The following is a 142,779-nucleotide window of genomic DNA, read 5'->3' as shown; positions in this document are numbered from 1 at the left end:
AGAAATCAAGCTGAATCAGGAAACGCGTGCTCGTCTCATTATGGAGCTGTTTCTTACTTAACAACTGCATGCTTTTATTTGATGATTTCACTGTTTTTAATGTAGTTCGTTAACAAACTGATCTGATTCTTCTTACTTCTTGCAGTCATATGTTACACATGCCCTTAAAGTGGAGGGGCTCCGAGGCATAGTGACAGTGCCTGCCAAGCTGGAGTCAGCCACCCTTGTCTTTACATATGGCGTGGATCTCTTCTTCACTCGCCTAGCACCCTCAAGGACCTATGATTCTCTTACAGAGGATTTTAGCTATGCTCTGCTGCTCATAACCATTTTCGTACTTCTCGCGGCAATCTTTGTGACATGGGTTCTGTCCGAGAAGAAGGATCTCAGAGATAAATGGAGGTGAATTCTTTTCTCGATGGTCCCCTGTACCCTAACAATTTTCTTTCTTGTTTATTTTACACTTCGAGTTACTTTCAGTGGAATCAGATTAGGAGGTTCACTCCGAACTTGTAATGTTAATTTTGTAGCATTTCCCTCTAATGGCATCTGGTAATTGCCATTATTGCATTGGTGAGCATGTAAATTTGACATTTCTAACGTAAGAAAATTGATATATTCCCATTCATGTTAGCTGAAGCAAGTGTCGAGGAGGGAAATGCTAAATGGGTAGAAAAGGTTAATAGGCTCTGAAAGAGAGCTGGTAAATTGGTTATATAAGAACGGGGAGCCTCAGATGACTGGATTTTGGTAACAATTGTGGTTTCTGAAACTGGGATAGAGAGATGGGCCATGCTCGCTCGAACGATTTTTGTAGTCTTGTTTGAGTCGCACCCACCTCTAGAGAGGCTATTATTATTGAAGCCCAAAAGACTTGGAAAAATTTTTGTAAGGCAGGAGGATAGATTGTTTTTTTTTTTTTTGAAAATTGACATAATATCTCATGTTAAAAAAAATATTTAGAAAATAGTATAATTTTAATAAAGATGACTTGAAAAAAAGAGAGAAAGAAACCGCAAACTAATAGTAACTTTAACCCTAAACTAATCTCAAATACAAGCCCTACATAATATCCTAATTTAAACCATAATTCTGAATAAAAAAAACAAACAAACTTTGAACATTAGTCACTCGTCTAAAGAACAAACACTAATCAATAACTTTAAAAAACAGATTTTAACTAAATATAATAAAATCTTCTGGTTTTTTGGGTTTTTTTTTTTATCTTTTAATTTTATTATTTAGTTTGGGGTTTTGATTGAATTTTATATTCAATTATTGAAATGATAATAAACCCTAAACAAATCAAAAGATAAAAACGGACAAAAAAAAAACAAAATATTTTTATTATATCTAGTTAGAGATTGTTTTTATGGTTATTCATTAGCATTAAGGTTTGTTTTTTAGATTTATAATTAATATATTATTTAGAAGTTGTATTTGGTATTAGTTTGGACTCAGAGTTAAGATTAATTTACAATTTAATTATTTTAATGAAAATTTTTATTTTTGTTAAAATTATTATTCTTTATTATATCTTTGTTAAAACTATTATTCTCAATTACATCTATATTAAAAAGGTAATATTTTTAAAATATTTTTTTTGTGGCTGGTGCATTTTTGTCATTAGAGCATCTCCGACGAAACGGTTAAAAGGATAGCCAAAATAAATAAAAAAACTTTACTTTTACTTTTTATTTGTAGTTTTAACTATTGGGTAAGTTATATAAATAACTAAAATGTATATTCTTGTTTTGAAATGTTATTTCTACACTTCTACATATAAAAGTTAAAAGTAAATGAAAGGATATCTATTCGTTGGAAGGACATGATTATATTATATAAAAATAATTAAATTAGTTATATAATTATATTAAAATTAGTTTAACATTAAATGTATTAAAAAAAAAAAAACTCTTCTAAATAGTTTTTTTCATTGAATCTATATAAACAAAAAAATAAAATTATATTTATACTATTCAATATATTTTTTTTTGGTTAATTAATTTCCTCTTTAAGCTTACAGAGGAAAAGTAGTTGTGGAAGGATCCATTGATTGGTGATGGTCATTATAACTGTACTTCATGATCTATCCTTTCTTACTAGTTAGTTTCTGAAAAGAGAAACAAAAAAATCTCATAAAAATCCATTTAGTCGATGAGATGTAATCCTTGCGAAGAAGAAGGTGAGTTTAAATACAGTTCTAGGGTAGGAAACACAAGATTGACAGCAAGGGAGAGAGTTGCAGTGCAGCAACTCTTTATTCTGCACAGCGAGACCTCTTCATCTAAAGTTTGCATTATCAACGCCTCAAAGATGGAAATGACACTGTAATTTGTTTGATCTCTTTGGAGCCTGTCCCGTCCACCTCCTCTGCCTAAAAAATGGAAATTAATGACACTGTAATTTGTTTGATCTTTTTTGGAGCCTGTCCCGTCCACCTCCTCCCAGTCAAGGACACACTCGCCGGCATCTCTGCACTGTTTCACCGTCCAAAGTACTCAGTTCCATAACCTCCCCCCTCTCTTCCATGATTCAGAACTCTTTAACAACCACTGCAATGGCTTCAAAACACCCTCCCCAAGAAACCAAGCTCTCTGTCTCTTTGCTACCATAAAACCCACCACCCAAAACTAAAAATCCAAGCCACCTCAACTCTTTTCCCGTGGTTTCGATCCTCCGCCAATGAATGCACATAAACTAATCTTAGTCCCACCACTCCTAACCCACCTTTTCTCCCTCTACCTCCCACCACAACAAGCACCGCCACCACATCCTCCCCAGCAACATTCTAACCAACCCCACCAAAAATCCCCGGCCTCAAGCTGAAACCTCTTCTTCCTCTTCCTCCTCCACTACAACCTCTCAAAGCTTCACCCAAGGCAGGTTCCCTCTCTCAAACTCCCCACCCCACCAACCCAAACGTCCTAAACCTGACCTGAATCAACGCTCCACCTTCTTACAACAATTGGCACCACTAGTGCAGTCCACCAACCACCAAGAACTCCTCCACATGGCTGAGCTACAACTTACCAAAGGCTTGGAATCCGAGCAATTTTCTGCTCTATATTTTCTCGAACATTCACTCGTATCCGACGCGCCATCCCACCAGGTTTGCTCAGTACCCGAATTAATACGCGGGTGGTGGCAAATTTGAAAAACAAAGGAGGGGCAAAACCGGCAACCAAAATCTTATTAGCCCTTTGCTTGTCGGAGGAGGCAGTGGTAGAGGTGGCGATGGAGCTCAACGGATTTCCAGCGGAGCGGGCATTAGCGGCGTTGGAGCTGACATTACCGTAGAGAAAAAATGAACTCCTGAAACTCCTGCACGAAAATAATATTTCAAATTTATTATTACTTGGAGCACATAAACATGAAACTATGTAAGGGCAACCTCTTTACGCACAAGATAGAGTTTTTAAATATTATTATGGATGCGTTTTTTAATTTTTTTAGCTGAGAAATTAAAAGTTATTGCACAGGTTTATTGATAGTTTTTCAAAATAAACTTTTATTTAGTTTTGTTGTAATTACAATAGATATTTGCAAGAAAAATAACAATTTAAATTCTCAAAGAAAATATATTTTATTATATGAATTTTCATTTTCTTATTAATGTATTTTATTTTTAATAAAAATATATATGTTCTTTTATTAGTAGCATATTTTTTTTAATAAAAAACTAAAAATCATTTTAAAAATATTTATAAAAATCTCAATTATATAAATTAAAGAGGGCCGGAAAAAATATATCTTTTCAATTAAAACTCCCCTCCTTCTTCATTTATTTCTTTTTTATATATAAAAACATGTTTGTGAGAATAATTACTTTTTAAATATAAGCTTATCACAAAAAGCAAGGTTTAATAAAAAATAGAAAAAAAAATTCATAACTCAATAATTTATACATAATAAAAGAAAAAAAATTAAAAAATACAAAAATATTATGTAAAATATTTAAAATAAAAATAACAAAATAAATATTTTATTCTCATTTAATATTCGCATGAAAATATTTGTTTTATAAATCTTGCATATTAGATTCATATATAACAATTCACAAAGTAATTATTAATATTATGATTAAAAAAAACACTAATCTTATTTAAAAACAATGGAAATCTAGATAATATTTAATTTTAATTATTTTTATTTATATCGAATTTGATTCAAATATAACAAGAAGTCAGGTGCTGCTGGCTTTAGAGGATTGACCCATATGCTTGACTAAAAAAAATATAAGTCTAAGAAGGTGTTTAAAAATGTGGTAGTAATTGTTTTTTAAAGTGTTTTTCATTTCTAAACATGTTAAAATAATATATTTTTTATTTTTAAAAATTATTTTTGACATCATCATATCAAAATAATTTGAAAACATTAAAAATATATTAATTTAAAACAAAAATAAAAAAAATTTCAAAAATTTTTAAAAGTATTTTCCAACCACAATGTCAAACACTGTCTAAATATGAATGTGAATATGCAATTTAAAACTTGCATGTTTGACTCTTCTTTTAAAATAATAAATTGTAAATTTGAAACTTGTTTTATTAATATGTGTTATATTAATATAATTTTTGAATAAATTTAGATTATGATAATAATAAAATTATAATTAAAAGGATTAATATAACATAAATCAATATATTTTTTTTTTTAAATCACTTTTATGTTTTATTTACGCTCAACCTTTAGCTTATAATGAGAACACCATTAATAACATCATTATTGCAATTAATGTCATTATTTATTTTATAATTAACATTATAATTATTATTAAAATAAACATTACAAATTAATTAATAAAGAATACAAATCTATAGTTCTATGTTATCATCATAAATAAAATCATCAAATACAATGCACTTTTCTACCTCAATATCTAGTCCGCTTGAGTCTTTCAAAGTCTCCAATTTGTTGCTTGTTTTCTTCATGTCTAGGTTGAATGGCAAGAGGCCTCTAGTTGGTGCGAAAACCTGTAAATCATCTTTGATCTTTAAAATACCATGATGAGTGCACAATGGTGACTTTTCTCGGATTGAATTGTGAAAATATTTTTTCTTTGAAGAATTTAAAGCTTGAATATACCCAAAAGAAAGGAAGTAATCCTTCATCTTCTTATTATTTTTCTTAAATTCATAAATTTTGATTTTTATTGATTTATTAATGTTAAAAATAATTTTTAAAAAATAAAAAATATATATTATTTTAATATATTTTTAAATAAAAAATATTAAAAAAACAACAAAATCATATTTCAATCACATTTTCAAACACAATTTTACTGTATTCAGAAATTTAATAATCTGCTTCCATGTTTAAACTCAAGAATGAAAACAAAAATTAAAGAAGTACATCTCCTCAACTATCAAATCATTTATTTATTTATTTATTTATTTATTTGATAACCCGGAGTGTCCGAGCCAGCTTGCGCGCACCACAACTAATCCTCGGACTCACTGAACATCCTGCAAGCTCCAATGAGCATGTAAGGCACCGCGAAGGATGATAAGGCATACACAGATGGGACTTGAATCCTAGTGTAAAAGAAGAAAACAAGTCTCTCTAACCATTAGACCACAAACTCATGTGTTATTTATTTAATAATAAATCAATTGGGGAAAAAGAAAGAAAGTCACCAAATCATAAAAAAGAAGAAGGAACAGTTAATGGACGCTGGACTAATTAATTAACTATCATTAAAGTACTGATGATGATATGGATCCAAATTAATATTAAGTAACGAGCAAAGATATGGCTCCTACTCACGTCCAAACAAATTGCTAAGAATTTAAGACTATACTTGATTTTTTGTTGTGCCGAACATCTCAATACTGTCTTTGATAATTTTAATATAATTTCAAAATTAATATAAGAAAAAAAGTCAACTGAAAGGACATAAAACTTTGAAAATAAAAAATAAATAAGGAAAGGGGTTGCCTGGTTCATATGAACAATGAACTAGCTGAGTTGTCTTGTAGTTGTATTAATGTTCTATTTGTTTTTGTGTTTATAAAAAAAATAAAAATATTTTATTTTTTATTTTAAATTAATATATATTTTTTATGTTTTTAGATCATTTTGAAGAGTTGATTTTAGAAATAATTTTTTTTAAAAATATTATTTTAATATATTTCTAAATAAAAAATATTTTAAAAACAATCTCAACCACACTCCTCGACCAATATTAATTAATTATATAAAACCAACGTTAATGCCACTTGCAGTAGGAAACGTTTAAGCTCGATTGTACCGAAAGAAATTGCTTTATAAAGTTAATTTAAGCTAATCAAAAGAAATTATTCTGATGAACAGATCACACGTACATTGGACAGCACTCATTATAATATAGACTACACATCAAAATTTAAAATTATAAAAGTCTGACTTGATGATTCAGTATCTAAAATTATAATTACAAATTACAAAATAAACTTTAAAATAAAAGTTGTTTTGTGTTTTCTTTTTCCGTAGGGCCATATGCAAGATTTAGACGCCCCAAATTATAATATTGTCTCTCAATTTTACAAGTTTTTACAATATAATCCCTCAATTTTGTAATTGTTTTTATATTTGGTCCTTGTAATTTTTTATATTTATATTTAATTCTTAAATTTTATTTTTATTATGTTTCTATCTCTCAATGCTAATGCTAAGAGAAAAGAGAGAAACTCAGCAAAAAAAAAAAATGAAAAACTTTTGGCCAACTATATTCTAATTATATAAAAAAAGGATCTAGGTGTCAATGAGTTGTCTCAGATAAGAAAGTTCAATAAAAGTGATTTTATTCTTTAATTATGCTAAAAGATAGATCAGGGCTCAATTTTTTTATATTTACATTTAATTCTTAATTTTATTTTTGTTATATTTCTATCTCTCAATGCTAAGAGAAAAGAGAGAAATTCAGTGAAAAAAAATTGAAAAAAAAAATAGTTTTGGTCAACCACATTCTAATTATATATATATAAAATATATAGATCTAGGTGTTAATGAGTTGTCTTGAATAGGAAAGTTCAATAAAAGTGATTTTATTCATTAATTATGCTAAAAGATAGATCATGGCTCATTTTTTATTTTTTTTTGGTTTGATTTGTGTTTTTTTTAACCAATTAGAAAGTGTTTTGGGGTTAAGAAAGTTTTTTTTTTTTTTTTTTAAGATTCTTGTTATGTTTTAAGGTGAAAAATGCTAAAATTTAGGTTTTTAGAGTTTAAATTATCTAGACCCCAATTTTCCATTGTTACAGTGGGTTATAACATGGTGTAAAACATAGGCTTAGCCTTTTTGAGGCCTTACACTTTTTTTATTATTATTTCATTTTTTGTATTTTACAATTAAACTATATTTAAAAAAATTATTAAAATAATATATGATTATGCCATGTTTTTCAAATAAAATTAAATTTTTTATGTTAATATCAACAGTTACTTTTTGAATTTTTCAAATAAAATTAAAGTTTTTATGTTAATATCAACAATTACTTTTTGAATAATTATACATAAATCTAATTTCCATATTAAAAAAAGAAACTCATAAATAGTCAATAAAAGATTTTTTTTTTATATGGTTGAAATTAATTATTTTCTTATATTTTTTATACAGTTGCATAAAAATAAATAAAACATTACTTTTTTTATTTATTGAAAATAGCTTTACAATTCATAATAAGTTTTTATTTAAAAATTCATGCTTCACATTCACTTATTTTATTTCTCATCTAATTGAATAATCTAATTTTTTTCTAAAAAAAAAACAGTTATTATATATATTTTTTTATTAACATAGATGTAGGGTCAGTTTAAGTACACTTAACTAATCTCACAAGTCTTGAAGTTAACAACCAGTGATTTTAAAATTTATAAAACTTAAATTAATAATTTTTAAAAAATAAATTTAAAATCTGATTAATTAAATTAATATCTTTATAATTCTTTATATAATATAATTTGCTATGATTTCATGGGATACATGTGAAAATAATATCTAAAATTTTGCAATTACTGTTTTTGCCAGATTGAGTGGGGTCAATTGGCATACCGCGTATGCAATTGCAAATGTAAATAATAGGATATATAGCTGCCATCTCTAGATTCCTGGACACAATGATATCTCCAAATTAACCACGGCTCTCTCACATTCTTAAAAAGTCAAATGACTTCTGCAGAAGACAAGGCAGCGCAGTATCCCTATAATCCAAATCTGTGTCCACACTTTTGTTTTTTTTTAATAAACCAATCTTGGCGTATAATTCATGTTAGAGACCCCATTAGAATCTCCCTTCAAAGCTTTGTCTTGCAAAAAAGTTCCATTTTATAGGAGACTTCACCTAACCAAAACCAGAAATCTAAACCCAGGCCCCATGTCCTCCTTCCGGTGGCTCCTTGGTGCCTTGCACCTCACTATTTGGGGTCCAGTCACACTGACCATGACCCACGCCATGCTGCCACCACCCCCGGTTCAATGCAGCGACGCTGGCTGCACCCTTTACAACTCCTATGGTGTATGGAATGACAGAAAAGATTGTCATGTTCCAAGCATCACTTACCCCACGACAGAAGAAGAGCTGAGGTTAGCTGTTGCACATGCTAATCAAAATAACCTCAAGGTGAAGGTGGTTAGCCGGTTTTCGCACACAATACCAAAGTTGGCCTGCCCAGATGATGCACAGCATGGCAGCTCAATGTTGATAAGCACACTGCAGTATAATTCTAGCATTGCCATTGACGCCGCTAATTTAGCGGTGACAGCTGATGCGGGCGTAGGTCTCCGCGAGCTTATCGACGAGGTTGAGCGATCTGGATTGAGCTTGGTGCCAGCACCGTATTGGGAGGGTGTGAGTGTCGGAGGAGTAATTAGTACTGGGGCACACGGGAGTTCTTGGTGGGGAAAAGGCGGAGCCGTCCACGACCATGTTATTGGCCTTAACCTTATCGTCCCTGCAAGAGAATCTGAAGGATATGCTAAAATTATCAGAATTGGAGCCAAAGATCCCCTCTTGAATGCAGCAAAAGTATCATTGGGAATGCTGGGTGTCATCTCCAAGGTTAGTTTCAGATGCTTTCATTTTGTAACGATCCTAGACTCCAACTTTATGATCATGATGTTCAATTTTTCTACTTGGTGAGTTTATTGAATAACAACAAATCCTAAATGACTAATAGGTGAAGCTGTCTCTAGAGCCAGCATTCAAAAGAAGCGTAGCGTATAATTTCACAGATGATGCTCACATAGAGGATATATTCATGGATCATGGTAAGAAATATGAATTTGCTGATGTTACTTGGTACCCATCAAGGCATACAGCTGTGTACAGATATGATTACAGAGTTCCCTTAAGCACCTCTGGTAATGGAGAATATGATTTCCTTGGATTTCAGCCTAACTCAATTGTGGTCTCCAAAGCAACTAGATCATCAGGTACTGCTCTTCTTTCTCTCCTGTTTCTAATTATGTTGTCGTCAAAAACATGCCAGAAAGGATTTCTCTTTTCCACTCACATAGGGATGTGAAAATATGCAGAGAAATTACTGGAGAGTGCGCGTAATGTGAACGGAAAGTGTGCCTTGGCAACCACATTTGTGGGGTTTAAGAAGTTAGTGGCCAACGGATTGAAGAATGGCCTCATCTTTACAGGCTATCCAGTAGTGGGTCATCAGGGAAAAATGCAGACCTCAGGTTCATGTTTATACTCAACAAAGATCGACACCTCCTGTGCCTGGGATCCAAGAATCGGTGGCCTGTTCTTTTACGAGACAACAGCAATATTTCCTGCTTCAAAATTTGGAGATTTTCTCCGCGATGTGAAGAAACTGAGAGATCTTAAACCAGAGAATTTTTGCGGGGTCGACATCTACAATGGTTTCCTGATACGTTTCATCAAGGCTTCTCAAGCATATCTAGGCCAATCTGAGGACTCAGTAGTCCTTGATTTTAACTATTATCGTGCTGATGATTCTTCAACTCCAAGGCTAAACCAAGACGTGTGGGAAGAAGTGGAGCAAATGGCATTCTTCAAATACGGGGCAAAACCACATTGGGCTAAGAACAGGAACTTGGCGTTCTTGGATTTGCAGCACAAGTATCCTAATTTCAGCAAGTTTCTAGCAGCAAAGAAGCAACTGGACCCCAAGAACATGTTCTCCGGCGAATGGTCAGATGAGATATTATATGGTAAAGAAGCTGCGAAAGCTGACGGATGCGCCTTAGAGGGGCAATGTATATGCTCAGAGAACATACACTGCAGCCCTAAAAAGGGGTATTTCTGTGAGCAAGGTCTGGTTTATGAAGAAGCTAGGGTCTGCAGGTATTCATCATCAGCTACAAGATAATACTGTCACATTTTGACTCCCACCAAACTTAATTGTTGCTGTTCCACAATGTGAAACGGATTCAGTTCATAATAATGATAAAAAATAAAATAAAATGGATGACAACTGAAAAGTATTTGGCGTGGCTTCATAAAATCCATGCCCGTAGTGGATTAGATGAGTGGAGCACATGTCTCGTGTACTCTCTCTTTTCATCGAATATTTCTCTCTTTTTTTTTTTTTTTATTGTTTTGACGGGACAACCTGACGAGATTTGTCCGTATTTAACTAGATAGAAGTTGATACTGTAAAATTCAGTTAAAATTTAGATAAGAACGAATTAATTTTTACTTTTTAAAAAATAATATTATTTTAGATTAATTATAATTAATCACCTACTAGGTCATAGCTTTATGCTTTTATTAAAATCCTATTTTAGCTATTTGTGCTATTTTATTTTTCTTGGAATAACTGGAGCTCCATCCGTAAATAAATACTCTAAGCATGTTCTTTGGGATAATTTTTTTTTTTTTGGATAAATATAATTCTAAGCATGTACCAAACAAAATCATAACACATGTCGTTTAAAGCGCAAATCATATGGTACTATGTTCCACTTTATTTTCCTTGCTGGATGAAATCATGATGCAAGGGTGGAATTTGAAAAACAAAATAAACCTGTAATTTTAAATATATATATATATATATATAAATTTTTGATTTTAAAATTACGTTTGTTTTTAAATTTTTAAAATATGTTTTTAAAAAAATTAATTTTTTTTATTTTCTTTTTTACTTTGAATTATTTTTTTATGATTTTAGTAATATATTGATGTTAAAGTAAATTTTTAAAAAGTAAAAATAATTATTTTTATATATTTTAAAAAATAATCATTATTAAAATACAATTGCCTTAAAACGTCATCATCACTAGGGGGGCGGGGGGGAACATGACCTAATTAATAGAGGTAAAATTAATGATAAAAAAAAAAAAAAAACCTAAATTATTGAGGACGCGGCTTGAGCTGGGAAATCTCTTTTGAAAAATCTAAAAGCCAAAGGGGTCTTGTTTGTCTATCAAAAAACCAAGCTAGGGTCTGCAGTATCGATGAAAAATTCTCGATGGAATCAATCTCTAAAAGGTCACGGACCCTTTCCACTTTTCATGTGTGCAAAGTCAGGCTTTATGAACAGGTCGCTCTGGGTTTCCAAATTATTGCAGCACAGACACTGGTGGGGAAGGGAATTTGATGGCAAGAAATGCCTGAAATATTTAAGAAATACAACATTTATGCATGTAATTTACACCTCCAGCCACTTCACATGCAGGAAACCTTGTGATGAGGCATTCTCCCTCCTCCTTCTCAAGAACAGGGCTGCTTTATCTCTTAATAATGGCTAATGGCCATGTTTTGTTTGGTTGCCTCTGAAGATCAGCCTGCGCAGCAGCTTACTCGTTCATGTATATCAGTAAAATATTTGCTGTCTTGCCTTATAATATAATATGAGAGATCGATCACCAAGAAATTAACTACACAGCTTGCATAATTGGGATTTTGCTGCTTGGCTGTTCGCATTACGTTCGAGATAAAAGACAAAATTAAAAATTAACTCGAAGACAAAACACAGAATCTTGTACACGAGAATTTGATCCATAACCTATTAGCGTAGACTCTTGGATTAAAAGCAGCGAGAAAACCTTTTTCTTTTGGATAATAGACAAGAAGATTATATTAATATCTGGTAGCAAGAAAAAAAGAACACAGAGGTTGAATACAAAAAGAAAGAGGGAGGTGTAAAAGGAACACAAGAATAAAACTGAAATGCCTTACTGATTTGACCCAAGGAGGATCTCATCTGAGCTTCTAAGCAAAGATGGTTTGCGCTGGAATCTGCCTTAATGATCATTATTAAATCGAACCAGCATCTCAATCAATAGAATCTTCCAAGAACACCAGCTGGAATTTGCCTTTAACCAGATATTTCCACTCGAGTAGTAGATCTGTAGTAGAATGCAGCGTACGCCACTAAAAATGATCCAAAAGTTGATTAAGAACTGGGTTTAAATTATGAAATTTGCATGGAATCTTCCTTTTTCGTCTTAATTAGTAACTGGTAATTAGGTCAACTTTGCTTTGGCCAGCTCTGATCCTTCCAGTTCTTGCTAGTAGCTAAGCACACTTGTTGAGTAATTTATGATCATTGATGAGATCAGTAAGAATCCTCTTTACTACTGACGCTGTCTGTTTTTGCTGTCTTAATTTCTCAACAGCCTGACAGGATGTCCCAAGAGCACTGTCTATTATTCTTCGTTTAACGATCTTTATTTTATTAATCACTTACTTGACAAAGAAGAGGACAATATGGAAAACAGATTCATGAAATATTAATTATGTTTTATTTAAATTACATTATTCTTTGCCTGCAACAACAATATTTCTTTCTTTCTTTCCTTCTTTTCAAAGCATGCTCCCCCCCTTTTTTTCCCTTGAGAAAAGCTTAAGAGCAAACTTTATTCTACTACTTTCAACTTTCTATATGTATATCTATATAACGATTCCCCGTGCTACGCTGAGGAATATTAGAGTTTTTTTAACTCAAAAAAAAAAAAAGTACAAGTGTTATTAATGGTTTTTTTATAATCAAGAAAAATTTTAATTACAAATTAAAAAATTTATATAGAATTATATTTGTTACTAAATAATAACAATTTTTTTTTATTTCAATCAAAGATTGAGCCAAGAAACTGAAATAAAGATGTTATTTATTATATATAAAAAACAAAAAAAAAATTGAATGTTGTTTCAATTTAAAATTAATTGGATTCCTAAAATTTTAAATTAGTTTGAATTAATCAATGAAATAAAATTGTAATTTGCCAAATCAAATATTAATGTAGAGTTTAAAATTTTTAACATCGCCGAGAGTTCTATATATAAAAAACCAAAACAAAATATCAAATATAATCTCAAATCAACTTAACAAGAAAGAAATAAATTGATAATAAAAAAAATTCAAAGTGATAAAAATAAATTTATCGGTAACTATTGCAATCTATAATGAACCGTGTTTTTCTTTTATATTATATTTGCATGGTTTTTTTTTAATGTTTTTTGTAATGACTCGTCTTTATAATTCTAAATATCATTTTATAGTTTATTAAATGTTAATTTTAAAAGATAAAATTATAATTATTAAATGAAATACAAAAGGAATCATTAAAAAGATAAGAATGTTAATGAAAAAAAAAAAAACATTTGAGGTAGTTCTTTTTCATAATCCAAACACTATTTCATGGTTAATCATATACTAATTTTACAAACCAAACTACAACTGTTAGATCTTTTAATGTTTTTATTAATTCCAACTGAAATCTTTTAATGTTTTTATTAATTGAAAGCGAGGAAATTAAGTGGGTCCTAGCTAGTGGAATATATGCCATAAATGGTGTTATCTGAGAGGTTGTCGGTGGAGATGACCGGATAAAATTGCAGCCCTACTGTAGGGTTTTGAAGGGAATCATAAATTATTTGTGCATGAATGATGAGGTGCCGGTGGCGATGGCGCATGCATGTGTGGTGATGCAGTTTTTCTTATCTTCAAGGGTCACGTACTTGTAGCTGTAGAATTTATTGTTCCTCGCTGATCTTAGCATATAAGCTTAGATGGGGAATCCATGGATCTTAAGGTTTTAAACGTCTACTCATACTGTATATGATATATTTGTTTGCACGCATAAAGAGATTACTACAAATTAAAAACCAAAAATCTCTCTCTCTCTCCCTCTCTCTCTCTCTCTCGCACTATAGTATATATACTATTATTAAGTATTTGAGCATATACAGTTAAAGTGAAAGAAAGCATGAAATTATTCATGTGAAATGAAGAAAAGCAAAGCCCAGTAGGAGAATAAGTTCTTGGAATAAAGGGTTTTTGAGCTGGCATGGGCATGCGATGTATTAGATCGGGCTTAACATCATCAACTCGAATTTACAGTAGACTAAGGAGAGGGATTAAGAGGATGAAGAAGAAGAAGAAGCCCTAGCTAGTAGCTACATGCATGATGATGAACAGGTCTATCTTGGAAGGCATCCAAGAAGAAGGACAACTGATCATCAGTTTCAATAGTTCATTTGAAATTCTAGCTTACTGAAAATGCATAAGAATTAGGGGAGTAATTAAGGTGTGATTAATGAAAATTAATCATTTTATTGAAAATTCTCATTAACAGCAAATTAATTAATGAGATATGGATTGTGTCAATATCCAGATTTATTAACAGCATTTTCGGAGCACTTTCGTTCTCGCTCTTGCACCTTTTGCTTCCATATCAAGCAAGCCTCCATGCATGCTCTTTTGGTGATCCTTATGAACTTATTTAATAGGGAATAATATAGGAATGGAAAAGCTTGTGATTTAATTAATTATTAATTTTATTAGGGAATAATATAAATTATATCTTATGAACTTATTTAATAATTTAAATTTTTAGCTTGAGATAGTTTTTTGATATGGCATCAAAGTCTTATTAATCAAATGACTACAAGTTTAAAGCTTTACAAGGTAATGTAGGTTTATGTAAATTTTAAATTTAAATGATTTTTATTTGAAGGGGTTTATTAGATTATATCATATCTTGAAATTTCATATAATAACTTAAGTTTTTAGATTGAGATGGTTTTTTTAATAGATTTATTTAAACAATATTAATCAATGTAAATGAGGGTTTATATTTATTATAATATGAGTAGTTATTAGGTTTAATATGAATGGAAGTTTATGTTTGTCCTAATATGAGTAGTTATTAGGTATGTTATGGTTTTGACACAAATTTAATTAATTAATTTTAAGTGGGTCATATAATTAATGTAACGAAATCTTATAATTAATAAATTTTAAAATTCATTTTAGTATGTGTTTGATATTATTTTATAACATATTTTTTTAAAAGTATTTTTTATTTCAAAATACATTTAAATTATTTTTTAAAATTAATATATTAAAACTAAAAAAATATATTAATGTAATATTTTTTTCAAAAAAAAAAACCCTTTAAACAACCCCACATAAACACAAAATTAAATAAACACCCCTAACCACTCTTAATGAGAGAAAGGAAAACTGTACACAATTCAACATGTCACCATCTGAGATCAAAGTTGTAAGAAATAATTGCACAGGCTGAAAGAAATACTTACAGCGAAACACGACACATTCTGGAACATTTATTTTATTTTAAAATAAAGAACAAGAAATTAAAAATTAATGGAAGGCACCATACACGAAAAGGACTGGAGCATGAACTTTTATTCTTATATCTGACTCGAATAATTATATATTATATAGTTTTAATATTCTAATATGGAGTACTGCAAATTTTACATGGGTTGATTAAATTCTTAAAACAGTACTAATTATTATATGTGTGAGTGTGTGACTACGTAAACTTGAATTATAGGATTGTGTGGAGCTTAATCTATAAGATTGTTTCTAATATCGATCATTTCTCTATTCTCATTTCTCTTATAATTTTTTTTATCTCATTTTATTTTTAATATGTCCAAGGCTTATTTTCTTTCTATTGTTGCCTGCCATGATCCACTACAATACACCCTCTTCATTTTAGAAAATGCAGGCTAATTTATATTTTTAAATTTTTTTTATTTTTACAAAAAAAATTTGTATATTTTGAATCGTTTTGATACGCTAATCTTAAAAATAATTTTTAAAAAATAAAAAAATATATATTATTTTAATATATTTCAACATAAAAAAATAATCACAATCACACTTTTAAACAACCATTTAATCTTATAATGTGATCGTTGACCTAACATGTGTTTTGAAAAAAGTGTTTTTATAATAAAAAAAAACAATAGTACTTTTAAAAAATCATTTCAATGAATTATATCCATTTAACTTATTCCCCCAAATTCTCATGTTAAATTCACGAGGCGATAAAATAACCTCTTTCAAAGTTGAAACAAGATTATCCATTAGATTTATTTTTATTTGTCTTGATCTTTTTCTTTTTTTTTCCATGTGAACTACCCAGCAATGGTGTTTGCTATCCATAACACATATATAAAGCAACTATTGTTCATAGATCTTGAAACAGAGTAAAATGCCTTGGGAATAAGATTTTTAAAAGTGTCTCCGCTAGCCAGCATTCTAACCAAAAGAGAACTGTTTTCTCATCTCCTTTTCTTATATTTAGTATAAGAAATTTTACTGATTTTGGTTTTTGAGATTTTTTTGTTCATCTATTAATGTAAACATGTTATATATATATATATATATATATATATATATGGTATGACTGAATTATTGTAAACATGATCATAAAATACTATTTATTATAATAATATTTTGTAGTTTTTTTATTTAGGTTTTTTTTGTAGTTTTATCATTTAATATTAAATTATTTAGGAATATTTAATCTTTGTAATTTTTTTCAATTTATTTTTTGTGGAGTTATTCTAGTTTTGTGATTTTTTTTTCAATTTCAATATTCAATATTGGATTTGTTAGAAATAAAACTTCAATTTATTTTTGTTTTTCATAAAGTTATCTCGGTCTCATGATTTAAATCTCAAATTTAACAAGTTAGTTCAAGTTGACTTGTTTTTTTTGTTTTTTTATTTAATATATTTTTTAATTTTATTCTTAAACATTACATTGATTATAAATTGAATTTCATAATTTATTTTAATTCAATTTCTGTACAGTTTTCACGATCTCATTATTCGAGTTAAATATTTAATAAGTTAACTCAAGTCAATTCAATACGCCATCTTAATATTTTTTTTAAAAAAATAATATATTGAATGCATTATATTTTTAATTTATGATTAAAAAAATTATTAGAAAACACGTTATCAATATTGAATATTTGTTTGTATTAAAAAAAAATCAATTACCAATGATCTAGTTAAATACTAAAAACTCTAGCTGCAGGGTCCCTGACTTGAAATAAACATATCAATATATTTTTTAAAAGTAAATTTGAGTAGATGAGAAATTGAAGCACTGAATTCAAGCTTGTACACAATGACAAAAACATGAGCTATAGCGTTCTCTTTTTTTTTTTTTTTTTTTACTAGTTACCAAAAAAGACATTTTATAATTGCAGTATAAAATACATCTTTAAGAGCCATTCAGGTGGCCGAAGTGTTCACTCAAACATGCTCCTGCTTAGCCACTTGATGAAGGGAACTGTGATTCACCAGAAAATCAACCCTAATTCTTGAACATGAGTCTTAGACAAGGCCTCAGCCTTTCGAAGGATGCTCTGGCTGGTATTGGAACAAAAATCAATCCCATAAAAACATATTAAAAAGGTGCACTACTCAAGTAGCTATCCTTAAGAATTTCTTTGATTGAAACCAAATAACAGTCTATAGGGTTTAATCAGAATGATTTATCTCCATGATCTGCTATGGTCTGTTTCCAGCTAACTCAAATCTTCTTAACACATTGTCTCTTTCCCTTGTGTTCCAAAAGATTACAAGTCTCCCTTTAATTTTCTTACCTTATAGATTACAACACTGAAGTACAGCCGACGATGGCTGACTTGATGAACACCTTAGTAATCTCCAGCAAGAGGTGTCCAATTATTATACTTGTTAATGCCCTTCTCCCTATTTCCACTCCCACTTCCTGATCAAGACTGGAGCCAAAAGCCATCAGTGGAGTAGAAGGAGGTCCTTTTGAAAGGTCAGGCTTTTCTGGAACCTTGCAGGGTAGTCACACCAAAATACGACTGAAATGCAAAAGTACATGCATAGACAGTTACTTGTGGATCTCGAGGCATATGAGGTATATACACGCCCAATCATCACTCAGCATGCTTCCATGACTCAGTTGCAGAGATTCGAACTCAACAAGACCTGGAGTAAATGGATTCGTGGTTCCAAAATTAATATCAATTTCAGCAGGTGCTATCTGATCTTCACAAGGCATTTGACATTTTCTGATGTTGCAGAAGCTGGCACGGGAAGCAAGACTGCACCTGCTGAAATGAAATAAGAAATTCATGAAAACAAGCAACTTTTATGAAAAAAGCTATTTAACTTGTCCATTAAGTCAAAACATGAAAATTAATCAATCAGAAAATGATACAGGTTGTAAAAAGCTACCAGCATTGAAATTTCGGACAATCATGACATTGGAGGTCGTCTATGGTCTTTCATAGCAGGAAGCTTCCTCTGTCGTTTGTGCCCATCCAATTTAAGCGAGTGAGATCCATTTGCAAAAGGAACATCCTTTTCAAATCGAAGGGCTTCACCTGCAATCATATACATATTTCCAGCTTCCGGTATGGTAAAATCAGCAGGGTTTCTGTTCACACAGCAGACTTCAGTCTCAGAGCTGCTTTTTTGGGGGTGAACAATTCTATTGTTATCTCGGGACTTCAACTTATGCTTGTTTGGGTTTTCCAATGCATGGAATGGCAATGAAAACACTGAAGGATCTGGAGCACCAAAAGACATTATCTGCATGCTATGAGCTGGAATGGATCCACAGTTGGTGCCAAAACTACCATTTGCTGATGTCTGTGACCTATTTGCTTTATTCTGTGTGCGTGAATCAGAGCCTTTTCTCCTCTCTTTATATTGAATAACTGGACTGGGAAGATCAACAGGCTTCCTAATACGTTTATCATGTCGAGATGACAAAGAAGATGCACCAGCTGTTGTTTGCATGATAGGAATAAGGTCACGAGAACTCTCTGCAAGTTGATTTTTACCATTATGATTACGTGGTGGGTGCTTCACAGTAGAAATGACTTTAAATGCCCCAGTGTCCAGCCTAGAAAACTCCTTTGGTTCAGCATTGTGAATAATGGCAGGTCTCTTGAGGTACTTTGGGTTTACATCCATATTGATCGGTGCACTGGACTGCACTCCTGCATCCATGAGGCTGAGCAAGTGCATAGCTGGTATTGTTTCATTAGAATACAGTTCTAAGGACCCCATTGGCTTATGATTAAGCTCAATCCCATTATGTTTTCCAGCAAAAGGGTATTCTGCATGTGCCCTGAGGAGCGTTTCTGAACCAAGATTCCTGTTTTGTTTTCCAAGGTTGGCAGTCTTGTTTGGAAACTTAAGAACACGATCCCCATTCATATTTTCCTTGAGCACAGTGCCAGGCGAATGAGGAAACACATCAACATTGGTAGATGGAGGCACACACTTTGGAGGAATGCTATATACAAAGGGCATGTGATTTGGCATCATTGATGACCAAAGTTGATTTGCTTCCTTACTTTGCTGCGGAATGCTCTGGCATGTGTTACATGCTCCTGGGGTCTGGAACCTGGTATGACAAGACCTATTCCCCACCACTTCCCCTCTCTGTTTGCAAATTTGAGGAGTGTTTTGTATGTTATAACTGGAAGCAGGATGTTGGAATCTGCCGGATGGCTTCTCTTGAAGTTGTAGAAATGCCCCAAACCCTACAGGGGAACGACTTTTTTCTGGTTGCCTCATGCTGAATGGGTTTCGATCAGCTTGAGAAAAGAAATCCACTTCCTTTTGTTTAGTTGGTCCTGCCATTTCACCAATCTTTATTATGTCATTTCTTCTAGCTGGAGGGTTCTGTTTCCGAGTAGTTTCCTGATGAAATAAGCTTAATCCTCCAAGCCCATATAATTGACTGAAATTTATTGTCTGACTCCTCCTTGAACTACTAGTTGTTTCTAACTGGCATTTCTCGTATTCACCATCAGGAAGACACCTCTCATACTGATTCTTTGCCATGAGTTCTACAATTTCCATTGGAATGTCATCTAAAGCTCCCTGTTCACACACCTTGTCTGCTCTTTGGTTGACATCTTTCCTTGGAAAAGCTGAATGCTCCAGTATTCCAATGGTTCCCTCATTGCCTTTAGTGTGACAAAAGTCCTGGAACAAAGAGAAATATATTGTAGTCTCCAAACAAGCCATACTATGAAGCAGCACTTAATCAGTTTAATTCCACATGGTTTTGAAAAAAAAAATAAACAAAATACACACACACACACACACACACACACATATTTGTAAGAATCATTGATTCTAATGTGAGCCTAGGTACCAAAAAAGATGGCCGCTTTATAAGCTAAATTACAAACTACCCTGTGCTCAAAACTACGAAACACCCATAATCATAAAAGCCATATTAAAAAACCAGAAAAAAGAATTCCATGATATAACATTTAGGCAATAATCTCAATGGCAAAGACAAGGGATTTTGGATCCCTATGGGAGGTTTGAATGTTTATTTAACTTGGAAAAAAAATGATTAGGCTGCCATGGTCTCTTCAAAGTCAGGTTTTGGGAGGGAATTTGGTTCCTGGCAGAATTTGGAATCAGTCCCTATCCTTCAACCATTAGGATTGGTGGCTCTCCGGGCTCAAAGATGCAACCTTGTAATTGCATGACTTTTCCTATTGCATTAAACAATGGTCCCAAAATATATATATAAAAAAAAAAAAATCCCTTCTACGCTGTGAAACCATGCATCTCCAACAATAGAAGCAAGAAAAGAGAAGGTCATACCTTTTTCTGCATGAGAGAGCAACCCCCAATTTCAACCTGGGAGGTGTATTTCTGCTTCTCACTGCGGAAGGGCATTTCAAAAGATGTTCTCTTGGTATTGGGATCACTATGTAGTCCTTTCTCAAAAGGTGCATCTTGGGCAATTTTAGAAGTGAAACTGATATTTCCCACGTGCTCAATTTTTTCAGCTTTCCTCGTGGCCTGAATTTGGGAAGTTCCTTCTTGCCAAGTAAATAAACAACTTCGCCTATTTTCTACCAGTGGAATATGTTTCCCATCATAGCTTTGTGCAGTCTTGTAGCTGTTAAGAGAAAGATCCAGCCCCTTTTCAAGGGATGTCTCCTGTGCTGAATGAAATGGAAAAAATACAGGTCCACCAGTATTTATTGTCCCCACATCTTTTCTAATCACTGGACCTTCTCTGAGAATGTCATGATTCCAAGGAGTAGGGGAAACCTGATAATCATCAAACTGAGGCATCTTTCCTTTCTTCTTATACTCACTAACATTTTTCTCCATTCTTGGATCAGGCAAAGGGAAAAGGTCCATCTCTCTGCCTATAAATGCATTGTGTACTGACTTGGCCAGTACACCATCAACAGCAATGGGCCTAGAATTATCTACATTTTTCTCCCCAATTTCATGTGGCAAATTTTCTTGGGACGGGTCTGGAGACAAACATTCATCAAAACTTGGTACCTTTTTGTTTTTCTTCTTACTTACAATGGGACTTCTATCAACTTTGTTTTTGGCCCACTGAATCTTGATGCCAGTTTGTAAACCCATTCTACCAGATGCATCTTCTTCTGATTCAGAAGCCACAATGGGTTCAGCAGTTTCCCCATCTCTCTTTAAGATCCCAACTTCTTTGCAAACTTTATTGGGAGACCTCATCTCCAGAGATCTTGAATCTTCATCCTGAGGCAACTTTCTTTTACTATTATGACCCAAGCCCCTTCTAACTTTGCCTTGGATAGCCACCTCCCCTTGGAGAACAGAAATCTTATCAACTCCAGCAGATGCATCAGGAAAGGCATGGGGCAGAGAAAACCGAGTTCTGCTATCAGTGTCTCTATCCCCATTTTCACACAACAATTCTGTCAACAAGCGTACCTTTCGAGTTTTTCTACGATGCAAACCACTTGAATTTTCATGAAGAACATCCTGAGAATTATGACCAACCATGATCTCAGCACTTTCAGATGAAGGATCATCATACTCATCCAATTCCAGGGAAGGATGGCTCACAGGATCCTTGTTAGCAGTACTGAGTGCCCCATCATCAATGCTACCAACTTCTCCAGATATACCACAAGCTATTAGCTCTTTGTGTTGATCATCTATGGAAGTTTCTTTTCCTGCTTCACAAAGTCCAGTAGCATTATTTACCATGCAATTAAGGTTTTCAGAAAACTCAGCATCAGCAACTTCATGATGTCCACAGCCTGACTCACAAAGGTCAATACCTATTGACTTGAAAGCTACTGTTGCAGAAATCAGAAGCACTATTATTAGAGTGGAAGTTAAAAGCTATGCAATATTTTGATTTTCAGTTCTAGGCAGCTAAGCTGTTTTTTTGCTTCTATTGTACATTAAGTTAATCAGAAAATTTACCTATTTCATCTGAATGATCTGCCTTCTGAATTGGGCTTGAAACAACTTCAGTTACTACGCATGCCAGTCTATGATTTTCCTGCTTCAAATTATCTTCTGACCCCGTATGTTTCCCTGGAGAACAGATAAAAAAAGAAATAAAAAAAAAGGTTATTATGATTTAGAGCAGTTAAAATATATGATACAGGAACAAAGCTTGGATCTTAGCATATATGTAAATACCTATGATGGAACCATTCACATCCTTAGTCTTCTTTTCATTTTTATCAATGGACAGTGAATGATGACATTTACTGGTACTGTTCAAACTAGCAAAAACATCAGCTTGACTTCCTTCAGGAATTTCTTGATTTGTGGCTTCCTGAACATCAGATGGTAGCATTGCAGCATCATCAAAGTTTGGTCCATGGGAACAAACGTTGGTGGATTTGAGTTCAGCTCCGCATGATTTTAGAGCAGTTCCATAACATTTTGCAGTGCCTTTGGCACCAACTTCCCAGACACAGTTCTGACAACGCCAAAATCGGAATTTCGGAACATGTAAAGGAGGAAGCAGACATGCTTGCTCCTCGTAGTTATTACTGTCACCATCTGACACAAATGGCCAGCACATCTTCCAGTCTCGTTTACGAATCTCAGATACATATCCACTGCATTCAGAATATAAGAAGTTTTTTTTGTTGATTCAGTAGTACAACATTTGCAGCAACAAGAGATAGCGCATGAAAACTTACTGTGCACGAAATAAACTCCTAATATCTAATGCTGCACTATATATTTCTGTCAATGTTCGGTTGTACACTTTCAGAAATCAATACTTAAGACTAGCAAGTAGCAATTTGCCTTCCTAGTTTGTTCACAGTTCCCACTGGATTATTCCAGGATTTAGTTATCGTTGTTGTTAAACCAACTACTTCTTTGTTAGTAAAACCTATTGGCTAGTTCTCATCACTAGTATATTCAATCATAAACAAAAAAAAGTGTAAAGGTTAAGCCTGAGATAGTATATAGTATGAAAAAAAAGAAAAGAAAACATAAAAAAGAACATGTAAAGAAGCATTGCATGGTGATAACAACTCAAAAATCAGACAAGCATTCCCCTAGAACGCATGCAGGAAAATGCTGGTGCTTAACAAAAACATGTAGCATGAGAAACTAAAGTTGGATACTGCCAAATTAATGATTAGCTAGGATCAAGTCTTACCGCATAGAAAAGTGTGAGCATTTTTCTGCCTCAATTTTCTCATCAACATTGTCCAGGTCGATGGTTATGGAATCAATCCTAATAGATGATTCCACCTTGGATACAAGTTTTGAATGGCTACAAGGATGATTCTTCTCCACTAAGACAGTACTTTCCATGGTACAAGAAAGTCAATGCTGCAATGCTCAAATGACAAATTTCTTATGCCTACAAACCCAAATCTCAAGTAATGAGATATATTATCATATGCTAAACTACAACATTATTCAATTTAAAACAACATGGATGAAAATAACAAGCTATTAAAGTTCCAAAGTAGATCAAAAGATCTTAAGAGATAGTCCAAACAAACACCTTAGGGTTTGTTCATAATTATTAGAAAATTTAAACTGAAAACAAAATATTCCTTCTATATTCCATTCTAAATCAAGTAACAAATCAAAATGCTATCATCAAAGTGATTAAGCACATAAAATAACGACTTGCAAAAACAGCTACAAGATATCACAAAGCAAAACTTGGAAAAACCCTAGATCTCCATCTCATAAAAACATAAATCTTCAGTTACCATATCCAAGCTTCACATAGAATATAATCAAACATGTAATTAAACCCCTCCATTCCAATTACAAACTAATTCAAGATGTAACCCCATTGAGACAAGTAATAGATTAGGGTTACATAAGACTAACAGTATTAACTCAAGAATTGAAGTCGTTAATCTCTCAATTAAAACAGAAAAAAAATACAAACCCAATTCAAGACATCCTCTAAAAGCTCCAAGTCAGCTGTTACAATCACGTACATCAATTCAAAAAATGAGACCTTTAGGGTTTCATTTCCTCCGAAATTGACCATATAAATATAGGTGAACAGTCAACACAAATTCAACAAACCACAAAAACACACAAGAAAACCCACGTGAAATATCACAAAAATCAATAAATTCACACCCCAGATAGAAACGAAATGATAAAACACAAAGAAAAGAACAAACTTGACGTACCTCAAACAGTGAAATGACCTAAATAACACTAACAAACAAGCTAAACCACAGCTAAAACTCACACAGATCAACAAACCATCAACAAAAAAAGGACCCAGAAAGATAAAAATGAATAATTCGAGTAAGAATCACACCTTTATTTACTAGAAATAAAAGGCTCCGATATTGAATGAACTAGACTTCAATTCTTCACGGCCAGCTCAAAAAGTGGTATCACCAGAGAGAGCATTTGGTCACCAAGAAGAGCATATGAATTACAAGAAGAGATTCGAAGGTGATTGAGTAGAATTAGACTGCGAAGCTCTAAAAGCCCTTGCTTTTTAGAGAGGTTTTCGATTCTTTAGCAAGAGAGAGAGAAGGAGACACGGAGAGAGAGGGAGTGAGTTTTTATCTTTTGTCTTCGATCAAGGTTTTATCTCGTAATAAAAAAATGCTCACGATCATGCCATGTTATAGCCATGCACATGATACAATCCATGACATATATATATATAAATACATATGTAGAGAGAGAGAGAGAGAAAGGGATAAAAGGTTGAGAGAGAAACTGTAGAAAGTGAGGCTTAAGCAATGGGAGGCATCCACGTGTCAAGAAGGTGTGGTCTTATCACTATCCATTATGCCTTTTGTGAGGTTCATGAAGGGCAAACAGCGAGGAAGAAAAAAAAAAAAAAAAAAAACCCTAGATGGGCAATGGCAAGAGCTTTTACTATTTCCCATCGCGTCATGTCCACGCTCCGTTAAAGATAGGATAAAATAAACAGTGCCTGTCTTGTCAAGTTAGAATCAAAGATGCCTTCTGCACCTACGCGGTTTCTGATTAGGGTGTGTGGGGGACTGCCCTCTAGGGAGAGTGGGGTTGGGTTTAAAGCATAAAAACCCTAAGTCTTTTTTTTATATATATATTTTTCTTGGAGGTAATGGGGGATGTAACCCTAATGGCCATTTGTCGTGGTGATGAAATAATATAAAAATCTAACCCTAAACACTACTGGCCTAGGAGCCGAGGTGGGCACGATGGTCCTCTGTGGTCACATTTGAGCCCCCGCCATGAGTGAGTGACCTCCGTGCCCTTGCTGCCATGGCGGGGAGTTCTTGGAGGGTGGGCATGAAGCCCTTGATCGATGTCCAAAAACCAACACTCATTAATTTACCAAATAATATTGTACTATTTGGCTTGTATTATTGCCCCTACTGTTCTTAACACTTTTAGAGTTGTTAGCATCAACCTTTCTTGGTCTTTGCAAAGAAAAAAAATGGAGCAACGTATGGATATGATTCTTTGTTGACTACCATTCTGTACCATAAAGGTCAGAAGCCATGGGGGAAAAAGGTGATGAATCTTTTTGCGTTTAGATATATTTTGCTAACAAGTCAAGATCATCATCATCCAAGTCTCATTTCCTGAGCCTCGATTGTTGATCTGCACGTATTCATACATGTATTTGTATAAGCATGAATGTATGCATGCATGATGCATGTTTTTGCTAATTAATTAGTAATTAATTCCATATCCAACTCAAGAAAAAATAATTATTATTATTGATGTTCTTGGAAGATTCTTAATTGTGGCAAGTCATCCTACCTTTCGTAAAATACTACAAATAGCTAGAAATCTATTATGTTATTTCACCTGCCGCAAATTAAATCACATTCTCAAACTGTTACGTATTTATCTATGAATTCCTGTTTTTTGCTCTTTTTTTTTTCTTTTTCTTCATTTTATTAACAGGGTTCAACCATCTTAACTAATTTTATGGACCTTAAAATTAATAATTATATAAACTTTAACTAATTAACCTGAAATTTATAAAACTCAAACTAATATGTTCATGTTCTTCGTTGGTCTTAAGATTATTATTTTCTTAAAAAAAATATAAATAACATGATTAATTAATTAATATTCTACTTAGAAGAACAATGCAATACAAACACAAACCATGCTCAATGGGTAGTTTCAATTAATCAGATTTTAAGTTTGCTTTTTTAAAGTCATCAGTTTATCAGTTCTTAGTTTACCACATTATCCATTTAATTGAGAAGCCTCGGAAGATTAGTTGAGATGCAAATAAATTGGTCCGAACATCCACGATTACAGAAAAAAAATACATGAACACATGTAAGAACTAATTAAAGTAAGGTAACACATGCATATTATTCATCTACTATATATAAATAAAAAATTATATTACACCGAATAACTATATACAAAATAAATGTAATATTTTATATAATATGGCAGGATACATAATAATTTGTATCTTAACACTAAAATCTAATTGATGTAAAGTGTTAAATACAAGGCTCTTTATCAGTCAAATGATTATAAAATAGGGTGGTAGGTTACACACAGCGGGCCAATTTACTATGTGTAAGATGACGTGTTACTTAATTACAGGACGCATGATTTGGTATGTCTCTGTGTAGCTAAATAGTAAAAGCTTTAAATAATTATAAAATGGTTTGGAGGTCACACAACAACTTAGATTTACGTTTGTGTGAAGTGATGTGGTTTTTAATTTCGTAGCTTTTCTAAGATTTTCAAGTATAAGCACTGATCAAGTGGTTACTTGCTAATTAAATCACATTAATTCTACGATTTTCAAAGACAACGATGCAACAGCATGATATTGAAATACAATTTATGGTTAAATTTATGTAAATTGCAACGTCTAAATTTATAAACAAACACCCATGAACTATAAAAAATATAAAATATATAGTTTATGACGAGTAATTAAACCTCAACGTTCTCATTACCGTTAATGACAATCATATATAGGACTCCTAATTGATGCCCTATATTTTTTTTATTAATATAGTTGTTTGAAACCATCTTGTGCGATCTACTAATTTTACGAGTCCTGAAAGTAAAACCATGTAAATTTTTAGTGAACCTGAAATTTACGAGACTCGAAACCGATGATCTCTAGAAATAAATCTATAGTCTAACCAGTTGAATTAAAAATACACCCTCATGATTTAATACACTATATTATTAGTTTGAGTTCATGATAAATTTTTACAAGATGGTTAGAATCATTAAAATCGAATTCAATTCACATGATTAAATCAATTTTTGTATTAGAAAGGGTATTGGTATGAATTTTAAATGGAATTTAATTTATAAAAAATGATCAAAAGCGAAGCAAATCATATGGAGACCCTCTTTATTTGCTTAAGAAATTCAATTCACAAAATATTTGAAGTTCTATTGAGGATATTGATTTGAGTTCTAAATAGTATTTAATATTATATATAAAAAAAAAATAATTAGAAGTATAATAGACCATCCAATCCGCTAAAGAAATTCAACTCTAATTGGCATTGAAAATTATTTTTCAAAAATGTTACAATCTCTATTTCCTTCTAGAAACCCTAACGACTCACGTCTCTTCTTTCCCCCACACTCTCCTTTTCGTCTCTTCTTCTTCAACTGGACACCTTGTTCAGTTGGTAAAAAGACTCTGTAAACTAAAAAATAACATTTATTATTTGAAGAATTATGCATCTGCATCTCAGCAATATCATTGTGCAGCAAAATATACATGAGAATGGAGGCGGCAATAATATTTACTAATTACTTAGCTAGTACTTTTCTTTTACAGTATATTAACAGGTCAAATAACAGGTATAATAACAGTTGCAAGGTGAAGCAAGGATTCAACGAGGTGAATCGAATGATCTTCGGGCATGAAAAAACAGCCCAATTATCTATCAATAGAACATCGATCACCTTTTTGCCAAGGAATGGCAAGGCTTTCCTCTTCAATAATTCTCAAACAGTCATGGATGATATCACTTGACAATGGCTTCCCACTGCTTTTACATTATCGTTTAGCACATTTTTTCCACCCTATGTAAGCTTCCACCATACCATACTATATAGTGAATCCATATCTTACAAGTTTTGTCATATTTGATTTATAAATTAAGGATAAATTAGTTAATTTTGTTAATTTATTTTCACATGTATTTTAAATATATAGTATAATCAAAGTTTAATTTTGTTGTTTAGCATTTTATTTTAAACACAAAAATTTATAACTGTCAAAAAACCATTTTAATCCCAATAATTTAAGTTGTTAGGTAAGGTTCCAAAATATAATTTATATTATTCTCTAACGCACCTCTCTTAAATGAAAGTTTTGAGCTTGAAACTTGCATAGGCTCACATTACCTTATGTTTAATTTTTATCAAATAAATAAGATGATGAGATTTAAACTTGAGACTACTTTGGTTATCAAAACTATGATATCATATCAAAGAATTATTTTAACCAATAACTTTAAATTATTAGATAAATCTCAAAATATAATTTATATTATTATCTAACAATAACAAGTTATCAATTATATTAAAATCACATATGGAATTCAATCAAATTCTACATGTTGGTTTTTGTTAAAACTTGCTTGCTGATCATTTATGATTTCAACATGCATGATGAATATATGTGTGTGTATAAATATATATAGTAATCATTACACCAGTAATGATTAACTATGTATTAACACCGTGTTCATGTTTATATATATAAATTAATTAAAACATACAGTGTGAGATTGTATGGTTTATCGAAAAAACATGCGTGGCATTCGTCTGGAAGAGAACTCACTAACTTGAAGCAGTTCATGTAATTATCAGCACATGCATGTATTAATTAATTTCTATGATAGTTTCGTGTCACTTTCTAGGAAAAATGACCACAAGCCTCTCAGTTCTCATCGCTTGAGAGGTGGCTCTTTCAAGGGCACAAGAGAAGGCTTTGTTTTCACCTCAGCAAAAGACACATCACGGCGTTTCAATAACGCTCTGATTTGATTTGAGTCTTTTAATTATTTATATAATTATTATTAAAAATTTATATAATTATTAATTTTAGATTAGTTAAAGTGTAGGTAAACTAACATAACATTCCATGTTAATTAAAAAAAATAATGCCCTTATTCTTAATTTAAACGGTGATTTCAAAATTTATGCATGTTAATATTATTTTTTTATTAAATAAATAAAAATAATAAGATTTAAATTTATAGCTAATTGCCAATTGAAACTCTCTAAAACTATATTAAACCCATAAATTTAATTTACAATATTCTCTAATCTTTCATACAGGAGAGGGAGGTCATGAACGAGTGAAGGTAATTGAATTTGCCCTGTTGTTTCATACAGCTTGTCTATGTTTCTCGCCGGTAAGCAGCCGTACAATGGCTAGCTCTGCATCCAGGTCAGTGCACCCATTGAGATGTGTGTTGAAAATGGACACAAATCTTAAGAAACGGAGGAGGAGGGGAGGGTCTTTTGGGTAAAAGGGATGCCTCTCCCTTCTTAAGAAGAGGGCCCTCTACATATCATCTGCCATCATCATCAATATCTCCCTCTAGGATCCAACGGATACTTCCACTTACTACAACAACTGCTATGATGAGAAGCTCTTCCATGACATAAGGTTCCTGTCTCCTCCTCCTCCTCCTCCTTAATTCTCTCAAATATTAATGCTCTTATCTATACTTTTCCACTCGCCACCCAAGCGGAAAAAAAACGAATTAAATTTCATCTAACTGGTAAAAATGAAAGGGTTTTCTGCATTTTAGATGTGAAATCCAAATCCAAATATAAAAATATATATCTACTGTTTTTTAATTAATTATACATTAGTTTTAAAATTATATATTTGTAGATGCGCACACAGTGATGTGTATTATTGGTGCATGAAAGCTTGGCAGACGCATGGGGTTAAAATGCACATGAACAACTCAAGCTTTGGCCCTTCTTCGATAAAGATCAAGTACGCTGTTTGAAATGCTGAAAACCTATCCGTAACTCTCGTGATCTGTATTTTATTCTCATCATAATTTTAAAAGTGTTTAGTTAATCAATGTATTATATTAATCTTATACGAGTTTCATTAAAATCCTTCTTTTAAAATCTTAATTAAGAAAATACTACTGTTCATAATTTTTTTAAAATTTTATTTTTTAAAACTTCAAGTATTTTTTTTTTTATGATTCTTACCCATGTATCCTCGTATTCTTTTTAAAAAGTAAAACTAGTCATGTTCGAGATTTATAGATGTTCCTCTCAGCAAGTGCGCTTCTTAAACATTAAACTTGTGTTTTTTATGTTTACAGGGATATAACAATGTTTTAAACGTTAAACCAACACTTTATTAGTTAAAACTGCAAGTATTAAGTTGTGCTTTGTTCTGTACATAAACATGGAAAACATTGGACAGACTTTTTCTTTTTTCTTTTTTCTTTTTTCTTTTTATTTTGGTGGCGTGAGATGATAGAAAGCTCTATCTAGCCACAGGAAACTACCTTTGAATGTAAAGAAATAAAGTTCGAAATGATACCCAGAGAACATGGGTCCGGAATAGACTCCTAACCATGAATTCGTGAATAGCTTTACTGACTTTTCTTTTTCTCTTTATGGTGTTTGCGTTTGTATATATATATAGCATCAACTTTTCTCTTATAGTTCTTTGACATTTGATCACTAGAAGAATATTTAATTATAAGCTTTTAATCCAAGCCTTAATTAATTTCATGTATTTAATGCGATGAGCCCAATTAATTAAGTAAATTCTCCAAGTTTTAGTTATGGTTATTACACATTTTTATCATGGATTCGACACCTTGATTTATCCCATATGGCCTAGTAATATATGCCCATGAACCTTTTTTATTCTTTCATAGGATATATTGTTAGCATATTCTTACTGTTTTAAAAAAGAAACAAGAAGAGAAGAAGAAATTAATTCGTGTATGAATAGTTTATTTAATAGTAGTATATAACTAGTTTATTTGCTTGCACTATATTATAGGTTGGATAAAAAAAAATTAAGGTAATAAAAAATATTCAAGTTGTAAAAAACTTGTTTAATATTTTTATTAATCTTAAAATTTCCTGATCTGATTTTTTGTCATGTTTTAAAATTAAACTATGTGGAAATTGTCCAACATAAATTAATTGACTTGATTGGTTTAAAAATATCTCAGGTCACTGATAAAAAAAAATATGAGGATAAAATTAAAAAAACAAATGATAAAATTAACATTAAAAAAAAAATTGATCTAACTTTTTATGAGTTTTTTTTATATATGATTTAGTTGATTTGATTAATTTAAAAATAACTTGATGGATTATTTAAAAAATCAAATGATGAAATTAAGGAGAAAAAAATAAAAAGGTAATAAAAAATTAATTTTGTACCCAAAATACAAAAAGAATATAGTTTAATGAAAAGAAAAGGTGCTTAAAAATACCTTAATCATAAATATAAATAAAAATAAAAGCTTTAACTAACTTTTACGGAACACTTGGAAGTCGTGTCCGCTTACCGTTAATATGTATGTATGTATGTATGTATGTATGTATGTAACTACTAGATACTCATTGAGTGCAGGTAAGGCATTAATACTGCTTAAATATGTTTGTGAACAATTATTCCTTCTGGATACGGGTCTGTACGTGGTTTCTCATCACTAATTTTAGTCGCTTCTAAAACCATCATTGTATTGCTAGTATACTATACCGCGTCTTCGAATATCTTTTTAATATAAAAAATATTAAATACATTAAATTTTTTTTGACAATATTATTAAACTTAACTTACCAGTCAAATTTAAAATCTTTCTAATCAACTTTTTATCTAATTTTAAATTTCAATTAAATTATGTTAGAGCTAACATGTGAATTGATATCAATTTCACATGTTCAAAAAATAACTTGGATGATCGATAAAAACATAGTTTAATTTTTAAAAAAAATTTCAAGATGATAGTTTTTTTAAAAAAATATTAAGACGACGCAAAACTAGATCAACCTTGGTCATCCTGTGAACCAAATCAAGAACTCTATTGAGTTTAATAACTTTGTTTTTTTTTTTAAACTACTTTTGTTGAATTATATGATTAAAAAAAATAAATGCTCGCAAAATCAAGCATCAAATCTAAAATAAAATTTTATTTGAAATTGTGATAACCCTATAGAAACAATCAAAAATAAATTGTGAAGTCTATTTTTAACCAATTTAGTATTGAAAGAATGAAAAAAAATCAATTACAAAAATTAAAAGATCGGGAAAACAAAACATATCGAGTTCTATGGGTAAACTCGTCAAACATGTTATCTAATAAATTAGGTCAACATGTTAATTCTGTAAACTGGATCATGAACTCTATTTGGATTAACAGCTTGTTTTTAAAAAAAATTCAATAATTAAAGAACAAAATAGGACCAAAAATATATATATAAAAAATACAAATCAAACATCATAAATTACCATTGTAATTCATAGTATTTTATAGGTATGGGGGTACAATGTTCTTCTCAAAGCATGTAGTTTTTTTATGTAAGTAGTTTATAGCCATAAGCTACATTATAGGTCGAATAAAGAAAAAACTAACGTTATAAAAAATATCCAAGTTGTAAAAAACTATTTTATATTATTATTAAAGCTAACCCAACATTTCAACTTCAAACCTCCACACTCGACTCATTTTTTAGTTGGAGTTTAAATAAAAAATCTTGTGTGAGTTGTTTTATTATGACCTAGTCAACTTGGCCGATCCAAAAATAACCAAGTCAACCAATAAAAAAGTTCAAGGATAAAATTAAGGGGGAAAAAGATGAAATTGTCAGGAAATGTTTTTTGACTCAACTCCTTACCTAACTCTAGTTTAAAATTAAACAGTGTAAGAGATTTTTACGATATAACCTGATTGACTTAACCTATTAAAAGTAACCTGATTGAATTAGTAAACAATTGTTTGATGATAAAATTGATAAAAACAAAAAATCATTTTGATTCGAGTTTTTACCTAAATCTGAAGTTCAAAATCAAACCATGCAAGAGCAAACTTAACATAATCGAGCGGACTTGATAAATTCTAAAAATAAAATGAAATGAAAAGGAGAAAAAAAGAAAAATAACATTTATTTTACTGTTTATATAAATAGTAAAATAAATGGAATCCAACCCCTATATTTTAGTATAGAGTAGAATCACTTTGGTCAAGGCGTGAGAAGATGAGAAAACTCTTGTTAACAAATAAATCTTATAAAATTTTCATATTAACTCAAATGCTATTTATTACAAGTTTAATGAAATGAGTAGTACTGTTCATAATTAAGCAATAAATTCCTAAACAAATACGTGATTTTTTTATATAAAAAAACTAATTATTTCTCATTATGAAATCCGTATTTACCACTAATTGTACACGAGGATTGGTATTTGAATTACCTTATACGTGTATTTTGCTAATAGAAAGTAGATATGCAAAATTTCTGCAGAAAACACAGAGAAGCAACTGACTTATAATCAAGAAAGACAAGAACACTGAGAAAACCAAAACCAAAACCACGCCATTAGTTTTTCAACTCAAGAAAACTCCATCTTCACAGTATCATTGAAGACCATAGCAGTAGCAAGCAGCTGCTGAGAAAACAAAAGGGTAATATTTAAGAAATTAAGACGTTAATTTCCTGTTTTTCTCATCAAGAAAAGGCCGAGAAAAAGGAAATTAATTAATAAAGAGAGCTGATGAAGGGGAGAAGTACTTGCATCAGTCACAGGGCATCACTGGACACACAACCCCACCAGTTTCATGACCAGTGAGCACATTGCACGGATCTGCAGAGTGTCTTGCATTATAAAAGAAAAGCTCATAGCCTGCATGCAGAAACATTGGAGCTGTGACCTCTACTGTTTCAGCACTTTTTATATGGGTCATAGCCTAAAAAAATAAAAACCAGGACACAGATCTGTACCAGCCCTGCTTCTGTAACATTTCAATTATTATCGTTCCATGTAGTCCCAAGTTTTTTTTTTTTTTTTTTGGAGTTTTATTCTTCCTTTATAGATAGATTTTCTCTTTCATTTCATTGTTCTTTCTTAAGATCTAGCACAGTAGACTTTTTTTCTTTCCTTTTCTCTTTTTTTGAGAATGAAGATCCACTGAATAAGATCCAACTAATTCCTTATCCATGTTTTTTTTTTTTTTAGAATGAAGATCCAATTTGTATCGTGTAAAAAAAAATAAAATTATTTCAACTTAAAAGTCTAAATATGGTCTCATGTTACTCTTTTAAATTTGGAGTTTATATAGATTTATTATTATCTTATGCTAAATTTATAAGTTTAATTAGAGATATAATTTTATATTGACTTTCTAACATTTATTATTTAAAATACCTTAAATCATAAATATACCATCTTATAGGATTAGAACGCGTGAAATTCGTATATAATTTTCCCTTCATGATCTTGTTTACGTATATAATGTTATCATATCGATGTCCTTCGTCGGTCTAGAACCCTGCAAGTATCCTTGTTCGTGTTAAGTTTGCTTCATTTCATCAAATCTTGATCATTAGCAAGCTCACACAGCATCGATCTGTTCTCAGATACGTACTGATCATCATCTGTTCTCAGAATTTCATTTCACAAATCTTTGTCGAACATGATTGTTTATATATATATATATATATATAAACATGATTCTTTTATTACTGATTCATCGATTGATGAGAAATCACATAGAAGGATACTCTCTGTGCGTGTCTATATTTATATATCTATGAATTTAAGAGGAGAAATCACTTTTTATGATCTAAACTTTTAAGGGTTTTTTTTTTTTTTTTTCTGGTTCTTCGCGTATGTATGACTGGTGATTTTGTACTTCCCACACTCTGTAGACATGATTTTGGTTTTTCACTGCAAGAATAATATTCCACTCCAAACTCCATCACATTTGCTTTATTCCCATCTGTCAAAAACACAGCATCATTCGTCACCTTCGTCTCCAATTAACAATATCATAATGAGAAAATTGTAAATTTTTTCTCCCTTTACGCATGAGTTTCCTTTCCAAATTTCTCCCTTGTTAGATCCACAGCCCCTTGTGTGGCTTCTTTAATCTAGAAATTAACTCTAATAGTGTATTTTTATCACAGTACATCATGACATACATGCTGCCATGTGTTGTTCATCGCAGTGAAAGGTTCGAGAAAAATTGACATAAGCAAATGGGATGCGTGCTAGGAAATTAAAGAAAAAGAAATACATAGATAAGCAGATCAGGTTTGTTTCTTTATATATATATATATATATATAGAGAGAGAGAGAGAGAGAGAGAGAGAGAGATTGTGCACAAGGCAACAGCCCTGAACCAAACCAGAAGCAGCTATATTTGTTCATGAATTGGGGAGGAGTGATGCTTGCATGCACTGCAAAAAGTGTCGATGGAGTCTGGATTTAAGATACAGTACTGCCACTACTGCTCTCTGCAATCTTCTTGGATTAATTTGCTGTTGAGAATATTACAAAGTGGTTTTGAATCAATTTAATTATTGGATTTTGGATTGGTATTTTAGTGGAGGTGGCGGTGATGGGAGAGGAGGAGATGAAGCGGTCACCAACCGGAGGAGGAGGATTTGAACGTACGGGAGGTAGAAAGGGTTAGTTGAACATGGTGATGCTCGATGAGTGACAGCCACAAAATAATGGAGGCATACCTGGAGTTGTTTGTGTGACATTAATTTATGTATTTTTTTTTATTGGTAGAGAAAAAAATAATTTAATAATTTCTTAAGAAAAAAAATCAGCATGAAATTGACTAAAAAAATAGCTTATCCTCATCTGATGTTAACGAGTTTAAAAGATATATAGTGCTTTGGAAAATCTGTAAGCGTATAAAAAAGCCTTTTACTTTGAGCTGCTCCTACTTTATTTTTAAGATATAGTATTTAACATCAGTTGTCATTCACATGTTTCTGATTTATTTGCTTACAGCATTATACTTGCATGTAACATGTCGGAATATTATATGGTTATGTTTGATTATATTTTATTTTCTACTAAATTAAAACTATAGTATATATTTTAATGGAAAAAAAATTAACAAGCATGTGTAAGCCTTCCGGTTCTTATTATAGGGCCTTTTTTGAGATGTTATGAATTGATTAATATGAAAAACAGTATGTCATATAAAATGATTTTTTCCCCCTAAATAAACCTTGGTAATACAACGAAATCAAATTTGTATATTGCATGAAGTCCGATTGATCTTTGTAGAACTTGTCCTTTCTTTTCTGGGAAACGAACTGTGAAACTTTTCTGGTTGAGATTTTAATTATAATTTAATTGTTTTTTAAAGTATTTTTTATGTTAAAATATATTAAAAAAATATTTTTTTTTATTTTTAAAAAATTATTTTTGAAGATCAGTGTATTAAAACGATCCAAAACATACAACAAATTAATTTTTAAAAAAGATTAATTTTTTTTGAAAACATATATAGTACATCCACATTTTTAAACATTCTTTAAAAAGATGTTAAACCAATATCCATGTTTAAGTGTAATTAGTTATTATTTTTTAAATGTTTTATTTAAAAATATTTAAAAATTAATATTTTTTTATTTTTAATATCAATAAATTAAAAAAATTAAAAAAAAAATTTCAAGTTATTTAAAAATATTGTTTGGAATGTAATTTCAAAGGCAGTTAAAAGTATAAGACACACGCACTTAATTGAAACCAAATCTTAGAACATAATTAATTATCTAATTAAAGAGGAGTGGAAATTAAGATCCATAGGATCTGGAGCTTTTTCTTTGTTTTTCTTCCTTTTTAAAAATATTTAAGAAACCTCGAACAGAAGCTAATTTATATTATCTAGGCATTATCATAGCACCTATGGAACAAGAGGGTATTTTGTAATATTTGTGAGTGTGATAATGACTGTTTTTATTTAAAAATATATTAAAATAATATTTTTTTATTAATATATTAAAATAATTTAAAAATATTTAAAAAAATCACTTGAAATAAAAAAAAAATCACCACAAAAACAAACAAAATCAATTTCATCTCAATCTGGTGAATCTATCCAAAAAAGAAACCTTAGGCATGCACCATGAAAGCACTTCGTTTGATCAAATATTGATTGTTGAACAAGATGAAGGCTTTTCTTAAAAAAAAAACAAAAGAAAAAAAAAAAGATGTTTTGAAGTACATGAGTAACTTATAATTATATAATTAATATAACTTGAAATATACGAATTAACAGTTTATTAATCTTTTTTCTTATAACTACTAAAGAAGTAATTAATTATGGGTCTTCAAATTATTAATTGATGATATGATAAGTTTAGTGATTATTTTTGAAATTTAGTTATGATTGTTTTTTAAAGTATTTTTTGTGATGAAATGCATCAAAATAATTTTTTTATTTTTAAAAAATTATTTTAACATTAGAGTATAAAAACAATTTAAAATATATAAAAAATATTTTTTAATAAATATTGATTGCACCCCGTTTTCAAATAGTAAGTAGGGGAAGCTTGACATCACCTTCATTTAACACAAAATCTCTGCAAGATTAAACGTTGTGAAGCTTCACGTCGCCTTGATTTAACACACATTTTTCTGTACATCTTTATTTTATTTAACATCATTTTTATAATAAACTAGTAAATTATTATTAATTTCTTTTTACCTTAATCATTCTATACAAGCATATAAACTGTTTCTATGATAGAAAGGAAAAAAAATAATTCTCTGGTGTTATTATATTATTGGTAAGAAGATATCTGTACATCATTATGTTTATATGTATATATAATGCGACTCCATGTTCTTCTTGCAGTTAAATAAATAAAGGAGGTATGGTGCTTCTTACTTTTAACGGTCTTGATCAAATGTACAGGTCTTGATCTCACTGATCACATGCTATTTAGATGATTTTTGTTTTTACTTTGATATATATTGGTAGCTGGAAATTAAAATCAGAATATATATACTATAAAGAAATTCTTATTGAGGAGCTTAAAGGAGTTATTATAGTTAGTTCCACAAAAGAAAGGGGATACAAAGAAAGATAATAATAATAATAATAATAATAAATGCGTTCCCACCTTACCAAATTTTAGTGCATTGCAAGGGGAATGGAAAGGTTCAGAGTTTTTTTTAAAAATTATAGTTGAGGTTGTTTTTTAAAATATATTTTATTTAAAAATATTTTTTTATTTTTTAAAAATTTTACTTTTAATATCAGCATATAAAAATAATTAAAAAAATAAAACAAAATTTAAAAAAAATTAAATTTTAATAAAAAATCAGTTCAGCTAGAGCTTCAAACAAAGCACATATTTTCTCTAAAAATAGTTAAAAAGTAGTGTTTAATAAGAGAAAATGAGATAGAGAAAAATAAGGAGGAAAAGGAGAGAAAAAAAAAAGAGTTATCATCAATAGATTATTTGATTGATAGGGAGAGAGAATGAACAATAAGATTTAATTTATTAAAATTTAAATAAATGAAAATTGCAAAAAGATAAAAATAAAAATTAATCCATATAAATTAGAAGGAATGAAAATTAAAAATGAGGACAATATTCTCATATTGTTAGATTTTCAATACAAGCTAATAAAATCTCATTGCTATGGGATTAATGAACTCAAATTAATATTTGAATATTAAAATTAAAATCTTTTTTTATAGGATATTAGACGTTCTAATCACATATGAGCAATTAATCTTTTTAATTAAAATTTAAAACGAATAAAATCAAGGAGTAATAATAGTAATAATAATAATGTTTGTTTTAATTTAATTTAGTGCCCATCTAATACTATGGTATTTTATGCTTTTCAAAGTATTTTTTAAATTATTTTTCACTTGATAAAATTAAATTGATTTTTTTTATATTTTTCAATAATTTTAATACAATTTTTTTAAAAAAGAACTAAAATAAAATTAATAAAATTTTCAATTAAAAAATACTTTTAAAAATAAGTTTATATGCTTTTGAAAAATCAGACAATTAACTATTTTAGTTTTATTTACTCTTGAACGATAACAATATTCAACTTGAGGCCGTACCCACTCATTCAACACAAACAACATTTGTTGGCTACACCTGCCCATCCACTCCAAAATTACAATTTGCAATTTTCATGTCCCATTAAACGACAGCGTTTAACTCAAAAATTTCTTTACTCATCCCCCCCAAGTTTTGAATATCACTCGTCGATTAGAGAAAAAGCCCTAGAAAAGATAACAAGTCAAACACATACTCACCGTACACGTGTCCAAAGAAACAAAACCGCATCCCTTTCGGACTCCTTACCGCCAAATTCCACTCCTATCACTTCCCAATTTGAATACCCAAACCACCCCTGCTCATTAACCCTCATCCAACGACCAGTAACTACCCGTACACCTTAACTCAATCGCAACCGTGGAGTTAACACTTTCAAGTTTATCCGTTCGATTACTCTCTCACTCATCTCACCCTCCATTTAATCTCAAAAAGAAATTCAAAATCTCGCTAGGGGAGAGAGAGAGAGAGAGAGAGAGAGAGGGAGAAACCAAGGAAGAAACCACAGAAAAAAACCCTCAAGCTCCCTGACTAGCTTTTCATAAACAGTAACTACTGATTTTAATTGAGAGCTAAAAACTCTACTTCTTTTGGGTTTTTTTCTTTTAAATTTATTTATAGATATATATAAAAAAGGAAACGGAGAGAGAGTTAAGAGTTAGTTTCTGTGCAGATTTTCTTACTTTTATTTTTTTTTGTTTGCGGAAGGAGGAATTTTGTTGTTCTGATTTTTGATGGAACAGAGTGAAACGGTGACGGAATACACGCCAAAGAAATTGGCTCCACAGAAATTGGATTTCACGGCGCCGATTTGTAGAACTGCGCCGGCGAATGTCCCATCCCAGACACAGCAAGTGCAGGTGAATTTGCAGACACAAACTCCTCCGAGGCCGGAAATGCCTCCCCCTCCATATCAGGCACGGCCTGTGTTGCAGCATGAGGCGGTGGCGCAGCGGATACCGCACCCGGTGCATAAGATTTCGGCAATGCCGCGGGGGTGAGTTTTGAAAAATAAAATTGAAACAGCTTTCTGCTTTCGTTTTTTTTCTTTTTTCTTTTGTTTGTTTTGGTTTTAGTGTTAATTATTTATAATATTTAGCATTAAATTGGGACATTTTTAAACATTATAATTTTTTTGATATATAAGAAATCATTTTTTTTTTATTTTTGATAAATTAAAAAGTATAGTGTCATTTGTAGATTAAATATATTATAATAGGACTCTGTACATTAAATATAATTAGATTCAAGATGGACTGTGTTCTTTTTTAAAAAAAAATTATTGTTGTTAAAATTTCTAACTTGGCAAATAATTCGTGTGAAATTCCTCTTTCAGCAAGCAAGACTCACCTGGATCACGGCTGGCGAATGATGGCACTCCTAAGAAACCAAAGCAATGTAATTGTAAAAATTCGATGTGCTTGAAATTGTAAGTGCTAGTGGGCTTTCTTTAGTATGAAAGATTGTTTATTTGTGGTTTAATGTGAATTTTAAAATGCTCTGTGGGGGAGATGGCATGTTAACCTTCCATAGATGTCATTGAAATGCCATTATGATTTTACTTTTCGGGGATATCATTGTGAGAGTCTTTTAACTGTCATTTTTCTTTCTGTGGGAATTTTCTTTGACCTCTGTTAACTAATCACATCTCTTGTTCTTTTATGTAGGTGAGTATAGTGTTGAGTTGATTTCATGTGATTGTTTTTTTTCCATGTGTATCTAGGAATTGGTGAAGTTGATTGAATGAAATTGTTGAGTTGTGAGTTCTGTTTCCCTTACTGTATGATTTAGCAGAAGTACAATTTGTTGGGTTTTGCATTTAATTTTTAAGTAATCAGATGTGCAATTTTAATTTTGTAATGAATTATTATTTTTCCCAAAATCTTCCTTTTCATGATTAACAAGCAACTTCCTGGACCTTTTAGGTATTGCGAGTGCTTTGCTGCTGGAATTCATTGTAATGGTTGCAACTGTTTAAATTGTCATAATAATGTTGAAAATGAAAAAGAGAGGAAAGAGGCAGTTGAAACAACCCTTCAGCGTAATCCAAATGCTTTTAGACCAAAGATTGCTAGCAGTCCGCATGGATCTCGGGATACTATGGTATGTATGTATTTTGTGTGCTTCGCATTTTGAATGATAATGTTTCACATCTGATGATATTTTCTGATTTGGTTGTTTTGAACTTTCCTAAATAATTCTATGTGTACTACAGGCATCATTTATTTGCATCCAATGGCTTGGCATGGGTAATTCGTTTTGAGTTTGAGCACCGTCCATTCCATTTGAATTTTATTTGGCATGAGCGCATAGATCATTCTTATCAAAGCCTGCTCCCTTTGTACAATCTGCATTGTTTCTATTTTCACCCTTGCTTTTCCATGAAGTAAGGTATTGGCATGACTGCTATAGGCTAAAGATTGAACTAGAAGAGATTCATGTATTAGTTCTTAGATCAAAATGAACTTCTTATTTTTGTTTACAAATTGAATTTTTATTTGTCAGCTATAGTTTCTATTCTCATTATGGCTTGTAATCCATCTAAAACTTTCCAATTTTTTTTTTTAAAAAAAATAAAAATTCCAGGAAGATGCACAGGAAGTTCAAATGTTGGGAAAACACAATAAAGGATGTAATTGCAAGAGATCAGGGTGCCTCAAGAAGTATTGTGAGTGCTTCCAAGGAAATATCTTCTGCTCTGAGAATTGTAAATGCTTGGAATGCAAGAATTTCGAAGGTAGTGATGAAAGAAGGGCTCTCTTTCATGGCAGTCCTCATGCCACAGCTTATGCGCAACAGGCAACAAATGCAGCAATTAGTGGGGCCATCGGATCATCTGGCTATGGGACCACTTTGGCAACCAAGAAAAGGAAAAGTGAGGAACTGTTTGGCGTAGCAACCAAGGATCAGTCTGCTCACAGTACTGCGAAATTCTCACAGGTTACTTTCACAATGTTCATAGATATGAGAGATCTACTTCATTCTTATAGTGTTTCACTCTTTATGTTTAACTGTTGAAACATAATACGAATGGGAAAATGATATGTATACAAACACATGAACTAATTTTTCTTACAAACTGATGTGCTAACTGGTAAATGCAGGCCCCACAAATATTAAATGTTTGGTTAAGAATGAAAAGAGTAATTGCCAGGCTGTTTTGTATGAAATATGTATAGAATTGCTTTTTTGGATTACTTCATAATCAACCCACCATTGATAGCCGTACTCCTATATTAGGGGTGTTGCTTCAATGAAAATAAACTCTTTGCCCTTCAAATATTGGCTGCCATGTTTTTTGTTCCTGTAATTTATTGCTTCAAAATCCTTGTTTAGTACTTTTGGATTTCAAGAATAGCTATACTAACAGTCTGAATGTTCTTTGAGAAGGAAAAGGCTTACACATTTTAGTTCATCTTTAACATTGATAAATATAGAATTTATTTATTTTTAATCTCATTTCTTCCCAGTTCAAAATATTAACTTGATGTTCTTTCATCTTTTTCCTTCATTTATTTTTTATTTTATTTTCCACTAGGGAAATACACTGAGGAATTCTGCTGCCTTTTCATCTCCATTATCTGTCCCTGTTTCTCGCACTGCTAATGGGGCAGTATTGGGATCAACAAAACCCACATACAGGTAACACCTTTTCTGTAATTCTCCTGCACATTGTTAATGAAAATTTCCTCCTTTTTTTTTCTATCAATTCAAGAACCGAGAACTGATTAGCTCCTACATGAGTGAAGGTCCCCATTGGCAGGTGTACTCCAACCACAGTTTGTGAAGGAGATGTGCACCCTCTTGGTCACGATTTCAGGAAAAGCAACAGAGCCACTTGCAGGTTTTCCTTTGCCTAAAGAAAAAAATGTGCCTGTTTCTCTTCATTTTATTTATGGCTATGTTTCCAGGAGTTTCTAGTTTTTTTTGTGTCAATCAGTACACAGAAAACTTTAGAATAATATGTTGCCTGATTATGTTGTTGTTTAAAGATATCTGGAAACATATCAACTGTGCTGCCAAGGGAAAAAAAAAAACTATTATCTACAATTATCATGAAATACCTATTTCATATAATTTTGTTTCCAAGTCCAGTTACTTGATGAGATCCACGCTGAAGTATATTTATTTTATTAGATTGATGGAAATTCAGTTTCTATCATTAAGTGGTGAAGAGGTAGTAGTTGGAGGGACAGGGTTGTAGAGCTATTTGGGACTGAAGAGAGAAGATTTGAATGGGGTGGAGGGAACAATACCCCCACCCCGTGCAACAATTTGAATAGTACAGCATCAGTCATCACATGCTATAACATCTAATATTTTAGCCATTTATTAAGGTCTTGAGCTTGATATTTAGCATTTATTTCCTCAAGCACCGTTGCCTTTGGAAATCTATTGGTTAGTTAATGAAAATATATTTTTCTTCACGTTTGTATTTATTTCTCATAGAAAAATGTTACCAGATAAGTTTGCTAGAAAATTGGTTAGTGTGAGCATCTGGGAGATGTCGGATGGTTATCTATTTCTTTGTGACATAAGATATTTGATTCACTCTCAATCCTTAACTGATCATTTCCAGGAAAAGTAGGAAAAATGGATACACGGTCCGAGAGAGAGAATATTGAAACTTATTCTGCTTCTCCCACTCAAGAGAAGGAAAGTAGTCTAAAAGGATGGAATGCTATAGAACACATGCCTGATGACTGTCTAAATGGGAACAAAGCAGAAAAAGATGGAAGCATTGATTCAGGTGACGTTGAGAATGCCAGGCCATCCTCCCCTGATATTGATTTGATGTGCCATGAAGAGGAGATGATGTTTATGGAAATGGGGTCCCCAGTTGGAGTGGCACAGCTTTGTCAAAGCAAAACCCAGAAACCAGATGATGGATATGAGTGCTCACAGCTCCACGCGGAGCAGGAAAAGATCATCTTGACCAGTTTCCTCGATATTCTTAATAGAGTGAGCACTTATGGTAGCATAAAAGTATGCCAATCAGGTATTTCCTGCCTACTGAAAAAACCATGCATAACGTGTTCAGCTGCTGCATTAAATCTGCTAAGATTCTCACATAATTAAATCTTTCCCAAAAGACTGGTTAATTTGGCTCTTTCATGAAAGAGGCATTCTCCAATTTATGCTTGCTGTTCAAGCAGTTAGTTAATATTTATGATATTCAAGATGGTTTGATGTCCTACCTTTGGTCATTGAATGACGGCGTTGATGAGGCCTATTATTGCAGACTGCTGGTGCAATGATGAAAGAAAAGGCAATTAAAGATGAAAACTACTTTTGGAAACTCTTGAACCACTTTTTCTTGTTTTCAAGGTTCCAAAAATGGGTTGTCAGTTTTTATTTTCTTTAAGAACCAAAACAAGCAAGTTTTATATATTTTTGAAAAAACAAGAAATCAAAACTGCAAATGATACCAAACCGCCCCAAATTACTCAATTGTAGCTGCTCTCAAGCAATTCTTCCTCAGCGTATGTGAGAGAGAGACACAGAGCTGATTGTCACTTTCACCAAGCATGGTGGAGATTTGATCTTTTTTGGTTGCCATTGAGCTCTTGTCAGGCACTGAAATTCACAAGTGATCTATGAGAAATGATCCTTCCTCTTTAACTTTCTGAAATAATGTTTTCTTCTTTGACCAAATGTGAAACAGGAAACCAAAAGGAACCTGCTGTGAGAGACACTGTAAAAACTGAAATTGAAATGGGAAATCACAGAAATGGATATCATAACAGAGGCGTAGCTGCTCTTGTTTTGAATGGCGATCTTCCCAATAAAGCAGCATCACCAGTTCAAAAAGAGTTCACAGAAAGAAGCACCATAAAAGCTGGAATTCAAATGGGTAAACATAAGGCTCATCATAGTAATGGCACTACGCAGTCTCCTGTTATCACGAATCTTACTTCCACTGTTCTTCCTATAAAGGCTGCATCCCCTGTTCAACAAGAATCTGTAGAGAGAGGCACCAAAACAGCCAGAACTGATATAGAAAATCACAGTGGATATGATAATGGCATCATGAAATCTCCTGTTCTAGCACCTTCTGCTTCTAATACTGATCTTCCAGTAAAAGCTGCATCACCTGTTGAAAATCGAGAGAGAAACCCAGCAGGTAAGAGTTGCAGTTAAGGATCAATTCTCTTTGCAATGTAGGAATGATATCCCACTGTTTTTGATCGAGTTAGTTAGAAGCTCACCTAGCATTTGAAACATTCTTGAGTACAGATTTGAAGATACGTATTTCTCCTTGTTTTATGCTGTCACCTGGTATATGTAGTGATACTTGTAAATGATAAAGTATTTCTGTCTCTCATGGCAATTTGGCTGTGCATATTAGTTCACATCAATTTGTGAACTCATTCTTCGATCTAATGCTGCATTGCATTTTTCAGCTTTCTTGTCTTTTCTAGTAGAAGTTGATGTTTTTCCCCTCCTGACATTCATTGGAATAAATCAGCTAAAGGGTGATCGTTTTGTAAGCCCTTAATTTGGACGACCCAAAAAAAAAGTATGCTCCTTGAAAAGGAAGTCATCGAGGAGCCCATTTGAACTGCTAGTAAAATTATCTAAACCTAGCCCCTTGCTTAAACAAATAAATCTGTTAATTATTATTATTATTATTCTGTAGGCCAATGTTCCTGGAAAGACCTCTGAACCTCAATATGGAATCCTTGTGAAACCATGACATCTTAACTGGGTCTTGGAGCATAAAGGAATAAAGTAGAGCAGAGCTTTTTCATGTGGACATCAACTCCTTCAAGTCTATTCTGAGTTCTGACCATTCAAATGCCAACTAATATGTATGGCGTAGTTTTGACTTTCGAGCATCACATCTCTTTCTACGCGAGACCTGCATCTCGCACGTGCAAAACCCGAAACTCCACCCGTGTGTAGACTCAACTCCCTTGTTTAAGAACATTCCCGCCAAAACTAGAAACTAACCACAAATACCAGACACGGATTGTAAGAGAAGCGAAGAGTGAGGTCAAAATGGAAAGAAGAAGAAGAAGCTGTTTTTGTTGCTGATGATGAGAAGGAGAGGTTCGAATCCCTTCAGGTCCTGCATGGCAGAAGAACTGTTGAAGGTTACTAATCTAAACCAAACCCTGTATCTCATTGTTGTTGTAAGATGAAGATGATTCGCCCATTGTGGGTGTACGAATAATGGTTTGTTTTGAAAGGGTTTGACCATGATATGTTTTTTATTGGTTTTAATATGCTTAATTTTCTTGAAATAAGGTTTGGTTTTCAGTTCCATTGCTTGTGGAACCTGCAAAGCCAATGAAGGATCCCTTGTTTAAAAAGAGAATCCACGACTAACTTTCAGTGAGGTTAGATTAGGGTTTGTCTCTCTTTTTTAGCATTTTTTTGTTTTTGAAATGATCTTTGGTACGAGGATAAAGAAAAACGTTTCAGAGTTTGTTGATGAGTTGTTTTATTGTTAGGCAATGAAGTCTTGTCTGAAAGTAGAGATTGAAAATTCCTAGAGCTTAATCAAAGAGGAGAATCTTTATTTGACTACTGAGGTAAATCTTGCATGAATTGCTATATAATTTTGTTTCTATATTGTTAATCTTGCAGTATATTGGGTAATTTAGTTAGTTTTTGAAATGGGTTTAATGCATGGGAGAAGTATATTATTATTGTGTTGAGGTTATTGACAGGTAAAAGAGCACATCTGTTTGCCGGTGCTGTTTTTAAAAATGAAAAGGAGCATAGAAAGAAGATGTGCTATTGTTTTTCTACATAGCACATATAAGTGTAAAGAGTGGTTACAACCATTGATTGGGGTATTTGATTGGTCCGTATTTGTAAAATAAAAGATTTTATATTAGATTTTTTACTCTTAACTCGAACCCAATTATGCATAAATCAAACCTGATCTAATTGAGTTTTGGGTATCTATTGGGTATTTATTGGATATCCATATTCGAACCCAAAACTAGAATCATAATGTGTGTCTTGTCCTTGATAAACCTTACATAAAATTAGATGGATCTATCTTTTCATCAAATGATTCAAACATACCAATTTAAATTTCATTCAAATTTTCATTGATGATATAGATTAACAATAGAAATAGATAATAGACATTAATACACTAATTGAGGAGGAGTGCATTTCAACTACCGGATAAAACAAGTAGCAAATACACCTTTTAAACAAATAAAAGGAGAATGTTTAACAACAAAATTTTTAAGCAAAACATGTTTAATTTCAAGAAAATATTTCCTCATGACTGTTTAATAAAGATAATTGTTTCTTTGGAAAAATCTACAACCTACATAATTTTCCAATAAATAACCTTAAATATCATGAGATTGCATTTATATCATGCATTATATCTAATTTGTTATCATACAATTGAACATCAAACTAAAGCTCTAACTCACACCCATCCACTTGATCCAACATTAGTGATATGGTTTGCATAAATAAAAAAACATATGAAAAACAAAATATTATATCAAACATTTTAAATTGTGATTTCATTTCCTTTATGACGATAATTATTTTTATAGTATAAACTCCAAGCCTTCTTCACTACAATCAAAATCATTACATATAGTGGCATAATTATCACAATTTAGTGTTGTTCCATCTAAAATCAATGCATACAATAAAAGTTAGGAATATACTTCAATAAATTGTTAAAATACATATAACCATAATAAAACATAAATATTTATTAATTTACCTCGAGCTTTAATATACCATAACCAATTTTATATTGTAGATACAAAGATAACTAATAAATCTCTAGCAATGAATTGTAAAATTGTGTATCTATAAACTTTCACCATGTCAGAATATCAAGATTATCTTTTCTTTGCAAAACATAATCTAAATAATGATCCAATTTATTCATAGCATGCAAACTTTTTGTTCTTTTCATTTGCATCATATAGCTATCAAATTCAGTCAAATCATAACTTAAATATACAGCTCTAACACTTAAATGTTGAGTTATATATGATTGAAGATCACCTTCGTTTTGCCTTAAAGCATAAAAACCCACCAAATCATAACAAATACGATGAATCTTATTTTCATGCTTTGCATGCTCACTCCCATATACTTTTAGAGCGTGTTTGGTAGTGTGGTAGCGGTTGCTTTTCAAATAGCTTTTTGTGCCGAAATACATGCTAATGATGTTTTTTTTATTTTTTAAAAATCATTTTTGATATCAGCACATCAAAATGATCCAAAAAGTACAAATCGAACTCAATTTTAGCAAAACAAAAAAAATTTTTGAAATTTGACGAAACGCAGTTTCGATCGCACTACCAAACGGTCCCTTAAAAGATAATATTTAATCAAAGTTATTTTTTATTGTGAATCAAGTACATTTACAACTCCTATTAGACCATGAATGTTATCTTAATACTTATAATTTTTTTTCCCCAACATTTTGATTGTCATGTTTGATATTTCTTCAATATGATAAGAAATCTAATTTTAGAATGTCAATCTAATCAAAGAAATATTAGGAAAGTATAGATTAGTTTTAGAATACTTAATTGTGAAAAACATTTATGACCTTATAAAATATCTTCAATTGAACATAAATTAAATTTGCAAACTCCCAATTAAATTAACTTGAAAAACTATTATATTGGGTTTTTGATTACTTAAATAGAGAAAATACATCTTTATAAATCAAAGTCTTAATCATAAAAATTATTGAATTCCACCTTATTAGATAATCAAGAATCAGCTTTTTAGTTATAGGAATAAAAACATGACAAGTATTTTCCTCAAACTTCTCTCTTTTGGGTGAAGTTATCCAATAAAATACACTCTTTTTTGTTTTCAATCCCCCTTTTAATTATTCCCAACCGGTCAAGTTCAAAATATGAGCATAACACCTCATATATGAATAAAATCACCATTGAACTAGCTTATAACTTGTCTTTAAAATTAGATAAAAATGCATCATTAGTTGAGAAATTATCTAATGTAACAGCAAATTCTCGATTAAAAAAAAAATACTCTTGCTCAAAATTTTATTAAGTATTTTATTGCTCTTGCCTCTTATGAAGTTGTACGAGAGCTGACTCAAGCAGGGTTTGGCAAGTTCATAAGCAGTATGACAACTTGTTCGTTTCCAAAATTATTACTTCAATATGTTAGGAACCTTTCCGTTGCTTGTCAGATGAATCAGATGCCGAAAAATGGCAGGTTTTTCTATCACTGACAAATGCCCATTAGGTCTAAACAATGATTTATCCTTTCTGTCCAATGTATATACGGTACCAAGTTCAAAGCACAGCAAATGGTTGAAGTTTCAGGTTCAACAGCTCCAAATGTCGTTGACATTTATTCTAACTTACGATGATAACACGACGTCGTTCTTATGACGAAGAAATCAAAGTGCACAAAATCACCCCTTCTTTGGCGAGGCTGCAAGTCTTGTATACATTCTTGCCATTGATTGATAACCTCTGACATCACCAGAACGTAGAAGGTTTCCTGCACAAGTGTTATGGTCCATTAGGAAGAGACAATCATTATCCACACACATCAAATCTGCAAAACTTGGATATTGATTTTCAAAGCTCAAAGAGAGAAACAACATTTGATGCATAATCCTATAGTTCATCCTGTCCAAGTAGTTCTTTCAATGTTTCAGAATTATGCCTGATGGCCTCAATTCAATTCCAATATACAAGTGACTAGGTTCTATATGTAAGGAGAAAATACTTTCTGGCATGGAATTTATGCCATGAATAGTGAAACAAATAATCATTGCCCTTGGTTAATTAAAACCTAAATGATGGTGATTAACTCATGGCAATGAATTTTGTGATATACGGGGCATGATTCTATATAAAAACCTAAATTAACCAGAAAAGGGAAAAAAGCCAATAACAAGCTAAGCCTTCACAATACCAGTTCCTTTCCGATCCTAGCATTCTCAGCCATAGCACTTCCAAACCACCAAAGGTGGAGACAACTTTAATGGGAATGGCAAACTAGCATAAGCACGACGTGTCAAAGAAAAGAGGTAGATAGTACAGGAGAGAGATCTCCGATTTTTAAGGACCCTCTATTACCAATTATCTCAACGTCTCACTTACATTTTTACCATACCAAAGGTAGATACTGTCAGAGATCTCATCAATCCCTGAAGAACCTTCTTTAGGAATTACCCCAATATCATGAGTTACTGCTTCCTTTGAGATAGTAACAATGAAAAAGTACATAAACTAAATGTTAAATCATTGTATCAGCATAAAGGCATTGCTATTGATTGTTGTTTTTTGGTCATCATTCAAAGTAAATATATAATGTTCAAACAAAAAGTACATAAACTAAACTACCTGAATCACAGTTTAGAGGGCTATCAGGTTCTGGGTGGGCCATCAAAGCAATTATAGCCCTACAAACAGACTGCAGAGTCCAAGCTGGGCTCCAAGCATTCTTCAAGATATCAAGGCATATTTCTCCTGTCTGCAAGAGAAATTAATCATAGACCATGGTCAGTACTCAACCAACCATCTTGGGTATTACGTTCCAAAAACTTTAAACAGCACGAGGATGCTAAAACATTTAGACAGATTTTGGACTCTCTGATTTATATTTAAGATTCAACAGAATCTTGAGAACACCATGGGTCCTTGCCACCGAACCCTCTCCCTATTGTGCCCTCCTCTAGAAGGGAAATTAATAGAGTAGCCTTTCCTTCTTGTTTTCAAACAAGCTCTTAAAGTGGGATTTCCTTATACAAACTCCTTAAACTTTAAATTAAACAGATATAGAAACCCTGGGATCAATCAAAGAAAAAGGCGCATATCAACAAATACAACCAGGCCAGTCATTTCCTTAGAAAACAGATTTATAACTAGTTCCAAATAATTGTACCAACATGGCATCAGCAACAGGAAAATATATTCTCAAGTCCATGGTTGTACATATCAAAACTTATTTTAAAATCTCCACCCAAGCTGTTAACACTCTGCTTCACACGGTTCAAAAATTCAAGTTTAGTCCAGAAAAACCGAAAAACAAGAGCCATTAGCAGCTCACAGAACTCGGGTGTAAACAAAAGACTATTTATGAGCTCTTTATCACAGCACTAATTGCCAACATTATCGTACATGTCAAGTCATTTCTTATGGATCTTATGTAATGTTTTAAAACAACCAAATAAACGAGCTATAAAAGACAAGAGGCCAAATGGATAGAGGTTGAGCTGGAATCATGATTATATAGAGGGGGTTGAATGTAACAAAATAAACTCCAACTGAATACACCATATAATAATAACACATGGATTATAATTTACTTTGAAGGTTATAAAGACATAAAATGTAGGTTACACATATAGCTCATTACATATTCGATCACAATTGGTTTTGGGATTGAAGTTATTTCACGTTAAAAATACATAGTTGCTGAAAGTGAAAAACAAAGAAATTGCAGTAAAAATCATTAAACACTGCTTTAAGATAAAAGATCATTATCTGCCTGCAAAACCTTGATTAAGCAGCAGCCATATCATACCGTACCAAACAACTCATACCTTAAAATGCACATTTGGGTGAAATATTTTTGTCAAGAACCGCACTTGCGGAGGCTGCAAAGGATACTGTTCCGGAACAGAAAACACAAGCTGGAAAACTCCACCCTCAAAAGGAGTCTCTGACGGTCCCTACGCGCACACAAGACCAATCCATCCATAAAAGAACAGACTTTTTTCATACATGACACAAAAAACTCACAAACATGTTACCTTGATTAAAGCAGTCCATTTAAAAATGTTAGTATCATCGCAAGCTAATTGAATATCAGGATCAGCTACTTTCTCTCTCTGAACCTCTTTGTATTCCTTAAATAACCTCGCTCTTGATGCCTGCATTTCCCCTTTCTTTTCTTTTAATTCCTAAAAATTACTCGCTACACGAATAAATAAAAATATATTATTATTACTATTATCAACAGAGGCCGCCGCTAACCTGCATGTTTACAAACCACTGGTTGTTGACTTGAAAAATTCTTTCAAGAGTCAATCAACAGGACATACTTAGAGAGATAGATAATCAGCTAACTCATTAATCATAATATATATATATACATACATACATATATATATATATATATATATTACAGATTTCTTGATTCTGAGTCTCTCGGAATCCAAAGAGGTTAGTGATGATCGGTACCGGTTAGATCAAGCTAAATAATACGATAATTGAAAGTAATTAAGAAGTAGGATGATCGGTACCGGTTAGATCAAGCTAAATAATACGATAATTGGAAGTAATTAAGAAGTAGATTAGGATTAGGATTAGGATTAGAATTAGAATCTCACCTAATGGAAAGTTATTGAGAGGAGAGGGTGGAGGAGGAGGAGGAGGAGCTTCTTCGATTCGATTCGATTCGATAATTAGTTGAAAAGGATTTGAGGAGTTTTTGTAATGTGTATCGTGGTTTATAAGTTCTTTCTTTTTCCACCGTTTGCGTATCTGACTATCTGCACCGATGATGAGACCATCGATGGATGAGAATTGTCTGATGATAATATTTTAATCGCGGAACGTTGTATGATGTGACGCATACGTGGCGGCGAGAACGAGAGAGAGAGTATACAGTCTATGGAAAGGGCTGCTCCTGGGATAATTTAAGATCAGAAACCAAACATGTCGGCTTTCTGGCTCTCCAGTGTCTGCAGCTACCTTTTGTATTTTAAAAATATTTTAAAAAAAATTAATTTTTTATCATATCATTCGTATACTAATATTAAAAATAATTTTTAAAAATAAAAAAAATATTATTTTAAAACAAAAAATATTTTAAAAAATAATAATTACTACACTCTCAAACATCTTCTTTATTATTAATTTTAATAGTAAAACAACACATTTCAGTCATATTTTTTTCCCTAAAAATACCAAAAATGACAGAAAAATAATTAAAAAATAGAGATTGATTTCTTGGTAATATCTTTGTTATGAAATGGGTAGGGGTTGATTTTTTTTAATGCTTTTATAAATATTTTTTATGTGCTTCTTAAGATTTTAAAAGTAAATGGTCTGGTTTGTTCTTATATAATGCGGTAAATTTTTAATTCTGTCTTTGTATCTCTAATTATTCCAATTTAATCTCTAAATTTTATACTTTTTTTTTTTCATCCAAACTAATAGAAAATTCGCATTGCTTTCACATGATATATTTTGATGTCGAAAATGCCTTTGACTCTTAATAAAGTAAGTAGCTCATATGATCTTGTATTTGAATGGCTGTGTCTAATAAATCAGTATGTGTATATTTATATCCATTTATGTTCTTAATTTTAGTTAATATAATATCACAGAAAATTAACAAATACAAACAAACATATTGACATAATGTTTTCATTAATAAATTTTACCAACAAAATATTTCTTCGTTAAATTTATTAGTGGATACTAACGGAATATTCCACTAGTATATACTTGAGAATTACAGTGGAAAAAAAAAATAAAACTAAGCCAAAAAGTACAATGATGTGTTATTTATACCAATGTTATTAATATTGTCAGTAATTCCGTCTGTAAATTGTTCATTTCTCTATGACACTTTTCATCATTCCAATTACAAATGATATCACCAACGAACTAATTTTCATCGGTATTTTTCAAAGAGTTCTGGGATTGTTTACTTTTCAATTGCACTGTTAACTAATGTTCTTCTTAGATGAAATCATCAATGGACTTAAAAGTCGTCAGTAATATTTGAGGGGTTTTGAAAATTTTATATTAAATTAAAAAATTTAAATTAAATATTACAGATAAAATCGCCAACAGACTGAAATGTCGTTGGTGATATTTGAGGGGTTTCTGAAAATGTTTTATTAAATTAAAAAATTAAATTAAATATTATAGACAGAATCATTGATAAAATGATTAAAAATATTAATATTTAATAACTTGTCGGTAAAATACCCTAACAAAAAGACTAGAATCCCTCATTTCATAACAAACGTGTCTCCTCCTCTTCCTTTTCTTCCCTCTTTCCCTTGCGTAAAAAACACAAACTTCCCTTTCTTTCTTTCTCTTCTCTTCTCAACTACTTCTCTTCTTTTCTTTTCTCCTCCACACGCAGGTATGTCTTCTCCTCTCTTCTTATTTTCTCTTCTTAGTTTTTTTTTTTAATTAACATACTTTATGAATTTATTTATTTTTTTTCTTCTCATATTCACTCTCAATTACATTAAGGTAAGATTTTTTTTTTCCCTCTTTTTTTGTGTTTTTGTTTTGCATTATATTTGTTTTTTATTTAATTTTTAAAATTTTCTATTCTTAATAATTGTATGATGTTGTTGTAAGATTTGTTTTTCATATGAGATCAATTTTGTTGGATTTGTTTTCAATTTTGTTTTTCAATTTCAATTAAATTATTATATTTTATTGCTGGATTATGGGTTTTGAAATAGGTTTTCTAGGTTTGGTGGAAGTTGGTTTGTAGTGCATTTATTTAATTGTTGTTGTTGTTTATGTTTTTTGTGTTATTTATTTGTTGCAAATTCGTTTGAGTTAATTTTCTTATTCTTTTTTCCAAGCAACTTAGTTCCTAAGTATTATGGAGCTTTGGTTTATATTAATTTAATTATTTTCTACATCTATTAAATGGATTTTTAAATAATTACTAACGGTATTACCGATGGATTAAGTCTGATGTCGGTATATTTCAGAGAGTTGAAAAAAATAATTATTGCAAATGTCATTGTGCCAATATTTTATCACTGATAGAATTGCATACATTATTTTTGTCGGCTATATGGAAAAATTCTTGAGTAAAATACCGTTAGAATGAAGCAAGCAACAAAAACATTTTGCGTGCCTTTTATGTCAATAAATATATCAGTAATTTTATTATTGACAGACTCATTGATAGACTAAAAATTACAAACGAGAGTTTTACTGACAGGGCATTCTTGTCTGTGAGCTCATTGATAAATTTATTGCTGAAAGGACTAATAAGAGTATAAATATCGACAGAAAATTTTATTGGTATTTCTAAGAGTTTTGATAATGGGTAGTTCATATAAAAACTAAACTTGGATATTATGTGAAATTCACTTGAATAATTAAGGTAATTTAAATAATGTATCATAATTTCAACTTAAATCTCTTTATAAAAAAATACATATGATATCTTAAGAAAATAAGACAAGCATGAATTATTAGAATTTAAATTTACTTTTAAATATGTTTGTTTATCATGTATGAATTAAACATACAAAAAATAACAAATCATGCATTTGTTTTGTATTTTTAGATATTAGAGGAAAATCATTTGGTTTCAAAAGTTAAACTTAAAAGGATAGTTAACATGCATAAATTTATTAACTTCGATCGTATTTTATGATACGATAAAATATTTTGAGATCTAACTAAAAATTAAAAATGTAATAAGTATAATTATACATAAAAATACTTATTAGAGGTGTTGTTACTCACTTTTGACCCAATAAAAAAATCAAGAAAAAAAAATCCAAAATACAAGAGGATATACAAGAAGAAAGCCTAGAAGATTGTCCAAATTGGTGGTGAATGACGAAAATAACAAGTGAAAAAGTTGGAGGATCTAAATGTATAAGATTGATAAAATTAACGATTCAATTCTGATTGACAAAGGAGTCCATTAGTGAAAATATTTTTATTTTAGATAAAGAAATACAATTTTGGATAGGTAAAGACTTAATGAGAATTTTGGAAGGCTTAATTATTTTATTGAGGACTTAATTGAAAGAAAAATTAATGTTTGAAGTCAATTTAGGTTTTAATTGGAAGAAATTAAAGTCTAGGGTCGAAATGCAATTTTAAAGAGTTAATTTGGTCAAATCAGGGGCTCAATTGCATAAATATTAAAGTTTGATGAGCAATTAGAGACTTGATTGAAGAAGTCCAAAACCAAGGACAAAACTAAAAAAGATACATGATTTTAAGGGTCAAATTGAAGAAAATTAAAAGTTTGACGGTCAATTAAGGTTTCAAGTGCACAAATCAGAAATCAAAGACCAAGATGAAAATGACACTAAACTTTAAGGCTAGTGGTTGAATTTTACATGGATAAAATTGCATAGTTCAGCCACTGTTTAGCTTCTTCTTTACATTTGGTTAATCGAGTAGGCAACTTTAAACGAATGAATGTGACATCTCTAACCATTTTTAGGTTATAACCACCATCATTCAACTGAAAAACACATCCTTTATAAAAATCAGTTGATCGTATCAAATATTTACATCTCATTTTTTTCAACAAACTCAACATCTTATTTCTCATTAGTCATCACTTTATTGTCAGATTCTTTGTTGATCAAGTTGGCACCATCAAACAAATAAATATAGAGCTACAAACTTTTAGATTGAGAAAGAATGGATCTAATTAAAAAGTATGCTTCTCTTCTAGTAAGTTTTGGTGGTCTCCAAAGATATTTACATTAGAGTTACTTCGGCGAAACCTTAAAATTGATCAACTTAGTTAATCTTGACTAAGATATCTATTTGTTCACACTTAAAAAATGATGTACCTTTACTACCTCAACCATAGTGCCTATCACGATTTTTTTACTTTAAAGAACATATTATTTCATATAAAAAAAAAATCACACATTTTATTGTTTTATAATTAAATAAAAAATAATTTTTAGAATAAAATTTATATTAAATTTGATGACATGTATAATTTTCTTAACGAGTTTATTTAGTTGATTCAAATTCAGTTTTTTTTCAATATTAAATTAATTCAGAATGAGCTTTTCAATTTGTCTGAAATTAGTGCTGAAACACCCTTGTTCCACCCTCGGGATAATCAAGAGAACAGTACACTGCAGTCCGTTAGGCGACTGAAATTTCAGAATCAACCTTGTTAATCTGGAAGCCGAAGGGTAAGATAAATATTCACACGAGCCCTAAACTCTCGAATTCAATAAACCACCTCCTCGGTTTGCATTTTCAGTCACTCATTAACTATAAAGATTTTTTTTTTTTAAAAAAAAAAAAGGCGGGTGGGGGGGGGGGGGATTGAGAGATGTCCAATTAAAAACTGTTGAAAAAAATCCAAACTCATAAATTCAACCTGATCGAGAGTATCAGTTTTTTTTTTTTTTCTCTACAAAGAATGTACATGATTTCCAAACAAAACCCAAATAAGGGACCCGAAAGAGACCAGATGAACATATATATTGAAATTAGGGGGGGGGGGGGGGAATGGAAGTTAGTGAAGAAAAATATTTAAAATAAAAATGCAACCAATCATGTTATCACAAGCTACCCCCCCGGGGTGGATTTTCCTGGCTTGAATTTTGAAATATCAACTAGGTCTCCAAATAGCTTATCCTCTGGCTTGGAAGGCTTACCAGACGGAACATAAGGAGTTGTTGAGACCTGGTAAGATGAGTTTCTCAGGCCATTGTCATATCTAACAGATACTCCATTCATTCGCTGTTCAAGGTACTGCGTCCCTTGCTGCAAACCATACCCATATCCAGCCATTTGGTTGCCGTAAACTTGTTGAGGATACATAACGGCCATCGGGCCAGCTTGCATTGGTTGTGGATACATACCCATATACTGCCCTCCCTGCATTGCATGAGGATTCATGCCTAAAAACTGATTGCTTGGTGCGCTCTGATTATTAACTGCAGGCAAATGGCCGGTTGTGATTGGCTGCATGTACATACCCACCTGTTCATTACCCACTGGTTGAGGCCCTTGAGGGTGCATACCACTAGGCAGTGGTTGTGAATGCGTGACAGCCATCTGAGGAACTTGCATTGATTGAGGGTATTGAGCGCCTGTCACTGGGCTTGTGTCTGCTGGCTGAGCTTCCCAGGGAGGTGGAGGCAGAGATCCACCATTTTGAGCACCTTTAAACATCCCAAGGTCAAAGCTTCATGAGTTTTAATGCAATAGTAGTAAGGAGTAAACCTTATTCACTAAAACAAGCAAAACTAAGTCTTAAAAGCCAAGAATAAGGATTTTTATTTCACATGAACAAAAATTAATTTGAAAATAGAGGCGCACGTACCATAAACAGGTGAGGCCGGCAGCTGTTGCTGCTGAGGAGGATGTCCATTCCATGCAGGACCAGAGGCTTGCATGTATACTGACTGCTCATATCGTGGTGATCCCATATTAGGGGCATTTCCATTCCTGTAAACACCAGCATCTGGTGTTTGAAAATTCTGTTGCTGTTGGAATTGTGGAGTCAAAGAATTGGTTGGTCCAGCAAGATTGGTAGCCTGCATATTGACTGCATTTGGAGCATTGTTACCATCAGAAAACATGTCAAAAAGAACAAGTGCATTCTGCTGTGACAGAGGTGTGGTTGCCTGTGCTTCTCCAACAGGAACAAGAGCCAGAGAAGTCGCGGCCTTTGGTGAGTTATAATCATCACCACTCAACAGGTCCACTTTGGTATTGGCTGCTGCTGGAGTAGTTGGAGCATTAGTTGCAGGAGGTGCGGGGAGCAACAGCTGGTTTAGTGTTTGAGCCCCTGCACTAGAATTTGAGGTTGATCTGCAGAAAAATTCACTCACGGCTCAAATAATATAAATCTCAAAATAGAATTTTACAAGCCTAAACTTTCAGCTTCAACTTTGAGTTATAAATTCAAAAAATATTAAACAATTTTCATACACCATTTTGACTTGACCAGTTCAGAATTTCATGCCAACACCGATTCTTTTTCTTGGGGGTTGTTGGTTGGAACCTTATGTTTCACAAACTAATCTGAAGGCTGTCAAATGATTATCAAATGTGTTACTCCATAAGTAATTCTTCGAGTTATGAATTCAATATCCTCAAAATCATTGGTTAATTTTAGCAGGCAAGTAGCACAAGACATCTAACCAGACTCATAACCACAAACACATAATCCTAAAAGCCTAGCATAACAGACAATGCACTTCCAACACAAAGAAAATAAAAATAACAAAAACTTTGGCAATAAGATGACAACACATCATCAACAAACAACCAACATGATTGGATGAGAGCTTAGGCCATCAAGACACTTTAATTGAGGCCATCAATTCATGTATAATTCATACTGCTGATCTGGTCAATTTCTATAGATATGGAACAGTTTGAATAAATTTGCTTACCCCCCATCAGGCTGTTTGCCCTTATTATCTCCAGTATCAACTAGAGGAGCACCAATATCTACAAGTGCTCCACTAGATTCAGCTTTCAGTTTTTCATCCTGGACTGGAACAGGAGTTCCTGAAGAAATGGATTCGTGCCTGGCAAGTACTCGCTGCAAGTCATCATTCAATGCTAATCCTTGACACAGTAGTGATTCATCCCTGAAAAAGACAGTTCAAATTACCAAGCAAAATACGTCAACAGAAATCCACCTTGCATTTGATAGGGATAGTGGGTTCAAAAACCCAATATTCAGAACCACCTCATCTCATTCTATTTGTTATGCAAATGACTAATCTGGTGAGAACTAGATAGTCACCCCAATGTTGATTTGGCAATAACAGGCACAACCACTGACAGGCATCTCGCCCCACTCATGAAGATTTACTTAATGCAGTGAGACCTATGCAAACCTGCTCAGCATCAGTTCAGTCATTATCTCACAACAAAACATCACATCATGCCATTAAGTTTAGAAGTTATCATGTCCTCCTTAGATTCAAAAAATAGATTTGCGACTCCAGGACATCAGAATCCTGCCAAACACTAAAACAAACCTGACTCTAATGCCCTCCTCACCCTGATAAAGTAAACAAAGATTTGTTGGCTGTTGATTTATGGTTCTATTAATTTAGAAATTTACACAGTTTTGGAAATATTATTTAGGATTTATACTATTTTCGACTTCACTGTTACTGGGACTATTTTTTATTTAATCCTAAGAAGGATTTCACTGTTACCTTATCCTAATTGACCCCAATTGCTATGGAAATCCATGAGAAGAGCAACTTCAAAACTAGGACGAACTGCCAAACATTATAGAAGGAAACAAAATAAGAAAAAGGAGGAATGGAACTTACGAAGTTGAATTAACAAGATGTACCACTCTTTGCTTGTATGTACGACATTGATCCACTAGGTCAACAATAACCTCCTGCCTAATCCCCTGCAAATTGAGAAGAAAAAATTACCGGTTTAAGAATTGAAGACAAGCTTAAGAATCTTGATTCACATAGAACTAGTTTACATCTGAGTATAAGAAGTTTAAGCGCTTGATAACATGCAATTTATACATATAAGAACTAATATCTGCACCAAAATCAAAATGAAAATTTGTTGACTTTAAGCTAGCCCGCAATAAGTTTTTAACTACCCAGGGAATGGAAATGTACCAGTTTAAGAATTGAAGATGAACTTAAGATCTTGATTCTCATAGAACTAGTTTACATGTGAGTGTGAGAAGTTAAAGCGCTTGATTGCAATTTATACATTTAAGAACAAATATTTGCACCAAAAGCAAATTGAAAATTTGTTGAGTTTAAGCTAGCCCGCCACAAGTTGTTAACTACTCAGCGATTGGAAATGTACCTCTTGGTTCCTTGGATCTAATGCATTTAGCATCTCTGATAGAACATCCATTATACCCCGAGCATTTTGAATTTCTGTCAAGCTAGCGAAAAGAACTTCAAATTAAAACAAAACACACATCTTAAATAATCACTGAATACAACCACACCACAAGGGGTAAAATAAATGTAATGCAACCACCATGACTAAGCAGAATGAACGACTAGTTCATGTTCTAAATATCCTAACAAAAGTTGGATATTTAGAACATACCTCAAGGTTGGGAACTCTGACTCTGCTGGAGATTCAGCTGCTCCTTGTGGATACTCAATATTGCGCAGATTTTGAGGATACGATGACAAAGGCTGTGTTTGTGGAGGTGTGAATAGAGGTGTGGACCTCTCAGACCTGGGAGGGAATACTGCCCCAGCACGCTGATATAGAGTAATTCACTTAGAGATGCAAACCAAACAGGCCACATTATGATAATTGGGAGTGCTTGTGCAACAGAATATTGGCAATGAAATGAAAAGGCCATGCTTGTTTAATGATTCATAATGAAATGAACAACAAATTGTTCAGCTATGCAAACTAGAATCAATATGGCTGAAAGGAAAATCAAAGGAGACGCACCAACAACTCTTGGTATGCAGCATAATATTGCGGATATCTTGCCCTTGCACCACCAAAAGCTTCTTGCCAAGTATCGACCAGAACCAATATCTTCTCTTTGACATGAAGGTCAGGCTACAATTAAGCATATCAAAAACTATGAACAATTTTTACAAAAGGATAAAATTACAAGATGGGTTAGCAACCAAATTGTCCAAAACAGTCTCACCTTTTTCTTAGCTATTCTGACCATCTCATGAAGAAGATCTTTCTCTGCCACATGCATATGTACAAAGTCCCCACAGTTCTTTATGATCGTTTCTAACAGCTAGAAGCGCCCAGACCAAAATTGAAACAAACTTAGTCCTCTGTAAACAGAGATGTTAAGAAATGACAAGAAAAGTGACAGAGTTACTCTATGATAAAACAGGGGCGTCCAATTTATACTAAATTAATAGCAGCCAAGATAAATTTACTTGCTTCTATATTTGACCAATCCACCACTCTCAAAAAGAGAATTACAGTATACAAGCTAGTTTGACTTCATTTTCCAATATCATACCAAGTCAAAAAAACAAAATGAATCTCAGACCAAACCTGAATTCGCCCAATACAATCAGATCTCACCTTTCTACCTCAATCAAACACACCATAATACCCTACTTAAGAAATTGACAAATTTGTACACTGGATTGCCACTGCACTTGCTCATATTCTAAAACACACAACTCTCTCCCGATAAAACCTAGCATTAATCCAGTTACCCTTTTAGAAAATAAAAAATGGTAAGCAGAACCCTGATGAAACCAGCATGCTAAAAACTATATTGCACTTGTATTACAAAAACCGAATAAAGTATTAACTGATATCAAGGCAGCGCAAAGCTTACTGTTAGGGAAAGTAGCTGAACTTTTGCATTCCTACTACCAAGTTTCTTCTTTATTCCCTTGACAACATCCTTCGCTTGCCTGACAATCCAAGCCAAACCAAAAACTTCCAAACTTAAGCAATCTTAACAAGTTCTTAGTGTTTAGCATAGCCAAAACCTAGCTAAATCCATAAAACCTACATTTAGATTGAGATGAAGCAGGCTTTTTTAATTTATTAAAAATGAATATAAAACAAGAGACGTAAACAAACCTTAAAAAATTATCACACAATTCAAAATATATAAACTTTCTCGTCAATTAATCAGAATTAACTGTTCGATCAAATTCACTTGAGTCGTAGCAAATTATAGAACAGAGAAAATAAATTATCCAAAGCAGCAACAAACTAGGAAAAAAAGCAATGAATTACAAAAAAAAAAAAAACTTAAAAGAGAAATAAAGAGAGAAGAATCAAGTGCGGCGCATACGAAGGGTCGCGATTGCATATATCACAGATCTCGATATTCATAGCCCAATCAGGCCCGATCAGCATGTCGCTCGTGGCTCTTTCCACCATAGCATTCACCATCTCTGCTTTTTCTTTTTTCTTTTTTTTATCAAAACTCCTTCCACCGGAAACCACTTTCCTGACGAGATCGCTACTCAATTCCGGCGCCTAAATTCCGGTCAATAACCTAACGCACTCTCTCTCTGTTAGGTGTCCCCCCCCCTTCTCTCTATCTCTCTAGATCATTTCTTAATCGAAAGGTTTCTCTCTTAAAAGTTTCTCTCTAACAGAAAAAAAAAAAAAAAAAGTTTGTTTTATTTTATTTTATTTTATTTTTGTATAATTTTTTTCTGTTTTTAATTTTCCTTATTTTTGTTTTGTATTTTTCCAGTTTTTCAATTGAATTATTTGGGGAGGTGGGTTTTAAAAATGGCTGACCACTAAGATGATAACACGCGTAGGAAGCGGTGACATAATTTAGTGGAGGTAAACTACATTATGACACTGCAAGATCTTATAATATTCCGATTCGGGTCCTTGCTTTAAACTTCCTATTATTAATCCAATTATTATGGTACTAAAGAGAAATTTAATGCAATTCACGTCCATTCCATATAATGTTAAACAAAGGATTTTTCATTTTTTTCTTATTTTTCTTGCATTGTTTTCTTTCCATTTTTCATATATGTGATAATTTCTCCCAAAATCTTTCAATTTGAAAAACAAACAATAATAATAATAAGTAGGTTTAATCACATTAGTTGTTATGTGTAATTTAGTGATAAAATAATTTTTTTATTTAGAAATCTGTGTTATGTGTTTCATACACATACATACGATATCTTAAGAAGCATATTTATTGGGTGAGGCAACCACGAATCCCAAACGGAACTAATATTACTTTTTAAAAGGATATAAGGATATCCGGATAAGAACAAAAAAAATAATACACATACACGCGGTGTATTACATTAAATTTTAGACTATTGTATATCATTTAGATTTGTTTAATTTCACTAGTTTACAATTATATTGAGTTTCTACTGCTCATTAACTAATTTATTTATAGCAAAAATCATGTGATATAATATAATGATTAAATGATTTAGTATAATATATAAATTAAAAAATATTATTATTCAAAGCATGTACATAAAACTCATCTAGTAAGGTATAACTTAAAAAACATTTAGTTATTGTTATAAAACATAAGAGAAACAAATAGAAAAAATGAGATAAATTAAAAATATAAACAAAACTATATTTTTGTAACGGTGCATCAAATATAATAGAAAATAGATTCGATGATTTTTTTAACCATAAAAGACAAGAATCTATTTGAGTCTATTTGATAACTTTTTTATATATATATTGTGTGTGTTTAGTATTGTAGGTAACTATTATAATTATGGTTTAAAAAAAATTGTTTTATAAAAAATACTTTTGGTTGCGGTTGATTTGGTATTTATGTATGTTTGGTTAAAACTATGGTTGAAATTGAGGTTAAACAAAAAGTAATTTAATATATTTGGTTTAATAATGCTTTTGAAATTAAGGTTATAAAATAATTTTTAAAAATATATATTAATATTGATGATTTTTAATTTAAATATTGTAGATTTAACTATTATTATTATATCATGAAATAAATAATACTTTCTGTAAAATATTTTTCATTGTTTCATTAAACTATTTACAATCCCATCACTTATGAAATACATCTAACAAGGACTATAATTTTTTTGGTTTCTTAAGCGCACAACAACATTAGGTAAAATATAATCATAAACAAAATTGGGATTTCGATCAAATTCTGCAAATGCTACGTCATCAAGCAATCTCTGTCTAATTTATTTAGTGTTATTAAATAATATTAAACACTAATTTTTCAAATAAAACACAATTAAAAAATAAAAAATAATTTTTATTTTACTAGGTTGGACTCGGTTTAATGCATTTTAAGCTTTGGACCGGACTCGATCCGACCGGAACCAGTCCGACTAGAATAGTGTAGCATGTAATTTACACTGGTCATGCTAATTAATTCTATGAACAGTGTGCAAGAAGCATCAATTGCTTGCTTTTCTTTCCCTTGCGTCTCGGATACAAAAACATTGTGAGACCTATGTATAGTAAATTATGATTTTTTCTTTACCAAACAGGTTACATTTGTATTTTAAGTAAACCGTAAATGCAACCTCTTAAATAAACACTACTTAATTTCTTGTATTTTTTTTATATATAATCTTAATGTATATTATATTTCTATGCGGGTTTTTTAGTAAATTGAATGATAATTATCTAACAGTCAAAGGTTAAATTAAAACATATTATAAATTAGATGATTAAATAAAGAGTTATTATATAATAGAGACTGAAATGGAAAATAATATTTTAAAATAAAGATGATGTGAAAGCTGTTTGAAAGTATGATTGTGATTGTTTTTAAAGTATTTTTCGTTTTAAAATGTATTAAAATAATTTTTTATTTTAATTTTTAAAAAATATTTTTGAAATCAGTACATTAAAACTATTAAAAAATTAATTTTTAATAAAAAAATTAATTTTTTTTTTAAAACATAGATACAATCACGTTTCTAATTCTTCAGATGACGTGTTATCGGCCGACCATTCACAATCTAACGGTTTTTTTTTTATCGTTTATGCGATGATTTCCACGGGGTTTTGGGCTATTGTGAAAGCAGCATTGAATTAACCCACCTGCTGCACGTTTGATGACAGTTGCATGCTGTTAAATGATGGCATATTATAACATCGATCATGAAGTAATAAAGAAAGTTTTGTATTGATTAATACTGGAGGAACTATTATTTTTTAAAGTATTTTAATTTATAAATATATTAAAACAAAATAAATAATTTTTTAAAATAATTTTTCAACTTCTTTATTTTATCTGAATAGTTTAGCCTAACCACAACTTGTTCAGGGCAACTATTGTTATATTATTATAGGTTACCTACGTTTTGGGCCTTTTATTAAAAAACCACAATTTCGTAAAATATTTCAGGATATAACATATAATAATTTTTAAAAATAAAATAGTAAAAATTTATTCAACCACTAATAAAAATCATGGTTTTATTAATAAATCGCTAATAAAAATTAAATTGTCTTAAACAACTGCTATTATCAATAACGATTGTATTTTCATTGAAAAGTAATTATTACTAGAACTTTTTAGAACCCGTTTGACTAAACGTTTGCAGCTGCGTTTTTATTTAACATTTGCAACATATCGTTTGGTTACATAATGAGCTGTAATTTTCATGCATGGACCCCACCTTTATCCGTGTTCAAAACACAGTTTCTTTGAAACAGAAATTGCATGCTTTTCATTTCTTGTTTATTGCAACTGTGTTTAAACATAGTATAAAAATTATTCTCCTCTTCCTTTCTTGACCAGTGCTTCGGGTATGGGTGGATATTGTCCAGATGAGAAAACCATGAGAGTTGTTCTTACTTGGGCATGCCACTATTGAAGGCGTCGAAGGACTGGGCTGGCCCACTAAAACCATTTTCCTTTTGTTAAACCACGAGAGCTGTTCTTAACAGTTTTCCTTTTGTTCTTTCTTTATTGCTGCACTTGAAGATGATGATGACGATGATGGAGGGCTAGCCTACTGAAAACCATTTTTTCTTCTCTTTTGTTTTCCCTTTGTTCTTCCTAGTCTTATTTATGTGCTCTCCTTGTCTGCGTGGAGAGTGAATTTAATTCACTCTCTACAACAACAAAAATGAACAATAAAAAAATTTAATTTTTAATTGTATTTTATTTTATTTTATTTTACTTTAATGTTTAATATTATTTAATAAGACTACATAAATTAGAAGGAGATCACATGATGGTGTGATATTTGTAGAATTTAATCGTAATTCTAATTTTGTTTCTAATGATATTTTATATGAATTTTGTTACGCGCTCAAAAAACCATGAAAATTGTAGTCCTTGTTCGATGAATTTCGTACGTGATGAAATTGTAGATAGTTTAATGAAATAATAAAAAATATTTTATATAAAGTATTATTTATTTCATGATATAATAGCATCAGTTAAATCTATAATATTTAAATTAAAAACCACCAATATTAATATATATCCTTTTTAGTTATTTTATAACCTCAATTTAAAAGGCATTATTAACCAAACACATTAAAATTATTTTTTGTTCAACCTCAATTTCGACCACAATTTTAACCAAACATATATTTTTTCAAACCAACCTCAACTAAAAGTACTTTTTATAAGATAATTTTTTTAAAACCACAACCACAACAGCTACTACAATACCAAACACACAATGATTTAAAAAAGGGTGTTTTATAATATATATTTGGTTAAAATTGTTGTTGAATTTGAGGTTGAACAAAAAGTAGTTTAATGTATTTGGTTAAAAAATTATTTTTCAAATTGAAGTTATAAAATAATTAATAAATATTGATGGTTTTTAATTTAAATATTATAGGTTTACCTATTGCTATTACATCAATAAAATAAATAATATTTTATATAAAATATTTTTTATTATTCAATTAAACTATCTATAATTTCATCACGTATGAAATACATCCAACAATGCTACAGTTTTCTTAAGCACGCAACAATTTCAGGTAAAATATAATAAAGAACAAAATTAGGATTATGATCAAATTATGCAAATGTTATGTCATCAATAAAACACAATTAAAAATAAAACATATTTTTTTTTTACTGGATTGAACCCGATTCAATGAAATTAGCTTTGAACCGGACCCGGTCCAACCAAAATCATGCACCACTATTCACGTGAATAGTGATATGTGTCTCCACTGTTCACTTTTAAATGCACAGTGAAGCTCTCCAGAGCTCTACACTGAAAGCAACATTGAGCCCCACACTTAAAGCAGCATTGTGCTGGTTTTAGTGACTTGCATTTTTAATGTAGGAATTGCTAGGATCCATGCAGCTGAATTAAGTTTTCAATCATTACCAAACATTTATTTTTTATGGTTGGTTTCAAACGCAGAAGCAACCATAGAAACAAATGATGAATAACTATTATTTTAAATGAGTTATTTTATAATTATAATTGATAAATAGATTAACTTAATTATTTTATATATGTTAATAGCAACACACTCCTAAACACCATAATAGTAATAGCAGTAATAGCAACACCAACCCCATCTCTTCTCTCCTTGTTTTAACAAATGAAATAGCCATAAAAATATGTTTTAATTTTGAAGGTTGCTTTCATGGACTTCTCCTCTAACTTGGCCTCTTAAAGTTTTTCATTCGGGATTGTGACTCATTCAGAGATTGATAAAAAAATATTATTTTTATTTAAAATTATATATATATATATATATATATATATATATTATTTTGATATATTTTTTAGTAAAAAAATACTTTGAAAAGCAACCGCTATTATACTTTTAAACACCCCTTAAGTATATCATTAATGGGTATCTTTAAAATTTTATTGTAATATTCTTTATGAGATGATGATTTGTGGGTTTTGTTTGTAGGGTGATTCAATTATATGATCAAAGATGGAAAATGCTAGTTACTTAGGGATATGACAAGGTTTTTGGAGTTAATTGATGAATTTGCAATGAAAAGGCATGAAACACAGAGAAGTTGAAGTAAATTGTTTCGAAAAGATCTAAGAAGAACGCCGACATACTTCAAAACAAGAAGGGTGCAAATTTTTTAGAAGAAAAGTGCAGGGTTGGCAGGGATGATTGTGGAAGACAAAGGCCCAAATGGTAACTATTCTTGTCATCTTGCAACACAAGGCACCGAATGTATCATCAACAGTGAATTTCTAATTAAATTATCAAATTTGTGACTCTGATTTCTGAATCATGATTTTTATTAAAATTGCGATTTGAAGAAATATGATTTAAGAAATATGAAGGTCCCCTGCTCCCCGTCAGACTGCTTTGCAATCTCAACGGACAAGAAAGTCTCCTGCCATCAGACCTCATTAAATAATAGCTAAATGATAATGACATCTTTTCTGCTAAAAAAAAAAACAATGGCATCTTCCGACGCGTGAAATAAGCATATCACCTGCCTGGAACAATACTGGAAATTTGAGGCCTGTGACTAGATGCTCCACTCATTAGCTTTTAGGAGCAAGCGTCCACCATGTGTTGATGCAACCTTTGTCTGTTTCTCTGATTCATCAGTACCACTTCCATGGCCATACATTAGTTTATTAGATGCCTTATTATGGAGCTTTTTTATGGAGGAGTTTAGCTGGACACGCACATCCAGCAGAGCCCCCGACGAGTTGGTTATGATCAAGGACATTCTTTCGGCAAGAGCAGGTAGGATTGGTACCCTGTTTTCTAGATTTTCTTGAAAATGACTCGCCCCACTTGTAATTTCTTTAAGAGAATCCATTTAATTATGTTTTTCAAGTGATCTAGATCCTCTGTTTATCTTGCAGCACGCAAGCATATCCACTGCAGGTCATTTTGCAGGATGAAAGAAAACCTTAGCACTGCACCATAATGTACCCTTTACCTTCTTTGATAACAAGGAAAGGGGGAAGATATGGATGTATTTCTTTGAAATGTAAATTTGAAGTTGACTGTAAATTGCAGTTTTGAAATTTTGACGCTGGATCCACCAAACTATACAGCTACATCAGATGTCTTCACTCTCCACTGGAGATGGTGAGCACTGAATAAGCAATTCGAATCAATTTATTTTGTTACAGAAGATAGGTTTGGCTTGCAGACAGAAAATATGTAGCTCCTACATCAAGCTCCAAAGCCTGTGAAAGGAAAGCAGTAGTATTTTGTCGTTGAAGTCCCACTTTGCAGCGCCAAAGAAAGGAAGAAATAATGGAGTCAAGGGACCGGAACTCGGACTGCAGGGGGGCCTGATTTCATGTCCTCTAGTATAAGAGCCAGGAGAGCCCGAGTTATGGGTCCTTCTTTGCCTACAAATGAATGCACGCCAAAATATAAATTTTAGGAAGATGATAAGTTTCCAACTGCTTTGTTTTTCAAATATGATAAGGTTTCCACCGAGATATAAATTTTAGGAAAATGGCTTGCATAAGGGACAGAATGAAATGCAGCGCACTTGGAGTGAAAAATAAGTGGCAAGGCAGTGCAAAGAGGGAGAAAATATAGTACAATCATGTACCAAAGTTTTCCAGTAATGTGCTTCTGTGAATTTAGCATTTGTGAGCTTCGACAGGGGCCTCCAATGGAAGATTTATGGTAAAGTGGATGTACCAAAGTTTCGGCCATACAAAAAGAAAACTCAGCAACAAGAAAACAGTCATGCACGTACTTTCATCATGGCTAAAGAGCCACCCACAATGGATGGCATCCTATTGATTTAATGGAAAGTACCCTTGCTTTGTACTCTGAATTGAAGAGAAGCAAGAAAAAATTTCGATCAATTTTATAAGGTTCTGAAAACCATGTTGGCTCAATATCAACCTAGCATCATGCTTGCATGTAAAATTCAGCTTGAAGGATGCGTAGTTTATTGCAGAGAAGTTTCTTACCATCACCAATGACCTGATTGTCCCACTGCACCACAGGGCGAACAAGTACTCCACTGCCAATAAGCATCATCTCATCTGCTTTCTTTCCTTCCTCTACAGTCACATCATCAATCTTTATTCCATGGAGTTTACCCTCCTTTACCAATCCCTCTGCTAGTGTCAAAACTCTCTTAGCCGTGCACCCACTCAAAATTTTGTCAAAGGCGGGCATCAGAAGGTCTTTTTCCTTGGTAACAAATGCCACATTCATGCTGGGCCCTTCAGCAACGAATCCATCATTATCCAGCCAAATAGATGCATATGCATCATTCTCTTCTGCTTCCATCTTTGAAAGTGCATTGGGAAGGTAATTTACACTTTTCACGGTGGCAAATTGCGGGGGTTTTATTGGGACTGATGAAGTTACTACCTTGATGCCTCTTGAATCATGTGGAGACTGATCTTGGATTACAATGGCATAAAGAGCTGGCTGATGGCAGTCAGATGGAGATAGTTGGAAATCACCAGGTCCTGCCGAGAGCCAGTATCTTAGTGATCCTGTCTTGCACTTTGAAGCACTCACTGTTTGTATGAGTATTCTCCTTATATTTTCCCTATCAAAAGGGAGATTGATTTTGGCCAAGGATGCTGACCTTAATATACGATCAAGGTGTTGATCGAATTCATATAAGTGCCTGAGATGTGGTAACAGATGAGGATCTTGATTAGCAATTAATACTTGATTGAAAGCTAAGTGAGGAATACTTGTTCAAATGAAAATATCAATGATTCATCAACATATTACCGCATGTTTTCCTTTTTTCAGTTGCCAAAGCAGTTTAATTTTCTTGTCCTTAAAATTTAGATGATGATTGTTCCATCATATGCATTGCAGAAAATGTTCGAAGAATCATATGAAACAGGGAGGTAAAATAATATACTTGAAATACAATGAGGTTAAAAATGCAAAACTTGGAAATTGTACGGTTGCAAAAAATCAGCATTTTAAAGGAATATTAAAGAACTTGGAAATTGTACTGTTTCCTGCAAAACTTCAAGAGCTTGCAACCATTTAAAATGTGAATCAAGCTTGACAGATACAATAGAGTCAAGAGTTGAATTACTGGAGCCAAGAACTGTTTATACTGTAACTGTAAGACATTGTCACATTGAATCCTTATAAACTTAAACATAATATTATGCATGTGCTTTGCTATTTGAGCTTTTGGAGCATTGGTAGTATAACCAATAGACTTAGAAACATGAAATTCGTTTACAGGTCTTGGTAGTTCAATGGATGCAAACAGCATAATACCATTCCTACTTATGAATAACAAAAAAAACTTCGAATTGTCTATAATAGTATTAGACTATTCAAGAAGAAAAAGTAATCCATCTAAAAAGTAAATTATACCAACCCATCTACTATTGCAGCAGTATCAAAGACACCATGTCCCCTGTGGACCATGTGGTCATCCAAAGGTATCACCATGGCTGATGTATCTGTTGTTATTCCTCCAAAAATGCTAGAGTACATGGCCAAGAATTGCTGCTTTCCTTTCTGATTTTCTCGGTTTTTCTTTAGCCTTTCAAAAGCCTTCAAAAACATATATATAAATGGCATTTAACCAAGCCTTCCCCTTCTCCCATTGCACCAAAATGGAATCAGACCAAAAAAAATTTCTAAGCAATTAAGGAATACATCTTGACTTTTAATCTTTAATATAAAACAGAAATGTCCTCCACTAACACCAAATTAAGCCCAGATCAACAAAACTATGCAACTTTTATTCACTTTTATAGCATCGCTTTAAGGACTAATCAATTTTCACCAATCTCTCTCCATAGCACAATTTAAAATCTACTCTTATTTAGCAGTAAAGTACAGTGAACCGTTTATTTTTTAAGAGAGAGAGAGAGAGAGAGAGAGAGGACGAACCTCTGAGCAGGTTAGGATTGGAACATCAGAGATTTGAGTATTAGAATCTGTCACCGCAAAGGAAAGACATTAGTATTAAATTTCTCACTAGTCTTTACATTCTATGATTTGTAGAGTAGAAATTGAAATCTAAGGAAGCCAGTAAAGGATCACATGGCATGGTGACTGGTTGAATTTTCAAAGAACACAACTTACCAACCAAAGCTTCAGCTTGATGAGAGCATCTAGCAATCTTCACTTTCCCAAACAACCCATGTTGTGAAATCAACCCAAGTCTTTGAAATGAAAGATTTCTCGGTACAAGACACGAATTATGAAAGTGATCAGGCAGATTTATGCTAGTATTTGGGTGTTGAAAACTGGGTTTTGGCAGAGAAGTTGAAAGAGAAGCCATGCGACCCCAAACTAGTGAGAGAGTTTCTTCAAACTACGGCTTGATCGTAGGTTGATGGTGGTGATGATTAGTGTTTTAAAGTGCAGTGCTGGTGACTAGAACGGATTCCAAAGGAAAAGTCAGTGCTAGTGTATAAAATTTGCCGGCGGAGATTTATATAGAAAGGATAAACTACAGTTATACCCTCTTACTATTTTATAAATTTCGGTTTGGTCCTTCTCCCACTGATTTACCAGCTCAACCTATCAAAATTGCAAGTAGTCTCTCCCCTCCCATGGTTCCTTCTGCCACTGATTTACCGACTCAACCTATCCAAATTGCAAATAATCTTCCAAACCGTGGTTTCTTCATAATTATAATAAAAAATTATAGTTAGAGAGTCAGATTATGGTAAAAAAAACAAAGAATGTTGACAAACAACTATTTTTCAAGACAAAACTCATTGTTGTTGATCTTAATAAACTCTATTTGAATATAAAAGTTTTATTTTATTAAAAATTAAAAAAATAGATCGGATCTCAAAGATATTTTTGAATTGGATTGATCATTTACTTTTTAGCTGATGAGATGGTGGTTTAATAGTAGAAATGGATTTTTTTAAAAGTTCTATGATGTTTTTTATATGTTTTCAGATGGAATAAAGGTGAAAATTGAATTTTTTACCTTTTGGAGTTGGTTGCCTTATTTTAAAGTCATTATTTGGAACATAAAGTGACACTAAAAGTGAGCAAAAAAATTAAAAAACAAATTAAATCAAGAAAATCAGAAAAAAAATAATTGAAAAAACTGAACCGTGAAAAAAAACCGATTAATCCAATTAGAATTTTTAAAAAAATCATTTGGTTCGGTTCAGTTTTGGTTTGATGAACTTGAAACCGAGAAAACCAAACCGAACCAAACTGGTTCAATTAAAAAAAAAAACTATAAAAACCCTTTTTAAATTTTTAACCCTAGAATTCCCCTCATTCTGCATCCAGCAACCGCCCCCCCTCTCCAAAAACCCTCACAAGCTAGATCTGGACTTTGACTAGATCTCAATCTCAATCTCTCACACTTTTGACTGATAAAAAATAAATTCTCCATTACTTTGGCCAGATCTAGACTTCTAATTTAGGGCAGCTGTTAGATGATGAATGCCCTGGAGACTTTATCAAGGGCCTTATTCTTTCTGTTTGTTCTTTGCTTCCAGTTGAGCCTCTTGTGGAAGAATGTGAGAAGAAGTAGCTCTCAGTCTGCCCCTGATTCTTGACCCTTGTTTCTTTTTATTTCATTGTTCTAATTCTTTGTTTGTTTGTTTGTGGTTTTCAGAAATCGACTTCGTTTGCTCACTCAGTTCTTGGAACATCTTGTGAGTGAGGGAAGCCAAGATGTACATGTTCACAATGCTCTTGGTAAAATATCATTGTTAGAAATAATAACCCATAACACTCCCTCAAGATTTTTGCATGGAATGTGAAAGAGATAGGCTACTATAGGTTTTTTCGGGTTTTATGTTAAAAAATCAAACCGGACCAAAACCAGTCCATTTGAACCGATTCTGATTCAAATTTTCTAGTTTTTCAAAATTTTATTTTGGTTATTTTTTCAGATAAAAACTGAATCAAATCGAAAATAATCACTCATAAGTGACTTGTCGCTTACTATCCTTTTATTTTTAAATAAAAATAAAAGGCAATCCTTAAAAAAACATTAAAAGAAGTCACAAATAAGTGTGTTGCCTTAAGCCTGCATGCCTATCCTTTTGTTTTTTTAAAGGTACAAGCATGATAGGCCAACCATGCCTATGAACCTAAATTTTTTTTTAAAAAATTATCTTTCAAAATTAAGTCTTGATTGATTTTTTTTAATAATTTTATCTTTTAATATTTTATTAATTTTGAATTGGGCTATATAATTTATTTTGCTTTGATATTTATAGGTTTTTCACGGCGTCAAAAAAAAAATATATTTGATTAATACTCAATTTTACGAGTATTTTTTTTTTCATACAAATAAACAAAAAATAGTTTTAAAATGAACAAAGTTATTAAACCTAGTAAAATCTATCCCTCATATCATATATTTAGCATGTTACCTCAAGTTAGATTAAAAATTGAGCTTTGTAATTTTTTTAAGTGTACTTCTATAAGGTTATTGTGTTCTTAAACAAATGGCTCAACATTTGCTCAGTGCTTGATTTTGCAAATGTCAATCTTTATTAGCTTATAATTAAATAAAAAAAATTAAATTGTTTTTGAACTCGATGGAACTCATGACCAAGATCATGGTGGGCTAGTCAACTTCAGTTGATTAGAAATCAAATTTTAAAATTTATTTTGATTTACTTTCTATGAGGTTATCATAGTCTCAAATAAACATCTCGACATTACTTTTACATAATTAAATAAAAAATTCATCTATATTTTTTTTAACCCAGTAGAGTTTATGATTCAAGTTGCGAGTTTGACTAGTTAGTCGTGAAATTCTTATTGATCCAATAAGTCATTATCTCAATATTTTTTTGAAAAATTTATGTTATCTTGAAATTTTTATTAAAAGTTAAATTGTGTTTTTACTGCTCACTTAACTTGTTTTTGAACTGACGAAGTATATCATATCATGTTGGACAACTATTAATAATTTAATTTAAAATCCAATAGGTGAAAAAGTTGCGAGATTAACTGCCATCAAAATGTTATATATATATATATATATATTAACATGAATTATGAATTGTTGGATATGAATTGTTGGATAATTAAATTACATAACCTCTGGAACCTAAAGTTCAGGAAAATAAACTGATAAAAGGAGCAAGACCAAGTAGTAGGTGCTCTTTTCCTCTTCCTCTTCCTCTTCCTCCTTATCCTCTCCAAATCATAGCATAACCTTTCTTTTTATCACAAACAAACACTGCCTTTCTCTTCTAGGGCCAGGCTTTTCAAGTTCCCTACTTTTTCCTTGAAATTGTCTAATCTGATCCCCCTAAAAACAATGACCTCAACAACAACAGCAACTCAAATTCATGTTCTAACTGCAACTGGGTTCTCAACAAAACCTACCAATCTTTTTCCGTCAACAGTCTTCTTCAGCCAATCACTCACCAAAACGACACACTCCTTTGGCCTTATTGCTACAACACCAACAATTTCAAGGTTTCCTGTTTCTACCAAGGCAAAGGCCAATCCAACTGGAGAACAGAAATGGACCCATGAAGGCTCTGTCACTGAATCACTACCTAATGGTATGTTTCGGGTTCGCCTAGACAACGAAGATTTAATTATTGGTTATATCTCTGGTAGGATACGCAAGAATTTTGTTCGGATTTTGCCAGGAGATAGAGTCAAGGTTGAAGTGAGTCGTTATGATTCGAGTAGAGGACGTATTGTTTATAGACTCCGCAATAGAGATCCGACTAGTGAATGATGGGGCTGTGTCCTTTTCTTTTATGCAAGTTGTGGAAAACATTTGAATTCGTCTCATTAATTTTGTCATTCATGATTGCAAATGAACTTATTATATGGTTGTTTTTTTTTTTTTTTTTTTGTCTTCGGGGAATCGGGGGGGAATCATAGAATGGTTGGAATTGTGGGGTGAACTGGGGATTAATATCTAAATGTTTCTGTCTTGGATTTGTTCAACTTATCCAAGTACATGAAGAGAGAGTTTTAGCGATGACCAGCATTTTGCTTGTGTGCTGCTGTGATAAACATCACTTTTATCTCCTTGAACAGCTCTTTCTAGGGCAAATGATGATTGTAATATTACCAGAGTTTAGTAATGAATGCTTTGTTTTCATACGTTGTTAAGATTCCCTGCATGGTTCTGCATTGTAATGCTCATCTTTGAGGAGTATTGTTAAACTGTTGAATATGGTCAGTATTAGTGCTCTGAGGAAATGTGTCTTGCTAGCTCTCTGATTTGCCTCCGAACCTGGTTATTGTACTGTGCCACTGATTCCTTTGTTTGGACTTTGGAATAGCTTCGTTTAGTGTGGAAGTAAAGTGAAAGATGGTGTGTGACTTGATCTTCAAAGCCGTTTCTATATTTTTATGGTGATTTTTCTGCTGTTCTTGCTATGATGGGCCGTGCATAGAGTAGAAAGAATGACAGAACTATACTGGAAATCGAGGTGAGAACTTGGAGTAAAATTGAAAGTGATGATGGTTTCAGATAAACTTATTCTACAAGTTTTGGTTTGCACCATATCGATCGAGCATTTCTTTGTTCCCTTCCTTCCTAGGATTGTGTTGCCACTTGAAAACAAAATCATATGAGATGCTGTGATTCTGCTGTTGCTAGTTTTTTTTTGTTTAAAGAGAATTAAATGGGATCAATTGCTCTCTGTACAGTTCGGATGCATGCCCTTCTTTAGGCAATCGGTAACGTATTGCGAGCTTCCTTCTCTTTCTATATATGAAATAGCTTATTCATCTGGTTCTCCAATGGAGTTGAGGACATTCTCAAGCATGTGCAAGGACGTTTAGGAAGAGGTAGAGAAATGGGTTGAAATATAGGGACAACACAACCGACTTGCAGACTCCATGATTTTTTCTTTCATGGGTAGTTTGTGATCAATTGTGTGAAAAAAGTGGTCGAATTGAGGGAGACAACTCTGTCATGTCCCTCCCAATTCCCAAACCTTCGAGTTTTGGTCCATAAAACTTGGTGTTGTTCTTATGGAGATTTGAATCTTCATTTTTATTAGTGTTGTGTTCTGAAATGATCTTGAGTTCATAGCAAAATGTTTGAGATTTGATATTGTTAAGTTGGAAAACCCAACTAATTAAAAAATTTATAAGATAAAAAAAAACTACTTCATTAAGGCTGTTCCATAAAAATTAAGTTAAACTGTCCTTTCTTTATTATTTTTTTCTATTTTCTCAATTTTTTTTAATCATGACAGATGCATTACTGTCCTTTTTTTTTAAATTATGTATTTACTATGCTGCTGGGATAAAAAAAATAATTTAACCATAAAAATAAAATGTTCATATCTAGGAAAATTTTTAGTATTAAATCTGAAAATAAAGTTATTTTGAAATTTATTTCTATTAATATAAATTTTTGTTGTAAAATAAAGCTAATATGTGCGTTAATAAAATAAATTAAAAATTATATATGTTAATAAATAATAATAAGTTTATTAATCTAAATCAAATATTGAGTTAAGATGTATATATATGTATGTATATATATTAAAATACTTAATCTCATGTCACATGCAACTTTTTAAAATTTTTTTATTTGATTATAGAACAATGATTTTTTTTAAAAAATCATTTTGCATAAAAACAAAATATATATTTTTCAAATCTAAAATTAATTTTCTTATTAAAGTGTCTCTTGTATATTCCAGTGAATGTAAAGTTTTAAATTAGAATTATTATTTTGTTTTTTTAAAAAAAAAATTACACTGAACCTATTATTTTTTTTGTTTTCCCTTTGTATTTTAAAAAGCTACACTTTATACTTTTAGTCAACTTGAAATTTCAAATCATGTAAAATAACATCACTATCCTCAGTAGTTATATTGTCTCTCCACACCAGACTACCGAACAAACAGGTCCAAATAAAATTAAAAAAAAAAAAAAAAGAAAAAAAAAAGAAAGAAAGAAGAGGAAAGCCCAAATATAAGGATCTGGGAATTCAGGAACGGTTTAAATAACCTCCATAAACCCCAATTTGTCATCCAATTATTGAAATCTCATGATTTTAAGGACACCCACATCGTTATCGTTTTTTCTGTATTTAAAAGTATAGTTTTGAAATTTAGTCGGTTTTGTGGATCGATTCAATACCCAACTAACTCGGGATTGAAACCGAGCCGGGTTAAAGAAAAAACAAAGGAATGAAAAATCAGGTGTGACCCGGCGGGTTAATCCGGCAAAACCTGGCTGCAAACCAATTAACTTTTATTTATTTTGTTTTTTTTTTATTAAAACTACATCATTTTAATATTTTTTTTTTAAAATTTGATCCAATTAAATCAATGACCCGATTAAAATTCAAAACCCGAACTTTAGATTTAGCCAGACTTATAACCATGCCTCAAAGTTCGAAGCCTTTGGCACTATTCTCTTAGCTTCCATATGATTTCCTTACAATAACAGTACAATATGGATTTTTTTTAGTTATATATATTATTAATTTGCCAAGTGACAAAAAAAAAAAATCCATATATAGAAAAAACAGAAAAAAAAAAAACTAAACAATGATAAATTTTAAATTAATTAATCCAAAATCGATAAGGACACGGCTAACTGTAAAAGTAAAACGGTTGTTATAAGTCGGTGGAAACTAGTTAATCCCCAATCGATGCGGACACGCGGACTCCGGTGAAGTGTAGTATATGTAGAAGCAACGATCCCTAATATTCAACTCTTCACTTCTTCAACTAAACGATCACTTATTTCCTCTGTTAATTTTGTTGTTGTTTCTGTTGCTTTTTGCCTGAGATCTTGAAACGTGAGTGAATAAAGAAGAATGGCTGCTGCAGCTGCGGTTGCTGTTAAAATCACTGCGGTGTGGAAACAGAATTTTCAGCAAGAGATTTTTAGATTGGACGCTGTCCTGTTCAGATTTCCGGTTGTTTCATTTGATACAGAGTTTCCTGGTTTTTTTGGGAACACTCCAAGAGACGCCATTGACTTGACTCGTTATGAGGATTTGAGGCATAATGTTGATCCATTAAGGTTAATCCAATTTGGCATCACCGTTGCAGATGCACATGGCAATATCGGGGGCACTTGGGAGTTCAATTTGCAGTTCGATCTGTCGAAGGATTTGTTTGTCTCTCGGTCCATACAATTCTTGCAAGACAATGGCATTGATTTCGACAAGTTGAGAAGAGATGGGATTGATTTCCACATGTTTGCACAGTTGTTGTCACGTGTTGTTGCCAGGCATCGAAACCTTTGTTGGGTTACCTTCCATGGCTTGTATGATTTATCGCACACATTAAGGGCAGTGACAAACAGGCCATTGCCCCATTCTGTGGCTAATTTTGCGTCTCTACTTGGTATTGTGTTCGGTGACGTGGTGGATATCAAATACATGGCACGCTTTTGCCAGGGATTATGTGGTGGCGAGTTAGGCTTGACAGCCATTGCTAAAATCTTGAATGTGGAAAGAGTTGGTGGGGCACATCAAGCAGGATCTGATTCTTTGCTGACGGCTCGCGTGTACACAAAAATGAGGGTGGTATACAAAATTCACGAGACTCCTTGCATGGGCTGCTTGTATGGCATCTCAGCTAGAATTTGCAAGCCGATTGCTATGCCTAATACCAACAGGCGCTACTTTATTCCATGCTTCAGCACTGCAGCACCGTTCCAGCATTGCTTTCCTCCCTATTGTTCTGGTTTCATGCAAGCTGCTCCACCTTTTAGTCATGTCCTGTAGGATATCTTTCTTGTATGAATTTGTTGTTTGTAATTGGACAGATGCTTAATTTCCAAATATATATAAACATCTGTAATTTGGATTATTCAAGCAAGTATTTTTGTTCATTTCCTTTATTATCTTTCTCAATACCTTTTTCAAAGAAATTATTAGATTATAGAATAAACCTAAATAATCAACTTCTAAACGCAAATTCACGAGAGAAAAGAGAATCAGATTTCATCACATTTTGATGACCGTATCTTTCCCATTTATCACATACAAGTATTCACACAAAAGGAAAGTAAAAGCAAGAACAGTAAAGGCTCCTCAGCTATATGTTATGGACTCCCATCATCACCAAGCCATCAACACCCTTGCTCTCGATCGTTGGCATTGCAATCCTGTTTGTTGTCTGTTCATCTTCAAATCCTCATCCTGCACATTTAGATATTGTATAAACATCCAAGTTGATCCTGCTGTAAATTGAACTGCATCAGCCCCTCAACTCGGTTGATCACTTCCAGTCATCTGCATCTAATAACGCATCAACTCACTATAAAAGGTGTTTCTGCTGCTACAGCTTCCATCTCCAAAAACTACTTTTAATGGAAGGTTTAACAGAATTAATTACAAGTCTGGTTTGTTTGCGGTACTGTCAATTAAAACTTCAGTGAAATTAATAGAGTTCCTGTCGTCAAAGGTCCGGGAGAAGAACATAAGAGATTGCATGATGATGTGGTACGGAGCACCTCATAGAGCGTGTTTGGTAGTGTGGTAGCGGTTGTTTTTCCAATAATTTTTCGTGCCGAAATATATGTCAATGATGTTTTTTTATTTTTTAAAAATTATTTTTAATATCAGCACATCAAAACGATCCAACAAGTATAAATTACACTTAATTTTAATAAAAAAATAAAATTTAGCCAAATAGAGGTTGAACGACATAGCCAAACGGTAGTTTGAGAAAGAGACAGTATGTGAAATGGCAGCATAACGTCGTACTAAAATTTGAAGGACTAAAAAAAGAGAGGGCCTTTTTCTATAAGGAGTTGATGACTTGTTTTTTTTTTTTTTTTAATACGACAGATGAGATGTCATCTAAAAATAACTTGTCATTTTTTTTTTTATCTAGATTTTGTCCACCGTGAGATGGCTAGCAAATTAAGGTGGGCATTTGTTTGCCGTGAGAATCTATTTTTAAACTTATTTTTATTTAAAAATATATAAATAACACCTTCATAATATTTAAATATTAATTCATCAAGCTCAAAACCCAAAAAATATATATATAAAAATACAAAATCAAATTAAATAATTATTTTTTCTTAGCCTTAATATACTTTTTAGTAATATTAAGATTCAAAACAACTATCATTAAACTACTCTCACTCCAATAAATGTCATTCACATTAAAATTAACAGTTTAGTGCTGAAAAATCAATTTTAATTAACAAATTTTTCTCTTGCCTAGAATGCCATGACTTTTTCTCTGCTTTTTCTAATTTAGGGATTGAAATATAATAAAAATAAACTTTTAGATCAAAATTGAAATTATAAAAAATATAGGGATTGTAGAGAAAGAAAAATGAAATTATGAGGACTAAAAAAACCTTTTCCAAGAATTTTAGATTGTCCATTTTGTTCCTTTTATTTTACACTTTGGTCCTTTATTTCTTAATTGTTTTAATTTTTAACAAAATTTGACAAATTGTTCATTAAGTTGACCATTAAAAAATGCAATTGAAAAAAAAAATCGAGAACCAAAAAAGAAAAAAAGACTAGTGTAGCTATAGTAAAACATAGGCATTTTAGTACATTTAGTAAAATTAAAAAAATATGATGACAATCTTCCTTGGGATTCATGTTCGTATGACATTATAATAATTTCTATCTTTTAAAATGCTTTCTAATTTGTTTTATGGTCTAAAAAAAGTTGAAATTAATGTTTTTTTACATGTTTTTTGATGTGCTAATACAAAAAAAAAATTATGAAAAAAAATTATTTTAATACATTTTTAATTAAAAAATATTTTTGAAAAGAACCTCACACCACATTAGCGCTCATACCAAACTTTAATTAATCAATGATAAAAAAATATTTTAGTATTCTATAAATTATTAGAATTTCAAATCAGTCAAAAAACTTTAACATCTTTCATTTTCACCGCTCATAAGTCAAGCACTCTTGTTATATTCTATTAAGGAAAATAAATAAAGGGGTATTCAAGCTTTAATCAAATATCTTATGTCTTTAGGTTTAGGTTTAAGTTTAGTAGACCTCGAGCTAAAATAAAATTGTTCAAATTTAGCGTGTTAACTTTGAGAAAAAGCTCTTACTAATGGAGAATTGATGGAGGGACTAAAAAAATTTAATAGACACAAGCTATTACTAATTTATTTATTTAAATAAACTACAGGGACTAATTTATAATTAACTTTCAAAATTTTGATCGTTCAATTTTCTAAAGAGGCATCTATCCACCTAAGCATAAGAAGTCACAAATCGTCCACTTTAGAATCGCACGCGCCACCGCACGAGAAGCCCCGCCAAATCCCGCAACACCTGAAAAAAACTTTAAAAAACAACTAATGCAACAGCGCGCCACCACCATAACGCCACTCTCTTGCCCTAGTATCTCCGTCAAATCTCGTTAAATTAGACTCTTAAATAACATCATTTTTACACAATTGACCTTAATTAGCGCTTAATTAAATAATAAACCTCACTAAATCCAAATCCACGTGCTTCCTTTTTGTTTCCATTCACTCCCAAACCCTAAAAATCACCGATCGCAAAAAATGGCTTTAATCAGCGATGCATTACGGCAAGCCTTTATGCCGAAACACGAATACGAATGTCTTCGTGAAGAAGACAAAGCATGGACGAAATTACAGCGACCGTTATTGATTTCTACAGTGGGAATTATATGCCTAGTGATATTTGTTTCGACGACAGTGAGTTTTAAAATTGTGTTTCCTGGCGATAGTGGGAAGAGACCCTTTTGTAGCGGTAACAGATTACAGCCATTGCCGATAAAAAATGGTGGGAATTCAGATTTGTTTCCTGGAGCGTTTTATTTGACGGATCAGGAGACTGCTGATTACTATTGGATGGTTGTTTTTGTTCCCTCCGTCATTGTTTTCTTGGCTTCGCTTGCCTATCTTGTTGCAGGTATGCATTTTTTTTAACTCGTTTTGTAGATTTGGTTTCCGTTTTTAGGTGAGTGAGGGTGTTATTAATTGTGGGTTTCAATGGGATTTGGTTAATTTATGGTGATTTGCTTCTAGTTATAGAATATAATGCAACTGTACTTCAATAAATGGTTTAGATATCAGTTTAAAATTTGGTTTAGCTTTCAGTGTATCAACTAATGATAATGGGTTATTGTAATCGTGCATTTTGATGCTTAAAGTTACTGTTTAACAAAATGTATCAAGTATGAAAAAGGAAATAATGAGAGTATGGCCAATTGCGTAATGTGATAATACAGAATGCTTTTCAGAATAATTGAAAGATTGATACCAGAGTAAACAAGATCTCCATTTCTTGTCTGTTGTAGTTATTAATCTCTGGCGTTGTGTTATGTGTTTAGACTTGAGAGGTACAGTGGATTAAGTGTAATCCTGGTCAGTCCTGGACAAAGTGACTAACTAACATGAAGTGTGGAATATCAAAATTTTTTTACGGACTGATATTGATATAGAAATGGGCCTGGGATAACTTCTTGATCATAAAAAATACTCCGATAGTTAGTGACTTGGGTGTCCCTGGATTGAGAATTAATTTGTTGTGTTCCTTTTGTTTCTGGTGTTAAGGGTGGAATATTTGAGGTTGGGTTAGTTGGTTTCTTGTGTTCTTTGATATCCGGAATCTCATGGTTTTATGCATGGTGCAGGGATGAATGTTGCTTATTCTGCTCCAGCAAGACATGGATGCTTGAAGGTGGTTGAAAATAATTACTGTGCTTCAAAAAGGGGTATGCTTTAATTGTGTTGACCCATTGATGTAGAATCTAAATGTTTGCGTTGCATTATTATCATTAAGGGTTTTACATTGTCTATACATGCCATTTTAATTCTTTATAGGACTAAGTTTGGTGATTTTGGTTTTAGGATTATACTTACAAAGAAGGAAACAGATAAATCTACACACTTGTTTTTGTAGTTTTTTTTTTTTTATTGGTGTTTGAGGTGTTGGCTGCTGCTCTTGTTCTGAATAGTGTAACTAATGCATTGTTGGTAATTGCGATCTCAAACATACCAACAATGCTGATGATGAAAGGTAAAAATTGATCCATGAGAGCCACAGTAAGAAAGGGGAGGAATTAGTAAGTTTTGCCAGAATATCACTTGTACTCTTGTCTTCCTTAGCAACCGAGGTAGTTGTCTTTTTTACCTGAAATCATATGATATACTGGTTTGCTTTCTTTAGTGGCTTCACTATGCCTTTTAAGTTCTGATTCATACAGCACTGGGTTGCTAAGGAGATGAGCAATCAAATGGGCAATTGGGTTTTTGAAGTTATTTAGTAAGGCTTTGGTGATGGATGATTCATGCATCAGTGCATTTTGGGATCAGTTAACTCCTATGGTTTTGCTTTGTTTTAAGAATTTTTACACGGTTTCCTTTGCAATGGGGGCTCCTTAAGGCTCTGTGATTGCCTCTGTAGTCAGCAGCTCTATCATTCCTTCATTTTCTTTACCATGATATCTGATCATTAATATTTGTACCAAAGGGATTAGGGGGGCTAAAATGGAGAATTATTTCCCCTTTGTGATCTAGGCACCAGAAGATCTGCCAACTCCTTTCCCCTTGGTACATTTGGGTGATGGCAGCAGTTCTGGTGATTGGAAAACTTAGGACAAGGCCTTAATTAGTCGGATCTAGACATTTTCAGATTAATGGTATCTGGGCTTCCTTTTCTTCTTTTTTCCATGCAAGTCCATTTCTTAACGAGTGTAGTAGTGCCTTGAGGAAACCTGCATGATCAGATACTGAGTGTGATGCAATCAAGATGTTTTATTTTAAAAATTGTAATGCATCATAAATCAACTTATTTTGTAGCTATTTCTCATATATTTATGAGATGTAAATGATTTCACTTCCTCCATACCTTTTTTTTATAAGAGATCAAGAAATAAAGTTGAGGCAGCTGACTGCATTACCACTGATTAGTGCAATCAAAAATCTTGATGAAGTTAGAAATGGAAGAAACAATAGGTTGACAGGCTGCAGCTGAAATCGATAAAATAAGGATGTCTTGTCAGACCATTGCGTACTGGAATTGATTAAAAGAATTAATCAGAATGGGACCGCCATCTTTTGATTTCTGGTCTTCTTGAATAGTCTTTATCATGGACGGCTGGCTCTGTACATTGCATGCTGGAAGCCAATCCTGGTCTTAACACGTTTTTTTCCTTCTTCCTTTTATTTTCCCATTTTGTTGAACTGATTGCCATAGTATTGCAGGAAAGTGAAACAAAGATTAACTTGCCCTTTCAGCATATTCATGATTTTGTTTTTCTGTATGTTATGTAGAGGCGCTACCTAGTTGTTTAATTGATTTGAGTATCTTCTAACTGTCGTTTTGATATATAGGTGGGGTGCGTTGTCTATCCATTTTGAATGGTGTCTTTGCCATTATCTTTGGTCTCCTTGCGCTGTTTCTTGGTTCAAGCCTCCTGACACTAGGGAGTAGTTGCTCATTGCCTTTGTTTTGGTGCTACGAGTTTGCAACATGGGGGCTAGTCATTTTATACGCGGGAACCGCCATCTTCTTAAGAAGGAAAGCTGCTCTAATTCTTGATGAGAGTGATTTTGGTGGTCGAAACTCGGGCCTGGAAATGTTGGAAACCAACACCTTGGTGGTCACTCCAAACGTGGAAAGGCGTGTTAATGAAGGTTTCAAGGCTTGGATGGGTTCGTCCCTCTTATCATCTGATGAAGAAGATGAACCTGAAAGTTATTCAGAATCACCTCACATCACTCGCACTTCATCTAACAGATAAAGAGTATGATCTTGAAGCCAAGTGGCATTGGTGAGTTTTTTGCAGGGTTTTCTCAAGTACAGCATCAAGAATGTCTGGATCTTCTCATGTTGACTGATTTTCTATCAGAAGTTTGGTTGCGGATACTGTGACGAGATGAATGGCGAGCGTGACATTTTTGAAGATGACGTCCATGTGACTACTCGTTGCCCTTGGCCTTTTAGGTAGTCATCGTAGATTGTAGGCTGTAAATAATTCAACGGCGATTTCTCTTCTGATGTTGTGCGCCAAAGTCATGGAAAAGCAAGCATTTACGTTCCCCTAATGTTAATGATTTGATTAAGGCCATGTTTGGTGGTATTGCAGCATGCCCGTGTCTTAAAAATAAAAACACTTCAATTTTTTATTTTTTTTCTATTCTTGTATATTTAAATTATTTTAATATATTGGTATTGAAAATAATTTTTAAAAAATATTATTTTAATATATATAAAAAAAACATTTTAAAAAACTATACATTTCTTTTGACACCATCACATCGTAGACGTCAGCTGGTTTTTAAATGTGTTTAAGAGTGTGGTGGTGGTTTTAAAATGTTTTTCATTCTAAAATATATTAAAGTAATATATATATCTTTTAAAAAAATTATTTTTGATATCAGCAAATTAAATTAATTTGAAAATATTAAAAAAAAATTAATTAAAATTAAAAAAAAATAAATTTTTTGAAAAAATATTTTCAAAATACAATGGCAAACACTTCTTTATTGACCAAATTTGTTACCACCAATGATAATTCAAATGTGTTTGTGCTTTGCACAATAAGAGCCATTTGTGTCATTTTAAAGGGAATACCTCTTGGCTTGGATTGGTTTCACTCGCATTTTCGTGGGTTTTTGTTATTAGGAATTAATTTTATTTTATAATATTTAATTGATAAATAAATTGAATTTATATATTTAGAAAAAATAAATTTTAATTATATTATTTTTTTATATTATTCTCATTACTTTTATTTTATTTCTTCAAATGTTTTTTTTTTTTAAAAAACAGGCAAATGAGTATTTTGAAAAAAAAAAATAGTCTTAACGTTAAATTTTTTATTTTAGAATGGTAAATCAGAGAGGTTAATTTCTGATTTATTTTCATAGTATTTTTAAAGATTAAATTTTATTTAAAATTTAATTTTTAACATTAAAAAAGATTTTAAATATGAGATTTCATTATCATCTTTAAATTAAATTCAATTAAGATTACTCTAAACATGTTGATGCTGTTAACTTCTAATTATGTCTGACATTTAAGAGCTTTTGTTTTATGAGTTGTATGACTAGGTTGATTAAACAGGACTGGGCAGCTTTAGTTTTATGATCTGTGAGTACATGTGTGGTGATTCAATCTATTTTTTATATTAAAATTTAAATAATTTTTATTTAAAATTATATTTTGATATTTTTGAGTTGTTTAAATATATTAGTGTAAAAAATAAATTTTAAAAAATAAAAAAATATTATCTAAAAATATTTTCAAACAAAAAATATTTTAAAAAACAATTATTAATACACTTTTAAATTGTTTGCTTTTCTGGTGTTATTTGCCAGTTTGCCGAGGCTTTGGCAGCGGAGTGCAGACAAGTAGATAGCCTCTCGTGTAACTGGAATATTTTCAAATTTTAATGAGCTTTTTTCATGGAGAAATTAGTTTGATTTTTATATATTAAAGAGGCAAAACCAAAATAAATTTATAAAATATATAAAAATAATTGTAGATACTCAAGTATATATCAAAAAATAAAAGAAAATATACACTTATCCAAACAATATATATAAATATAATTAAAAAAGTATGTAAAACTATCAAAACATCGAACTTATTCTCTTTTATATATTAAAAACAATATGAACTTTATGTCATAACAAAAAAAAAATGCAAACATTAAAGGTGTGCTTAGATTGTGAGTAGGGTAAGCAAAAAAAACGAAAAGATTAAACCAGAAAAAAATAACTGAAAAAATTTAACCGTGAAAAAAAATTGATTAGAATTTTGAAAAAATCAACTAGTTTGGTTTTAGTTTTATAAGCCTGAAATCGAAAAACCGAACCGAACCGAACCCAAGCCAAACGGGAAAAATCAAGCCAAATAGGAAAAACCGAATCAAACCGGTTTGAACCGGGTTTTTTTTTAAAAAACTAAATTAAACCGAACCAAAATTAATATGTTTAAATTGATTTTAGTTGTTTTTTTTAATAAAAACCAAACTAAATTGAAAATAATCTTAGTAGTAACTAAAAGTGGAGTTATAAAGAAGAGCAAGAGGGAAGGGCGTGCAGTCGTGATAGTGAATTTTAGTGTATGAGTTTTTGAAAGATTATTTTTTATTTATATGCTTGTTATGTTAACATATTTTTTAATTTTTTAGTTCAATTAGTTTGTTAAATTAATTTCAAATGTTTTAAATCAAAACTGAACTAGAACTATTTTTTTTTTCTGGTTAGTTTCAAATGTTTTCTAATCGGTTTTTTAATTTTTTCTCTTGTTTCAGTGTTCTTAATTAATTTGTTTTTCTTTTTTTTTAATATTTTCCTGTTTATTTAGTTTTTGTTTTTTCGCTCACATCTAGATAGCATGGAAGTGGCACAACATGATTTATGTGCATCTAGAAATCCGGATGCTTCTGAAAACAGGAAAATATCAATGGGCCTTTTCATCAAAACGGGCTCAAAGCCCAATGATAATACCTAAACCCTCTCCCTCGCTGCCTCTCACACTCCCCTCCTTCTCTCCCTCTCTTACCCTTTCCCCATTCTGCTTGCTCCGATCCCTCGTTCCACAACCATGGCAACAACCTACGACTACGACGACGCTCCGACCAGACACGATGAGCAAACCGGTCCAAACGGTTACGACCCAAACTTCGTCCCGGACTCCGTCAAGTCCTTCGTAACACACTTGTACAGGCACATAAGAGAAAAAAACGTGTACGAAATTTACGAGATGTACGAAACCTCTTTCCAAACACTTTCCGACCGTTTCTTCAAAGACAGCCCTTGGCCTTCAGTCGATGCGGTCGCTAATTATGTCGACAATGATCATGTTTTTTGCTTGCTTTATCGTGAGATGTGGTTTAGGCATTTGTATGCAAGACTTTCTCCTACGCTTAAGCAGCGGATTGATAGTTGGGATAATTATTGCAGTCTTTTTCAGGTTTGTTTTATTTAGTTATGTTTGTATTTCTTTTTTTCCCATGTAATGTGATAGCTGTGATTATTATTATTTTTAAAATTTTTTGTGATGTGCGTTTGGTTTGATTTGATAGGTGGTGTTGCATGGAGTGGTGAATATGCAATTGCCGAATCAGTGGTTATGGGATATGGTGGATGAGTTTGTGTATCAGTTTCAGAGTTTTTGTCAGTATAGGGCTAAAATGAAGAACAAGACTGAGCAAGAGATTGCCCTTTTGAGGCAATTTGATCAGGTAAAGCTTTTGTTTCTTGTAATTTGGGAATGGTTTTTTATTTTTAATGGTAGTTTGATTGCTGCATTGTTTCATTGTTGGAAGCATTGGAATGAAAGAAACAATGGTTAAGTGGAGTTTTATCTGTGGCTGTTACTTGTTGGAAGCTGGAGGTTTTTTTTTTTTTTTTTGACTGAGATGTGAAATTGGAATCTACCCTAAATATAAATTGAGGAGACAGCAACAGAGAAAGAGGAAAAATTATAATTAGATAGGTTGTTTTTAGGGAATACTGTTCCTTGTCTCTTTACTAATGCAAACACGGGTTGAGCAATGGAGTTTGAATGAAGGTGGAATCAGAATACACCCTTCTGTTGCTTATGGTGATGGATACTATAGTTTGATAATTACCACACCCATGCAATCACACTTGGGATATGGTTAGTTTTTATTTTTATTTTTTTAGTTTTGAATTGGAATTAAAGGATTTTTTACTTACAGGCTTGGAATGTGTATGGAGTGCTGAACTTCTTGCAAGCACTGGGGGAGAAGTCGATGATCATTCAGATACTAGAGCGGGAGAAGGAAGGTCTTGAACAATTCACTGCTACTGATGGGTATGATTACAGTGGTGGAAGTAATGTCTTGAAGGTTTTGGGATATTTCAGCACAGTTGGTTTGCTGCGAGTTCATTGCCTCTTGGGTGACTATCATACTGGCCTGAAGTGCTTACTTCCTATTGACATTAGTCAACATGGTGTCTATGCCACTGTTATTGGAAGCCACATCAGTACAATATACCATTATGGTTTTGCCAATCTTATGTTGAGGAGGTACGTTCTAACTATGTTTTGTTCATCAGCCTAAATTTAATAAATTTGTTTTTTTTCCTTTCACTTTCCTGTTTTGGAACTCCATCTCTGTCATTCTATTGTCTTTGATTTCGTCTGTGTTGCTCGAGCCCTTTGTTTTAGCAGCTCTCAGTCTATGGTATGGTGCTGCAATGCCAGGAAGGTTTGTATGAAGTACATTTAAAAAAAAAAAAAAAATTTGATGTGAAATTGAGGGAGTAGAGTATTCTTAGACAAAAAGTAAGCCTGTTTAGCCACATCTAAACACACAATCATTCACTGCTATCCCCTGTCCGACTCAATGATAAAAAGACCAAATCTTTTAGGTTAGATCCTTTGTTTCTCCTCAACTATCATTTTGCATATATAATAATGTTCTGGGCTTTACCTGAATGAAACATTTTTTTGCTGTCCTTTTTGTTTCTTTTAATAGATATGTGGATGCTATTCGTGAATTCAATAAAATTCTCCTGTACATATACAAGACTAAGCAGTATCATCAGAAATCTTCACAATATGAGCAAATACTAAAGAAGAATGAACAGATGTATGCTTTGCTGGCAATTTGTCTATCTCTTTGCCCACAAGTGAAGCTTGTTGACGAGACAGTCAACGCACAATTAAGGGAGAAGTATGGTGAAAAGATGGCTAGAATGCAAAGATATGACGACGAGGCATTTGCTATCTATGATGAGCTCTTCTCATATGCATGCCCTAAGTTCATTACTCCCTCAGCTCCAAGTTTTGAAGAGCCTCTTGTAAACTACAACCAGGTATGCGTTACACATTTTATATGTTGAGCAGAGCTACTTAGAAGTATTTAAACAGAAAACATATTTTTTGATACTCTTTCCTTTGTTGACCAGCTAACCTATATGGAAATCACTCATGAATTAAATTTTATGTATATGAACTGAGCTGCTTAGAAATATTTGAATAGGACTGCATATTCATTTTTCTTTCGGTTGACCGGCTAACCTTTGTAGAAAAAAACTTTTCATGAAATTGTTTTGGCAAGAAACCACCGATTGAGCTTCAGTTCATTACAGAAGTCAAGATATGCTGCAGTCTATTGAAAGAATTTTGTTATAATAAATGCATATGCTGACACAATATTAAATTAGATGCTTAGAATCTACTTTCTTTGAGAAATAGGACTGGAGGGGGAGAAAATAGCAGCAGCGGCAGGGATCACACCAAGCTAAAGCAGCACATTATTTCCGAAAGTATTTTTTAATAATATCATCCGATTCATGTCATGATATGCTTTATATGGATAATGATAGCTCTTATAAATTCCAAATAGTTTAGCTCCTGCTGCACCTAAAACACTGTAGCTATTGGATTCATCAGCTTTCAGTACACAAACATTTTCCACATGCATTACAAGACTGAAGGAGTCCCACTTGGTTTTGCCATTTGTTTATCTAAGCATTGTGAGTTATCTGGATTGGGCAATACAGATATCCTCTTAATTTATTCTCTTAAAAGTGATGGCTGCATATCAAGGAAGTGTCATTCCCTTTGTTTCCTTTTCATATATTCTAATGTTTTGACAAGGGCTAAATCAAGCTTTGTAGCAGTTGATCCACTTGAGTAGTTTTCATGGTCCTTCTGTGCCTGTGCATCTGTGTGATATTTACAAACTGATATTTGTCTCTGCAGGATGCTTACAGACTGCAACTGAAGTTGTTTCTTTACGAAGTAAAACAGCAACAATTATTGTCAGGTGTTAGAACCTTCCTGAAAGTGTATTCTGCTATATCCGTTGGGAAGCTTGCTAATTACATGGAAGTTGATGAACCAACTCTAAGGTGAGTATTTTGTTTTGTGGGCTTATTTCATTTAAACTTTGGATGACTGGAAATGATGTTTTCAACTTGCTGCTATTACATCTTACAGGACTATCCTGATGTCATACAAGCACAAGACTCATGCTGTTGATTCTGAGGGAAAGATTATATCGAATGCTGATGTGGATTTCTACATTGACGATGTATGTCTTTTTGTATTTGATTATGCCATCTAGTTTGTAGATTATTTTTTATAAAGTTGTGCTTGAAATTTTCACTTGATTTTAAATTTATGCAATAGCATGTTCTCGGAGTTTCCATAGTCTGCAAGTACCTGGACTTTGTTGATTTTGTTGACAACATTGATAAACAATTCACTGAGCCTTTCATATTTTCATTAGAAAGTCACATCTGTTGTTGGTAAAATCCATATCAACTTGCATAACTGATCCACGCTAGCCTATCAAAAAGCACAGAATCATGGCTATGTGCTCATTTTCTGGTCATAATAATTTACTCTGGGGGCAACCAATTCTTCTTGTTATCATAGCTTCCTCTGAGTTGTCCACGCTATAGGCCCATACATTTATGCGATTTGTTGGATGTGTGCCTGTTGTGATTGCGTTCAACTAAGCAATGCAAGTTAATTTACATTCTAGATATATTATAAAAGGCAAAGTGCAGTTGGTTGTATTTATTTTAAACTTTGCTTGTTTGTTCTGAAATTGCTTTGTCACTGCAGGACATGATTCACGTTGTTGACACCAAACCCGTGAGGCGATATGGTGATTACTTTTTGCGGCAAATTGTTAAGGTATATTCATTTTCTTGTTTGCTGGTGTTCCAATTTTATACTAATGCTGATATGCGCCTGTCATGATTTTTTCCCGTTTCCTTTTTATGATACAGCTTGAAGGGGTGATAAATGATATGGATCGGATAAAGCTGGAATGAGGCACACAACTCCTTGGAATTTGACCTGCCAGAAATTGCATCTAGTGACTTCATTTTTTACTGTGATTTTGTTACTAATGTTGGCATTTTTTCTGCCTTGTCTATTTTTAATTTCTGAATTAGTGCAACTTTGTTAGCTCTGAAGTGTAATCTTCAGCCCCTGCATTTTAGGCCCAAAAAAGAAGAGAGAAATCAGGTTGAAGGATCCTTGTCTGCTTCATGCTGTTGCTATGCGATTCCCATAGTTCATGAGATATACAAGTGGTACTATTCTTTGTACTTGGATTCTTGGGATGATTCTATGCTTCTGTCACTGTGATAATGATGCACACGGTAGGAATGAGAAAAAAAATAAAAAATTGATTAAATTGAAAAAATTGGAAAAAAATAACTAAAAAATCAAACCATAAAAAAATTAATTAAACTAATTAAAATTTTTAAAAAAATTGATCGGTTCGGTTCAGTTTTATAAGTTTAAAGCTGAAAAAATTAAATCGAATTGAATTGAATTGAATCCAAACTAAAAAATCTAAAAAAAATTGAGTTAAACCGAGTTAAACTGAAAAAACTGAGCTAAAACCGGAAAAAATCAAGCCAAAACTGAAAAAATCGAGCTAAACTGGTTTGAATCAATTTTTATCCTAAAAACCAAACCGAACCGAAACCGGCTAGTTCGAACAGGTTTTGGCTTTTTTGAAAAAAATAATTTTAATTTGATTATATTTTTTTTTATAAAATCCAAGCTGAACTGAAAATGAACATCCTTATACACTGGGATGCCCACTAAAAAAATGAACAAGCTGTGATGGAAACAAAAAAATAACGGAATGAGAGATGTGTTTTTATTTTTAGATTGTTGTAATGTACTAATGTTAAAAATAAATTTTAAAATTAAAAAATAATAATATTTTAATGTATTATTTTGAAAACCAATATTTATCATGCTTTTAAATTAAGATGCAATGAAAAAATAAAAAACTTCTTTTTAGATAATAAATAATTTAGAAAAATAAACAATCATACCGTGTTGATTCTATTGCATTTGCAGGATAACAAAATTATTTCATAAAAATGGTCATTTCTTTTGGCATGAAATCTCTTTACCAAACGATATATTGACAAATTTACACCAATCAAGATGGACGGGCATTTAAAACAAAAAATTAATTCAGTAATTTCTTATATATTCGTCTCATAGCACCTTACTCTCTAATATAAACACAACATAAATAAAAATGTCTTACAACAACCAACGTTAAGCTATCAATTTTCTTCGATCTATCAAGATTAAACATGAGCAAAAACAATAGGGCAAGAAATTATATATTTTTTATTCATTTATGCTACTTCACACACATAATTTTGTTCCACATCCTATGCCATCATAAAAAACCTCTCCATACTTTATAATTATGTAAAAAAGATTCCATTACTCATAGTGAAGAATCTCAAACTTAAATTAATACAGAGAAAAAGATACAGATGAATGAAAAGTATTCCTCTATTTTCCTTAACTTGTAGCATGTACATTGATTGTATATTTAAACACAAATGTTTATAACTGCCTCCTATACTTTAGCTATTCAAAACTAAAAAATACTATCACAATTGTAAGAGAGTTGTTGTTGCAAGATATTAAGGATAATCATCATGTTTTGACTGAGTTTATCTTAGGATCAGATTTATCTCCAACATGCCCCCTCAACCGAATGGGCAAATCTTGAACATGAAGGTTGTCGCGCAGAAGCTGAAAACGAGTAGAGGCCAAAGACTTGGTCAATAAATCAGCAAGTTGTTGCTTTGTAGAGAGAAATGAGACCTAGAGTTTATTTGCCAAGACTTATCCCGTACACAGTGAAAATCTATTTCAATATGTTTAGTTCTTACATTGAAGATTGGATTAGAGGACAAATATGTTGCACCAATATTATCACACCATAACTATGGACTGGTTGGTAAAGAGAACTGTAGATCATAGAGAATGGATTGGATCTAATGTAATTCAGCCGCTATGTTGGATAGTGATTTGTATTCTGATTCAGTACTGCTGAGAGCAACAATTTGTTGCTGTTTATAACTCCAACTGATAAGATTAGAGCCATGAAAAATACAGCACGCCCCAATACTATGTCTATCATTTTTATCGGCAGCCCAGTCGGCATCACTGTATGCATGGAAATAATGATATGATAGACTTGTGAAATGAAGGCCATAATCCACTGTATTTTTGAGATATCTAAGAATTCTTTTGATAGATTGCCAGTGTGGATCTTTAGGTTGATGCATGAATTTGCTTACACGGTGGATTGCGAAAGCAATATCCAGGCGAGTGAAACCCAAGTAGTGTAAAGCACCAACTGTACTTCTGTAAAGTTGTGGATCAGAAAAATCTGCACCTTCAAACTTAGATAAGTTGCAAGTTGTACTCATAGAAGTTGTACATGGCTTGGCTTCATGCTTATTAACTCTCTGTAACAAATTTGCAACATACTTTCTTTGAGTGAGAAAGAGATCAGGCCCCTTAAACAATGCTTCTACACCAAGAAAATATGACAGAATGCCTAAGTCTTTAACATGGAAGACATCACCAAGCCGCTGGATGAAGGTATTAATTTTAGTTGAAGAGGATCCAGTGATGATTATATCATCAACATATGTAAGGATGAAGATAGAGAAGGTGGGCTGATGAAGTGTGAATAAAGATATATCTGCTTTAGAACCAACAAATCTCAGCTGTTGCAATATTTCTGTTAAGCGAGAAGACTAGGCTCGCGGTGCTTGTTTAAGACCATATAAGCTCTTCTTAAGGTGGTACACATGATGAGGAAAATTAGGATGAGCATAACTTTGAGGTTGTTGCATATAAACTTCCTTTTAAAGTTGGCCATGAAAGAATGCATTTTATATATCTATCTGACGAAAGGTCCATTGTCGTGTAATTGCTAAAGATAATACTAAGCGTATAGTATTTGCTTTAACCACTAGACTAAAAGTTTCCATGAAGTCCAGACTTGGTTGTTGATGGTAACCTTTGGCCACTAGTCACGCTTTAAAATGCTCAAGACTGCCGCCTGCATTGCGTTTGACGCGGAACACCTATTTACTTCCAACAATATTGGTACCTTGTGTAAGGGAGACAAGATCCCAAGTGCCTTTGGTTATAAGGGCGTTGAACTCAATGTCCATGGCATCACGCTAGTGGTGATGTTTGGTGGCTTTAGAGAAACAAGAAGGTTCTATATAAGAGGAAACATGGTTAGTTAATAAACAGTGAGGGAATGGGTATCGTGCTATACCAATATAAGGGGTCTTTGGTTTGAGAGATTGTATTTGTGATCTAGTAATCATCCGGCGTGGCATTAGATTATCACTGGAAAGTGGAGGTTCTGCAACAATATTGAAGTGCAGAGAGGTTTCCCTTACTAGCACATGAATACCATCTGAACAAATTAGAGTAGACTGAATATCCAAAGGACCCTGATGTAGTGGAATGAGGTGAGTAATTAGTGGAGTATTTGAACATGAATTTGATCTTGAATAATTGTTAGGAATACTCGGTTGAATTAAGAAAGGGGGTGAATGAGAATTTTGTGTGGAAAGAATAGATGTTGAGGAGTCTTTTTGATAGGGAAACAAAGACTCATAAAAAATGACATGACGGGAAACATATAATTTACCTGAAGCTAAATCGAGACATTTATAGCCCTGGTGTGAAAGACTGTAAGTCTGTAACCAAGAAAAATACAAGTTTTTAAACGAAAATCAATTTTATACTTGTTATAAGGATACAAGTTTGGCCAGCAGACACATCCAAAAACACCTAGAAACAAATAGTTTTGTTTTTTTTATTTATTATAAGCCATTTCAAAAGGTGATTTGTTGTTAATGACTTTGGAGGGAAGACGATTGATTAAATAAGTTGCAGTTAAAAAGGCGTCTTCCCAATAAGGTTGAGGTAAATTTGAGTGGGCTAGTAAGGCTAAGCCCATCTCAACAATTTGACGATGTCGACGTTCAACAGAACCCATTTGTTCATGTGTATAAGGACATGATATACGATGTTGAATCCCACATGATTTGAAATAATTATTTAAACTTTGATACTCTCCCCCCCAATCCATTTGAATTGCTTTAATTTTTAAATCAAAATGTCGTTCAACATATTTTTGAAATTGAATAAAAATAGGTTCAACATATGATTTTAATTTTAAAGGAAATATCCAAATAAATTTGGTGAAAGCATCCAAAAAACAAACGTGATAACGAGATCCATAAGTAGAAACGACTGAGCTAGGCCCCTAGACATCAAAATAAATTAATTCAAGAGGTCTGAAAATAGATGAAATAAAAGTAGAAAAGGGTAAATTATGGCTTTTAGCCATTGCACACTCAGGATAAATATTTTGTCTCATAGTAGAGCTAACAGGTAAATTATTGTTGTGCAGAACATGTTTAATAGTACCATAGAAGGCATGACCAAGACGGTAACGCCAGTTTTTGATAGAGATCCAAACACCAAGAAATGCAGATGGAAGGCAGTGTTGAAGTGGTGGAGAGAACGAATAGAGACCATCAGACATAGAGCCTTTATGGAGGACGTTCCCCGAGTAATCCTTAATAAAAAGAACAAACTATGAAACTCAAAATAAACATTATTGTCTTGAGCAAATTTTTGAACAGATAAAAGATTTTTGATAATTTGTGGTACGACAAGAATGTTATTAAGAACAAAAGAAGAAGAAGAGGTAGATAAAGATGCAGTTCCAGTATGAGTGATTTTCAAACTTGAACCATCTCCAATGCAAATTTGATCATTGCCAGAAAAATCATTACTTTGGATATTCAGGATGCTCATGTTGTTAGTCAGATGATGAGTCGTGCCAGTGTCAGGATGCCACTCTTGTTCATTTAAGTGCTACCGAGACTTGTGAGAGGCAAGGTTTGCTTGAGGACGTGAAAGTGGTGGTGGAGTTTGGACGTTTGGATCAAAACGCTTCCAACAACGAGAAGCTATGTGACCAGGTGTGTCACATAATTGACAGCAAATATGATTATTACCAATGTAACCTCCACGAGTAGCAATAAATTGAGGACACCCCCTGCCTCGAGGAGTGGAGAATTTGTTTCGGTTCTTGCCTTCAAAATAATATTGTTGGCGACTTGCAATATTGGCTGAAGCCATAGGAATACATAAGGTTTGATTGTGATGCTAAATGCGAGCTTCACATGTTAGTAGCATAGAGAAAAGCTTGTCTAAAGTGAGAGAATTATCTCGGTGAGATATCATTGAAATAAGAGTATCATATTCAGGACCAACACCAGCCAGTAAATAAGTGATAATGTCATCACAGTTCAATGGTTGACCAGCAATTGCTAATTCATCAGTAAGACATTTGATGGTCATAAAGTATTTAGTTGCTGATTGATTTCCTTTCCGCAGAGTGGAAAGTTGAGAGCAAACATAGACTGCTTTAGCACAGGATTGTGATGCAAAAGTGGAGCTGAGACACAGCCAAGCAACAGTAGAGGTTCTACAATTAGCAACTTGGGCAATCTCTTCATCAGAGAGAGAAGAATTGATGCATCTAAGAATAAGATTATCTTGAGTTTCCCAAATATGATAAGCTGGATTGGGAGTGGTAGAGCCATCAGAGATAGTGATAGTCTTTGAAGGTTGCTGAACAATGCCATCAACATAACCATATACTTTTTGACCTTTGAGGTAGGGTAACATGGTAGCTTTCCAGGTAGGGTAATTCAACCGTGTGAGTTTGGTAAGGTGGATGGGAGAAGATGGATTGAAGATGGAAAGATTAGTTGCAGTATTAGGGGAAGCTGAAGAGTTTTGGAAGGCAGACATTTTGAAGAATGATTTAGACATGAGTCTTTAAAAAAGCTCTAATACCATGAAGAATCTCAAACTTAAATTAATACAGAGAGAGAGATACATATGAATGAAAAGTGTTCCTCTATTTTCCTTAACTTGTAGTATGTACATGGATTGTATATTTAAACACAACCGTTTATAACTGCTTCCTATACTTTAGCTATTCAAAACTAAAAAATACCATCACAATTGTAACAGAGTTGTTGTTGCAAGATATTGGGGATAGTCATCATGTTTTGACTGAGTTTATCTTAGGATCAGATTTATCTCCAATAGCATCATATTTATCTCCAACACATAGCTACATATACTTTTACTTAAGCCTGAGGGGTGTAGCTCAACTAATCAGGTTCTATGTTTGCTGCCTAAAGATCACTAGTTCGAGTCTCACAAACTTCAGGGCCACTGGAGGCTTACATGGTCGTTAACTTCAAGGTATGTGGGATTAGTCAAGGTACACACAAATTGACCCGGACACCTATACTAATAATAAAAAAACACTTTTACTTGCATGCTCTCAAAATTTTCACTATAAGGCAAGAAAAACATGTTGGGGAAAAGAAAGAAAGAGAGAGAAGAAAAACATAAAATTTAAGAAGAAATAAAGCATTTTTAGAATAGATATTATGTTCTTCTCTGTTGTGAAATTGTTCTTTATTACTTGTATGTTCTTTATTTTTATTGTTGGAAATTGTAATGGCCGCAATTTTTTTTTTTAAAAAGAAGGAATTTCAAATTTTTTAAATAAGATGTGAATATGGAATTTCTAAAATCACAGTCGTTTAAGGATTTTTTTTTTTAATAAAATTGTAGGTATTGCATTTTCCACCTTAATATATATGCGCTCATTACAATTTAAATTTTATTTCAGAAATACGTTTAAATCACGAAATTCGTTGCCTAGCATTTAAATTCCAATACATTAACCGGTCATTAGATTGAGAAATGCTATCCTTCTATATTAATTATATACATATTACCTTCTCTTCTAAAAGAAAGAACGGGGAGCTCCTTTGCTAGGGAAGGAGGAGCTCTTTATTGAAATTATTTATTTATTTAATATTTCATTTTAATTTTTTTTTCATAATTTATTTTAATTTTTTTCTATAATATTATCATTATATCAAACAAATATCTTTATATTTGGTTCATACTTAATTTTTCAAACGTCTATTTTGATTGAATCTTCTTCTTCTTCTTCTTCTTCTTCTTTTTTTTTTTAAGTTTTATCATTTAATATTTCATTGATTTTGAATTAATTTTTATAATTTATTTTGGTTTACTTTATATGAAGTTATTGCAGTTTGAAACAAATATCATAATACTTGGTTAACATGTAATTTTGCGAGTGCATATTTTTTATTATTGTATCATTAAGTTAAAAAATAGTTAAATTTTATTTATTAAACCTTGTGGGGTTCATAATCTAGATTGCAAGTTTGACAGATTAAGCTGTGAAACCCTGGTTGATCTAACATTTCACCGTCTCAATATTAAAAAGAATATCTTTTTGAAATGTTATCAAAATCAAACTATGCTTTTTTATATATTTTCTGTGTTGCTTTTAGATTAATCTAGTCGATTAGGTCATGTTAGGAAAACTTCTATGCAAAATAATTTTAAACCTAAGCTATGTAAGAGATTTTGTTGAGAGGTTTGAAGGTTGACCCATTTGGTCAAGCCATTTTTTTCCTTTTAATATTTTCAAATTTCATCATTCAATTTTTTCTTTTAATTGAATCCCTTTTGTTTTTCTTTTCAATTGCATCCTTTATTTTTTAGTTGGTTTAAAATTTATCTTCATGATTTGTTTTAGTTTGCTTCCTATAAAATTATTGCAATCTCAAACAAATGTTTTAATAGTTGAATGATGTTTAATTTTATAAATGTTTATTTTTGTTATTGTATTATTAAGTAAAAAATAATTTAAAAAGAAAATTAAAATTATTAAAATCAGTAAAATCTATAATCCAGCCGTGAGTTTGTCGACATAGAAACTTAAATCGATTCACTGGTCTTGTGTTTTGAGTTAAAGGTATTGGTTGGGAGATCAAATGGTGGTTTTGACCGATTCTGAAGCTAATTTTCTCGACATTGGTCTTTGTTCAAAGAAGAGCATATTGTTCTACCAAAAAAAGAGAGAAAAAAGAAGAGCATATAGGAATGGGCACACCACCCCTGCTGCTCGATGGCTCCATGACTGTTAGGTTGCCTTCAAATTGGTGTCTTCTGTGTATTTTCTTGTCTCCATCGTTCATCTAACTTTCAACGAAGTGCAAATCCCACCCTCTTGCAAGCACAAAAGCACACCTGAGCATTCTTCGATACGGTCTCTCTTAACCACAAAAACGACATCAATAGCACCGCACCCACCAGCCCCCTTTCCTGACCGGCAGCAGCTTAGTAGAGCATGCCGGCGCTGGAATTTCAGATGGGAAATAAGCTTGGAAGGAGCTCAATACTCTCCTGCCCACCACAATTGGTTGTTGTGATAGCTGCTCAATACAGGTAGATTCAAAACCAGCGATGACAAGGTGTGCTAGGTGTTGCTTGCACGACTCAATCAGGATAGTTAACCTGGTAATGCTCCTGTGTGGGATTGGAACGATCATATACTCCCTTTGGCTTCAAAAGAAATGGGATGAAAGTATTACCAAGTTCCCTCTCGGGTCATCTCCTCTAATACCATGGTAGGTCTCCAATCTCCACTTTCTCTTCACAACCAGACATATTCATGAAAATCAACATCTTTTGCCTGTGGAAATTGACATCACTAGACAGATGATTCAAGAGATCCAAGCAAAGGGTTACTAGGGATCTGACAAGCCACTCTCAATTTTCTGTTTTCAGGTTTATATACACTTTTTTAGGAGCGGGGATTGTTGTCTGCTTAAGCACCATCGGTGGTTATATTATAGCTAATTGCATCAGCAATTCTACCCTCTGTTTCGCATCCTTTCTACTTAGCTTCAGTATAACTAGAAGAACAAAAGAACCTCTGAGATTCTCCAAGCTTCATCATTTCCAGGGACTGTTTAATCATTCATGATATTCTTAATAAGCACACTTTCTGTCCTTGTAGAGGGAGTTCTCCTTTGGTTGGATTTTGCTAATTACATTTGTGTCTGCTTCATATAATTTCTTTCCTTGACTTAGATTTTAGTATATTGTTGCCATCTGCTGCCTTCTTTTCCTTGAAGTTGCCGTCATCGTTGCAATTTTCTTCAAGATAGACTGGGGAAAGGTATGCTTGCTCTATTTTTGAATTAATGGATACACGAGATGCTTTTGGTACCATGTTCATAAAACTTCCTAATCAACCTTCAGCAATGATATCAACTGGATAAAAGTAAATTAAACTAAATTACTCATCTATAGTTATGACCATAGCTTATTTCAAGCAGTTTGAGACTCTGCATCTATGGTTTAGTTATTGGTAAATTCTCATTATCTTGATGCTAGGAAGGACAGAAGTGGCTGCCACCCCCTTTTTCCCCTAACATAGACATGTTCTGCAAAATAGTCTGGAATCAAGTCTACTTTAACACACTCTATACAAGCCATGAACCAGCTTTCCGAGTCTTGATATGGTCCCCATGCATGATCCTGGCCATGAGCTGCTTTTATATTCGAACGTGCGTGCACTCAATTAGTAAGGATCTTTTCTGTTCGAGACTCTGCTTCTCATGTCATATTTATCCTCGTCTTCTATCACAGCAAATCACTACATATACTGGCCAGAAAAACACAGACTTTGAGATTCTTATGACGTTCCACGTAAAGATAAGGCGCGCAATCATGCTCTTGATTATGGTAGCTCAGGTAAATTCCAAGACAAAAGGCTTAATAGTTTATGGTAGCAGTAGTCACTTTGAACATAATGTTATCAGAAACTTTGTGATCAGAGTGTTTAGTTTGTTATCCCCTGAGTAGTAGAAAAATACTTACAGTGGTGTTCATCGTTTTTCAGATCAGTGTTGTTATACTTGCTGCCATTCTTTTGGCAGCAGGTACAGAGCCAAGAACTCACTTTCAAGAGGTGGCTACCCCGGTTTTTAGTCAATCCTTTTTAGTGCCAGCAGAGTCTCCAGGATCTGCAGAGGGCTCTAGACAAGCTTGCAGAAGATGTGGGACTGTTTTCTCTCTGCGAGGAGAAAATGCACCGAGAGGCTTTTTTTCAAGTATTAAGAGACTACTAAGAAGGAGATTCCAGAGAGCAAACACAGTTTATTAATTTCCTCTAACCCTCTTTCAGTTGAGCACAACAAATGTTTCTGCAAGTAGTACTGTACATAAGTAAATTGTAATAATGTGTAAGATAAAATACATGTTTGGGAGAAATTTTGTACGTTTAAGGAAAGCCTTGCAAGAAAAATTGCATCAACTTCTAAATGCTCCTCCTAAGATTGCTTCCTTGACTCACCATATAGCTCGATTGTCTTTTTATGCAATATATTTAACCCATTTTTAATATTTATTAAACCTAGCTCGATAAAAAGCTCTTGAAAGTTGACCTGACAAAAAGCTTAGGTCACGATGGTAATTCAAAGATTATTTTTAAAAAAAATATTAATGGGTTTTGAACAAACATTGTCAATTCTGATTGGCTGTTTTTTTTTATCGAAATAATAAATTTTGATTCCAGATCATTTCAGTATGTTGTCCTAGGGTTTTGTTCTATGTATATATATAAAATTCAAAATATTAATTTAACATCCATAACTTTAATTTAAATCTAAAAATAAATTAACTTTAAATCATGTAATATAACACAATAATTTAAATTTAAAAATAAATTAACTTTAAATTATATAATACAAACACAATATCAAACATTTAAATATAATTTTAGTTGGGACCCAAGATCAAAGCGACCTAGACTGTTATTCTGAACCTAGCAATTGTTTATGTTTTACCATAAATTTACAAGAACCAAATTGGTATTTGATAAGCTAGATTGTTGGCGAAATACAATACATAGAAGTCATTTCTATTGCTCTACTGGATGCGAAGAGGAAACACTCAACCAGCAAAGCTTCCGATCGCCACCCATTCAGATTAAACTAGTCGGGAAATTCTTACCCCAGCCGGGATTTCACATTGCTGAACAGGGTTTACAACCACAAGCAGCAGGCATGAACACTTTCACATACATACATTATAATAATAATAATAAAAATAAATGACAAAAAAATTTCGAGAGATGGAAGTTGAACAAAATAACATTTAACAGAGAAGCCAAGGATTATCTACATCAAAGACATGCCTTGTATAACATTAAGTTAGCGTTTGAGAATGCGGCGTAAACGATATTTGATAAAAAAAAATAATTTTTTAATATATTTTTCAATGAAAAATACTTTAAAGAGCAATCGCTATCATAATAGCAAGCGATACCTAAATAGTGAACCAATCATTATCTAAACTTTTCTTTTAAACCTACTAGTACTGGTTCAAAAGCATTATCTACATAAAAGACTTGTCTTATTAAGGTTTCAAAAAATCTAATTAGCTTGGGAGCAAGACTTATATATCGAATAATCGGTTAATCTCTTGATTTTATTAATCCGATCCATTTTCTCTAGCCAAAGTAGCTGGTAGCCGGTACTTGGTGTTTGGTAGGCCAAAGTGGTTGGTATTTGCCAAAGGTCCTATTTGGTATGTCATAACCCAATTGCATAAACATCAAAGTTTAAAGTCAATCGAGGGTGTAGATAAGATAAATCAGAAATCGAAGGACAAAAACAACCTTTACCAAAATGACGTCGTTTTGATTACTGTTCATCTTCTTCTTTAATTTTCTCTGAAATGACAGTTCAAAGAGGCTATTTTGCAGTTACATTTAATGCCTCTAACCTCCACCAAATTTGACAAAACTTGCACGCAAATGATCCTCTAACATCCCTTTACAAAACATGCACGCAATTGACACCATGGTGGTTGAGGCGTTGACGCAAAGTGTCCAACCCAACCAACTATTTTCCTGGAGATTTGACATCTCGTGATACACACTTTGAACCAACGGTTGAGATCCTTTCCAACTGAACCAAAGGCCATGATTTGACACAATTAAAGATAAAATATCCCTCTTCTACCCCCTATAAATAAATCTAGATTCCATGACATGAGGATGAAGAAATTGGAGGCCAAAGTCTTAAACAAACCAACAATCCCCCTGTTTCCATTTTTCTTCTCTCCCCATCAGCTTTCTGTGGCTCTCTCTGCTGCTTCCACAACTGCCTTTTTTTATGAGAATACCAACAACCTCAACCTCAACGATCGTTATCGCCTACCAAAATGAACAATAACATTGTTGCAAACTTCTTCTTCCTGCACCACAGCAACCCAACCACCAACACCTCCGATCATTGTTGAAACCACCATGAACGAGCCTCTCACACCAGCTAGCCACAACAAGGTTGACCCCACATTCTTTCCTTCCCCCTTCTTCTTTACAATCTCTTTCCATGTCACGCCTGCATATAAAAAGAAGGGACTGGAGGGGGATAATTAACCCCCTATCTTGGGGTGGGCCAATTCTGGCTCATTCAAAATTTCTGGGTCAGGTCTGGCCTGGACTTAAAAAAAAAAAAAAAGATCTGTCGGGTCAAGATTGGCCTAACCCAACTTTCTTGGGATCGACCTAGTTACTTGGGCTGACCTCACATATTTAATTATATTATATATAATATTATATTTTAAAAATGAAAAAAAAAAATCCTTTCAAAAAAGTTTGATTTTATTACATATTTTTCTACCAATTTTATTTAATATTGGGTTGTATTTTTACATTGTAAGATACAAATTAGGTATTAAAATATCTTGCTTTCTTCAAAATATTTCTAAAAAAATTCAAAAAAATCTCAAACTTTTTAAAATTAGTTTTCCCTTTTCAAAAGACAAAAAGAAACAAAAAGATATTTTATTTTTATGCAAATGGCCAAATCCTACAATTTTCCAAGCATATTTTCTTAAAAGGACAAAAAATTGCATCTTTCTCATGTTTTAAAATGCAAAAATTGATATCATAACCAGCTTATGATTATCCATTAGGATTTGACTAAAATATAAAAAAAAAACCCTTTACTAATTTTTTTTAAGGTCTAGATATAAACTTTAATATCTATGGGGTGTAATACTACATGATATAGTATACCCTCAAGTATTAAAGATATAGGTGTAAAATAAATACAATGCTAAAATTTAAACTTTAGAATGGTTAAAATTTCATCTGATGAGGTATAGACTCTCTTACGAAGGGAGATATGCTTTAGACATTAGAAAAGACAAATGAATAGAAACTCGACTTAGAAAAATAATCAAACAACAATGCAGCTTATCTTAAGTAGGGTGCATTGGGGGTGATGTGTCTTTCTCTTACATAACTAGTCCTTTACTCACATTCTCACAGACTATAAATTTCTAGTAACCATAATACTAGGTGGCGACTCCAGAACATTAATCATAATTTTATGATTAAACCCAAACTTAAAACCCTTCCTAACAACACGCACCTCCTCAGGAGGCACAGAAAACCTCGTCATCGCCCTTCAACATCGTGGTGCACCCTGCAACAAGATGGCAACTCCACTGGAAAACACCTTGTCTGGCCAAACTAAGTTTTGCTTGTTTGATTGTTTGCCTATTTGTTTTGGTCTATTTAACTTTAGCTCGTATTTTCACTGCTTTAACATTTGTATTTCATGTTTATGCATAAGTACATCGAGTATAGGTTAATGCCCTCATACATTTTGATTTCGCGAGTAGACCCAATTTTAGGTTAGGCATGGAGTAGTGATCTTCTTCATGACTTTCAATCGGGGTCTAGATTTGTGAAACATCCAACTATGAACTAAGTGTTTACTCGGTAATGATAGTCACATTATGCCCCAACAATTCCTTGTAAACCCCTATACTGCCTTCATGCAAGGTGGTTACTAGGCAATTCATAGATCTTTTAAAATCAGCTAGAAAGCTTACCCATCATGTAATGGTCTAAAACCTTCCTTTAGAGCATGAACTCCCTAAATATTGAGTTTGTGAATGACTGCATTGGTGAAAATAAATATTGTGTTTATGAACTTAACAACGATATTGAATATTATGATTGTGATTGACTGCAATGATAGTAGTGATCATGTGTATTTTTGCTTACCACAACGATAGACCCAATAATGTGTGATAAAGTATATCATTTCAAACGAAGACTAATGAAAATAATAAAGCCTGTTGTTTTAGACAACGACCGGTGAGATTGGTAAAGTCGGTCATTTTTAATGACTACGAATGAGATTGATAAAGTCTACTGTTTTTGGATGACGACTAATAAAAATGGTGAAGTTTGCTATTTTAGACAAAAATAAATGAAAATGGTAAGGTTTGTCATTGGACGAAGACCAATAAGATGATATGGTATCATAGTTAGATGTTTGGATGTAGACTATAGATACAAATATAGTCTGCCATTTGGAATATGATTGATGAGTATCATAGTCAGGATAAAAGCTCAAATATTTTTACAAAAATAATACCTATAGGGTAGAGAATTAATATAAATAAATTATGCTTACAAGACATAAAATAATATTATGCAAACCATGCCTATAGGGGAGAGAAAAAAATGTGGGAATTTAAATGGAATGCAATGGTGCAAATTATAATACGAAAAAATTGAATGGACAACAATGATGAAATTCAAATATGTGATACTTGAATGGGTTGTAACGACAAATGTAACTTGTGATATCTAATTATCTCTAATAGAAGAGTTTATTATGTGATATTTAAATATGTCATAATAAGCATAAGAAAATTACCAAGATTAAAAGATATTGTAACTTGATATAAATGTATATGAAAAACATTTGAGTTAGAAAAATAATATAACTTGCCAAAAATAAACACTAGAAATATTTAAGTTGAAAAGAAATATTGAAATTTACTATAAATGAGTGTAATAAATATTTAAGATAAAAGACATTATTGAAAGAGAGAAATTATGTGTAAGGTATATAAGAATGAAAGAAAGGTATGTTTATATCATAAACGAACCAGAAATATACTGAGTTTTTTTTTCTTTAAATTATATGGATAAGTCATAATGAACATCATAGACATTTAGATTGGAATTGATTATTTGATTAATCAATAATGATATAATGGATAATATGATGAATTAACAAAATCAATTAGTCAAAATAAAATAAAAGCAGGATTTTGATAATATTTTTTTAAAAAAGTTTATTAAAATAATATTTTGTTTTATTTTTTAAAATTTATTTTAATATCACCGTTTTAAAATTTTAAAAAAACTTTTAAAACAAATAATGTATAATAATACTACAGGAAGGATAAAAAAATCTTATGGTACTGTGACCTCCTGAGAGGACTTCACTTCGAAACTTTAAACTTGGTTTCTTTCTCGAACTAAACACATTTGTTCTTTTTTCTATTTGAGGACACAAACAAAGGCAAACAAAATACAGTTTTGATAAAAAAGAAGGAAAAGATTTGAGGCGAAACGTTACCGTTTCAGCCTAGGTTAAGCCCTTTCTCCCCTTCCTTCTTCTCTTCTCTGATTTAGCCGTTCACCTCAGTCTCCCTACTTCAAGTGGTGATGGCGATGGCGATGGCGATGAAGCGGCAAAGGGTTTTAATGGCTATTTCTTCTTCTTCTTCAGCTTCAATCCCTTTTGGACTTGCTTCTCAGAGAAGCCAAACTGAAATGGGTATGGCTGTCTTTCTTCATACTTCCAGTGGTAGTGGTAGGCAAAAGTGCCAAAAGGGGTGTTCTATTACTAATATTGAAGATGCCTTGTGTCGCTTCAATGACATGGTTCATATGCATCCCCTGCCTCGTATTGTCGATTTTAATGATTTTTTATCAGCTCTTGTCAGAATCAAACAATATGGGGCTGTGCTTTCTTTGTCCAAGCAAATTGAATTGCTGCTGATCGAACGGAACGTATGTCATTTTAGCATTTTGATTAATTGCTACTGTCGCTTGCAACGTGTCGATTTTGGGTTCTCTGTCTTTGGGAAGATCATTAAGCTTGGTTTTGAACCTAATGTTGTGGTTTTTTCTACTTTAATTAATGGCCTTTGTATTGAGGGTAAATTTGCTCGTGCTGTGGAATTTTTTGAGGAGATGGTGGAAAGAGGATATCGACCTAATCTACATACTTATACCACGGTTATAAAAGGTTTGTGTAAGATTAGAAAGACCCCTGTCGCTGTTGAATTGCTAAAGAAAATGGACAATGAAGGATGCCAACCAGATGTTGTGACATACATAACGATTATTGATAGCCTTTGCAAGGATAGACTAGTGAAAGAGGCTTTCGATATCTTCTCTGCGATGAAGGGTAAAGGGATTCAACCAAATGTTGTCATTTACAATTCCTTAATGCATGGCCTATGCAACTCAGACCATCAGGAAGAGGCTCCAGCTTTTGTCAATGAAATGATGAGTTTGAACATCATGCCAGATGTCATTACCTTCAACATTTTGGTCGACACACTTTGTAAAAAAGGCAAGATTTCAGAGGCTCAGGGAATAGTCAAGACAATGATTGAAAAGGGTGTGGAGCCTAATACCGTGACTTATAGTTCGTTGATGAATGGATATCTTCTGCAAAACAGAGTTTCTGAAGCTAGAAAGGTATTTGATGCGATGATAACCAACGGCTGCATACCTGATGTTTTTAGTTACAACGTCTTAATCAATGGATGTTGTAAGGCCCAGAGGATTGATGAGGCAAAACAACTTTTTGATGAAATAAGTTTTCGAGGCTTAGTTCCAGATACTGCTAGTTACAACACTCTTATAAGCGGCTTGTGTCAAGTAGGGAGAATTTTGGAAGCAAAATATCTTTTCAAGGATATGCTTGCCCAGGGCAGCTCCCCAAATCTAATAACTTACTCAATTTTGCTTGATGGCTTAAGCAAACAAGGTTACATTGATCAGGCATTGGAACTATTTCGAGAAATGCAAAATAGTTACTTGAAGCCTAATTTGGTGATCTATAATATCTTAATTGATGCCATGTGCAAATCTGGGAAGCTTGAAGATGCAAGGGAGCTGTTTTCTGAACTCTACGTCAAAGGATTGCTGCCTAATGTTCAGGTTTGGACTACAATAATCAGTGGACTTTGCAGAGAAGGATTGCTAGATGAAGCATGCACAGCTCTCAGACAAATGGAAAGGGATGGCTGCCCACCAGATGGTTGGTGCTACAATGTTATTGTCCGAGGATTTCTCCGGAACAACGACGCATCAGGGGCAAAACAACTTTTGCAGGAAATGTTCGATAGAGGATTCTCTGCAGATGCCCACACCAGAACCTTGATGGGAGATCTGTTGTCTAATGATGGTGTGGCAATCTTGGTTTGAAAAAGTTGCTTGATGAATCTGAATGTTGTCGAGGTGAAAAGGTGATGTAAATTTTCCGTACCCAGTGCTGCTAGTTGATGGTGCAAATATAACCTGACTTTTCTCAGTTTGTTCCTGCCGCAATTTTAACAATATTAACTTGCTTTTATTTCGTGTAGTTACTATTTTGGGACTGGTATGTTGACAACATTTTACTTTTACTGCAGGCAGGATAAGACCCATCTGGTGGAAAAGGAGAAATGAGAGAAGAATATGCAAAATTAGTCATGTATGGAACACAAACTCTGACTTGCGTATGCAATCTGTTTATTGCATTAGATGAAAGAACCAGTTTTGAGTCCTTGGAAAGCAGCATGACTTCTAATTTGAAGTATTCACCCTCTATTTAGATGCTATGTTATTGAGGTGATATGACAAACTCCGACTTGCCTATGCAAATCTGTTTATTGCATTAGATGACAGAACCAGTTTTGAGTCCTTGGAAAGTAGCATGTACTTCTAATTTGAAGTATTCACCCTCTATTTAGATGCTATGTTATTGAGGTGATATGACATTTCTTCATGTAGCATTACTCATATTTGCATTTATCTTCCAAGAGTCCTTGTGGTAGTTAGGTTTTACAAGTTTGGAACTTGGATGTGTTCGTCAAATGATCCATTATTGAGATTTCAAAGATTAATTGCTATGATATGGTCTCCTGATCTCGATTCTATATTAAGTTATATTTGACAAAGATTTTATTCACAAAAAGTGTCTAAGGTCTGCAAATGTCACTCTTCACTCCAGAATCTGGAAGATAGACCAGTTTCAGAACTCAAATTCATGTGCTTTTTTTCTACCAGGAAATTATCTCAAGTTCTGCAATGCCATAAAAAGTGCCTATCCTGACATCAAAATCACAAAATGTAATGAGTCTTCTCATTCTTTGGATCACCCAGCGGATTCCTATGATTTTCACGTAAACATCCTGTCACAATAGCTTTATTTTCTTTCTGTTTAGCAGTATTGCACTTGCACATATTTTTATTGGGCAGAAAACACAATTGTAATCCTCTTTTATTCATTAAACTAGATTTATACATCATCCAGCAACCTGTTTTCTATGACTCATCAGTTTGATAGCACATCTTGCACTGGACCTGAGGTGTGTGATATGCTTTTTGACAACTACTGACTAAAATATGTGATTAGTCATGGGATTTTCTATTTTTCAGGCTTTTGTGAGTGAGGATATGTGAGTGGAAAAGATGCGTGCACAGGAAGTCTTTTAGCTGCACTCACCGAAGCTGGATTCCTCACTGAGCTGGAAAAGAACAGGTTTGTCATGGCTGAAGTATCTTTTTGTTTTTTCATACTCATCATGAAAATTCGAGGAGGGCTTTATTTCTCCATTGCAGCGATATTGTGGAGATGGCTAGCTATGCACCACTTTTGGTGAATTACAATGATAGGAGGTACCAATCTCATTCTATTCTGCAAAAATTAATTCAAGCATGCACAGCAAGGAATAACATTTTCTTTTCTGGGTACTCTGACATTAAATGGAACTTTTCTATGAAGGTGGACTCTAGATGCAATTGCCTTCAACTCGTCAAAGCACCATGGAACTCCGAACTACTGGGTGCCAAAGTTCTTCATAGAGTTGAGTGGAGCAGCTCTTTTTGATGTTAAGCTACAGACAAATTTCTCTACACTTGTTGCATCTGCAATTACTTGGCCAAATTGTAATGGTGAAACTTACCTGAAAATAAAGGTTCGCTAATACCAGCATAGCTTGCAGTGATCATGTCCTAAACACCAATTATAAGTTTTTATCCTTTTTTGAGGTCAATGCTGCAAGTTTGAATCCCTTTCCAATTTAACAAATATGGCATAATCCACTGAGTCAACTTTTGTGGTCTTCACAGCATAACATGCTGCTGCTGGTTGACAACAAACTCAAACACATGTAAAATCGAGTTGTAAGAGTTTATGTTCGAGTTCTTTCAGCCAACTTCTTACTTTCTGGGAAATGTAAATTTCAGGTCGTGAATTTTTGGAACAGTAAAGTGAATCTCGAAGTTTCTGCTTGGGGCTCAACTTACAATTGTCTGGATCAACAAAAACTGTGGTCATTTCTTCCAGTGTAATGGACGGGATTTCCTTCATTGATCCAAAAAAGGCATCTGACATCTTTTGTCATAACCCTCGTGAATTTTCAATGATCTCGGAACCCTTCAATTCCAGTTTATGTAGCAAATCTGCAAACTGCTTTGGCATCTTCACGTTATGCAGGTGGTGCCAGCATAAACTCTGCTTAATAATGCTGACAAAGACATGCATGTTGTCCTCTCTCCATATGCTTCAACTTCATTTCATTTATTAACAGAATCAAACAATATCAGGATGCCACAAACCGATTCTTTCTCAAGATCATCAATTTAGAAAAATAAATTAATACATGATGTGTAATTATATGAAACAATCGAAATAATTTTATTTGTGGCTGGTGTCTTTGCCTGCTATTTATGTTAATTTAATTGGCTAATTTCACCTTGTAAGATATATCTATATTGTTGCTTTTTATTTTTTAATGTCAAAGCTGTTGTGTAAATGTCTAGTCATGGCTGAAGTAATTTCATCCACAAAACAGCGAAGTACAGTATTTGAGGTTTGTGTTATACTCCTAATGGTGAGAGTAGGGCGTGGCATCAATGCTGACATCGATATCTGCAATTATAACTGTTAAACCTAGTTTGGTATATTTGATTATAGAGACCCGGATCAGGGGCCTAATTCGGGCAAGCTTTGTAGTGAAATTGGACAAGAAAATGACCTCGGTTAAATTTATTTGACTTGGTTGGATATTCAGTGATTTGATTGATTAAAAATATATTTTTGAATCATTCTTAAAATTGAGTTTCAAATCATGTTCTAAGAGTGTGTTTGGTATTGCGGTAGCTGTTGTGGTTGTGGTTTGAAAAAAGTTGTTTTATAAAAAGTACTTTTAATTGAGGTTGGTTTGAAAAAATAGGTGTTTGGTTAAAACTGTGGTTGAAATTGAGGTTGAATAAAAAGTAGTTTAATGTGTTTGGTTAAGAATGCTTTTGAAATTAAAATTATAAAATAATAATTTAAATATATATATATATATATATATATATATATATATTAATATTGATGGTTTTTAATTTAAAGGTTGTAGATTTAACTATTGTTATTATTTCATGAAATAAATAATACTTTATATGAAAATTTTTTATTATTCCATTAAACCATCTACAATTACATTACGTACAAAATTCATCCGACAAGAACTATAATTTCTATAATTTTTTAAGCGTGCAATAAAATTAGATAAAATATTATCAGGAATAAAATTGATTTGATATTACAGTGCGAGTGAATTTAATTCACTCTACACTAATTTTTCAGGAAAAAAAATATTGTTTACATGGCAATACAAGTAAATTTAATTTACTGTAAACTAGTTTTTTTTTTTAAAAAAAAAAGTGTACAGAAAATAAATATATTAAAAAAAAAAAAAAAAACCTCACGCGAGCAGTGCAAGTGAATTGCACTGTTCACGTGAACAGTGCAATCACTTGCACTGTTCGCGTGCACAGTGCAATTCACTTGCACTGTGCACGTAATTAGCCACTAATCGTTCCAACCACAGGTTGAAACTTGTGAAAAAAGCAGGATTTTATTGCTTCGCCAAAATCGTGTTCCTGTCGCTGTAAATGATGGGGCCCACGTTTTTTGATTTCTTAAGAATCGGTAACCAAACACTTAATAAGTGTTTTTAAATAAACGTAACCGTTAACGCGTTGCCAAACGAACTCTAAGTATAGCTTGGGCCAGCATGTGTTTTTGTTTACAATATACAATATGCATGCCCACGCGTTGCCGCGGGTTTATAAAATAAATATATTTAATAGTGTTATAATTGTGAACCAGTGTTAGATAAGTAATAGAAACTAAAAATATAATGGGGCTAATATTTCATGACGGCAAAAAAAAATTGTGTTGGTAATCAAAACTTAGAGATTGAACAAAATGATTTGTAGCAATCCATAATGTTTTGGGAGGAAAGATACATTGCTTTCGCCACATGATTTAGTTTTTCTGTTAATAAAAAGCAAAAAAAATTACAAAGCTAAATTTTCTACCAACTTAATATTAAAAAAAACCAACAAAGATAATTTTGGAAGGAAAAAAACCTATAAAAAAAACATTGTAGCAATTGATAATGTTTTATGAGGAAAACTACAGTGCTTTCCCTAATAAAATAAAAAACCATTTAGATAAATACTATAGCAATCCTTAGTGTTTTGTAAGAAAAACTATAACACTTTCCCTATATGATTTAACTTTATTGTAATTATAATTCTTAACCAACGTAATATTTTTTTAAAATGGATAAAGATAATTTTGGAAAAAAAAAATCATATGGGAAAACACTGCAATAATTCACAGTGTTTTAAAGAAAAAAATTATAAAGCTAAATTATTAATCAGCTCAATATTAAAAAAATATTAAATCGACAAAGATAATTTTTGAAAAAAAAATATTAAAAAAAAACACAAAAAAAAGGAAAACATCATGTTGGAAACACTGTAGCAATTCACGGTGTTTTGTGATGAAACCTACAGTGCTTCCCCACATGATTTAACATTATTTATAATGACTTTCAATAGTAATTTTCAACAATGTTTTGTGAGGAAAGCTACAATGCTTTCCCCATATGATTAAGTTTTATTACAAAGTTAAATTCTAACCAACTCGATATTAAAAAAAAAAAAAATCGTCGAAGATAATTTTAAAAAAATATATTACAAAAAAGAAAAACACAAAAGAAACTGGAAAAAAACCATGTGAGGAAAAATTGTATCAATTCATAGTGTTTTGTGAGGCAAAACTTGTATTTATTTGTAATTGCAATTATTAACCAGCTTAATATTTAAAAAAATAAAACTGATAAAGATAATTTTAGAAAAAAAAAACATAACAAAACAGAAAAAAACCACATGAGAAAAAACACTGTAGCAATCCACAGTAATTTGCGAGGAAAGTTACAGTGCTTTCCTCACATATTGTAATTGTAATTTTTAACCAGCTCAATATTAAAAAAATAAAATAAAAAAAAATAATTTCGGAGAAAATAAAAACAAAAACAAAGAAAACCATGCAGAGAAACACTGTAGCAATCAACAATGTTTTAAAGAAAAAAATTACAAAACTAAATTCTTAATCAGCTCAATATAAAAAAAGTTAACAAATATAATTTTGAAAAAATAAAAAAATAAAATAGAAAAACTAATTGGAAAAACACCGTAGCAATTCACAGTATTTTAAAGGAAAAAAATTACAAAACAGAATTTTTAACCAATTCAATATTTAAAAAGTAAAATCAATAAAGAAAACATTTTAAAAGAAAATTAAATGGAAAAAAAGGAAAAAAAAAAGCAAAGTTGGAAAAAAAAAAAAAGGAAAGCAATTTTGAAAAAAAAAACGAGAAAAAAGGAAAGTTGAAAAAAAAATGCAAAAAAAAGAAAAAAAAAAGAGAAAGCACTGTGGATTACTGATTACTGTTGTAATCCATAGTGATTTAGGTGTAGGGGAACAATAATTGCCCCACACCATTTAGAGTATTGTATAATATATATATTTTTAATTTAGTTTAGGTAATTTTTAGTTGGGTTTTTTTTTTTATCTCAATTTCATGGCGTGCGCAATGAGTTAGTTTAGTTAATTCAATTTGATTCGGATTTGTTTTCCTTTAATTTTTTATAATTATTTTTTTTAATTACAATATTTTTTAATAAATTATTATCTCTTGAACTTTGTTATTTTTTAACTTTTCTTTTTTTTTTGTTATTTTGAGAGTAGGTAAAATTAATTTGAGTTGGCTCAAGATATTTTTGATGTGTTTTTATTGAACTTTAGTTTTTTACTAGGTCATTTTTTTGATATATTTTTTTAATCCTAATCTTATATCGCAAGCTGTTGGTTTGTTAAGTTATTCTGTGTTGACTTGAGTGTTTTTTTATGTTATATATTTTTTTCATCTCTAATAGTAAGTTATTAGACTTAGAATTTTATAATTTATTTTTGTTTTTGTTTTACGAGTTTTTTTTTTCCTCATATCTTGGATTGTATTTTTATTAATTTAATTTAAATTATTTTAGATTATTATCGTTTGAATATTTTTTTTTATTTTTATTGTTGGGTTGGAAAATGTTGTCCCTGCTTGTGGCGCAGCGAGTGCACATATCTAGTAACAATATTGAAATATGTACCTTCTACTACGTGACTTCCATTAATCTTCTTACAAAGAGCAGGACTAACGATTATACATGGTTTTCCAGACGAGGATTATGAAGCACTGTTTTGCGCTGATAAAGTGCACAAGATTTTACCTCGCAAGTCCTTGGGAAATTCAAGACCTGTCTGCAATAAAAACCAAGTTGCTCATGAGAAAATAACGGATAATTGGTGTGTTCTTCAACCAGGAATCCAGAAGATTTATTACACACTAGCAGTTTCATCGATAGAAGTGTTTTGTTGATATTTGCATTAGTAATATGTCCGTACATATATTACAACTAGACTTGTGGACGAAAACATCCATAGAAAAAACTCTCATCAATAATTTGTGGACTATTATTAAATCTGTCAGTAATAAACATACTGATGATTTGCACACAAACAAAACACATCAAAAAAAAAATTATCAATTTTATTCTATTGATAAATATAACATATCACTAACAAAATATCATATGGAATTCCATCGGTGTGTTACCAATAACAATAATATTTGCAGTAATTCTTTTTCAACTCTCCAAAATACACTAATGAAGCTGTGTTGTTGGTAATATTTTAAAAATAGTTTTTTTTTTTAAAATAAAGAACAAAAGTAGAAAAATAATTATAACAAATTTATTTTATAATTTTAAAATAAATTAGTGTGAAAATAAAATATTTATTACAAATTTAAGCATTTATACGTTCAAATACAATAAATCTAAAATAAAGATGAGGCTGGAGGAGGAGGAGGCTGGTCGTTGTTGGGATCATTGGGCCAATTAAGGGGTGTACATAAACCACCTATATGTGATCTCATCTCTGTTACCAATCAACAAAGTTCTTTATAATTATCAATGAGTCATTCATATTTATTATTAAGATGAACTATTTGATCCTATACCTGTTGGTCTAACATCCCCACCAACTCTAAAGTTTGAACACTTAGAATCAATTATGAACATCCAACTATCGAAGCATTACAAGTCGTTTGCAAGTTGTTGGTCGTAATTTTAGAGAGTTTGTACACCTAATTTTTATTGGGCTCACAAGACAATCATGCATTCAACCACAAATCTAGATCGATATCCGAAAGGGTCGAAGGATCGTCCATGTGTCTCTCCTACAACCAGTTGTTATATGTATCCCGAAAAAAAAAATCAAAATAGTAACATAAGAAAAAAAAAAAGTAATTGAAAACCCACATACCACAAAGTACTGAGCTCGGCTATCAATGAATTGTTGCACTTTTTTTGGCGGTCATCGCTACACACATGCATTTCAACAAAAAGCTCAAGTGAGCTTGGCTCGCGTACGAGAACCGTAACCTATAATAAAAAAAATATTATCATTTAAATATGTTTATAAACAAGAACTAATAAAAAATGGATGTAAAAAAAATACCACCATCTACTTCACAAGCAAAATGAACAGAACATAGCTATTAGTGTGCATGGTAATGGAAGCATGAACACGTCAATTTTGGTTATCCGTATTGGACTGTGACCATTAACCTCTAAGATGTACGACAATCTAAAATCCTTCCAAACTGTCATGTCATTTCAGCATGAAAGCTCTCTTTCTTTCGTATATTTTTTTGCTTTCTTTTGCGCCTCATTCAATAAATCACGCAACTTATATGGTATAAATGAATTATTTTTTAGTAAATGAAAAATAAAATTTTAATATTTGGAATAAAAAAAAACTATCCTAAATTCGATCTTACCTAATTGCAGCGCGATTCTCTCAACTTTGAACCTTGCAACATTATCATCAGTTCTCTCCCATTCAATTTTCCCTTTAAGTAAAAAATTATAAAAGAAAATTTTCAGTAATTTAAATAAATAGTCCAAATTAACATAAAAAAATATTTCAGTTAATACTAACCTTGAATCTTGAAAATCATGCAACAACTTGCGGTTTCCATTCAGGATATTTGAAAACCTGGCTCCATTGAAACAATGAGATTTTCATTGATGATTTAAAGGTTGATGTTATTGTTCTAGCAGCCTCAGTATTTATAAACCTAAAATTTCTTTCGTTAAATGATATTATGTTTTTAAAAATTATTAAACACATTGTTGTGAAAACAAAACAATGTACAATGAAAGCTTGAAGAGCCTGTGTCATTGCACTCATACTTGCGGGTAAATGGATCATGTTGTGAAGGGACCCCCTTGACATTGCATCATCGCACTTGACAAGCCCACGTCGTGAGTCGATGTCTATGCCAAAGGTGTTTGTTCTTGGTCAACACCTAACGACTCATAGTCGTCAACATTGTTGCTAGAAGAACTAGCAGGAATCCTATCCTCATGACATGCAATAGATTTTTCACTTGGCATCTACACAAATTATGGATAAAACAAATTAAATGATTCCTATTTTCTTAAAAAAAATTGGCCACATCTCCCTTATACAGGAAACTACCCAAGATTTTTAAAATACACAACATATATGCAACAAACTAGTTGTTTTTATTCAATTTTTTCTAACAATTTAGCATAATTTGATTTGGTTGAAAATTTTCATTTTGTAAATGATAATATTTTTAAACATAAATTTACAACAAATTATTCTAAATTTGCAAAAATGCAAAAAATAATTAAAATTAATCCTATACATTTAATTGAATTTGAACAACAAAATTGAAAAAAAAAACCAACTCAAATTCAAAATAATAATGGAAAAGGTATTACAATAAACACTAAAATTCAGCACAATTATTTCTAAGTAATAATATTTTTAATCATAAATTTATAAAAATTTCTTCTAAATGGAATAAATACAAAATAATAATTAAAATTATTCCTACACATTAAATTGAAATTGAACAACAAATTTGAAAAGAAATAACTAAAATTCAACAAAATAATGAAAAAAATATTTCAAGAAAAACTAAAATTCATGTCATTTATTAATTCATAAAATTAGTAAGAGCACAAAAATGAGCAAAAATAATGACAAAAAAATAAATAATACGGAAAAAAAAGAAGAAGAAAAAGGAATGAAAAATTCTTACCTTAATGGTGTACTTTATTTTGGCTTTTAATTAAACAAATAAGAAAAATAAGAAGAAAAATGAAGAAAGACAACATGTCTTAGGATGAGAAGAGAAGAGAAATGAATGCTTGATCTCAAGTGAGAATGAGAGAGAGAGAGATAAGAGAAGAGAAAGAGAGAGAAACTTGTGTGAGAGAGAAGAAAATGAAGCCCTGATCTGTCATGATTTAGGTCGTTTCTTTTAGTTTTTACTAACAGGATATTAAATATTAATATTTTTAATATTTCCATTAGTGATTCCATTTCTAAAGTCAAGTTGAGATTTAATGGTCTTGGTATCTAGGCATTTTTTTACCAACGAAATCAAATATGAAAAATTAAATGTTAATTTTTTTAAATATTTTTGTCAGTGATTCCATCTATAAAGTCAAATAGAAATTTTCAACTTGAGCAAAAATTTTCAGAAAGCCGCTTTAAATATTACTAACGACTTTTCATTCTGTCGGTAAAATAAGTGAATAGTCCAAAGATCATTCATTATCATTACATTGAGAAGTGAATAGTTCTTGTGATCTTTGAAATATACTGATAGACACATTCCATTTGTATAACCACATGTAATGAACACCGTGAATAGTGTCAGGGTAAAGGGGTACAATTCCCTGGTCTTTGGAATATACTGACAGAAATATTATGTCGGTATACCAGTATGCAGTGAGCACCATGAATAGTGGTAGGGTGAAAGGTAACAATTCCCATGATCTCTCGAATATACCCCACAAACACATTACGTCAGTATATCAGTAAGTAATGTACAATTTGTTGGTATTTTTGTCGATGTAAAATAGTGTCTAGTGACAAATTATATTTGTATTTCCTATTTATCCATCTTGCAAATACTTAAATTTACAGTTACACACACAGCATAATAACACGATCATACCCAGTCGTAATAGTCCAAGTTGGAATATAGATGTTTGTCTTCGATCGTCAATTGACTCATCCTCATCTCCATCACAATATTGTATGTTGATTTCATCGTTATCATCTTCATCAACTTGTGTATATTTATTGGAAGTCAAAACATTATATAACTTTTCAGGTTTAACATTAATAAAAATATTCTTGATGATGTAAAAATTTAAATTTTTTTAAGTCATTAGATGAACCGACTTGATATGGATCAACTAACTCACCAAGTTGAAAGATATCATCTCCTATGATCAATTCATCATTGCTATTATGAACAATCTTGACACGACCACCAAGTTTGGTTTTCACTATGGATTACCAATAAGCTCTTGAAAGATCCTTTCTAAAGGAAGGATTATATGTGTAATAAACTTGTTGTCATTATTTGTTGAAAATAAAGACATCGTCGACATTGCAGAGTCTAGCTTTTAAATTAATTTTGATCAAACCATTACGGGGATTTACTATGATTCCTCTATTAGTGGTGTCATACCAATATCATTTGAATAAAAACACTCTATTATACTCGCTATGATATTACACATCAATGACCTCTTCCAACTTCTTATAGTAATCAACTTCAAACTCTTTTGAAGTCGACCATTTAACATAAACCACGCGGTTATATGTCTTTTTGTCATGCTCATATTCTTCAGTATGAAACATATATCTATTGAAGAAATATCGGTTATAGCACTTCACCTTTATTTCAAGACCCAAACTTAGTAAATACAAAGTAACACTAGCATTTCCACCCAATTAATAAACCTGGTTACATAAAGTACAACCATGAACAGTTGGCGAGAATGTGTAATGGGATCAAGTTTCTCAAGAGATAAAAATAATGAAATGGTACTTATATGTGTTATAAACCACGTGGAAAATTATTCATCTTGTAATCGAAAATTTTAGGATTTAGTCAGTTGTGAGTTTTGCGATAGTAAATATTAATGATGTTACTTGTGAGGAATTGAACAATATATCAGTTTGTGATATTATAAAAGATACTTTATTCAAAAATAATGACATGTTAAGTAGTATACTTACTAAATAAAAGGTCTTGGTTCATCGCAATTAAATAACACATAATTATATGCTTGTTTGAATTCTATTTATGACAAATACCTTCCTCTCACGACATTTTTTTTGGTACGGGTCGTCTATAATGAGAGAATATTGACAAGTTCCCACTCGAAGGCACTTTCCCACCACCTTCATGCCTTGGAATACATTGATTCTTGTTCTAACCCGAGGCTCAAAATAGTACAAGATAAATGTTGAGATCTCTTTAATAATATAGACCTCGCATAACGAAGCCTCAATATATGCCTTGTTTTTTTAATTTTTATTTTTAAGGTTGAACAAGTAAATGCATGAAATTAAATGAATGTTTTGAAATATGCAAACAAAGACAATAAAATTTTAATTATGATACATGTTTTAACCCTATTCTCTTGAGTGGATACATCCATCTATATTGTATTGAGCCTCCAACTTTTGTCTCAAACGGTAAATATATGAGTAGATACTCCATCGAGTCGAAAGATGATGGAGAGAATATCATCTCAAGTTTGCATATTGTTTGAACGATATTCATTTCAAGCCTCTCTATGTGTTGTGTCTGTAACTTGTTGGAGCATATATCTCTAAAAAAGTGATTGATCTTTGTGAATGAATCTCATATCCTTTTTTGTAATAAATCCTGGTAAGCTAAAAAAATAAGTGTTTGCATAAACACGAGAGGCAGTCATAGCTCTTCATTACATACAATATGCAATCCTTCAAATTTATTAACCTTGATATGTTTGAGGCATGTCTATCAAGAAAACAGAGACTTTTAAGCTATTGGTAGACAAGTAACTGTGCATTCTTATCTAAGGGAAGCTAACTTTGGGCTTTGCAACCTGTAACCCAACATAAATCAACTCTATATTTGTACGATGACAAAACAAAGTTATATCCATTCTAGCATTGATGACTTTCTTTATTTTCCCCTTCACGTCTATAACCATGTTGATAATATTTTTAAACATGTTCTTTTCTATGTGCATTATATTAAGGTTATGACGAAGAAGATTGGTCTTCCAATAAAAAAGCTCCTAGAAAATACTTCATTTTACCCAATTGTGAGTCAAACCAAAACCTGAAAATTTCTGCTTACTAAATTGAAAACCAAACACAATGTTATCATACTTTGACACTACTTTATACAATCCTTCACCTATAAGAAGTGGTGGTGCAACATCCATTTCAACTCTATCAATAAAGCGATCCTTTTTGTTTGTTTTGAACTTGTGAATCATTGACAAAAACCGTTGATAATAGTAAAAAAAAAAAGATGATTTACTGTCATTTATTAGCATGAATGCCTTGTTATTTTCTATATAGTATAGACATGTTAGTTTTCCATACGTGCTCTAACCAGAAACCATTTCATAAGATAGAAAATCATTGATGGTCCTCACCAAAGCTGTCTTCATCAGAAAATTTGTTTCCTCGATACATCATAAGTCAAATCCCCAGATGACCACAACTACTTCAACTCATCAATGAACAAACATCTATATTCCGACCTGGACTATTATGATCGAGTATGATCATAGATAAAAATATGAACTCCAGCCTTATACACATCCTTGTTGGCAAGTTGTAAACCGTGAGTATCATTGGCCAATAAGAATAAGGAGTAAAAAAAAAACTTGAATGGATTGAATTTGTTTGTATATAACTCAAGATGCACATTCCTTGTCTTCACTGAAAAATAAAGATGCACACTGTTAAAGTGTTTCCAGGCTTCACCATCAAAAAGGTGCATCATCACTTCACCCATCATATTATATGATTGGTGTCTTGTTATGTGCTTATCAATCTTTGATATCATGACTAACATATGCAGTCTAGGTGTAATTGGAAAGTATATAAGTTTTTTTTATGCGACAAGAGACTTTTCCTTTTTAGTCATGGGTTTATAACAAGAATGCTCACATGTTCTGCACTCAATTAACTTAGCATTTTCAAGATAGTACATACAGAAGTTTGGACACATGTTAGTTTTCTAGTATCCTAGACCGAGGGGTTTCATCATGGACTTAGCAACATAGAATTTCTCTTTCAACATGTTCCCTTCATTTAAAATGCTTCTTATCCATTTGATAATTCTATCATAACCAGCTTCACTCAACCCGTGATTTGACTTAATGTTGAACACCTGTGCAATGACCAATAATTTATTGTGATTTGTGCAACCATCCTATAATGGTTCGTTAGAATCTTTCAAAAGATAATAAAAAAAAAATGGTCGCATCTACATTAGGTTTTTCATCAACGATTGGACATTGACTAGCATGACCTTGATTCATTCTCATTGCATACATAACCATATTCCTATAAGGATTACTATTTTTATCTACAACTTCATACATGTTGCTAGAACTAGAAGTTGACCCAACCATCTTTTCTACCATCATATTGTAAGAAACATATGGTTCTCCGTGTAGATACCAACAAAAGCTATTTATTTATTAATCCTTTTTTGTTGAATATGCATCGTTGCAACATCTGAATCAAGAAAATTTTTATTTTTACACCTCTTACATGAACATCTAATACCCCCTTCACTAATATTTCTTGGATTAGATAGTATATAATTAATAAAACCCTGAATCCCTTTACAATAATTCATCATCCACAAACATTGGGGTAAATCTCTATACATCCATGAACAATCATTCATTACTTATATCAAACCTATATAAAATAATAACAACATGTATTAATTAACTACGTTAACTAAATAATTTGCAAAAATATTGATTTAACTCAAATTTATTCAATCTATTTTAATATTACTCTTAATTCATTATCAATTATCTACATAAATTTAAATTTCTAAACATTTACCGAAAATCTCAACTTCACAATAAAATTAACAAAATATAAAATGAACTTGTTAAATAAGCCATTATTTATTTCATTACAAAACACTTAAGTCATAAATTCGACATAAGATTCATCAATTTATAAATAAATATAATTTTATAAAATCTAAATCCATACAAAAAAATTGTATGAGAAAAAACTATACAACATGTAAATAGCCGAACAAAACACATATCTACAAAAAATATACAAAAAAAAAAAATCAACATTTTAAAATTGAGTTCAAATATATATATATATATATATATATATATATATATATATAAAAGGTAGATTTACTTATTTAAAATGGAGAGTATTAAATAAAATTTGAATCAAAGTATAAATATTAATAAACTGAGTGTTGGGGTGATTTTTTGTTGTAGAAAAAATGCATTAAAAAAAAAATGAAGAGAGAGAGGATGATCGATCACCTTGTCATAAATTAAATATCATTAATGACATTATTAATAGAATTATTCAATTAATAACTCCATCAGTAAAAGTAAATTACTATAAGATTTGTTTATTTGAATCTCACTATAATATTTTCTGTCATTCCCTTAATATATACAAAGAGAATTTTTCTATCAGTATTTAAGAGATAAAAAATTATGTCCAAAAAAGATCATCTTAATAAACCCGATAAAAAAAAAAAATCATCACTGTTTTTGTTTTTTTTTTATTTGTTAACTTTTTAGTAATGACAGATAATTTGATTGAAGCGAGGGGTAATTAAATACATACTGAAATTTTTATTTTTATTTCCTTTCTGTTATTTATGTTTACGAATCAAAGACTACAAAATCTTATAAAAATGCACAAGCAGAATCCTATCAACTATGATTAACGAATATTATGCAAGTAGAAAGAACCAACCCCAATTCCCAGGACAAACAAATAGTGGAGAGAACAGAAAACGCGCCACTAACAAACTTAAACTGTCCACACACCAGGTGTTTGATAGTATGCCCCACTAAAAATCCCCTCCAAGCATTCCTCCATATTCTCTCCACCACCCAAGTACACCTCTACACTCCTCCCAGACGGCACTTCACACAACCCAGGTCCCACAATCCTCTCTGCGGGCTCCACAGGACTCCCCCTTCTTGCATGCCTGGAAGCAACCTCCCTAATCTGCATAGGAGACAATACCTGATCTGCCGTGGCAGGGATTTCCGGCATATTCGTTGGAAAGTTAAACGTCGCCGAAGGCCCTCGTAAACACAAAACAGCAGCATCATATGCTCTTGCTGCTTCCTCTGCAGTACTATAAGAGCCTAACCATATTCTATCCCTGCTGTTAGGTTGCCTTATTTCTGCTACCCATTTTCCCCACTTTCTCATCCTCACTCCCTTGTAACGCCCGTTATGATCTCCTCTCTCCCTTCTTTCTCTCACCATTTCAACGCTGGTTTTCCAAAAACTGAGAACCATGTATATAAGGCTACTGACTACTGTTATGTGAGAGGATGCGTGTGTGTTTTCCACGTGGTCTGATGTTGATTGAGGTGGGAACATGGAAAGTGGCTAGGCGGTGAATTTCCAACCCTTAAGATTCTTCTGGGTGCTTACACGTTGTTGAGATTTTTGTGATGGGCGTGCAAAAGTTAACACGTGGATGATATGTTCGAACCTCGCCATGCACCTGCCTGTTCTTATCGTTATCGGCTTATTGACCGGGTTCTCGAAGGTCAACTATATTCGTCTTTGGTGGCAACGACACGTCGACACCTTTTCTAGAAATGTAATCATAATTATTTTTTTTTATATTTTTAATTTAAAAATATATTAAAATAATATTTTTTTTATTTTAAAAATTATTTTTAACATCAATATATAAAAATATCTAAAAATATTTTAAAAAATTAATTTAAAAAAATTCAATTTTTTAAAAAATTTTTAAAATATAAAAACAAACGGGATTAAACCACATTAAAAAGATATTTTTAAAAATAATCTTAATTTTTTAAAAAAAATAAATAAAATAAATTTATTAATATTAAAAATAAATTTTTCTCTTTTCTAGTTCACATTCCAATTACTATTTTGGTGACTGAAAAATAAATCCTACAAGATCTTTACGAAAACACTTGTTTTTTAATTGATCTCAACCACATAATACCCTTGCAAACATCTCTAGAATATCAAAAAACCAACACGTCAACCTATTAAGCCTAAAAAATATTCAAACCACCAAATCAAATAGGAAAAAGACATTGTATCTTTAACCTAAATTTATTTTTTTTAGGTCATGTTGAAATTTAAAATAACTATTATAAGATTTTTTTTATCTAGTAAAACCCATTAACACCATTTTTAATATATTTAATGGTAAGAATCGTCATCAACAAAAGCTTTATCTCTTTTTTACTATGGAAAAGGGATTGAAAGAGCTTTATGGAACCCTTGACATTCATTATTTGACAAATTTGTTGGTAAATTTAAATAAAGTTTTATTTCCCAATCGGTTTAAATTTTTATAATTAATTTAGTCTTAGTATTTTAATAAAGGTGATGTGATTTCTATCCTATAATTTATTATTAATACTGTAAAGTCTAAAATATTCTTATATAATATCCGCCTTAATTACTTTTTATTTTTTAACTCCTAAATTTCATTTTAATGTTTCCTTTCAAATTAATAAAAAAAAAACTACAAAAAAGACCTATATTTTAAGAATTTTATTTTATTTTTTTGGTGGATCAAAATTCCCAAAAATAGATTTATATCTATAATTATTATATATATTTTTAGTCCTAACGCATAACTTTAATAGTGAAATCATTAAATCATATAACAATATTAAAATATCAGTAATGATTTATGAACTATAGTATAAGATATTTGGTATTTCAAAAATTCAGAGTAATTTATTTATAAAAATTACAATATTTACCAGCTCAAAGTTGAGTATGTAACAGAAAAAACAATTACTAGACTTTGTTGTGGTTTGGAGAATAAAATCATAAATATTTAGGCGTAATATACTATTTTTCATGTAATATTTTTTTTTAAGAATATAAAGAAGTTAATTTTAAAATTAATTACTTTAATATTTTCATAAAAATATAAGAAACACATTAAATAAGGTTATCTTAATCTCTAGAATAATAATAGAGAGAAAATAACAAAACAAAGACTAGAAAGGTGGAGAAAACAAAGAAAGAAGGGCTAGGGGAGTGATTTAATAAGTCGGGTATATATAATGTGTATTAATCACATGAAAAACATTACAAAAAACATACAAGAGTAATAGGAAATTTTCGAGTTTTACCATGTATCCTGCTTGTAATTAATTAATATTTCCACTTTATGCTTTTCTTGTTAATCATTTGCTATTTCTACGAAGAGAGTTTAAAGAGAAGCTAGAGAAGAAAAAAAAAAAAAGGCAAACCATAGCCACTTTATACTATTGGATCGGTCTGATTTATGGATATATTGTTCACCATGATGTTCTCTATAATCTGATCGGAGGGGTTATTATTATCAATCTTTGTTTGATAGTTGCAACCAACACAATTATTTGGGAAAAGCCCGTCTCGGGTCAGTCATTGTCGTTAGCTTGTTTCTCCTCTTTTCACCATTGGATTCACCTAAGATTTTGGATAAGGAAGGTTTGCCCATATGTATTCTCCCTTATGATCGGTGGAGATTGGAAACAAACACTTCGGCAAGACGTTCTTCTTAAACAATGGATCATCATTTTCCAGGTCAGTTTGGTTTTAAGTTGATCTTGTATAATTTAACTATTAGATTGAGCTGATTTTTAGATATGTTGTAAAAAATATGATGGTCTATAATTTCACCATTAGGTTTCAACTGGATATCAATTTATAGAAAGTTATGGTAGTCTGAATATATTGTTTATGAACTCATTGTTTTACTATTTCAACCCATTACATCACCATTAATTATTGTTTCAAACCGGTATTGTAGAATTTTGGAAACCTTTAATCTAATAGCGAATTTTACTATTTATTTGGAAAGAGTTTTCCCTAAAGAGTTTTCAATTGGATCTCAATTTATAGAAAGTTATGGTAGTCTAAATATATTGTTCATGAACTCATTGTTTTATTGTTTCAACACATTAAGTCACTATTAATTACTGTTTCAACCCGATACTGTAGCATTTTGGGAACCTTTAATCTAATAGCAAATTTTACTGTTTATTTGGAAAGAGTTTTCCCCAAATCACCCATGGTCCTGGTTACCATGGCTACCCATTAAACCAACACTAGCAGCACAAAAACCATATCCAACACCATCAACAACACCTCTAAACCACCACCAAACACAAACACCAACACCACCAAAATCAAAACCAACTCCTCCTCTGGAACATGAGCTGAGAGAGTTAGGGTTACCAACTCTAGCACTCGATTTGCTCTAGAATTAATTCCTTGTAAACAGATTGGAACTCGTCTTAAGATTTTTTAGGAAATCTTGATAGAGAATCCACAACAATAATCATTGCATGATAGGTTTTTCCTGAATTTAAAATGTTGTATCATGTTTTTAATTCTATTACAAATAGAATTTGGAAGAATTATAGCCTTGAGAATGTGAAAATAACAGCTAATAATTTCATAACCTTACGGTTCAAAATGGAGACTGAGTTGCAAATGGTACATGAAAATGGTCTTTAAATGTTTAAAGGCAAAGCATTATTCTTCAGCAATGACACCTTTATTATATCTTTGACAAGATCCCAGTTTGGATTCACCTTCAAGGTTTGTCATTCCTATTATGGTGCAAAAAAGGGTTGAGCTTGGTTGCTAGTCTGGTTGGTAGGTCACTTTCATGTGATAAGCAAACTTATGCATGTACGTGTCTAGAATATATACAAGTTTGTGTGGAGCTTGATGCATCCCTCCCTTTTATCCACCAGTTTGAGATTGAGATCCCATTCTCGAATGAGTCGATTTCAGTTGAGGTTGACTATGAATAAAAACCCCAATGGTGTGAAAATTGCAAGCTATTTAGGCACTCTTGTCAGATTTCGGTTGATAAGTCAATTAGTAATAACGGTAATGGAAAAGCAGTTATTGAGTCTTTTCTCTCTAAATCACTACCACACTAAAATGGTGTTGATGTTATCAAGTACTAGTTAACTGATTTAGTCCTAGGTAAGATGTTGGTTTGGTTTTGACTGGTAATAAATCTATAGGCTTCACATTCGTCATCATTTAGTGTTAATAAGGCCAAAGATGAAGCCTAAAGATTTATTAGCAATCAAAACCAAACCATCATTTAGCCTAGGACTGAATCAGTTAACTAGAAACTGGAATTTATTTACCTTTCGACCAATTCCTAAAGTAGAAATGGTTAACATGATTGTTTTCCCCTTAAAAGTTTTCAAGGTAGACACGACTAGAACCGTTGATACAAACAGAGCACCGCCATCATTTTGGTGTGGTAGTGATTTAAAGGGCAAAGACTCAGCAACTTCTTTTCCCTTATTGTTATGACTTATCAATCGAAATATGATAAGAGTACCCAAATAGCTTATACTTTTCACACCATTTTGGCTTCCATTCATATTCAACATCAACTAAAATCGACCCATCCAAAAGTAGGCTCTCAATTTCAAACTAGTGGATAAAAAGGAGTGACATATTAAGCTCCACATAAACTTGCACATATTCTAGACGTGTGCATCCATAAGTTTGCTCATTACATGAAAGTGGCCTACCAACCATATTAGTAGTCAAGCTTAACTTCTTTCTAGACCATAATAGGAATGGCAAACAATGAAGACAAATCCAAACTAGGATCTTCAAAATCCTATTCTTGTCTAAGACATAGTAGAGGTGTCATTGCTAAAGAATTCAAGCTTTGCCCCCAAACATCTAGGGACCTTTTCCAAATGCCATTTGTAGCTCAATCTCTGTTTAGAATAGGAAGATCATAAAATCAATAGTCATTATCTCACATTCTTAAAGCTATAGTTTTTTCATACTCTGTTTATAATAGAATTAACAACATGATATGACATTTTAAATCAAGGAAAAAAGCTTATTATGCAATGACTCCATTGTTTTGATTTCTTTGTCCAGATCTCCTCAGAAACCTTAAGACAAGCTCTAATCTATTGATAAGGAATGTCTTCTAGAAAAAAACCGAGCATTAGAGATAGCAACCCTAACCCTTTCAACACATGTTCTGGATGAAAAATTAGTTTTAGTTTTGGTGGTGGTCGTGGTGGTATTTTTGGTTTGGTGTTTGTGTTTGTGTTTTGTGGTGATTTATAGATCTTGTTAATGGTATTGGTTATGGTTTTTATGTTGATGGTGTCGATTTTACAGGTGGTCATGGTGACTAGAACCATAGGGATGATTTAAAGAAAATTCTTTCTAAATAAACAGTAAAATTCATAATTTGAGTAATAGCACCCAAATGCTATAGTGCCAAGTTGAAATAGTAATCAATAATGTCTTAGTGAGTTGGTACGGTAAAAAAGTTAGTTTGTAAACACTATATTCAAACTACCATAACTCTTTGTAAACTTAAATTCAGATGAAACCAAAAAGTGAAACTATAAACCATTATATTGTATATAATATATCAAAAAATCAACTTAATCCAACAATTAAATTACTCAAGATCAGCATAAAACTAAATTATCTGGAAAATGATGATTTACTATAAATCATCATATTATGCACAACATATCCAAAAATTAATTTAATCCAACAATTAAATTACTCAAGATTAGCATATAACCCAAACTAATCTAGAAAACGACAATTTATTATAAACCATCATATTATGCACAATATATCTAAAAATCAACTTAATCCAACAATTAAATTATCCAAGATCAACAAACAGTCGACCTAATCTAGAAAATGATGATTTAGTATTCAAGAAGAACAGTGTTTGTTTTCCATCCTTGTTTTCAATCTCCATCGATCAAAAGGAAGAACATGCCTAAGTGAACCTTCTTATCCTAATTTCTTGAGAATTCAACAATGGACGGAGAAGAAACAAGTTTGCAACAATAACTGACCCAAGGTTCAAGGAAAGTTAAGCCAGTCTTAACTCTCGGCAACAATAACTGACCCAAGGTTCAAGGAAAGTTAAGCCAGTCTTAACTCTCAAACAGAGCTTAAAGTAATTACCCCTCCTGTCAGATAATAGAGTACGTCATGGCAAACAACACATCCAGAAATCAGACCGATCTACCAGTGGACGGCAGCAATATAGCTTTCAAAATGCCTTTCTATCTTTTCTTCTCTCTATATAGATGCAAATGCTCTTCCTAAACCCTAAACCATTTTTAAAAAAAAAAACATACAAGGATAGCAGGAAATAATCGTCTGTTACCAATGTATCCTGCATGTAATTAATTAATATTTCCACAGTATGCTTTTGTCCTCTTAATCACTTGCTCTCTCTCTCAAAAAAAACACAACCAAGCCCGCCAGGGCTAACCAGGCCCGAATTCATCCAATAAACTGCAAGTCTTGCCCTCCATCCACCGATAAGCGTGCAGAAATAGTCTGCTGAAATATGAACAGATAGCAAACCTATGATGACACAACCAAGCCCCCACCAGGGCTAACCAGGCCCGAATTCATCCAATGAACTGCAAGTCTTGCCCTCCATCCACCGATAAGCGTGCAGAAAAGGTCTGCTGAAATATGAACAGATAGCAAACATGTGGAAGGAAATACAGAAGTTGGCTAGAATACAGAGAAAATCTTCTATCATTTAATTGAAGAGGAATCCAGCACCGAACAATAGGAAGAACGAAAAAATGGCAGCAAGTATACATATATGTATAATATAAACTACAAATAGTGACAGCGGAAGGCATTGGCCAGGTACCACTACTATCTGCAACCCTTCAACAGATAAGCGGAGGGACTTGAAAAGCTTATGGCACTTGAAGATTTCCCATTTTCTGTTAGCTTCCCAGGTGTTCCACATTCACTAAAGTCAAGGGTCCGGCATTCTGTCTGCAAGAGTTCCAAATAGTCTTTTTAGCTGGCATCTTAATATTCACAAAAGAAAAGAAAGTGATAGAATATGCTTGGATGGATTTTGGCAACCATGAGTATACCTGAGGAACTTTCCTCAAAACAAAGAAACAAAAGGGTAAACCAAAGGCCAGAAATATGGATGTCAACAAATAAAAAAACGTTCTGTAAAAGTTATGCGCAATCAGACTTACCAAAACATTTGAAGCCAAATGGGAGCGATTCTCTTGGTCACCATTTTGATCATTGGAGCGCCTCCTTTCTTTTAATATGGACTCGGGAGTGTCTTTACCCAAAACCTCTAAGGCATCGGCATATGCAGATGCAGTGTGCTCACTTAACTGCTTCATTAGTGCAATGGCATCATAGCTTCTGTCCCCAGGACTCATGAAATACCCAATATCCTGGAAAGAAATTCCAGATAGTTAAAGAAAATCTCAAAACATATCTGATAATTAGCTTATCAAAAAAAGTTATCTACCTCGATGGATATTTCTGTATCAATCCTTGGGCCTGGCACAAAAGAATTAATGAACCAAGGTGACTTCCATGCCGAAGGGGATTCGATACTCCTTTTGAAAGGGGTATCACCAAATCTAGAAATGAACACCATCAACCAAGCATCTAATAAGCATCATGGTAATGCCAAAACAAGAAGTCACGTATATCTATCTCAACACAGATGAAGCTAGAAAATATCAGGAAATCCCAAGTTCCAACCCGAACATAAACAACCAGCAGCTCCCATAAAATTAAAATGAGACAGGAATATTTGACATGGCAGCAGCTTTACTCAACCACTAAAACAGCGTGGTGACTAGGATCATAAAAGAAACACAGGTAAACTTACATGCCAAAATTTCCAGTTCCAGCATTGTTCCCAGAATTATCAGGCATATTCTCTGATGGTGCTGATGAAGGAATAGATTGAACTGATGTGCTTTCAATTATGTGATTTTCATGGTTCTTCTTACAACTAGTAGGGCTAAAGATCATGCATGGATTTCCAAATGAGGATTCTGAACCACTGGCTTGCTCTGATAAAGTGCCCAAAATTTTACGGTACAAATTCCTGGGAGTTCGAGCACTTGGACCAAATGCTCTGTCTGCTTTAAAACCAAGTTGATCAGGAGAAAATAACAGATCATTGGTGTTTTCTTCAGATAGGACTCCTCCAGAAGACTGTTGCACCTAACAAAAGGAAGGGGGTAAAGAAAAAGATATTAAGAAAAAGACACTAAGATAGAAGCGAGGGGAAATTATAATTGGTAATGAAAATACAAGAAAAACACACATATACTGACAAGCAAATTTTGTTTTTCTTTATTTCCTTTTCTTTACAAATCAAATAGTACAAAATTTTAGATGATGCACAAGCAGAATCAAACCAACTATGAATAAGGAATATAGTACTATGGAATATGCTAGTAGAAAGAACCAACCCCTCCCACACACAGTAACAAAAAAAAAGGAAACGACAAGAAAAGAAAGAAACGTAACTAGAGAGAAGACTACAGACAGAAAATAATAATAATAACTCACACTTGCATCGGAATGAACCTTGGACCTCGCATCACTATCACCTGTCCCTTGCTTTACATTATCCTTGGTATTACTGCAAAATTCATCAGTGCCTTCAAGAGCAGGGTCCAGATTTTCCTTATCCTCACCTGAGGATTCATGGTTCTTTTCCTGATTGGACGATGTGGGCAGCAGAGATGATCTGTTGCGAGTCTCACTCTCGTCAAACATAACATCCAAACATGGAAAATCTTTGCTCAAATTGGATGCCATGTCAATCTCAAGTTTTTTGTCAACTCTTCTGTCTGACAAGGGTGACAATAAATCCCGGTTTCGTTTCTTCAGAATGGATGGTGTGCCTGTGAAAGTCTTGGCAGCACTTTTCAGAACAGCATCAGGGCTACCATCCCGAGATGGTGAATCCCATAACCTAAAGGGAGTGATGCAGTTCATGGAAGACATCATCAATTGGCGAATACCAAGAGGACTATACTCTTGTTGCATATCACTGCCAGATTGTACAAGATCACAACTGAGAAATGGCATATCCAAGCTTGGGAAACGAGGAGGTTCATAGCAAAGACCTCCTGCCTCCTGTTCTGCATGCACATTTGGTTTCTCATCTGCAGCACAAGATGATATGGTATCTGAGAATGAAGGAAAAGTATTCACGGGCACTAACTTTGATGGTTCCTTCAGATATGGTTTCTCTTGCAGCTCTGTGTTATCAGTACCATTGTCACATGAGGAGTTGATGGCATCAATGGTATAGATAAAGCTATCATGTATGCTTGTAATAAACTGTTGTTCGAGAGTTCCAAATGATTGGACCATTAACGGATTGGGTTCCCTACCATACACAGGTTTGTTATCATCAGCAGAATGTAGTGAAGAACCAGGAAGAAAAGATTGGTGGCATGAAGTTCCCAATATAGCAGACCTTGGAGGACAAAATGACTGTGAAGTACTTCTCTCTGTTTCAGATATCTGGATGTTTGGTGATTGAGGAAGTGATGAATCCATGTCACCTCCTAAGTCAGCCACATTTGAGTCTTTTGTAATATTTCCAGAGGAAAAAATTTCACAATTTGCTGCCTCTGAGAATAGAATCCGGCAACATTCATCATCAGATACGAATATCTGGCCTGATTGTGCAGAACTTGCAGCGATATTTCCCATGGAAGTAGGAGCACCCAGGCCAATGGAAGTTTGAAATGGATCATTCACCAGTTCATGGCTTTCATTAGCAGTTATGCAATGAGTTGGCAAACCTGATGATTCCTGCCTTAGTTCTAGGGCGGATATGTTAGGTAGCTCCTGTAATTCAAATTGATAATCACTGTTTGCAGAAGTCAAAGTGTTATGGGAGAAACTTTGCTGAAGAAAGTTGGAAGAGCCGCCCAATTCACAAGGCATTTCAGGGATGTAATATTGTTCTGAACAAGATGCTGGACTGGAGCTTTGCTCCTTTCTGGGACCAGATTCATCAGCAAACTGAAATTCTTCTCTTGTATGAAAAACTGCAATACCCTGGTCACCCGCAGACTGTGAGCAACCAACCATAGTTGATTCTTGACTGCATTCTGATATATCTTCTGCTTCTGAACCACCTCTCTGAGCATTATCATCTCCAGAACTGTGCAGCCTTGAGGAAGATGAGGGCAGGGATAGAGTTTGATGTCCAGCAAGAGGAGAGGATTGGAACTGTTCTAACAGACCTGATGCCACATAAGAGTCCAGTTTCTTCTTTACAGAACTGTTCCAGTGATTTTTTATGGCATTGTCTGTCCTGTTCACGACAAAAAATAAATCAAATCCACATTTATTAAAGGTCACTTTTAACACTACTGTTGAACTTTTAAATAACAGAAGTAGAGATGGGAACTAAACAGCGAGCAAGAACATGGATATACAAGCCTCAAAGGAGATAATGTAGAAGCTTGTGTTAATTCAAGCATGTAAGTAAGCAAAGAGCAAAAACACCCCCTGGTAAAGTTAAAATACAAAATTGGGAGTCTCTTCAAATAAGGAATGCACAAACCTTCCAGGCAAAAACTTTGTCAGCTCTGCCCATCTGTTCCCATAAATTTGATGTGCACGAATCAAGGCCACCTCCTCTTGCTGAGTCCACGCCTCTTTGTTTATTGCAGGATTAAGATGATTATGCCACCTAAATTATGCATACATCATTGCAAATGAAGAAAAATAAAGGACAAATTTAAACCATAAAACATAATTATATATGAGAGAGAAAATAATTGCAACTCTTGCAATGGGCAGAAGAATACTCTTACCTTTCCCGGCACTGCTTTCCGATTCGTCCAGGTAAATGCTGTGCAATTGTGGACCACTTCTTTGGCCCATATTTGTTCACCAATTCAACTATTATTTCATCCTCCTATTTACATTTCACAAATGAAACAGGCATATAAATTATCAAGAATATTTATCTTTAAGGTAGAAATTAGCAAGAAAAAAAATGGAAGCAAAGCCAGAATTGTCATAGACAGAAACAACCATATGGTATACCTCCTTCGACCAAGGACCTTTAACAAGTTCAGGATTCAAGACCTTCTGCCACCTATGTAGACATTGTACATCAGTTCTGTCCTTGAAACACTCAGCTACATAAATACCAATGTTTCAAATTAGAAAATATTTGCTATGTATCCCATAGACAAATAAGGAAGAGCTTGCAGTACCAACTAAAAATTAAACGTAAATTGGCTAAGATGGTTTTATATTGTTGCAACAAAGACCTAAAAGGACTGTAAAAAGAGAATGAAAACAAGTCTATAAAATGAGCATTGCTGAAATGGAAGTATTGGGATGGAAGTGGTGATGCACAAAAGGTAACAAATAGACATCTTGATATAGGAAACCATAGGACCAACTATAGTAAAATTGATGGAATATTGTGAAAGATGGTTCAGGCATCTACATTATAGACCTTCAGGAAAGCACTGATGAGGAAGGGTGGTCACTATATTTGAATAAAAGGTTTGAAAAATGGTAAAATATAAACCAAAAGTACTTGGCTAAAGGTAAAAATTATACAGAAGGATGTGATTTTAAGTGTTTCACTTAAGGATTTGGCTCAAGAAAGGGCAAAAAAACAGGCAATTTTCATGCAAGGAATGCAGACAAGTTTAAGAATGAAGCTTAGTCGATTCAGGAATTCTAAAACGATAAAACCTCCAAGCAGAAAGACTGCATTTAATGGAAAAGAATAAAATTAAAATTAATTTTAAGTTTAAGTTTTAAGTTAAAATTTTCTACAATAGTTTCAAAATCCAAAACTAAATTCTGTAGATAAACTATAGTTGGATGACAAGGTCCTTTTAAATCATGTTTTCTAGTGATCCATTATCAAAACTAAAAGTTGACAGTTTGATGTTCATCCTCAGCTTCTTATCCTTAAAATGTTGTATTCGTTCTCAGCCTATTAAAGGCAAGTATAATCCCTTTAAACACCACCCCCTAGGGGTGAATTAACAGTAATAATTGTTGATATCAAAATAAAAGCAAGAATTAAAGTTATCAAGTTTAGCAACTTCTATAGGAAAAGATAATGAAATGAGAAACTCGAAACAAGGAAAAGAGCTGAATTAAACTTATTAAGTTCACAACTGTACCAATTTTTTTCCAGTTCTTTCCTTTGAAACGCTGAACAGCCTTGCGCAGAATCTCATCCTAAACACATATAAAACTTGTTCATCACTATATATAACCAGATATGAGCTAAGAATTGGGGAAGTGTTAATTATAATAATGAAGCTAAAACAGAAATTAATGAAAAGAAACTTAAACGTGATGGGTACAAGTAAACAATAAACCTAAGCATCACCATGAGATGTCATTTCAGGCATGAAAAAGCAGTGAAAATCAAAATGGGAAAGGTTGCCCTGTAAACTAATCTAATCATTAGACCAAAAAAAAATGCAAGAAAAATTCCTTTTAAACATCTCCACGTCATAAAATAACTCTTCTACCAAGATACTTCGAGCACACAGAAGAATTACTACCTCTTCAGCTTTCCATTGCCCCTTCGTGGAACGCCTTGCAGGGCCACTAGTCCTCCTGCAAGAGAATAGCATAACACCATTCAGAATCCAACATATTTAACAGCCACTTCAGTCTCTCAATCACACAAAACATTAGAATGGCTTCTGAAAAATTACCCGTGAAGAAGCTTGGGTGGTCTCGGGATCCTGTCGCTAACAAGCCCATCCAAAGGAGCAGAAATTAACCTGTCACTACTTTCCATTGTTGTTTGATATACAAATAAAAAAGCTGCTGCACAGCCCAATTCCCACTCGTCCACAATTCATTATAAACCCCCCTACCAATCCGTTCCAATTTCCCCCAAACTCACGAACTAACACATAAACACAAAAAGAAAAGGAAACCCAGATCAGAATAACCTCTAAATAAAAATCTTCACTTCCTGAAATCACAAATTAGGGCTTTGTATTTCAGTGCAGTTGACTTGAATTGAAGTACAGTGGGGTTTCAAATTAAAAAAAAAAAAAAAGATTAAGAATTTAATTATACAATTAGTGAAATTAATTAACTTGTTAAGTCCCAAACCCAATTCATAATCAAAGTGAAAAAATTTCGAATTTCTAAATCATTCAGCTTCCTTCAAAACCTCCAAACTCGAATGAAACTGAAATTCAATTCTACAATCAGTAAAATTAATTTCTTAATACTTAATTAAGTAACCCTAAAACATGATCGAGGCAGATTTTCAATCTCTTTCGACCACTAACCATTCGAATTTCAAAAAAAAAAAAAAAGGATCAAAATGGCACAAATCTTCTGAGAAAAGTATTTTAATTTGTTCAAAGATAAAAAATAAATTAGAGACCTTAAAATTTAAAACTTCAAAGAAAAAGAGCTTCAAGGACTTACCAAACTGAGCTTCAATGACAGAAAAGAGGAGAAATCAAAGGACGAGAGAGACGATAAAGTGATTAAAACGGTGCGCATTTGCAGATCCAAGTGAAGTCCAGAGAGATTTTAGAGAGAGAGATCTGCAAATGCGTTTCTAGAGAGAGAGAGATCGAAACGGTCGAGAGAGAGCTTTCTTCTTCTTATTCATTTCAAAATTAAAGGGGCGGACTTTGGAGTTTATTCAAACCCTATGGATGTTAAACGTCGAGCAACTTTTTGAATGTCTTGGACTATTCTGATTTTTCCACGTTGGAATCCTAGCCGTCCATTTCATGGACTTCCTCGGCTTGGTATTTTTGAAAACCCAACGGCCAAATTTATTTTCTTCATCCACTCAATTTATTGTTTTATTTTTTTATTTCTCTTGTTATTACTTCCTCTTGACTAAAGTGTCTTGTCTAAAGTGAGTGTAGCTTATTTATTATTGTATTTTATTAAATACATCAAAATTAACAGCAACGAGTGTAATGAAAGAAAGAAAAAGCTAAGAAAAGGTATAATATAATGATTTCAATACATTAAATACTTTAATTGATTATAAAAATTCAAATGTGTAATGATTGTGTTTTAGAGCATTGTTAATTCTTGGCTATTACTTTTTTTTCTTTTTTCTTTTTTGAATGGCAAAGACATGATTATAACTAGATCATAAAACTATATATATATATATATATTGTATTTGATTGACTGTATAGTTGTTTAATCATAGGCTAATTCCATGTCTAAGTATCTTTATTTTTTATTATTATTAATTTATCTAATGATTCTATGATTCTGGGTTTTTTTTTTTTTGTTCTTATTCAGGTATCCTTATATCCTTTTAAAGAGTGAGACTAGTTTTGTTTGGAGTTTGTGGTTGCCCCTCCTAATAAGTATATTTTTCTTGAGATTGAACTTATATTCTCATATTTGAATGGATATAACAGTACCTTAACAACCAGACCAACACTTCATTGGTTCTATGATTCTGGTTTAAGAATTTCAAGACATAATAATGTCAATATACCATGGAAATTGTTTTTTTTTTATTATTAATAATAATATGGATGTCTAAGTTAGCTTATGCATACCTTAACTAATCTTACTGGTCCTAAAGTTAACGACCATTTAAATCTCTAGTGGTCATCTTATTAGCAACTACATGACTCGAACTTAAGATCACAGAAAGAACAAACCTCTTGATCCTAAACTCTTATCACTAGGACACTTACTAGATGATTTCATTAAAAAAAATATATATCATCACCAGCATTGATCAGATTTTGAATTAAGCATAACAAGCAATATATTTGCATGTTTCTTTCTTCTTTTTTTCTTATATATATATAAACTTAAAGCATGGTATAGAAAGTAAATTTTTATATATCTAAATATATAATTTGAAAACCCAATTTAATTTTCCTTCTTTATTGAAACCTATATTTTTGTGGAAATCACATAAATTAAATTATTGTACCAAAAAAAATTGCATCTAAAATATTACTTCAAGCTTAAGAAACACTTAGAAGCTTAAGAACCATCAATTATAACTATATAGTCAAAACTCAAAAAATAATTTAAAAAACCTTGAAAAATTTAAAATAATAATTATTTAAACCCATATGATCAAAATTCAAAAACTATAAAAGAAATTTAAAAACTACTTAACCAAAAATTTAGAAAACTAATGTCAATAATTCATACAACTTGCTCAACTTTTTTCGATCGTTGAAACCACACATCTTCCTGTCACTAACCATTGTTCAAATATACTTTCCATGTCATTTTAGCACTAAAAAAGCACAAAAATCATATCCACGGTAAGCCAAACACATACCCATCATCTTAAAATTGATTTTGAAATAAATATCAATTCTAAAAATTTAAATAAAAACCCAAAACATTAAAAAAACTGTAAAAAGCCATAAAGATTATATAATCAAACAAGATTAAAAGAAAAAAACCTAAAAAACAACTAATCATCATAGTTTAGTTTTAAACTAAAAATTAATTTTAATTTTTTCTTTGTTTTTTTTATCCTAATGTAAAATTACTTTAGATCGGTGGACATGGAGCAGGATGACAACAAAATTCAGAATTTTATATGGAAATAACCTTCCAAATCTAGTGCAGATGGAGCAACTTAATTAAAACATTATAGCTTTGTTTAGCATAGAGCTTCGAGTCATGGTAGTATTTTTTTTTTTTTAATATAACAAAAGTGCATCTAGCCTGCAAGAAATATTTTTTGGCCTTATCATCAAATCTAGTATAACAAATACAATTCCAGCACTCACTATATAACTCTTTACTTAAATTGAATTTTAATTTCAATCATATAAGAATCATACCTACATGAACTCATTAGCTTGACAGGTTAAAAAGACAATAAATCAAAGGAACAAAAAATAACATAGCCCAGCTTAGTCTAGGTTAGCATATTAAATCTGTGAACCGGGTCATGGACTTCGTTAGGTTCAATTTGTTTTATTTTATTTTATAATATGCACTGGAAAAAAAAAATTCAAAATCAACACAAAATTAGAGGATAAAAATTAAAAAAAAAATCAAAACATTAAGTAAAAATCCTACATTGAAAGATAAAATTAAGAAAAAAAAACATAAAAAAAAACCAAAAATCCTACAAGGAAGCCCATTGACATGGTTTCGCGTAGTCCTTAGTTGAAGGCTTGAGTGGCCCAAGTGTGTGGGCCTCAACCAGATTTGCGCATCTAATCCATACTTTTTTTTCTTTTTATAGGGATCAGACGACAGGTTGAAGCAATAAAAAATTAAAATCTTACTCACTTAGCTATATTTTAACAGAAACAATGACTCTAGTTTAAAATGTATATATTACTATCAAATTTTTGATAACCTTGGAAGAGAAAAAAAAAAAAAAAAAAGACCTTCACAAAAGGGTTTCTTCAGCTTTTTGAGTTTTAGATTTTTTCAATTTCATCCCTGAAAATTTTATTTAATTTAATTTTAGTATCCAGTTTCATCCTTATTTTTTATTGATCTTTTTTGGTGTTTTATTTTTTTCTTGATTTATTTGTTTTTCAATTTCATCTTTAATCATTTTATTGCATTCATTTTTTAATTCAATTTTGGTCCTCATTCTTCTAATTGCTATTTTCTTATCCTTTTTTTTTATCCTTTCTTTTTTTCATTTTTTTTCCCTTAACTTTTTATTTTATTTAGCTTTTTTATCCAAATTGGGTCCTCATTCTTTTAATTGCCGTTTTTTCTCATTTTATTAATTTATTTTGTTTTAATCTAGTTCATAATTTTTTTTTTCATTTAGTTTTTATATTAGATTTGGTCGATATTATTTCGATTTTAGATTTTTTTGTGATTGAAAATTTTATTTTGTTATTTTTTCATGCCTTCCTTTCTACATAATACTCTCGGTCTCATGACACGAGTCCAATTTAGGTTTATTTTTTTGTTCTTTTATTAAAAAAATATTTTTTTTCTTCAAATTCATTATTTGAAATTTTGTTATTAGGTCTTAAGCTTTATTATTTATTTCACTTTTCTTTTTGTTGAGTTATCCTAATCTCATATCTCGAGTAAC

The 142,779-nt window shown here is 32.2% G+C and overlaps 14 protein-coding genes and 2 long non-coding RNA genes across 37 annotated transcripts in view; 8 read left to right on the top strand and 8 right to left on the bottom strand.

Annotated features, from left to right (window-relative positions):
- The window catches only part of LOC118051028 (uncharacterized), a 6,203-nt gene extending 5,570 nt beyond the window's left edge, over positions 1–633 (top strand). The window contains exon 12 of the mRNA XM_035061532.2: positions 146–633. Coding sequence (XP_034917423.1) covers positions 146–406 — 261 coding nt within the window. The 3' untranslated portion in view covers positions 407–633. The remainder of the gene's footprint in view (positions 1–145) is intronic.
- Positions 634–8,120: 7,487 nt separating this feature from the next.
- On the top strand, positions 8,121–10,543 carry LOC118051029 (L-gulonolactone oxidase 3). Its single transcript, XM_035061533.2, has 3 exons — positions 8,121–9,041; positions 9,160–9,415; positions 9,518–10,543. The coding sequence occupies exons 1-3, from the start codon at positions 8,250–8,252 to the stop codon at positions 10,324–10,326; spliced, it is 1,857 nt and encodes a 618-aa protein (XP_034917424.1). The 5' UTR covers positions 8,121–8,249; the 3' UTR covers positions 10,327–10,543.
- Positions 10,544–17,604: 7,061 nt separating this feature from the next.
- On the bottom strand, positions 17,605–25,089 carry LOC118051030 (protein EMBRYONIC FLOWER 1). Of its 6 annotated transcripts, none has more exons than XM_035061536.2 (7): positions 24,805–25,089; positions 23,665–23,871; positions 22,683–23,110; positions 22,461–22,574; positions 20,847–22,330; positions 18,444–20,210; positions 17,605–18,319 (listed from the first exon to the last, which is right to left on the bottom strand). In XM_035061536.2, exons 2-6 carry the CDS (start codon positions 23,820–23,822, stop codon positions 18,465–18,467), a joined length of 3,930 nt encoding a protein of 1,309 aa, XP_034917427.1. In that variant the 5' UTR covers positions 23,823–23,871; positions 24,805–25,089; the 3' UTR covers positions 17,605–18,319; positions 18,444–18,464. The 6 variants fall into 6 exon arrangements, with proteins under 6 accessions (XP_034917427.1, XP_034917426.1, XP_073262402.1 ...); XM_035061535.2 differs by having other exon boundaries at positions 23,665–23,840; XM_073406301.1 differs by having other exon boundaries at positions 23,665–25,089.
- A 14,922-nt stretch (positions 25,090–40,011) lies between these two features.
- On the top strand, positions 40,012–46,766 carry LOC118051031 (protein tesmin/TSO1-like CXC 6). Its single transcript, XM_035061539.2, has 9 exons — positions 40,012–40,560; positions 40,900–40,992; positions 41,489–41,666; positions 42,150–42,503; positions 43,102–43,205; positions 43,313–43,407; positions 44,143–44,562; positions 45,229–45,687; positions 46,204–46,766. The coding sequence occupies exons 1-9, from the start codon at positions 40,298–40,300 to the stop codon at positions 46,227–46,229; spliced, it is 1,992 nt and encodes a 663-aa protein (XP_034917430.1). The 5' UTR covers positions 40,012–40,297; the 3' UTR covers positions 46,230–46,766.
- On the bottom strand, positions 45,274–46,225 carry LOC140954979 (uncharacterized). The gene is made up of 2 exons (XR_012168699.1): positions 45,773–46,225; positions 45,274–45,657 (listed from the first exon to the last, which is right to left on the bottom strand). It is a non-coding gene; the product is annotated as an uncharacterized lncRNA (long non-coding RNA).
- Positions 46,767–49,741: 2,975 nt separating the features above from the next.
- Positions 49,742–53,046, bottom strand: LOC118051032 (protein PEROXIN-4). Of its 2 annotated transcripts, none has more exons than XM_035061540.2 (5): positions 52,891–53,046; positions 52,312–52,475; positions 52,102–52,230; positions 50,900–51,029; positions 49,742–50,048 (listed from the first exon to the last, which is right to left on the bottom strand). In XM_035061540.2, the coding sequence occupies exons 2-5, from the start codon at positions 52,435–52,437 to the stop codon at positions 49,960–49,962; spliced, it is 474 nt and encodes a 157-aa protein (XP_034917431.1). In that variant the 5' UTR covers positions 52,438–52,475; positions 52,891–53,046; the 3' UTR covers positions 49,742–49,959. The 2 variants fall into 2 exon arrangements, with proteins under 2 accessions (XP_034917431.1, XP_073262206.1); XM_073406105.1 differs by lacking the exon at positions 49,742–50,048 and adding an exon at positions 50,060–50,752.
- A 4,666-nt stretch (positions 53,047–57,712) lies between these two features.
- On the bottom strand, positions 57,713–63,341 carry LOC118051033 (TOM1-like protein 9). 2 transcript variants are annotated; one of them, XM_035061541.2, is made up of 10 exons: positions 63,027–63,341; positions 62,559–62,637; positions 61,899–61,997; positions 61,691–61,804; positions 61,331–61,491; positions 61,079–61,160; positions 60,571–60,656; positions 59,671–59,871; positions 58,593–59,083; positions 57,713–58,431 (listed from the first exon to the last, which is right to left on the bottom strand). In XM_035061541.2, exons 1-10 carry the CDS (start codon positions 63,125–63,127, stop codon positions 57,833–57,835), a joined length of 2,013 nt encoding a protein of 670 aa, XP_034917432.1. In that variant the 5' UTR covers positions 63,128–63,341; the 3' UTR covers positions 57,713–57,832. The 2 variants fall into 2 exon arrangements, with proteins under 2 accessions (XP_034917432.1, XP_034917433.1); XM_035061542.2 differs by having other exon boundaries at positions 61,899–62,037; positions 63,027–63,044.
- A 6,262-nt stretch (positions 63,342–69,603) lies between these two features.
- Positions 69,604–73,021, bottom strand: LOC118051036 (D-amino-acid transaminase, chloroplastic). The gene is made up of 5 exons (XM_035061543.2): positions 72,695–73,021; positions 72,500–72,546; positions 71,979–72,157; positions 70,582–71,255; positions 69,604–70,002 (listed from the first exon to the last, which is right to left on the bottom strand). Exons 1-5 carry the CDS (start codon positions 72,891–72,893, stop codon positions 69,911–69,913), a joined length of 1,191 nt encoding a protein of 396 aa, XP_034917434.1. The 5' UTR covers positions 72,894–73,021; the 3' UTR covers positions 69,604–69,910.
- A 6,070-nt stretch (positions 73,022–79,091) lies between these two features.
- Positions 79,092–80,276, top strand: LOC118051278 (putative CCR4-associated factor 1 homolog 8). The gene has a single exon (XM_035061908.2). It carries the CDS (start codon positions 79,359–79,361, stop codon positions 80,274–80,276), a length of 918 nt encoding a protein of 305 aa, XP_034917799.1. The 5' UTR covers positions 79,092–79,358.
- Positions 80,277–82,763: 2,487 nt separating this feature from the next.
- On the top strand, positions 82,764–86,654 carry LOC118051038 (uncharacterized). The gene is made up of 3 exons (XM_035061545.2): positions 82,764–83,430; positions 84,155–84,235; positions 85,857–86,654. Exons 1-3 carry the CDS (start codon positions 83,058–83,060, stop codon positions 86,264–86,266), a joined length of 864 nt encoding a protein of 287 aa, XP_034917436.1. The 5' UTR covers positions 82,764–83,057; the 3' UTR covers positions 86,267–86,654.
- A 2,350-nt stretch (positions 86,655–89,004) lies between these two features.
- LOC118051039 (uncharacterized) lies at positions 89,005–93,575 on the top strand. The gene is made up of 8 exons (XM_035061547.2): positions 89,005–89,448; positions 89,561–89,719; positions 90,200–90,531; positions 90,983–91,322; positions 92,215–92,363; positions 92,452–92,545; positions 93,085–93,156; positions 93,252–93,575. Exons 1-8 carry the CDS (start codon positions 89,080–89,082, stop codon positions 93,294–93,296), a joined length of 1,560 nt encoding a protein of 519 aa, XP_034917438.1. The 5' UTR covers positions 89,005–89,079; the 3' UTR covers positions 93,297–93,575.
- A 7,633-nt stretch (positions 93,576–101,208) lies between these two features.
- On the top strand, positions 101,209–103,587 carry LOC118051040 (tetraspanin-19). Of its 3 annotated transcripts, none has more exons than XR_012168698.1 (5): positions 101,209–101,873; positions 102,034–102,427; positions 102,646–102,818; positions 102,901–103,005; positions 103,154–103,587. XR_012168698.1 is itself a non-coding variant. In XM_035061548.2 (5 exons), exons 1-5 carry the CDS (start codon positions 101,710–101,712, stop codon positions 103,415–103,417), a joined length of 969 nt encoding a protein of 322 aa, XP_034917439.1. In that variant the 5' UTR covers positions 101,212–101,709; the 3' UTR covers positions 103,418–103,587. The 3 variants fall into 3 exon arrangements, 2 of the variants coding, with proteins under 2 accessions (XP_034917439.1, XP_034917440.1); XM_035061548.2 differs by having other exon boundaries at positions 101,212–101,873; positions 102,034–102,133; positions 102,347–102,427; positions 102,646–103,005; XM_035061549.2 differs by lacking the exon at positions 102,646–102,818 and having other exon boundaries at positions 101,215–101,873; positions 102,034–102,133; positions 102,347–102,427.
- A 5,000-nt stretch (positions 103,588–108,587) lies between these two features.
- Positions 108,588–112,907, top strand: LOC118051041 (uncharacterized). 12 transcript variants are annotated; one of them, XM_035061557.2, is made up of 7 exons: positions 108,589–110,616; positions 110,782–110,843; positions 111,419–111,534; positions 111,791–112,030; positions 112,137–112,329; positions 112,484–112,524; positions 112,601–112,907. In XM_035061557.2, exon 1 carries the CDS (start codon positions 108,800–108,802, stop codon positions 110,573–110,575), a length of 1,776 nt encoding a protein of 591 aa, XP_034917448.1. In that variant the 5' UTR covers positions 108,589–108,799; the 3' UTR covers positions 110,576–110,616; positions 110,782–110,843; positions 111,419–111,534; positions 111,791–112,030; positions 112,137–112,329; positions 112,484–112,524; positions 112,601–112,907. The 12 variants fall into 12 exon arrangements, with proteins under 12 accessions (XP_073262423.1, XP_034917448.1, XP_034917446.1 ...); XM_073406322.1 differs by having other exon boundaries at positions 108,588–108,911; positions 109,071–110,616; positions 112,137–112,907; XM_035061555.2 differs by having other exon boundaries at positions 112,484–112,907.
- A 5,180-nt stretch (positions 112,908–118,087) lies between these two features.
- Positions 118,088–119,180, bottom strand: LOC118051043 (uncharacterized). The gene is made up of 3 exons (XR_004687974.1): positions 118,752–119,180; positions 118,591–118,662; positions 118,088–118,192 (listed from the first exon to the last, which is right to left on the bottom strand). It is a non-coding gene; the product is annotated as an uncharacterized lncRNA (long non-coding RNA).
- Positions 119,181–125,489: 6,309 nt separating this feature from the next.
- LOC118051044 (ethylene-responsive transcription factor ERF016-like) lies at positions 125,490–126,235 on the bottom strand. The gene has a single exon (XM_035061564.2). It carries the CDS (start codon positions 126,192–126,194, stop codon positions 125,694–125,696), a length of 501 nt encoding a protein of 166 aa, XP_034917455.1. The 5' UTR covers positions 126,195–126,235; the 3' UTR covers positions 125,490–125,693.
- Positions 126,236–132,452: 6,217 nt separating this feature from the next.
- LOC118051045 (transcription factor MYB3R-1) lies at positions 132,453–139,386 on the bottom strand. 2 transcript variants are annotated; one of them, XM_035061565.2, is made up of 12 exons: positions 139,179–139,386; positions 138,446–138,642; positions 138,290–138,344; positions 137,900–137,957; positions 136,794–136,888; positions 136,559–136,662; positions 136,306–136,434; positions 134,286–136,053; positions 133,594–133,934; positions 133,225–133,339; positions 132,938–133,147; positions 132,453–132,722 (listed from the first exon to the last, which is right to left on the bottom strand). In XM_035061565.2, exons 2-12 carry the CDS (start codon positions 138,529–138,531, stop codon positions 132,597–132,599), a joined length of 3,087 nt encoding a protein of 1,028 aa, XP_034917456.1. In that variant the 5' UTR covers positions 138,532–138,642; positions 139,179–139,386; the 3' UTR covers positions 132,453–132,596. The 2 variants fall into 2 exon arrangements, with proteins under 2 accessions (XP_034917456.1, XP_034917457.1); XM_035061566.2 differs by having other exon boundaries at positions 133,594–133,925.
- Positions 139,387–142,779: the final 3,393 nt, after the last annotated feature.

Source organism: Populus alba, chromosome 18 (genome assembly GCF_005239225.2).
Source record: "Populus alba chromosome 18, ASM523922v2, whole genome shotgun sequence".
NCBI classification, from domain to species: domain Eukaryota; kingdom Viridiplantae; phylum Streptophyta; class Magnoliopsida; order Malpighiales; family Salicaceae; genus Populus; species Populus alba.
This window is presented reverse-complemented; position numbering and strand designations above follow the sequence as displayed.

Excerpts from the sequence above, each read along its gene's own strand:
- LOC118051029 (XM_035061533.2), top strand. The coding sequence starts at position 8,250 with ATGTTAGAGACCCCATTAGAATCTCCCTTCAAAGCTTTGTCTTGCAAA. Across the intron at positions 9,042-9,159 it reads TGCTGGGTGTCATCTCCAAG|GTGAAGCTGTCTCTAGAGCC; the intron begins GTTAGTTTCAGA and ends AATGACTAATAG. Across the intron at positions 9,416-9,517 it reads CAAAGCAACTAGATCATCAG|AGAAATTACTGGAGAGTGCG; the intron begins GTACTGCTCTTC and ends GAAAATATGCAG.
- LOC118051030 (XM_073406301.1), bottom strand. The coding sequence starts at position 23,822 with ATGGAAAGTACTGTCTTAGTGGAGAAGAATCATCCTTGTAGCCATTCA. Across the intron at positions 23,111-23,664 it reads TGCTCACACTTTTCTATGCG|TGGATATGTATCTGAGATTC; the intron begins GTAAGACTTGAT and ends TTCTGAATGCAG. Across the intron at positions 20,211-20,846 it reads GCTCTCTCATGCAGAAAAAG|GACTTTTGTCACACTAAAGG; the intron begins GTATGACCTTCT and ends TCTTTGTTCCAG.
- LOC118051031 (XM_035061539.2), top strand. The coding sequence starts at position 40,298 with ATGGAACAGAGTGAAACGGTGACGGAATACACGCCAAAGAAATTGGCT. Across the intron at positions 44,563-45,228 it reads CATAAAAGTATGCCAATCAG|GAAACCAAAAGGAACCTGCT; the intron begins GTATTTCCTGCC and ends AATGTGAAACAG. Across the intron at positions 45,688-46,203 it reads TCGAGAGAGAAACCCAGCAG|GCCAATGTTCCTGGAAAGAC; the intron begins GTAAGAGTTGCA and ends ATTATTCTGTAG.
- LOC118051032 (XM_035061540.2), bottom strand. The coding sequence starts at position 52,437 with ATGCAGGCATCAAGAGCGAGGTTATTTAAGGAATACAAAGAGGTTCAG. Across the intron at positions 52,231-52,311 it reads AATGGACTGCTTTAATCAAG|GGACCGTCAGAGACTCCTTT; the intron begins GTAACATGTTTG and ends GTGTGCGCGTAG. Across the intron at positions 51,030-52,101 it reads ACCCAAATGTGCATTTTAAG|ACAGGAGAAATATGCCTTGA; the intron begins GTATGAGTTGTT and ends TTTCTCTTGCAG.
- LOC118051033 (XM_035061541.2), bottom strand. The coding sequence starts at position 63,127 with ATGGTGAATGCTATGGTGGAAAGAGCCACGAGCGACATGCTGATCGGG. Across the intron at positions 62,638-63,026 it reads ATATGCAATCGCGACCCTTC|GCAAGCGAAGGATGTTGTCA; the intron begins GTATGCGCCGCA and ends TTGGATTGTCAG. Across the intron at positions 59,084-59,670 it reads GGCAAACAGCCTGATGGGGG|ATCAACCTCAAATTCTAGTG; the intron begins GTAAGCAAATTT and ends ATTTTTCTGCAG.
- LOC118051036 (XM_035061543.2), bottom strand. The coding sequence starts at position 72,893 with ATGGCTTCTCTTTCAACTTCTCTGCCAAAACCCAGTTTTCAACACCCA. Across the intron at positions 72,547-72,694 it reads TCAAGCTGAAGCTTTGGTTG|ATTCTAATACTCAAATCTCT; the intron begins GTAAGTTGTGTT and ends TTGCGGTGACAG. Across the intron at positions 71,256-71,978 it reads ACTGCTGCAATAGTAGATGG|GCACTTATATGAATTCGATC; the intron begins GTTGGTATAATT and ends ACCACATCTCAG.
- LOC118051278 (XM_035061908.2), top strand. The coding sequence starts at position 79,359 with ATGGCTGCTGCAGCTGCGGTTGCTGTTAAAATCACTGCGGTGTGGAAA.
- LOC118051038 (XM_035061545.2), top strand. The coding sequence starts at position 83,058 with ATGGCTTTAATCAGCGATGCATTACGGCAAGCCTTTATGCCGAAACAC. Across the intron at positions 83,431-84,154 it reads GCTTGCCTATCTTGTTGCAG|GGATGAATGTTGCTTATTCT; the intron begins GTATGCATTTTT and ends TGCATGGTGCAG. Across the intron at positions 84,236-85,856 it reads TTACTGTGCTTCAAAAAGGG|GTGGGGTGCGTTGTCTATCC; the intron begins GTATGCTTTAAT and ends TTTGATATATAG.
- LOC118051039 (XM_035061547.2), top strand. The coding sequence starts at position 89,080 with ATGGCAACAACCTACGACTACGACGACGCTCCGACCAGACACGATGAG. Across the intron at positions 92,364-92,451 it reads GTTGATGAACCAACTCTAAG|GACTATCCTGATGTCATACA; the intron begins GTGAGTATTTTG and ends TACATCTTACAG. Across the intron at positions 93,157-93,251 it reads TTTTGCGGCAAATTGTTAAG|CTTGAAGGGGTGATAAATGA; the intron begins GTATATTCATTT and ends TTTATGATACAG.
- LOC118051040 (XM_035061548.2), top strand. The coding sequence starts at position 101,710 with ATGACAAGGTGTGCTAGGTGTTGCTTGCACGACTCAATCAGGATAGTT. Across the intron at positions 101,874-102,033 it reads TCATCTCCTCTAATACCATG|GTTTATATACACTTTTTTAG; the intron begins GTAGGTCTCCAA and ends TTCTGTTTTCAG. Across the intron at positions 103,006-103,153 it reads TCTTGATTATGGTAGCTCAG|ATCAGTGTTGTTATACTTGC; the intron begins GTAAATTCCAAG and ends ATCGTTTTTCAG.
- LOC118051041 (XM_073406318.1), top strand. The coding sequence starts at position 108,800 with ATGGCGATGGCGATGGCGATGAAGCGGCAAAGGGTTTTAATGGCTATT.
- LOC118051044 (XM_035061564.2), bottom strand. The coding sequence starts at position 126,194 with ATGGTTCTCAGTTTTTGGAAAACCAGCGTTGAAATGGTGAGAGAAAGA.
- LOC118051045 (XM_035061565.2), bottom strand. The coding sequence starts at position 138,531 with ATGGAAAGTAGTGACAGGTTAATTTCTGCTCCTTTGGATGGGCTTGTT. Across the intron at positions 137,958-138,289 it reads GGCAATGGAAAGCTGAAGAG|GATGAGATTCTGCGCAAGGC; the intron begins GTAGTAATTCTT and ends ATATGTGTTTAG. Across the intron at positions 133,148-133,224 it reads ATACAGAAATATCCATCGAG|GATATTGGGTATTTCATGAG; the intron begins GTAGATAACTTT and ends ATTTCTTTCCAG.